Source organism: Ammospiza nelsoni, chromosome 8 (genome assembly GCF_027579445.1).
Source record: "Ammospiza nelsoni isolate bAmmNel1 chromosome 8, bAmmNel1.pri, whole genome shotgun sequence".
NCBI classification, from domain to species: domain Eukaryota; kingdom Metazoa; phylum Chordata; class Aves; order Passeriformes; family Passerellidae; genus Ammospiza; species Ammospiza nelsoni.
In genome coordinates this window covers 29,395,064-29,530,171 of record NC_080640.1, presented here as the reverse complement: position 1 = coordinate 29,530,171, position 135,108 = coordinate 29,395,064, and the positions used below count along the sequence as shown (strand labels likewise).

Below are 135,108 nucleotides of genomic sequence, written 5' to 3'. Positions count from 1 at the left end.
ATCGCTGTAGCTTTATCACACAGCATGGGACACCTGACGTGGGGCAGACCAGCTCTTCAAGCATGGAAAAAACTTTGCTCAGAATCAGTAAGAGTCTCAAATTTTACTAACTAAATGGAAAGCCTTTTATTAAGGACAGATCCTAATAATGGTATTCAACACATGGCTTCAGGTCAAACTGGATTTAATATACCATGCATTTTATATATCAGGATTTTTCTATTATTTTAATAAGAGTTCATTTGTGTGTCTAATAATACATCACATTTTACTCATGACCTCATTAGGAAGATTCTTAAACATTTGCTTGATCATTATCCTAAAGAAGGATAAAGGTCTGCTGTCTTGGGAACACCTCAGGTTTAACCCAGCTCGTGCAATGGCCACTTGAGCCTGCAGCCTGATGTACACTTTTCTGTTCATTCATTTAAAATATTGTATAATTCCTTGGCAAGTAAAGTTAGTGATTTCTAAGCATTAATATGTAACCTGCTATTTACATTTTTTGTAATTATAAACCAGAACACATGAGTCTTCAGCTACTCCACAGCTTACTAGAATGATTAATACAAGCTTCAGCAACAACTTGTTTACTTGCTTCTTTCTACATTTCCTTTGGCAGGGCAACTTCTGTCAACCATATCTGCAAAATAATAAGAAAAAAAACCACCAAAAAACTAAACAGGAAAAAAAAAACAGAAAAGGGAAAAGGAAAAGATAGAGCCAATTATTTAGTTAGGCTCTATCTGTTCCATGTTGAAGCATTAAAGAGAGCCAAGGGACTGCTGCAAAAACAATTATTAGAATCAGGGTATATATAAGTGTATAAATTCAATTTGGGCTCTCACTGATTTTAAACACGAGTCAAGGGAGGGGCCACAGTTCCTCTGCCCCTCACTTTTAAAGATGATCCATTGTGACAGAAGTTTCCATCACACTTTTTGAGGCATTAGTCCTTAGGGGTGTTTGGTTTGGCAAATAGTGCCATGTTCATGACTGACTTCAATACCACCATCCTCACAGACCCTCTGAACTTGGGGCACAAACTTGGGAAAAAGAATTCTATTTCTTCCCATTGCTAGAGAGATGATGCTAGCAAACTTTCAGCAACTTTTAATGTAAGCAGTTTTGAAAAGCTGACTGTGTTACTACTTGGATGTGACCAAAAAAGCCCAATCAGGATGTTTTCTGAGAAGCCACCTGAGCAACTTTTTCAGCTTTTTATAGTTACATAATATTCAGAGAAAATATTGTTTAGTCCTTGTTCTTCACTTTTGAAGCCCTTTACTATAGAGAATTTTGAATCTTTAAGCTCTCCTTCCCTTTCCAGTGTCACTGTAGGAATTAGTCTTATCTGGCAGAAACATATTTCATCTCAGCTGACTTGCAAAGCACACAAGGCTACAGCAGTTGAGAGAAGGAAGCATGGCTTGGGATTGGCCAGTGTGCTGCAGGCTGTGACTTGTCCATGGAGCAGAGTTTGGGACTGTCTCACGTGAGACACTGTCCTCCTCGTGCTGATAAAGGAGCAGCAGTCACAAAGGAGCTGGAGAGACCAGAAACCCCTTTCCAGTCCATGCCTTCAGTGCCTTCATCATGCTTTATCAGCAATCCCACTATTTTCTACAGTGCTCTAGTCCCAACAAAGTAACTCAAAGTACAAACTGTCCTGATGCCCTCTGGGACATTTGTCAGGAGTGAATGGCATTCCCCAGCATCAAGGTGCACCAAGACAATTTTGCCCAGCCAGGTCCAGAGCTGAGATCCCCACATGCCTTGTTCTGCTTTTTACCCACTCCAGTACAATCTCCCATTGGGAAAAGGTTCTAAAGTGCTTTATAATCATTAAACTTCACAGTACCCTTTGGGTTAATTATTTGTATGGCAGGAGAAGTCATCCACAGAGGTTACACATATGAGATATCTGTGTCAGCCTTTATAGACCTGATTGTGCTCAGGTTTTTGGGCACATTTTAGCAGCATCCTGATCCTATAATCAAATTATGTGTACAAGTTGTGGTTTTGATAAACTAAACATAAAAGAACAAACAAGCAAATGAGCTTTTCTACAGCCTCCTCCTCCTCTGAGTGCAGTGTTTCAAGGTCCTCATGGAGCTCTCCCTGGAGCAGGGCTGCAGCTCACCAAGCCTCAGTCCCTCCTGGCACTCTCATTCATGCATTCTGTCAAACAACATTTTCTTTGATTTTTTATCAAGATCTTCTTGACTGAGATCTTCAAAGCAATTAATTCAGTGCTCCATGATTGCAGCTGCTGAATAATTGTTTGTTAGAGCATTTTCTTTCCCAGGCAAGAGATGTAAAGTAGTTGCTCCCCTCAATAAACAAGTTGTCAAATGTGATTAGTTAATGGACCTGTAATCATGCGATAGCATAAAGGTAAGGATATGGTAAGTGTGATGTGAAAATGCATATTTAAATTAAAGCTATAGGGGAACATTTTCCCATAGGAACTCTTCCTATCAATGCTGAAATAGACAATTTACTATTCACAATGATTAACTGCAGATCATTAATTAAAGAAAACAAGAGATTAGTCGTCAAGCACTTCAAATTAAAGATGCATTGCTTGTTTGAGTTACTTTTAGGTCTGGCCAGGAGAGCAGGTCAGTGCCCAGGTCCCCATGGCTGAGCCAGCCTTCCCACATAAACTGGCATGAAGAAGTAAAAGCCTGTTAAAATTAAGGTCAAAAATGTACCAGCCAGTATTAAGCTCTCAGAGCCTGAAATGTGATCCTAGGCTCCTATTGACCAGCCCTGTGATTTGCCACAGTGTTTCTGGTCAGACACATTAGGAGGCAGAAATGGAGAACCCAGCCTTGTGGGGAAGAGGGAATGTCATTTTTTGGCAAGTGAATGCTAAATTCCAACTTAAATGCAGTTACAGAGAGAATGTATTATAGCTAAAAAAATCTAATTAGCTCATTTTTATCTCTAAATAATAAATCCATCCTTCTGCCTGCCCTTTAGAAGAAATCTGAGACAACCCTGCAGTGGAATCTGTGGAAAGCAGAAGCCCTGTGCAAAAGAATCTTGCAAGGCTGGGGGTTTTTCCTTCCACCCTCCCTTGGGAACTGTACATTCAATGGTATCATTTCCTAAAAGAGTTTTCCTTGACAGAAAAAGCAAATACTTTTATTTTTGTTTTTGTTAAGAGCTGTATCTATTACAGAAATTTAATTCTCCATTTGGGAATTATAAACAGTAATACAATAATAATAGTTGTTGGTTACCACACGCTTATTTTAGACTATTCCAGGCAGCTGCCTTCTGCTTTTTGTGCAATCTCTTAGCATTAGGCTCCAATATAAAATAAATTACTCTGAACTGCCTGCCAAATTTGACTATTCTTTTAAAATCAAGTAGCTGTTACTTACATTATGTAATAGCAACAGGGATAATTTAATTACCAAGTCACGTATGAAAAACAAGACTTCAGCCTGCAACCTTCAGGAAATGAACCACCTAACTGCTATTAAAAAGATGATCAGGGTACATAATTCTGGGACAATGGACCTGTGAAGGCCACTGCAGCAGTGATGTGCTGCACAGTCAGAGGCTGTGGGGTCACTGCTGCTGGTAGCCCAAATCTGCTGGGATTCTGTTTGCTTTTTGGAGGCAAAGCTTTCATAAGTGTTGAGCATCTCCTGTGATGTGTCCCAGGATGAGCTCCCTGCACGCTGCCAGTGGCACATGGACCCCAAGGCAGTAATTCAAGGGGGGCTGACACTCTACTGGCCCCTGGAGCTGTGGACAGAGTGGGGCAGGGATCCGTGCCCCAGGGCTGGCTCTGGTCCCTGTGACCCCTCACAGCCTTGCCCCACCATTTGGGGTGCCCCTTTGCCATAAAAGCTTCTACAGGACTCCAGCTCCATGCTCCTTCCTCAGTGATTCTTACAAGCTGGGCATTTGACCAGGACTACAGGCTACCACATATGTGCTAGTGGGTTTATAAATAAAATTCCTTCAGGTTCATCTCCTTTGTGGGTTACTTCAGTTACTCCCACTCCTCTTCTTCCCCCTGGATGGCTCCCAGTGTCACAGTGGGTTCCTCTTATTCTCTCTGACTCCCACACCTCTCCATCTCCTGCTGTAATAACTAAGGACAACGGTTTCTTAAGAGAGTGTTTCAAGGTACTGGACCTTTTAGAAGTGATCAAAGGTAGCTGGAGGATCAATCATGCACACAAAACCATGGTTGGACTGCTCAGCTGAGGATGACATAGATGGCAAATGTCACAAAGCTCATGACAGTGTCCCCCAAGCCAGTGAGGCACGGGTTAGGGCCAGGTTACTCCAGATAGCTGCACTGCTGACAAAGAGCATCCAAGCTTTCTTGGAAGGCTACACACCAGATCAAGTGGATGCATCCCTTCTTTGGCTACACATTGCTCGAGAGACATCCTCTTGCTTGTTAGTATGCAGCTGGTGTGGTTCACTAGCTCTGCCAAGCAGAGCTTTTTAATTCTCCCTCGCTGGAGAGAGGAACTTCAGAATAAGAGAATGATTAATGGAGGGAGGAATAAAAAAGCAAACAAAATTTAAAAAGGGATAATAAAAACCCTCAATGAAAGTGAAACGATGAAGATTTATGAGAATTCTATGAATTCCTCACAGCCGTTCAAAGCAGGATTGCATAAGCCGCAGCACACCTCACTCGGCACAGCGCTTAATGAGAACGGCCGTGTTTACGCCCTCACTGACACCGCCTCCATGCCCGCGGGCTCGGGGCGAGGCCCGTTCACACACGCTCGGAGCAAACAGAAAGCCGGGAAGCCTGGCCTGGGTAACCCGGGACCAGCCGGAGAGGTGGGGCCTGCCTGCAGCACAGCTCGGAGGGAGCGGGCAGGGCAGCAGCACCCAGCGCAGGGACAGCCAGGGAGTGGGGGCATGTACCAGGGTACTACAGTGAAATCTGGGTTTTTGCAGCTCCAGGAGCACAGCAGTTGGATAAATCCAAGTTTTCCAGGGAAGGTTGACCAGCTCACATTCAGCAGTGTGATGTTCAGGACTATAGTCATATAGCCCTGGCAAATATTTCCATTCCCTTCCATCTTTCAGGGAAATCAATTAAATATCTCTTATCAGGTTTTCCACTGTGGCTAGGGACAGAGGGGTCTTCCTATGCTCCTGCAGGAGTGAGCACAAGCCAAACTGCACTGAGGGTGTCTCCAAGCTGCCTGAAATTGGACATCATTGAAAGACCTTAGCAGATCTTCTCTGGAGAGAGTTCAACAGAGAAGTGCCTGAACCAGCTGTGAGACATGTGCAATGAATTGTCTCCATACTAAACACTGGATGTGAATAATATCCCTGCACTCCCCATAAAGTAGTCCCTTCATTGCCAAACTCCCTTTAACACAAGGGGGTTAAACACCAAGTTAACCTGATGGCAAAACCAGGAGAATCCAGGTCACTGCAAAGCAGAGCTTTTACATGATCACCTTTGTGGGCAGCAAAGCTCCCATTTGCCCAGGATGGATCACAGAAGCTCTGCTGTGTGATGTGTTGCAGAATAACTGCCAGAAGAGTTGGTTATAATCGGATGAGATGGGCAGAGATGGAATGTCTTAGCTTGCAGACAGAAATCACACCTGAGCTCCTCCAAAGTGCTGAGGTGTGCAGCACAGTCAGGGCAACTTCCCAGAGGTTGCAAACCTTTCTGAACAGGTTCAGGAGGCAGATCAAAGGAGTACAGGTCAGTATGATCTCAAAGAGAGTGTTTAAGAGCATAATTCAGGGGCTGGGGACAGGAGGGAGAAACAGATTGCATTCATACTCTTTCCAGGTAATAATCATACCATTAACTTGAAATGTTGAAGCATTTATGCTGTCTATTGTGTGCACACATGTATATGCATGTATATGTAAGTTTTAACACTGCCAGCCACCTATGAAGGCACACACAGTGGGAGCCCAGACAGCAGGGCTTGTAAAATGTGACACCCAACTTCTGCATCTGCCCATTGCTTCTAAGCTGGCTGAATCTTAGTGACATGTTCCTTCTTTCTTCTCTTCCTCTTTTCTTAATTAGATAAGGAAAATAAATCAAAATTATACAAGCACAACTTTACCATTTCTTATATCACCCTCTATCTCAGTTCTACCAATGCCAAAGCAGCCATGAGGATGGCAGTGTCGATGGAGCAATACCCACAGGGCTGAGGGCCATTGGTGCTTATTTGCTGGCTGCACCTTCTGTGCTGGTCAAGTGAGGCAGTGTCCACACTCTGCACAGGGCTGTCCTGTCCAGCTCTGCACCATCTGGCACAGGGTGATAACCACCAGCCTGGACAGAAGCAGTGCAGCCACCATGGCATCACGTACTACATTGCAATGTTCCAGCAAATACAGCTTGCTTTCAGGAGGCCTAATTAACACAGGCAGAGTTTTGGGGGGGGGGGGGTGTTTGGGTTTTTTTTGTTGTTTTTTTTTTTTTTTTAAGAAGTTGGTTTTGGAAAAAATAATGAAAATTAATAACATATCCAAACTCTGCTCCCTCAGAGAGCGACACTGACGAGTGGTGATGGCAGCAGAGTGTAGAGCCCCCATCCAGCACATCAGATATAGAGGGGGCCACTGGATTTCTAGTCCAGGTAACCTTGTTGCTTTGTTTGAAGTTTCCAGCATGCAGCTGTAATTTCTTTGTGCCTGATCCATAGGGAGATGTAGCCTTATTCTAACAGCATACAGCTCTTTTGGCCTTTTCTGTCCACAGCCTTATAAGGGCTCCTCTGAAAGGCCAAATTTGGACTGAGTAGGGAACTGCTGTCCCCTATCATGTGGATTTCAGTTCTTTGATCCACATAATTCTTCTGAAGGGAGGAGGGCCAATAATCAGTAGGTGCTATTGACAAGCTATTTAACAGGACTTTCTCCAAACCTGGATAAATCAAGTTTGACCTCCTTTTGGCTCCATCAGTCCTGTAGCAAAGTGGCTTTAAATGAAGGACAGATTCTTCTTCTGAGCAGAGCTATTGTGTACTGCTGAAGAGAGAAGGGGATAAACAAACATGCACTCCAACTGCAGCCAGAGAAAAATACAGCTGGTGGCTCCACTCTTGGAGTTGTTCCTCCATCTTCATTAGCAGCTAAAAGCAGGATCTGCAGGGGAAGATGGAGAGATGGTTGGGATAATGGGATGGCAGGACTTTCTCAGAGCCCTACCATGACCTGGGCAGCTGGTGGCATGAGCCATGGTGGATGGAGACTGGTGGGGCCACTCTACTGCTGCACAGGACAGCAGTACCCTAAGGGCTGAAACCTGAATGCCTTACATGTCACACTCTTGGTTATTAGGAGCAAAAACCCCTTCTCACTGATGAACACCTTAATGAATTGGCACACCTGTATTCTCATTCTTGCTTTGGAGGCCAGCTCCTTTGCTGCAGTTCAGACTCTTCTTGTGCACCATTTGTATGTGTTTTGTACTAATTTGGAGAAGAGACCATGTGCAACTGCCTTGTAGGAGATCTGGTTTGGTCAGCACACCTGGGCACAATGAGACACTCCCTGTCTCATTGCTTTCAATGTTTTCACCTGCTCTTCACAGCTGTAGCCCATTAGGGATGAGGTTTGGCTGCAGCCCCACTCCCAATCACCACAAACTCTGTACCTGTAATTCCCCTTTTACTTTTTCCTTTTAAATAAATGCTATGTCTGCTGTTTCTCTACAGGACCTTTGCAGGAGAAATAGTAAACATGGTACAAGTATCTCTTTTGTAGGTTCCACTAACTCTGGAATCCATCTGTGATGACTTTGATTCACTCTCTAAACTGATGTATCCTTAAAATCTGTATACTTATATTTATAGAATATTGACAGTATCAATTGCAACATATAAGAATAAGCCAAAGGCCAAACACCAGGATAGCAACAAAATCAACAGCTATACAATTCCATTAATAGCTATACAATTTTAACAACATCAATAATTAGACAGCTATATAACTCCAAGTTATAAACCTTTTACAATTGTTGATAAAATAACAGTGAGATTAGTATAGAATAGATAAAATGCAAGCACAACCCTTTGTCTGCATAAAATGTAAATACATTTGCAAAACTAGATCTAATGTGGATAATGTGCAAAGACAACCAACCAGTAATAAAAACAAGAACAAATTCCAAGAGAGAACAGTGGCTAAGCTACAAACAAAGCCCAGTACAATGGGAAACACCACGAAAAGTGGAGCTCAACTCACCTGGTTGGTTGAGGGGCTCTGCCATTTCCAGAGCTGGGCTCCCTCATGCCATTTCCACTTACCCAAACCACAGTGATTATCCACACACAGGCTATGGACTCACTCCACCCAGGCACTGTGCTCTGAATTTCCCCTCTGGGAAAGCTGCAGGTAGCAGCACTTGCACTCAAAGGCAGCAGGGTCCTCTGAGCCATAGTAAGGGCTGGATTGGCTGGATGACTGCAGCTGAATATTGCTCTTTTCCATAGTGCTCCTGCTCAGGGAACAGTTCCTTCCTGGTGTGCACCAGGGGTGTTTCAATGTCCCCTGCACACACTGTACTCTGAAGTTGTGAGTACCGGGGTCTTTCAAATATCCCAGTTTACAATAGAATTCAATGTAGTTACCTAGTGTAGAGTACAGCTTGGTTTAGTCAATCAATTTCAGCTCAATATTCTTTCTGTCCATATCTTCCTCTGATGCCATACAGGCCACCAGGCAAACTGGGAGGGGAGCTTGTCCACTGCCCACTAAGACAGGTGATTGTTGGAGAGCCTTTCAAGATATAGAAATTCTGGGAATTTGTATTCCACTGTATCACCTTGTTGATATTCTTGCAAGGGGAAGAACAAGAAGCTCTCCACTTTAAATAGCTGGAGGTGTGCTACATCTCCCAGCTTGTCCTTTGCATGTTGGCAGCTCTGTCCAGGCCCCATAGTCTTTCCCTACTTCTTTCCAAACACTAAAAGCCATACTTGCATCAGTCTTAAAATCTTATGACTTTGCCCATGGTAAAACACTATGAAGGGCACAGTTAGTAGTCTTAATGCCTTTTCTTTTCCATAAAGCTTTCCATGCAGATAAAACACTCTGTTTATCACTTGATAAGTCCCCATTATGTCCCCAGTGGCTCACCTGTACCCCAGGTGTCAAAACCAGTCTGGTTCAGACCAGGCAGCATCTCCCCACTGCTCTCAATGCTACCCTGGGCTCTGTCCCCAGCTGTTCCTCACTCTACAGCCCAGTCCCAAGTCACTTTGAGGTCACCATGTGGCACAGCATATGTTGTAGCTGAGATGACCATGACACAACAGAGCATCACCATACAATTTCAGAAAGCTTCAACCCATACACAGTAACACCTTACCACTTCAGATGGCTTCAGGTGTCTGCTCATACAGAGTAACACAATTCCACTTCAGAAGGCTGCGAGCATGTGCACTTCTTTTTCTTCAGCCCAACCTTTCCTTACCCTCATGGTTAATGCACTGCACCTGTGTGCCCTCTGTTCCCTTTGGTGATTGGTCAGTGCCCCTGGGCACTCCATGGCTCATTACCTTCAATGCTGTTCACCTGCTTCTCACAGCTGTGGCCCATTGGGGATCAGGCTCAGCTGCAGCCCATTCCCAATTACCACAAACTGCGTTGTTAATATACAATGGCTCCTATAGGTACACAAAGCCCAAATGTACAGAGAAGCTTCTACAAAATCACCCAGCCCTCACACTGCAGCAGCCCCCCTAACCCTGGCTATGAATGGGCAATGGCAGCAGGACCATCCCTGACCAAGCACCAGAATGGGATTCCAGCTTCAAGCTGAAAGAGGTGCTCAGTTTGCAGCAATGCAGCAGGGTGGACACCACTCATGTGTTGAATGCATGAATACATGCTGGTATTCAATCCTAGGGCATGGCAAGAGCAGGAGCTGGGTGGGCTCTGTTGACAGCTGCCCTACACAGTAACCACCTCTACCCAATCCTCACCTGCTTTCTGTCAAACCTGCCAAAACTGTACTGAAAGATCAGGGAAAATAGAGCCAAAATCTTAATTTCTGAATAGTATTGCCACAAGAAACTGTCAGCAGCTCCTCACGGAAAACCACTCTGTTGCAAAACTGGCAGTGGTCCTGTTTAAGCCCACTGCTCTCATGGCAAATGCTGAGTTCTCAGTACTTCAGGGCATGCGCACACGATCTCTCTCTCCCCTTCTCTGCATATAGGTATTTTATATAAATTAATATTTTCCAGTCCTTAACAACCATTTTTCTCCATCAGCAATTCAGCTCCCATCTAGCCAAAGTGGCTCAAATGGCAGGGGTGGCTGAGGGGGACCCCGACAGGAGCCGAGCCCAGCAGTGGCAGGAGAGAGCAAATACATTGGGCATGGCCATTCTGCAAGCCTGATCACCTCCAGAGGAGCTGCTGGTGCAGGGCTGGTGTGTTTCTGTGTGTACCTGTGAATGCAATTTGCTCATCAATTACTTACATATACATTTGGAAACTAAGAGCAACCAAATACCCTGATAAACAATCCCAGCCACCAGGGACAGAGGAGCAGCAGGCTCAGATGTAATTATATATTTACATTACGTATTTATATAATGAAAGATTATCTGTGTAAATATATCAACCTACAGAGAAAAATATTTATACAAATATAGAAATTATTTTATTAATTTATTTATACTTTTGTATGTATATCTACCTATATAAACGTAGATTTAGCACTTCATTATATATCTTTCTAATGATAGCTTTTATATTGCCCACAGGCATAATGAAGTCCTGCAGGTGGCTGGAGGGGCGAGGCAGGCAGAACCCCCATCCCAGGGAGAGCTGGAGCCCCAGGGGAAGCACCACTGGAGGGTGATGCAGAATAAACCCTCCATGAGGAGCCACCCCCAGCCCCACTGCAGCCACCTGTACCCACTTGTGCCTTTGTCTGCCATGCTCAAACCCTGGTACCTGTCAAACAGAGAGAAAAAAAATCTCTCCCCTAAAAATTCATTATCTTACTGTTTTGGATAAGCACTGAGAAAAACATCCATTTTATGTCCTCCAAGGAAGTTCTGCACGTAAAACATTAGCCTAGCTATTTGCAGAAGGCAGAAATGCAACCCTCTGCTTTCCATTAATTTTTGGAGGAGAGGATGGGGAGGGGAAGCAGGGATGACAGCAGAGACTAGGTGGCAGTTGGGCTGGAGCCATTTCTCCTGCATCATGAGAAATCAGAAGCATCACAGATTATTTTAGTCCCTTTTTTGTAGGTCACCTTTAATAGAAATGTTAATAAAGCTGTTATCTGTATATCTGAAATATTATATGGTAGCTCAGTAATTCACTGTCTTTATCAGCTTTCTTTAATGTATAATTTAATGCTTGTATAGCTATTTTGTTTGGGTATGACTCTCAGAATTACGACTAAAAAAAAATCTGTATGCTAGTTAACTACTTTTTATGGAAAGCATTTCTTTCATGTTATTTTAAAACCACGGAGCCGGGGGAAGTATTTTATGGACCACGGAATCTCACAGAGTAGTTAATTTCTGTCTGAGCTGATTTCTTTGCTATTTTAAAGGATGCCATCAAGATCATTGCTATTTCTCTTGGTTGGGAGCCAACTGACTCTTCTGCAGTTGCGACACATCCTTGTGCTGTATTAAAGATGGGGAAAATAGCAAACATGGGAGTTGGATGCTGCTGTGTGGAAGGCAGGAAGAAGGCTCTGCCACCCCAGGGCAGCCACTGCTTGAAATCAGGCACCAAGCATGCTGCACCTGATGGGTAAAAATTATTTCAGCCTGGGAATATGGGGGGAAAAAGGTGATGATAACCCATGTGCTTGCTGTCACTATTCCCTATCCCAGTGTCCAGCTGGGCACGGGGGCCAGGCAAGCTGGCATGGTCCTGTGAAAGGCACTTTCTTCCTGCAGGCAGCAAATGGGACTTGGCCATGTGCATGCCATGGGCTCAGTGGGGCATATGAGCCTTCAGTGTGTGTGCCTTTGCTTGATGCAAGAACTCTAAAAGCAGTAATTGGATGGTTAGCTGAGCCCTAGGCGAGCTCGGGCGATGCACTAAATATTCTGCCTTTTGTTTCATAATGAATTATTCTGTGTATCTAGAGCAAAGGGAGTTTTCTTTTTTGGTCTTTTCTCTGCAGTTCATTCCTAGCCTACTTGTGGGGGTGTGTTGAAATCTTTGCTTTTTGCTTATGAGGTCAAGTACTTTAATCAGGAGCAAAAAAAATCGCGTGCTTTAATCCTAAATTCTCTGAGTTGCTGCCAAATATAATTAGAAACAAATGGCTTTATTCTTCATTTGAGAGCTCCACAGGCACTGGCAGGGGGCAGAGGGAGAGAGCTTGGTTCGCCTGGCTGTTTTTTGGGGAGCTTGCAGACAAAACCACTGCCAAAAAAACATGAGAGAGCCCTGCAGAGGACGGAGGGTTTGGGCACAAGGGCAGGAGGCAGTGCCAGGGGAGGATGAGGCCCCTGTGTGTGCCTCCTGTGCCAGCAGCTTGGTAATTCCTCCCATTGGTACTGGACACTGGAGGGGCTGGAGCAGGGTACCAGCCCAGGGGAGCCACATGACCATCACCTGTTCATGGAACCACATAAGTTGATCATGTCAAGGTCCCAGCCACCCCAATGGGACCTGAGTGGGGAGTAGACACCCACATGCAGAGCACTCCAGGGGTTTGGCACTCCCTGGGCTTCCCTCTCCAGGCTAGCAGTGGCTGAATCCCAATTGGGTGCACACGTAGTGTTTACGTTATAGGAACTGAATTCTGCCCCGAGCAAGACCAGCCAGCACCTCTCACTGCAGATATCCACTGCTCCCCTGCTTACACACACCTGGGTTGCCTGCAAATTCAACTTACCTCTATTTAGGTGTATCCGTGAACCATCCACAGAACGACAGAGGTGCAGCAGTTTCATCCTCATGGCGTGGGTCTCCACTGTGTCCATAGTGTATCCTTTAGTACTTGGGACATATGCTGGGAGTGCAGCATGGCTGCCCCTCATCTTTGCCTCCTGCTCCCCATCCCAGCACTTCCACAGCTGTGCCTGGTCATGGCACCTGCCTCATGGAAGGGACATGGCATTGCCCACTGGCAGTGTAGCTACCACACCTCTGTGTGATGGCCCTGAAATAAAATGGCACTGCTGATCATCCCTCTGGTGTCTCCCATCATGAGGGGGCATTTGAGTTTGCCCAAGTCCCTGGAGGTTGTGAGACACCTATTTCAATTATCAATTCTGCCATCAAAATGGCTAAAAAGCAGCTCTCACTGACTTGTGCAAGATGGGAAGTTTTGCCGCTTGCCTAGCATACCCCCATGTCACAGCAGTGCCTCACAGCATCCCCTCATGGAATGAAAGCCCCTCACAGCATCCCCTCACAGCATGGCAGCCCCTCACGGCATGGCAGCTGCTCACGGATCACCTCACAGAATGGCAGCCGCTCATGAATCACCTCACAAAATGGAAGCCCCGCACAGCAACCCCCTCATGGCCTGGCAACCTCTCACGGCATGGAAGATGCTCATGAATCACCTCACAAAACGGCATCCCCTCACAGCAACCCCCTCATGGCATGGCAACCCCTCATGGCATGGCAGCTGCTCATGGATCACCTCACAGAATGGCAGCCCCTCACAGCAACCCCCTCAAGGCATGGCAGCCTCCCACAGGATCACCTCATGACACTGCAGTTCTTCAAAGCATGGCAGCCCCTCACAGCAACCCCCTGAAAACATGGCAGCCCCTTACGGCATGGCTCATGGATCACCTCACAGAATGGCACCCTCACAGCAGTCCCTCACGGCATGGCAGCTCCTCACAACATGGCAGTCCCTCACAGGCTCACCTCATGGCATGGCAGCTCCTCACAGCATGGCAGCCCCTCACAGCATCCCCTCATGGCATGGCAGCCCCTCATGGGTTCCCTCACGGTAGCCCCTCACGGCAGCCCCTCACGGCATGGCAGCCCCTCATGGCAGCCCCTCACAGCATGGCAGCCCCTCAGAGCAGCCCCTTACAGCATGGCAGCCCCTCACAGGCTCACCTCATGGCATGGCAGCCCCTCATGGGTTCCTTCATGGTAGCCCCTCACGGCAGCCCCCTCACAGCATGGCAGCCCCTCAGAGCAGCCCCTTACAGCATGGCAGCCCCTCACAGGCTCACCTCATGGCATGGCAGCCCCTCATGGGTTCCCTCACAGCAGCCCCTCACAGCATGGCAGCCCCTCAGAGCAGCCCCTCAAAGCATAGCAGCCCCTCATGGCATGGCAGCCCCTCATGGGTTCCCTCACGGCATGGCAGCCCCTCATGGGTTCCCTCAAGGCACGGCAGCCCCTCAGGTGATGGCGTCTCACTGCACGGCCTCACATGCCCTGGCGCATGGCCTGTGCAGAGGAGGGGATAGGGGTCCCTTTTTTTTTTTTTCCTTTCCTGACTAAATTGCAGAGCAAACTGAGCAACACTTGCAAGTTCAGTGGGTTTCCCCCCTCTTTCTTCCATTAATAGAGAAGCCCCTCATGGGCCCGGCATCCTCAACCCCCTCCTTTCCCAGCAGAGCAGCCCCCACACCCAAGGCGATTCGTTAATTGCTTTGATGCTCATCACCAAAACCAAGCAGCTGTTGAGCCGCTCTGTCCCCAGGAGCAGCACCAGGAGGAGGAGGAGGAGGAGGAGGAGGGAGCTACCAGGATTTTTGTGCCCATGTGCACACCCAAGGACAGGGCACACTGCTGGCCCCGCAGGCACCCCTCACCCTTGTGAGCACGGGATGTCTTCACAGCTGCCACCATTCACAACTTGTGGGTCTCCTGAATGTGGCCCCTTTACCCAAATCACTGCCCTTTCAGCAGCCACGAAAATCTTCATGAATTTGTTTAACCCACGAATTTGTTCGTTTGAGCATATTTGTCCACAGTCTGCTGGCTCTCCTGGAGAGTCCTGTCCCTGCTGCCCCAGCCACGAGGACAGGGCACCTCTGGCCTGTGACCCGGGGGGCTCGTTCCAAAGGTGAGCACTAGATGGAGCATCTGACATCACGAATACTCTTTTTTTAATCCCGTACAGGACAAACTGAAAGGCTAAATGAAAGCACAGATTAAGCTGTATCCCTGCCTGCTGGCTGGACACGCATTCCCTGCACAGGGGGCAGCAGGGGATGCTGCCTGGCCACAGCCACGGCTTTCTCCGGCAGGAACGCAAACCCTCAGCAGCCACGGCTCCAGGCAGACTGGGGATACTTTGGGGGCCACTCCTTGTGCTTTCCTCAAGACCATCCAATCCTCCCATGTTTCTCTTCAGTGGCAGAGGCGATACACACCCATAGCACTTCAGTTGTGAGTGTGCCCAAATTTGGGAAGGCAAACATACAGCCTCTATTGTTTTTGCTTTGGGAAGAGCAAAAGGTGTATGATATTCCTGGAAAGCCTGTGGGTGAACGCTGAATTTCCAAGAGCAATTAGGGTGCCAGTGAGGATTAGCAGTGATGTCTGTGTGTGATCAGCTCCTCCCAGTAGCTGAAACTTTGCAGAAAATGGTCCTGAAATATTCTGCAGCAGACAATGCTGGTGAGGCAGAGACAGAGGAAGGGCCCCATTCCCAACAGGTTGGCATCACCATGTGATTATCACCAGCCCCAAAAAGCTGCCAGGCAATGCAGCTGCTGCGGAGCCAATTTCCCTGTGATCCATCCAGGGCAGGGGAATCCTACCCCAGGACCTCCACTAGCTTTCAGCTCTCTGTGCCCTCTGTTCCTTACCTGCTGGGGTGCAAGGCTTGGGAAAGTTCTGTGAGGTCTTCAAGGGGCGTGTGCCATGGCCCAGGAATCAGGAAGCCAGGTTCAATGACATTCTTTTTTCTGACAGGAGCTCGGCACAGGGTATTGCCATGTAATTGCGGAAAAGCAAGGCGGCAAAGCAGAGGCCCAAGAGCCATCGGCTAGGGGAAGTAAACTGCAGCCAGCAACACCAGACTGTGCATCTCCACTTTTCTTCAGACCCTCAAAACTATTAATTCCCTGCTGCTGGCAGCTGAATTGAAAAACTGGTGTGACAAGGTGACAAACTCTTTGTCTGCAGCAAGCCAGGGGTACAGCATCCCTTGTCCTCTCTCAGATCAATGGACATTTCACTCTCAAACACAGAAGCACTTTGGAGTCCCTAATAGGGGGACAAATTCTTCCTGGGTGGAGCTCTGCTCCTGCAGACCCCACCAGCCACTGGTGGCGTGCACTGTGTCCTGCAGAGGTGCCTCTGTTTCCCTGCAAATGCTTTGGGTGCTGTCAACACAGACTACTTTGCTCTGCTGCTTGCTCAGGTGTGGGTGCTCTGACCCCCAAGTGACCCCCAGCAAACTCACTGGGAAGTGCCCAGTCCAGCCAAGGGAGGATGCTGTGTCTCAGTGCCACTCACAGGCCAGGCTGGTCTGGCTATGAAAAGCTCCAGGGTGCTGCTCCTGGGGTCTTCTTCCCAGCCACACTCTGAGGAGGGGGTAAGGCAGCCCAACAGGCACCCACCAACACTGGAAAAACAGGCAGTGCTAGCTTACATTAATCCACCAACTAGGAAGGGCTATAAAAAAGTAAGGAAGCAAGCATGGTGCTGGAAACCAAGTTGCCTCGGCCATGTCTGCATCTCCTGCAAGGGCCAGCATCCATATGTCCACATTTCTTCCACCTCTTTCACCAGTTGGCTGCATTTTCAACATAAAAAGAAAAAAATGCCTCAACTTGGCAAAGATAGAAGTGGATTAGGGGAAAAGGTTTGCTAGAAGGCCCCGTCTTCTCCCATGGCTTCACATACAGCGCTGATAACAGCACCAAGCCTGAGCTCAAAAGTGTTTGGACAACACTGACAGGCACAGGGTGTGACTCCTGGGGTGCCCTGCACAGGGCTAGGAGCTGGACTCGAGGATCCTGAGAAGATCCTGATGGGTCCCTTCCAACTCAGCATATTCTATGATTCTATGATTCAGCAGTGCTGCATCCTTTACACATGCCCAGTGGCTGGCTCTGCTCACGCTGGTATTTCCCAGCACACAGAGGAGGAAATGGTTGTTTTTGAGACTGCAGCATGTATTTGGAAGCTGGTGAAACTGGTCTGTGCTCACCTGGCCACACAACCTGCACAGGGAGAATGCATGAAGCAATTCCAGCCTCCAGGATCAGCCATGGCCTCAGCTCCTGGACTGCCCAGGGATGGGAGAGGGAAATCTCCCTGCTCCATGGCTCCAGAACCATGGAGCTAAGCAACGATGTGGAATTAGCAGGTGGCTACTGGGCATTCCCGTCCTGCTGCTGAGCTGTGCTGGACAAGGGCAGTACCGAGGCCTGACCTACACACAGCAAAGGATCTTCCCACCTATGGAGACCAGGAGTGTAACAGCACTGGCTGTGCTTATGGGCTCTCAAAGGGGCCCTAGGTTTATGGGGGGCTTTTCAGACCCACCAATGAACACAGTAAAAATTAACTTTGCTTGAGGGTTGTTCAGCATCATCAGCAAAATCAGTTGTTAGCATCTGACTCCAAGACTCCAGAACCTTACCCATGTTTGAGCTGGGAAGAAGATGGGGCAATTTTCAGATCCCAGCTCAAGCCTGCAGTACTGGTAGAAAAATGTTCTACTCTGAGATGCAAATGGAGCAAAATTGCTGCTGGAGCCAATGGCTAAGCATGGAAGTTATCCTCTCAAAAGCTATTCCTATAGTCAGCATGATCATAGCCACATGTTAAAGCAAGTACACTGCAAAAATAGTGGAGCACTGACTGAAGATCTTGTCTCTCCCTCCTTGAGGAAATTGCAAACTTCCATTTCTTTAATCTAATCATTTGCAGAAGGAGATACTTTCTCTAGAAAAGCCAATATAAGAGGGCTGAAAGGTCGGATGGGATAATATGTAATCCAATGTGATAAGGGCTGTTTACAGAATTATTAATCAAACACAAAAGGGAACAGATAGTAACATTTTTTATTAAATATTACAGTGGATCAAAAAGTACAAAATATCTTTTGCCTGCTATGTGATTGGGAAACTATTGGCACATAATACAGTATCAAAAGCATTAATAAGTACAATTTGGAAAACATACAAAAATTGAGTGTTTATAGTTGGCTCAGCTTTATTTCTGGTAGTGTTTAAACTAATGCAAAGGTTACTCAATAACCTTTTAAATGGGAAACTATATAATATTACTGGGCCATTTTTATATATACAAATCATCACCTTACAGAGCATATAGGCTACATAACTTGAATCACAAAAAGTATACAATATTTACAACAAAAGAAAGTTAAAAAAGTATAAACAGCTAGTAGATTATGCTGCCATTATTAGAACATATTTAAAACTGTGGGACTGGGGGGAGAGGGGAGGAAGAGGAAGAGAACGAGCGAAATATCAACCACATGGAGAGCAAACAGCACTCATGGCAGCACTGCCAATGCCACCCGCCTCACACCAGTGCAGGAAGTCCCACTGCTCATCAAAATCAGCACGATGGCAAAGCTGGCCCAGCTGTGCCCTCACTGACCACCACAAAGGAAGCGAGCAGGCGGCGGGCGCGAAGGACCCTATGCTGGTCTCTGGAGGTGGCAGCCCCACGTCTCCCCAAGTGGGGCAGATCTGATGGCAGAGGCAGCACAGCACTTGTGCCCTGCTTGAGCTCCAGCTGCTGCCAAGCCAGCTCCTCTGCTGCTAGGACAAGCTACTTCCCAGGCTTGAACCCACTGGGCAAGCTCTTCACACCACGCCAGCTCACAGCCACAAAAGACCTGCCACAAACTGGTGCCCTGCTCCCACCCCACCTGGCCAGGGGCACAGTCACACTGGGAATCAGGCCCTACTCCCCATGTGCTTCACGAAGCCTGGCTCAGAGTGTGGCCAGAAGCTACACACGAGCCGTTTGCTGCCGGGCCTCTTCCTTTGGATCTCACAACCTTTAGCATCCCTAATGCATCCTGGACATAGTGCGTTTGAATTGCAACATTTCTTGGAACTGGCTCCTAGTAAATAGATTTATGACTCTATTGCCAATTAGATTCTGCAGTTTCCTTTACAAACCTACCAATAACAATGGTCTGATTGCACAAAGAAAGGCTTGTGCAATTTCATTCAATAATAAGGCCCCTTGAACTCAAACAATGCAAACAAAGCCCCATTTAAGACATCGAGGGGAAAAAAAGACTTTTCAGCCAATGAAGAATTCAATAGTCTGTTGAAAGATTTCCAAGATTTCTGTTAAAAGAGTTCTTAAACAAATAATGCACCGCTTCTGCTGGGGGTTTATGCCACCATTTCTTTTCCTTAGCCCTGACGTTTTGGCCAGTATGAGCTTCCCCAGCCAGCAGTGGCCAGTCTCCTCAAGGGACAAGCGAGGAGCCTTCCTCCCCACTCCCTGTCCCCCAGCCCTGTGCTGCCTCAGCATGGCTCCAAAAAGCCTACCAGCAAACTCCAACAGGACATAACCAAAAGGGACGTTGGACACTTTGCGTAAACAAATGCACAGCTCCAGAACACACAACTTAACCAAAACAAGGAGAAGCATTTGCTTTGCCAAACACACAACAAGCTTCTGTTCGCGTTTGCTGTAGGTTTTCATATTCTCCACCCCCTTTTCCCCCGCCCTCCTCCCCCCCATCCCCAAACCCCTGACTCTTACGTGATTCAGATCTAGTGCAACTTTACTAGAGATGTCCTCCACACTGCGACCTCTGCCTGGATGAGCCTGCGGTTCTGTTTCCTGTATGACTTGTGGAGCAGCAGGATACCCTGCACTGGCACATCAATGTTCCAAGTTCTACTAGTCTGTTTATCAATCAATTAAATATAGTTTTACCACAGGAATATAAAGTATTTAATTGAAGAAGCTGGATTTGTAACAGTAGACGAGTATATTATTCTGGTTTCCACCTTTGGATATTAAGTATGATACATTATATATTGTATTTGGCTTCATATCACGGGAAAATTTAATGACATGCCTAGCATGCAAAGTGTTTCTTAGTAGTTTGTTTTATCTTTTCATATCAAGTACACTGTCTTTGAGCAGTAACTGAGATGGTTTGAATCACAACCAATTTTCACACTGTATAAAGCCTCCAAGTGACACTTTGCTTTATCAATGTCTGTGCTCAGCTACATAGTGGTGATGTCCTGCAAAGTGAGTATACAACCACAGGGAAGGTCTTTCATCAGGAAAATCCAGCCTCTCCATGCCATGCCTGGGCTTTCCCCCTGCAAAAGGATGTGCAGGAAGAGGCCGAGATCCCCGTGGGAGCGTGGAAGGACCATCCCAACCACTGCACAGAACCCCCTTACCCACTGTGAGGCACAGAAACAACCTGTAAACCTCTGATTCAGATCCACACTGGCTCCTCTCACAACTTCTGAAATTCTCAACATTCACACAAACCACAGATCTGTTTTCTGCACTCCTTTGTCATTCAGCAGCTTGAGCCAGTGAGATTCTGTTTTCTAGACCGTTTCTCTGGTAGGCAGGAGGGTTTCACAGCCTAGGTAAGATTAAGTACAACGCTCAACAAATTCACAGACCACGATACAGGAAAGCAAAGCTCGGAGGGAGGGGAGAAGCAGCCTAGGAGCCATCGAAACAACAGGAGGGTGAGAGGTGCTCAGCACCTCACAGGGGTGGGCCGGGCGGAAAGGAACCTTGTTCACATCCTTGCACCATAACATCACCTACAGTATGTTTATAACCATTAAGATTAATCTGAACCAGTTGCTTCAGTTTGTAAACAGTAAACGTTACGACAAAAACAAAACAAAAACGCTGCTGCAAAGTATAAAGAAACTGGAAAAATTACAAACACGTAATAAAAAAAAAAAATTAGGACAGCCACAGCCTTTAAAAAAGTTGCAGATAAAATGATACTGTTTAATTTAAAAAAAAATAAGAACCCAAAACAGAAAAACAAACACAAAGAGCACAGAATATACTGGACAAACAAAACTATATAAATTATTGTGACCAAATGTGACACTGGTAGTTTATGAAGTGGATATGTACAGTCAAATTAAACAGTGTTTACCATTCTGTTCTAATAGTGTTAAAATGAAAAAATCTATTGCCGTTTTACTATACATTGCATTGATTGAATCTTTAAAAGTCAGGAAAAGTTACCCAAAAAAGCACATCCACTGATTGTACAGATTCTCGGCCCACTTCTCCTTTCCAGGTTCATCTGAAGTCCTTGACTCATTTGCAACAATGCACAGCCTCCGGTCCTTGGCTCAGTGAAAGGCAAACACAGCCCTCACTGGGGCTTCAGTGAGCTCAGGACTGGGCCTGCGTTTCCACGGCTCCCTTTGAACATCTGCTCTTACCATGTTCAAGTCCTTTCAGAAAACACATACGCAAAATCAAAAAAAAATTCTTTTTTTTCTGTGTTTTTGTTTCTCTCTCTTTTTTTTATGTGGCTTGTTTTTTTTGTTTTGTTGGCTTTTTTTTTTTTTTTTTTGGCTTGGTTTTCTTTTTTGCAAGGGCAGGGATAAGGGATGAGGGGCTGATGTGGGAGCCAGAATTAAAGAAGCAGTCCTGTCTCCATCCAACTCCAAGATGTTCCTCTAGGCAGGATACGACTGCATCCTGGTTGACAAAAATACAGATTGCTAAATCTGCAAGACATCGTCACAGGGGGAGGAATGTGGCTAACTGAACTTTCTCCTCAGACCTTTCTTTGTGAGCGAGGGAGGTTTACAGTTTTGTGCTGGGATGTACAGAGGATAGCTGGGAAGGTGGGAATGCAGCTTGAGGGTTTATAGCAGCTAAAGGATAAATGCTGTTATGCAAAAGGTCACCGTAGGAACTTCCTACAGGTGTTGCTGCAGCTAAGTGTCTGTACAGTTGCTGGGAGTTTGCAGGGGATGTGAGGAATTGTCTCTGCACCATGAAGGAGTGAAGAGCCAAAGGCTGCATTAGTGGGGATAGCACGGTCTGATTTTTCAAGTACTGCAGGGGATGAGAATACCCGGGTGGGAGGCGATTGTTCAGCCCTGTGCACAGGCTTCCCGGATACAAGCCTGGGAAGATGGGGGCTGACAGGGGAAATTTGTGGCTTTCCAGCATGCTGCCAGAATGGAGGCCATGCACTGACTTGCTACCTTCCCCCTCTTGGTCGGGAACCTTGTCTTTTGCCGGGGTCTCCTTTGGTAAGTGAATAGGAGAGACAGCTCGGATTTTTTTTTCAGAAATAACTTTGTCCAAATCCTCCAGGCTCCTTTTCAGAGGCCGGGCAGCCCCCACGTTTTGAGGGCTCGTTCTGCGGCTGATGATAGGATGCACCATCCCCTCCATCTTCCTCAGGTTCTCCAGCCTCTGGGCCTGCTGCTTCCCAGACCTGTGGAGCAACTCGCTGTGTTTTTTTGGGGCTGTCAATGCCATAGGGGACACACGGCAAGCTTTGGGGTTACAGTCTAGGCTCACCGCCTGGCTGCCTCCAGCCTGGAACGGGGAGATCCCTTTGCATTCTTGCTGGGCTGTGGATGAGTGAGGGAGACTGGAGCCTGGAACCTTTGCAGTCTGTTTGTGTATGCTCTTTGGAAGACTCAAATCTGTTGGCTGATCATCTGAAGAGGTCTCCACTGTTGTCTTTTTTTCTTGCTGATGCAAAGACGGCCGATAATTTAAATTTAGTTTTTCTTGGTGTTTGTGTTGAGTAAAAGTAGAAATATTTTCAGACTCTCTGAACATGTCCCGGGGGAGGTACTTTGATGTCTGTTCATTATTAAGGTGGTGTTCTGTGTGCCTATAAAGGCTGTGCAGATGAGGTGATGAATAGAAATCTGCCAAGAAAGTGGGCACATGGGAGTGCTGCAGTGCCCTTTTCTCACTCATTTTATCTTTGCAGTCCTGGATATCCAACTTCGGTAGGTATGACTCGGCAAGAGAACTGAGGTGATGTTTTGAAAAATCACAGCGCTGAGGATCCGGTTTACTTAGCATGTCATGTTTAAAAACATTATTAATTGACTTCCTTTCTTCCTTGGTTTTAAAACTCTGTACATGTTGTATGACTGAGGGCCTGTTAATTGCTACAGGATCAGAATTAGGGGCATGGGGACCTTGCGATACGCCTGAGGACAGTTCATCTCTGCTGCTGAGTTTCTTTTTGCTGATCAAAGGTGGAGGAGAACCATAAGGATAGTTACACGAGAGCGTGGCCCCGCTGACCTGTGACAGCAGCTTCTTCTTTGCCAGGGGTGACATGATGCCTGGATTACCTTTAGAGTACAGCAATGGTGTGTAACTGAAAGTGGAGTCATCGTTCATGGACCCGGGCAGCTCCTTTTCCTTAAACATGTCGAAGTTCTGCACCACCAGGACTTTGGGTGTTTGCTTTAGTGCATTGTGGATATCTTCATTTCCCAGCTGGTCCACTTTCACCGTGCAGTTTGCGATGTAATCGGCCATCCCTGGCAGTTTCTCATCTTCCATGTCACTCTGAGTGGGCAGATGGACTGGGAAAGCTGTGAAGGGCATTTCTGGAGGTTCACTTTCCAGGCTGTCAGTAAAAGCTTTGTGTAGTTTTTGTTCAGGCTTTGTGTCTTCCAGGGCATCTGGTGAGGGGTGTAATCGTTTTGTGACAGTGGCATCCAGCACAGCGTCTTCTTCTGCAGGCACAGAAACACTCGAGAAAGAGGACGAGTGCTGAACCTCCTCCTTGGCTTTCTCACTGTTGGTGCTGTTTTCTGTCATGTCTGTCTTCTCCAGAGGCAATGTCCGAGCTGTCTCTGGTAAAAGAGATGGAGGGCCTTGCATAGGTTGTTTCACCTCTCCCACTGTAGGATGTTCAGGGAAATTCTTCTGGTCTGCTGATTCTTGATCCTTCTCTTGTTCTGATGAAACCTAATGAAATGATTCAACAGACAATAGTAAGAATGCAGTATGTTCTGGCAGCCTGTTTGTAAGGTTATACAAGTATGCTGCTGGCTACTTTTAGAGAAGGACTTGCCAACCACCTTGCTGGCATGTGAAGGCTCTAACATCAGGTACTGGACTCTAAGAAACAGAAGTATCTCCAGGAAATATTAAAAAATACACCATCCCTGTCAGAGTTACAATAAAGCATTTCCAAACAGCAGATGGTTGTAACCTGATGAGAGGCACTGGTGGCTTGATCAGATAGCTAAATGCTGAGGTTATATACTCTTTTAAAATTAATTAGGCAAATGCAGAAGAGCAGATTTCATGACACAAACAATAAGGCTATAAAAATTTCTCCTACCAGCCAACTTCACCCAAGAAAACCACACTATTCCTACGCTTTTCCTTCCCTAAAGTCTCTCCCTCATAGCTATCTTAAAATTCAGTGATCACACAGGAGATCATTCACACCCAGTTCTGCATTAAAGTGTGAAAATGATAGAAATGGCATACTAGAAATCCCTATTGTAGGCAGCAAATCACTGCCACAGCTTAACTAGGACACACATTTTTTTATTAACGGATTAAAATGAAGTTGTCAACATTCAGTAAGTGTGTGTGTGCCTGCTATTACAAACATGGCTTTTATACGTTCTCGTCAATGGGACCGTGGCTCGTTCTGCTCCCCCATTAATACAGCGTGTGTGCACAATTCCCACTATTCATCCCATTATGTAGCCGCCTGAACTGTGACCCACAGAGGTCACCAGAGCATCCCATCTGCGATCCAGCTGACTGACAGCCCTTTTCAAAACTGCTGTCACTCTCCTCTGACATGTCATGGTAGAAGACAGTCATAAAACAGCAGCATTGTGCGACTCCTTTATTATTATTGTTTTCTTTCTTCCTTCATTGTAAAGATAAGACGCACCGAGAAAGTTATCATCTAAATGCTGCTTTATGGTCTGTTGCAGGAGCAGGGAATTGGAGACGGTCCTAACGAATCTAACCCTCTCAGAGATTTATTTCTTCACAGCTGCTTTTAAATATTCCTGTCTGTTTGGTTGGCCTATTAGTTACAGTGTCTGTTAGTCATCCTAACTTCTTCTTTTTAAACTCAGAGCTGACTTTTGCAGCCAAATACCATCATTAGGTCCTTTACAAAGTAACATCGCTAGTCTCTTGAGCTTATAAAATTACAGGCAAATACCAGACAGATGAGCGAAGCAAGGAGGAGAAAAAAAAAAAGAGAATCATACTTAATAACTGTACATTCTGCTCTTTGTTTCTGTTAAGCAATACTTTGATTGAAGCTTCAGCTATTGTGAGGAAATGTGCAGTCTAAGGCTAATAGCATTTTGTCTGGTGTCTTGTTACACTGACAATGTCATTGTGATGGCAGGAAAACAGTGAAGAGCACAAAGGCAAATGCAATCCTAATAAATTAAAGTTATATTCTCTCCCTGCATACTTCTAATGGTGCATGAGTTGAACATGCAATTGAGACCACCACATATCTGTAACTGGATTATGCTTTTCCAGCTCACAGTTTCCAGGCCACATGCAGAAATGGCTTAAGCGGTGGCTTGGTTGGGGACGTTTATGTGGTGGCTATAGGGCTCTCCCTCAGAGCAATACCCCATCACTGCTGTGCCTGGATGAGGGCCCACGAGTGGGGCTCCACTGCCAAGGCATGGCTGCAGTGCAAGAGACAAGCAACCTTCTGCCTGGCCCCAGCACACCTGGATTTTGCTCCACCCAAAGGAGCTGAACATCTCCAGCCTGCTACCCCCGTTAAGAGCCACGTCCTGGGCATGGAGCCCTCCATACGGCAAAGCACAGATGAGTTCTGGAGCCCTACACCCACCCAGGGGTGAAACATCCCCCCTGCAGCCCCTTCACCGCTCGGGCTCAGTGTGATCACTGACCTGTATGGTGACTAACATGAAGGTCAAGATACTTAATAGCCTGCCTTGATCAAATAGGGGCAGGACATGTCTTCCACCCCAGTCAGGGAGGAGACATTAATTCTGCTACAAAAGATGCCATTTTACAATAGGGAACTGCCATAATTGTACATTTTTATTGTCTCGTCTAAGCTCCCTACATTTCCGATAAGCGCAGATTAGGAACTCTTCCTGCAATCCATACAAAAATAACTTCAGTTTAAACAGCAGGAAGTTTGAGATAGGGAACAACAAAAGCAAGGAAATTCAAAGTGAACGCTGTTGCTCTGTTGCTGACTTGTTATGCTGGGCATAGCAGCAGTGGTACTGATAGTGTGTAATGTGTCTTCCTGATCCAAGACCCTCAGTAAATAGTCAGGGACGAAGGAATGACAAGGGAAGGGAGCAGAAGCTTTCACTTCACTTCTCCTTGCTTTGGGCAACTTGTCTTGCAAACTTCCAGTGACTGAAGCACGCTCGTGCACACTCTTCTCTTGATGTGTTTTTTTTTTTTTTTTAATTTTACCCAAACAGGGCTCTCTCTACTTTAAAATTACAATGTAAGAAAAAAGAAAAAGTCTTTCTGGGGATTGCTCTTAAATTACATATTAATGGTACTGTTATTTAAAACACAAATTCTTCTTTGGATGAGAGATTAAATTGTCCTTGTAAACTTAACGAGGTAGTGGGACACGAAACCCCAAATTTTCTGTTCTCAAAACTGGGTACATGGAATCTCAGAGGCATCTGCATTTACAGGACCTGCATTGTTTTTTTAAAACAATGAAGAGGAGGATTGTTGATAGCTGACTCAATACAATTTCCAAACAAGTTTAGAACCAGGACTTCTGTACCTGCCAGACACAGTGAAGTCAAAGGAGCAGCCATAGTCTGCCGGGCACATCATGTGTTTCGACATTCTTTAAATACTTACTTTCACTGCAACGCCTTGAAGGCTGCTGTGATCTGGCAGACTGAGACAGGAAAAGCAACATGTTTTGCAGGGGTTGTGTGTGAGGAGCTTCACCACCTCCTTCACATGCAGTACGAGAGGGGCACAGGAGAGAGTGGGCAGATGTGCAAAGGAAGGTGCTCAAATAACACTGGAGCAAAAACCCCATTGATTTTGCATCACTTAACAACACTTGAAATTTACTCTTATTTGTAGACAAATACGAGTTCTACCATCAATCTTACCCTGTGCTGTGAACACAAACTCTCTTCTACAGGGCTGTCCTATGCCTGCAAGTAACGTGGCTGTGTGTGGAAACTGGGGCCTGCCCATGTGAAGCAGAGTGACACCACAGGAACCTATTATGTCTGAACAGGAACCTCAGCTGAAAGCCATCTACTGCTTGGGAGAGGGAAGTCGATCTCAGGGCTTGGAAGGTGATGTGACCTTTCAGTTCAAAAAGAAACTTGGTATAATATAATAAAAATCCTAGGGAGCAGTATGTTTTCTCAGTCATGCATACATCTGTGAGCACAGAAGGGCTGATCCAGAGGTTACCATTATAAAAATCAGCTGTGTCCAACAGTTACCACAGTATTATCAACAATATTAGAGGTTCCCGCACCCTATACTTAGATTAGGAAATAACTGTGGTAGTTGTGTGGTTTCCCTTTGGCGGCTGCTGATCTGTTAATGGTGACCACTGTATAATACAATGAGCAGAACTGGTACTAGTCAGATCCAGAGCTTGGTCCTCTGCCATCCCCACTGTGCAATATGGAGCAAATTGGCTGCCATTCGCAGCCCAGCAAAATCCCAGCACAGATAGTATCACAACAGCTGGATTTCCATTGCTGAGCAAACTAAAAGGCCAACTGGTTGGAATTCTCCTGTTTAAATTATATATTTTATCACTGGATTTCATGTGATTAAAGCTGTGCATTTTTAATTGAAAAACTGAAAAGCAGGGAAGCAACAGACCTCAGATGCATCTTGGGGTTTCTGTGAATTATCTTTTTCCTTCTTGTTCTTTTGGTTTTCATTTTTGATGCGTTTTGTTGCAGACACTTTTGTTTTTGCTTCACTCTCCTGGGAACTGTTATCCTGTTTTCGAGGTTTCACTGGAGGCAGTGGCTTATCTTCCTCTCCTTTAATAAATCTTTCATATGGCAGGATTAATCTAGGGGATTAAGGAACAAATAATTGATCAGGTTTTGCTGTTCTAGCAAAGAAAAAATGTATCTACTGTGAGCAGTTTACTTAATAAATCCATTTTCTTCCGTGCCATGAAAGCAACAGTTTAAACTCTACATCTATAAATCCAAGTATAAGAAATCAATTTATTTGGCAAGATTATAACGTGGAATAAATTCAGTGGAGTTAAAGAGTTGGTGTGGATTAGTTGTCAGCAACTTCACAGTGGTTTGCGTGGCTACACCAATTTGTACCAGATGAGAATATCAGCCATTATGTTTTAGACTGCTTAAAAAAAAAAAAATTCCACCATTTATTTTTATTTTCCCTCCCCGACTTTAACAGCATGCAGCAAGCCCCAGGAAAACACCTACAAAGCCATAACCAACTGGGTAACAGCTACACAATTTCCAGGCTGCTGGTTCCCCTGACTGCAAGGGCGAGTGCCAGAACGTGGCAGGGGCCAGGAGAGCTGGGCACAGCACCCACCCAGCCTCGTCCATGCAAGGCACCCATGCAGTGACAGTCACCAGAGCCCTTCTTTAGGAAGAAGGGGAGAAGAGAAGAGTTAAATATGAAGGAATTTTACACTGTGGAGCTGTCTGCCACAAAGTGCACGAAATTGCTTTAAAAACACAAGGAAGAAACACAAACAAAAAATATCCTCCCCTGAAAGCATCAAACACACTGAGTTTTAATCTCTCTGTTTTCCCTTTGCAATTCTTGATCTGAAAGGAAAAATAACTGATATAATTAAAAGGGATGGATCGCATTACAATCTCAGTTTCAACTTCAGTGATTAAAGTTTTTATAATGCATTTTAGTATGATTAATGACTCACTGTGGGATTAATATAAGACTCAGACTTTACAAATATGAACATTAATACAGCAAACATAATCTGTTAGAAACAAAAGACAAGTTGACTCTGTGAAGAAAATGTACTTTGCTTATAAACAACATAGATCTACTCAAATACCAGGAATCCTTAATTATCTTTAATCTAAGACTCCAAGGCAGAAACCTCTTTGGTTCAGATATTCGTTTGTTATCCTAGAATCAGTTTCTAAGCATGCAATTTTGATTTACATACTTCGATGTTCAAACACAGTTTGGGCTTAAGAGAGCAGAATTAGATTGCTCGTGATCATAATATTTTACATTTTAATAAAATACAACATAAATTATGTTAAAATATAAACCTAATTTATGCTATATTAGAAACAAAATTCATTAACTGAGCATGCTCTGACATGGTATGTGCAAAGAGGCGTGAATAATACTTTCTAGCCCTGAATTTGGCAGGGCTCCAGTAATGAAGCTAAGCAGAGCCCACAGGGAATATTCATCTTCAGATCCCATTACAAACTGAGTTTAAACATGTTACAGCTGCTAAAACTGGAAACTGCTCCCTCTATGCAAACTTAGCAAAATAATACGTAGTTGCCAAATACCTGCTTCCCACTGTAATATTACAGGTAATGTTTATATAAAAAAAAGCATAACTAAGCAGAAGAAGAAAAAAATAATCCCGTTCATACTTGAGGCTGCTACATTTCATTTGCAAAGCACAAATATTGGTGAAAACACCGAATTCCTCCCCATGCTGCACACAAAGCACTTTGGATTTCACTTACAGGCAAGGTTGGGTTTCACACAGGGCAGTGCTGAGGCTGCTCTGCCATGTGTTAAGTATTTAAAATCGCTTTTAATAAAAACACATTTTATTACAGTAATTGTTAGCACTGCGAGGGGAGTGTTTGACTTTGTTTTGTTTCCATGGGAACGCATCGCCCATTAAAAATCTACATATTCCGTCCATAAAGGTTTCAGCCGCTGTCCGGTGCCTCATGGGGGACAGAGATGCTCCCAGCCCCAGGAATGAGCCTTTCCCTGGAAGATGCTGAGGGATTAACCCAGTGGCTATGGCCGGGCCAGGAGCAAGGCCCGGGCCAACATGATTAATCACTGCTTGCGTGCTCTCCGCTGAGCCTTGTAGGGTAACGCGGGACCCAAACTCCTCCTCCTGCTCCTGCCTCTGCACCTCACCAGAACTCATTAGCTTGGGTGCTAATTAGTAACCGTGGCTTAAATTTCCTTTTCTGATCTTAAGGGTTCATGTGGGAGTACAAGGTTTTCATTTTAGTTATTTTTCACTGAGCTCAGCAGTTGGCAGGCCGACAGCAGTAAAAATACATTTCACATAGCCGGTCAGTGGCCTGGAGCCAGTGGCAGGAAATCTGGAATTAAATGTTTCGTGTATCGGGGAGGCGGCATGACTAAGGTAAAACTGAGTCAAAACACAAGGATGGCTTGTTCTAGGATTTTCCCCTCCTCGTTTCAAAGGAGTGCCGGCCGAGGTGGCTCTGGGGGGCGGCTGGCGAGGGGCCGGGCAGGAACGCGGGCTGCGAGACCCCAGGGAGCAGCACCGAGCCCAGCAACAGCAGCAATTGCCTCTTCACGTAGAGATTTCCGTCGGTTGCAATTTTCACTGAATGTTTTTTCAGTTATCCTGTCATGGTACAACACAATTACCCACAGGATATGATCTTATCATTTGATTATTAGAAGTTTTTATAGCACAGGAGTAATAAAGCTAATACAGCTCTCTCAACATGTAAGCAGCCGGCTCACATGCCATGAAAGCAGCCGGCTTAGCCAATTTAAGGTCAATATTGCCCAACACCGGAAGAATGCGATCTGCTGTTAGCCAAATAGTTTAGCAGAATGTGACATGTCTGAAACCAGCACAAGATATTTTTTTCTTGGTCAAATATTTGCAGTGCAGGTAAGATTTAATCAATCTTTGCGCAAGGAGAGGTAAAGACAACGTCCAAAAAACTGGATCCAGATACCTCAAATGTATCGCGTGTTGGAAACAGCAATTATGTTTTCAGTCGCTTTGAACTGTGGCTGTACTTCCCGACAGGGGGGGAAGTATAAAAGTATTCATAAAAAAGGAAAAGAGGGGGAATATTTTGTGGTCTAAAGAATATTTACTTGTAAAGCCTGAGAGAAGACCAAATAAAAGGGTCTTTATCATGATCAAGATTCCAATATTAACATTAATAAAATGTATTATTTATAAGTCAATTAACATAAATAGAATATGTAAGCACTAGTGTATTAAAAAAATCTTTCCACAGGCAGCAGATTTTTAGCAGCATGAGGTTTTTTTTTTTTCCTGGAATAATACAAGAATAACATTTTCCAGCCAAGAGCAGAAACAGTAGGGGAGTCTTTGCTATCACAGGGCTTCTTATTAAATTCAGTCACTGTGAAAAGCCAGTATTTTTCCTTTTTTTTTCTTTTTCTTTTTTTTTTTTAAATAAAGGCAACTTAAAATCAATACAAGTTAGATTAACAAATCAGTACTATACTAATCCTGATTTATTACAATCGGCAATATTAAGTTTAATCACGTATAAACTGCTATTAAAAAAAGATTTTCCTTTAGTAAGTCCTGAATTAAATAATGGTGCAGTGTACCGAGTTTTTAGATCTGCATCATCTGATATTATGAAAAATTCAATGTACTTCTCTGCAGCAGATGTCAGAGGTCAGCAAATCTATTACAGTAATGTAAGTAAGCTGGCTTTCTGCCAACCTTTTTTTAAAAAACACTGAAGCAGATAATTTTATATTTACAAATTCTAAAATCCTCCAGGGACTAAATCTCTTTCCCAACAAAAAGCAGAAACTTCACATTAGAGAAATGTATTTCACAGTATATCAAACATGTCTTCATCATTAGCATTTCATAAAAAGGAAAAAAAAAAGCCCTTAATCTTTATTAGTCAACATTTTTTTCCCAGCTACAGAACTAACAGTACAAGTTCTCATCTGAGCCAGTAACCACTACATGTATTGATTATGCAGAATGAATGACTTTTTTGGCCTGACTCTGCTTCACAGGACACATGAGAGCACATCTATTTATAGGCATGATAAAAAAAATAGTTACAATAATGCAAAGGATCTGACCAGCCCAGAAAGAGGAAGGAAATTAAACGTTAAGGCTGCCAGTTTCCTCTTTAATTCTCCCTACTGTGTATGGATATGACAGGGCTCTGGGCTGGGGAGGAACCATATGCCCAGGACACACAGGGTGATAGAGGGAAGGAGGCAACTCAGCACAACCCCTACAAAATTTTTTTTTTGTATCGCTGTTTCAGTGTTTGTTTTTGTTTTCTTTCTGGCAGAATAAAATATTTCAGCATGTCTCCCATTGAGATCATTGTACTTTCTCCAGGGATCCAAGCCCAACACAAAATAGGAGGCATTGGAGCCTCTCAGCCACAAGAATAATTTTGGAAGGCCTTAAATACCAAAGTCCACTCCTTGGGAGATGTTGCCCCATTCACATCCTTGGCCAGGTTAAGGAGGCTAATTGCAACAGAAATGAAAAATTATTTAAATTTGCTCCACCAAATGAATACAGCAACCAGTTTACCCGTGGAACTCACTGCCAATGGATATCTTGGGGCCAAGGGATTAGTGAGATTATGCAAGGATTAGATGCTAATGTAAATCATGAGAACATTAAGCTGTTAGAGCTTCAAAAATGCTGAAAAGGGACAGGCAATAGGCCTCTTTAGTGGTAGGAATTTGGATAACTCTTTTCTCCTGAGCACATAAGGCTATGGCGGCTCCAACTCCTTCCTCTGCAGGCACTACCAGAGCTGGGGGGCAAGACAACCAGTTTGTTCAGTCCAAGAGGGCACCCATCTGCTCCAGGATGTCCTCACAGCAGCTGGGCAGAGCTGCCCACAGCCCCTGCAGCCACAGGGTCTGAGTGCAGGGCTGGGACAGCCCCTGTGGTGAAAATGGGCCCCTATCAGTAACCTCAGTGAGAGAAACCTGATTCTTTTCCCCTAGAAAGTCAGTGGCAAAACATTCAGCAGTTTTAAGGGACCAGCAGGAATGTCTGAGCTCTGATCCCAAGAGAAGTCTTGTCTTTTTTACGCTGTTGCTTTTCAAAAGAATAAATCTTCGAGCACTGGTCCAGTGCAGGCAAGGGAAACAACGTTGAAGGGAAACCTTCAGTGACAATCAGTTGATGGGGATAACCAGGAGCAGGAGGCAGCTCTCCTGGGCACCAGTGACACATTCCCAGCGAAGAGGGGAGAGGAATAACCCAAACTTTAAGGTCTCAGCTTGTTTTCCAAAATGGGAATATAAAATACATTCAGGAACACAGACTTCATGTGTTCCTGAAGTCTGCTTTCCCTGGACTGCATTGTACAATGCAGGGGTTATGAAAGCAAGCCTCACGTGCTTTTGTGCAGAACACAATAGCAATGGCTTTATTTGCATTTGTCTGAAGTACAAAACTGGCATGTATTATATCAGCAAAGACAAAATATGCTGGAGTTCAATTTTCTTTCCAAAGAACTTTCCTTCCTTAAAGAAATGGCTCTTTCATCCTTTCAACAACAACTTTCCTCACAGCCCACTGGGAGTGCTGGTGGGTAATGAGAATGGCTTACTGCTGAAAGGTGGGAACAGCGCTGCTCTAAGAGAATTCAAAGACACTTCGTTTTAAGTAAACTGGAAATTAGTGACATTACAAACACAGCTGTTAATTTAACTGCACAGCCCAGCGAGGCAAGCTCAGGCACTCCTGATCCTAGGGCTCAGCAGGGGGAGATGAACAACTCCAGTCTTCTGCCTTTGGCACAGATTTACAGCATGGAAAAGAGTCAAAGGAAGGGTGGTGGACACAGAGCAGCTTTCCAAGATCACTGTACCAAAACCACTACAAGACTCTGTTTTGGCCATAGTCACCATTTCTGCATCTAAAGGCAGACATGCATTTTGTTTGGTAGGTCCATGAAGTCCCTGCAATGCTTGGTCCCTAGGCTCAGAACAAGCTTACAGATGCTATTTTGCATTGTCTGTGGGGTTCAGGTCTCCTGGCAGGACTCCAAAATCCTGCTGACCGTCCCTGGGAGTTCTGAATTACATCTGTATTGCAGAAAGCTGAACAAACCATGGGCATTCTCTTTCATGTTAACAGAATCCTAAAGTACAAGGTGGAGATTCCCAGCATTGCTGGGCAGTCTGAGGGACAAGATCTTGGTGCTTACTCACCAGTGCTGCTCCTGCAAAAGAGAATGGCACACGCCTCTCACTGTGCAGCACTCTCCTGGGGCTACTCAGCTCCCAGCAGGGAAAAGAGGCTTGTCAAGGAATGAGATTGCCATGGGTGACACTGACTTCAAGCTGGACTGCTGGCACCCCCAGGCTCTGGGCACCCAGTCAGTGCCAAGGCACACGTGCATGGCGGGCACGCCTGGCAAGGGCCTCTCTGCTTGGGTGACAATACCCCCAGCAGCACTGGGCAGCACTCAGCATGCCCCAGTTCTGCTGGGACAAACTCCTGGGTGAAAGGAAGGATGTAGGTGGGAAAACAATTCCCCACCAGGAGAGAGATCATCTGCTTGCAGGCACTTAAAGGCACTGCCCGACTGTCCAGCACTCTGCACTCAAGGACTCCTGCTGACTCTAGCAATGGCCACTAAAAGTTGCTGAGGCTGAAACCCCAGAAATTTTGAAAAAAAGTGCATGTTCTCAGATGTTTTAAAAGGACAGCTAGGGATCTGATTTAATGGTAAACAATTACATTCCTCTGTCATCTGATACTTTTTAAATTTTGGGGAGGGGGGAAGCTTTCTGAATTTTCAATAGTTCCTTTGTTAAAGCATCTGTTACATAATTGAAAAGATGTTTGTTCAGTGGTATGCTTGAGAGTACAGTTATTTAATCTTAATGATAAAGCCCTGAGGGCAGAAAATCATAAGTAGAAACCTCTTGTTATTTATCAAAAAGAAAAAAAACCCAAACCAAAACCCTAGGAAAATAAAGAGAGAACTGAGACACCTCATCTATCTTCAGGCTTAAATTTGTGCTTGATGGAAAACTATGGAGACAATTTGCAACTTGTGAAGTTTTCTGGGAGTCTGGGACCAGCTGAAGTGTGAGGGGGGCAGGGAAGTGGGGTGAAGACAAAAATAAAACAAGGAGAGAAAACTGTTGCTTGGCAAGTTTTTTTTGAGTCAAACAAAGAGCTAGTTGTAGTTTACAGCATGACATAACATTTGATTAATTTTTGCCTGGGGATGTTTTCACACTTAACAGTGTAAATCAAAACCTTCTATTAATTACAATGTGTATAAAAAGATAACCATAAGCAATTTCATGCAGATGCTACACTAGCCCCCTACTTTTTGTTCCCTCTAACGACTGGCTGTTATTTCCTGCAAAATTCCACTGAAATGCTTACACGTTATGAAAGTTATCCAAACCCTTTAGAAAACCAAACAGCATTTGCATGGAACACAGGGCTCTCCTGCATATTGAATTACTGCACAATATCCTCCGGGTAGACAGACTTTATGGTTGTTAAAGGGAAACTGTGTAAGGGACCTATTTTGACCTGCCTTGTGTTTGTGATCATATATAATTTTTATGTGATAGATTTAGAACGAAAAATGGCAGAATAGGCTCTGAACTTTACAACACACTGTATCTCCTGAAGTTAGCCCCCTGGCAGATGTGCAAGTACCCAGGGGCCACACTCATAGTCAGAATAAAACCCTCTGCAGGTCATTGTCCAAAGTGTGGGCACAACCACCTGCCACCCCATTGTGAAGAAACACAACCCATCTCACCTGTCTCCTCCTCAAGTTCCAGGTGGCTGTATCTCTGCAGAATACTTTCCCACTCAGCTGCCTCAATTTAGTAAGAGCACAAGGTCTAATAAATCCCTCTCCAGCTGTGTCTGCCCAGGACAGACTGGTTTTTGAAATGCTAGTAACTTGTGAGGGCCAGCACAGGAGACATGCTGCTGAAGAGCAGGACTTGGGCCATGGGGCTCTCTAGGTCCATCTTTGCTGGAGATCCCAAGGGAGCCCAGCCTCCTGCAGCACCCAAAGAGGCCAGGAAGCCACAGGTCTGTGGTACCCTGCAGCTGCCTGCCATGATGCTTCCCAACACGTCTGTCCACCAGAGAAGCCAAGGAGAGCTACTGCATACCCTGCACAGCACAAACCCCTCATGTGTGTTTGTGTTTGTGCACAGCCTGTGCATGGGACTTGCTCTGGAGGAAACCAAGATGAATCACAGCCAGACTTGGAGACAGAAAAAGGCCCCAACAGGTAATTACGAATATTTCTGTTTTGTTCAATGTATTTTATTGGGAACTTTTTATACCTTGCCAACAAGCAGGCTGGGGTTTTTGGTTTGGTTCTTTTTTGGGGGGGAAGGGGGGAGCAGTGGTGTAGTGTTTACAAAAAATCCCCGACAACAACGTCATCAGCACTGCAGAAAACAGCCTACTGCTCACACCAGAAAGTCAAAGCTGCCGATCATGTGTTTTGTGTAAAAGCGAAAAGAAACCTCAAACCCTGCATGTGAAAACCACATCTGCATTATTAGGGGAAGACAGCATGGGGCAGAGTGCTTCGCAGAAAAGGAGCCGTTTCTGAGGGTTTCTCGATAAGCAAGATAGAGATGCAGGGTACTGACAAGGGCTCTGAGAGGTTCAAGGGAACACTGCAGGCTGAATCAGCTACACCAACCACACACCTCTGCCTCTCTGTGATGGTGAAAGATCATTAGAGGAACATTAATGAAGACAGTAACGACCAAAACAACAACACCTTATAAGCTCTGTACGGTCCAAGTCGTGCACAGAGCAACAGTCCCATGATGGGAAAACATTAATGCTTTTTATATTGGTAATCATCTGTAACATGAGCAATTAAGTACAGTACTAATGGACTATAGCCAAGAGCCTGGTACTAATATTAAAAACTGACAGAGATGAATAGGTTTGGAAGGAAAACTAGGCTGACAAAGACATTTTTATGAAGTGCTTGGGCCTATTTGGAATAACCCAATCAGAGGCAGGTCTAGACCGGCCATGCCTACAGTGACAATAACGTATTCATTGGCATTATATGATGCCTGCTATGCTTTAAATAAAAACACTCATTGCTTCTACTCAGAAAACTGCACTTTCATTATTATACCCATTAATAAAACAGAAGTTTTCTAACGAATATATAATATAACACTTACTGAAACACTGGCAGCCTTGCCTTATTTTAAAATGAAAACAGTTACTGGAAACAGGAACTGTATTAATGATAAATGAATCAGCTGAAAATGCACACAAAACCTTTCTTTCCCTTTTACCAGGGAAACAAAGAAAACACCGCCCCAACTGAAGCACTCTACCTCCCTATAGCACACCAGCAGCTACCACCACAAACCCTGCTCCAAACAGCAGGGTGCAGAGCAACACATTGCCCAAAACCTTAAAATCTGGCTTTGTTCCAGCTTTTGCCATCCACTGTACCATGAATCTGCAGCCACATGGTAGCTTTGCAGAGGTTATAAACACCTTTACAGAAAGCAGTATTTCTTCATTGGATTTGGTAGACAGAGAGATAATTTTGCCCTCTCCAGTGCTCGTATTTTGTGTTTGGGTTTTGTTGGTTGGTTGGTTGTTGTTAATGGGTTTTTTTTTTCCCCTCTCCCTCTTTTCAGCCTTTGAAATTGTGTGTGAAACTCCACCTTGCAAAGGAGAACAGGAGAGGGCAGGAAGAAGGGATGGCAATGCCTGAATTGGGACACGTACCATGGCACTCCTCAGCATCCCAAGGATGTCACTGAAAGGTGGCTGCCACCTGAACAGTCTTGATATGCTGAAGCTGATGCACACAGCCAGAAGCTCCTCCTGGGAGAGAGCTGGTTAAAACAACATGGATGCCCTTGAGATCCAGTTGTAGAGATGAATGGCAAGGTTAAGTCAAACAGCAGCAGGGCCAGTGAAGTCTGGGAACTGCCTCCAGTAAGCAAGGAAGGGCCAATGGGATTCAGAAAGGAAAAATCAGGAGATTTACTCAGCATTTGCTTTCCAGATAATTCAATTTCCAGTTTAGCTGTACAGTTTCAAGTTTGAAAATGTATGTGTGTCCTGAATCATGAGCGTGTGTATTCCTGCACTACAGTTCTAGTTTTGGATTAAATGTCATCTGAGCACTTTGCCTATAAATGAGCATTACATTTACAGGTGCTGTAGTTAGAATTACCAGCTGAAACAAACCATGACAATTTCATTTACTTTTTTTCAAGTCTGAGGCTTCATACAGCTTTCCTGTAGTGAAAGGAAAAAGAGCATCTAACACTAGAAAAGTAGAGACTGGATGAGTTACTGAGGTTTTTTTGTATACGTGTTTTGGTTTTTCAGAAGGGATTTAGTGAAGAACATTTTAGGTAAGCTCAGGGCTAACCTGAAAGTCCTGAAAGATTTTTTGCTCCAAATGCCATCTTTTGATAGCCTGCCAGGGATGTGGAAAATTAGGTGCTGCCTCATATCAGACTTTATACAGAACTATATGATAGACTGGCATCCATGAACTCAGATTTGAGTTCTTCAGTGTATTAAGACCAATCTAACCATAAACTAGAAGACACTTTCCTCAGACCAGACCAAGTCAAGCAGAACTGCTTTTGGGTAGCCTGGAAAGGCTTTTCAATTTGGAAGGCATCAGGACTCTTCAGGTTTTCCAGACAGCACAATGGGTTTTGTGGCACTTCAGAACATTCCCAAGTAACTGCTGAGTCAGTCACACACAAATCTCTGTGCATGGGAGTGCAATGCAAAGCTTTTACACATAAAAAACACCCAAATCACTAGCAATGAACATAGTCAGGAAAGCAGAAGAGAGAGAAAGGGGTTCATGGAGTATTTGTGAATGGCTCATTTAGTTTTCCCCAACTACAAGAGATGTGCTCTCTCAGTGACTCCAGGGCTTCAGCAAGGCTCCCTCTGCAACCCAAACCCACAGAGACCTAATGCTCATGTGTGCCTGGGTCTCCTCTGTCAAATAACATCCCCCACAGAACATCTGGCAAGGGAAAAGCCACACTGCCAGTTGGAAACCCATCAGCTGGCTTGGGTGCAAGAGGAAGCTGAGACTCTCAAGACTATAATGATGGGGGTGGAAGAGCTGAATATCCACAATCTGATGAGTCAATAAAACAATCTATAACATTTGTCTGCAACATGAAGGCAGGGAAAAACCCCATCTGACGTGCACAGCAACTCACTCACTTCCCTCTGCTGCTTGGCTCAAACTCCAGAAAGCTTCTAACATTTTATAATGGCAATCATTACATGCAACTCCTCTGTGCACCCAAGGCCTTCTGCTGGAGATGTCCCCTGTAAATGAGCATGATCAAATGCCCCACCCTCCATGAGGATGGCAGTATGTCTCTTTGAGAGGCTGACACATCTGGCACTAAGATAAGGAGAGAAAGTGCCCACTGAACACACCTTCTGCACGGGCAAGTACAATCTCTTCCTGAGTCCAGCAAATGACTTGCTTATGCCCAGGAACAAGAGACTGAATTTTACTTATCTGAGCCGAAAATTGCTGAGTTTTACTCACATTTGCTTGTCTAAGAGGGGAAAAAAAAAAAAAAACCAACAAGAAAAAAAGAAGAAAAAAAAAGAAAAAAGAAAATAAAAAGCCCCAACAGTTGTTTCTAAAAACCAAATCAAAACAACATTCCAGCTCCAGTATTTTATTCAATGTGTTCTGGCTTCACAAGCCCTGGAAGTTATTATCTACATGGGAAGAATAAGAATTCAACAGTTCTGACCAGCAACAATGGCTGCAGAGAAAGAGTGTTTGGCAGCAGCTCGCAGGCAGGGAGGAGGGAAGGAATGCCATGAAGAAGAGGAATGCAACGCTCGGCATGACCTACAACACTAACAGCACCCTGCACTATGGGCTACCCCATTATTTTGATCAAAACCACAATCTGCTTAATTGTTATTCCTAAAAAATGATAGAAGACAAGTGTTTTCATCAATTAGCTGCTGTTTCTTATTTTTCCTCGAGTATGTTTTTCTCAATTTTTCAGCTTCTTTAACTGAAAAGCTGTTGCAAAAATTAAGATCTATACCAAAGAAAAATCAGATGCTTTTTTTATTTACTTAGTCACTGGAGACAGACACTCTGGTTTAAATCACAATGGATTATCTGACTAAACTGTTGGGGAGCTATTTACTAAATCTTAAGACGACTCTCTCTCCTTTTCTCTAATTCCTTATAAAATGCTTTGAAGGCTTTCCAAATTAATTTTTTCATTATTAAACAAGCATTTCAGATTTGTTATCTTACCTTTCATAATGTCTGCGAGTACATGTAGCAGCACTTGTGCTTCCAGGGTTACCACCTAATTCATCATAAATATGTTTCCATTGTCGACGGGCTGTTATCTGTAAAAATGGCAATGGAAAATTTAATCTTGCATCTTTACAGATTCTACAGCATTTGACTTCACAACAACAAATGCACATATGACACTTTCAGAACAGCATGTACTATGAGCACTATAAAAGCCCCTACAGAATATACAGAGTACACAGAGCTTTGGGTGTATTTTTTTTTTTTGGTAAGTTAACACTATGTCTATTTTCTTTCTCTCTAAAATGGAGTGATCTAACTGATTCATTATCAAGTCACAAGCAATACAGATTCACAAAAGAATCTCAATCAATACAGGGTCATTAACTATCAGAAGTTATGCAGACAAATCCCACAGTGAATTATGAAAATGAAGCTCAAACCATATTCAGCACAAATAATGATTACATAGTTATTTTAACTGAATTAGAGAAAATAAATCTGCTGCAAAACCCAAATCCACCACAGAATTCTGTAAATCCACAAAAGCATAGTCCGTAACTATATATGTTACAGGCTGTTTATTTTTATCCATTTATATCTGTAAAATATACAGATCAAATAGTACTGAAATCTTAACGTACTCCAATGTTAATATTTGAGCTGTGTACTTTATTGGACCGTGCTGATGAAAATAAACATCTTGTAACATATTGAATTGCATACCATGGTTCTGGGGTTTTTTTGTACAGAAATTAGGATTACACGGAATAACAGATGGAAGACCTGGCAAAAGGATTGTTTCTGAATACCACTTCATTATTTTATATATTATGCTATATTTAAAACAGGAAGAGAAACAGGAATAGGACAAGCACAACAGATCACCCTTGTTTGCCTGCAGCTCATAAAGAAAGCCAGTAGAAAACTGGTGGGGGCAATTTGGGGAGAATTTTGTCATTTGCTGTGGAATGCCATGGATTTTAATATATTCAGCCCTGGAGGCTTCTTTGGAGTTACCCACAGAGCAGTCAATGGCATTTACTGAGGAGCTAAAAGCAGCAATCAGAAGAGAACAAATATTACAACTTGCAATCTGAGGCCTGTAACTTTAATCTAAACAAGAAGAGATAGCTACCATCATTAAATATTACAGGGTAAGAGATATTTCTGTTTCGCTCAATAGAAAGGGAAAATCCTTCCTTTGCAGAAATTATTCACTAAAGCCAAAAGCATGGTTGGAGTCTTATCACTTGATAACGTTACAATTTCTTCAAATTTAATGTTTGCAGAGTTCTCCAAAAAACAGCAGTAGCTTTAATTCACTATTAGCACTTAAGCACAGTTTACACCTATAGATACTTTGGGGAAAAAAAAAAAAAAAAAAGGTGTTTCATCTTGAACCTTACATAAAGCTAAATGAACTGACTTCATTCACTAATTTTATTTCCTGTCTTTCATAATAAACCCAAAAACTACCAGCACAAGGATTCAAGCAATTCAAGGATAAATTCCACACAAGTAAGTTGTTTAAATACAAATCAAACACTTATCTGATGATAAGGTTCATACTAAGTCTGTTTTGTTTCAGTTCTTATGCTGTCCCTTCCCCAGGCTACCCACCCTTATTATTATTACTACTAAAGTGCTTGAAAAACCAGAGTCCTACTGAGCCATAAAGAACATCACATCCTGAGAATATGAATGGATGCTCCTTATGCCACCCAAAAAGTCAAATGAGAGTTGGACCAGGTATCCTGCTGTGGAGGAATGCCTGGATGGGAAGCTACCTCTGGTCCTGCCTCTCACACTCCACCATTCCTCAGGACAGACAGGACAGAGGTGTGGCCAGCCAGCCCTTGCCTTCTTGGAGCTCCCAAAAATTCACAGATCCCTTGAGGACTCCTGCAAGCAAACCTCTGACAGGATCACAGATGGGGGAAGGAAGGTGCACAAAGCTGCTCTGGGGTCTGTGCTCTGGCCCTCTGACAAGCACAACCTCACTGGGCTTGCAAGGCTGTCCAGGACCTGAAACCTTGGCTAACAACAGTGATGCTGAGCAGAAACTTGAAATTAAACCAAGGATTAGTTAGCAGGAGGACTACTGTAAGTCCCCCTTATAATCATCTTGATGTGACTGAGAAGCACAGTTTCCATTTTCAAAAGGAGAGCTTCAGAGCCTTAGTCTCATTTATCATGCGCTGACTCAAGAGCTGATACTCAAGCTGGAACACTAGTAAACATAACTAAGGGGAAAAGTGAATCCCTTTGAAGTCCATGGATCATTTTTTTGTGTCTCTTTCTTCTAAGCTACTTAGAATAATAGTATTTTCACAAACATTTGCCCAGTTCTATCCAATTCTACATCTGCAATGGACCAGAGCTCCTTGGCAATTAACTAAGTTGTGCCCTCCCACAGAGGGAGTTTAAATTTGACATTCCCTGAAACAATTATTATTCTAACAAAGCCTGGGGTTGAGTTTTGCCCTGCTCTGGAAAGTTTATTTTTTATGCTTAATAAACTTCAAAGGACTAAAGGAACTGATTAATTACATCCTTAAACAATCTGAACAAAATGCTTCACTGAGGAAAGTGAACTCTTGTCATGCAGGACTGCTCAAGCTGGATATTCCTACTGACCATGTGCAAACTGAGGGCCTTTCTCATACAAGTTCTTGCCAGCACCTTTGAAAACCTGTGTGAAATCTTCCCCAACCAAGAGAAATACAAGTTAAGCAAAGAGACTGGCCTGTCTAGGGATGTAAGAGAAGATCTGATCTGGTTCCTATAAGTACAGTATTATGCAGTGAGTGGTAGTAAAAAAAAAAACCAAAAACAACCACATATAAAGGCTTATCTTATAGGTAAGAATAGATCTTATCTATTAAAGCAGAAGGCTGTTTACAAACATGCTTTTAATGGTGTCTTCTACTTTGAGAAATCTTAAGGTCTTCTGCACTGCAATCCTACCTCCCAGCTCCCTTCCTTGTGAAAGGCTTCTTGCTTATTTCCTGCTGCAAACATAACGGGGGATTTTCTGGTCATGGTACATGATGTTCACAGCTCTCTTCAGAGCTCTGGGAATTAGTTCTGTATGAAACAAACCCAGTTAGCTTTGCATTCCACTGATACACCAGTTTCATCGGGCCTGCCCAGACACAGGACTGATGTATGCGTCAATCACTAATTTTTAAAAATTAAAGCACTTCATTGTTGCTTCCAGGAGGCAGCAGCTAAATGGGATCCCACTGACCTTTGGCTGCTACATACTGAAGGTTAAGCTCCACCTAATTTTCTTTTTATCCTTTATCTTTCTAAGACATCTCCAGGTAGAGTCCATTCAGCAGCACAGCCTTCTGCAAACATGCCAAGGCACTCCTTTTATGTTGGCTCAAAAGGAAAAAATGCTACTTCATAATTTGCCAAGGACAACTCTTTAGGAAAGTCCTGGAAGTTTCCCATCTATGAACTTCTGCACCTTTTACTCACTTGACTTAGGGTGACTGAGAAAATTCCAGGCAATGGCTGTCAAATGCCACTGCAGCTGAGCCCCCTACAACATGGCATTGTCTCATATTTCATCCAGTGATTTGGGGACATTTTAAATCATTCATACTGTGAAGGTCTGCTATAGAGAGTGCTTTCCAATGCACTCTCCTATTATTAGTAACAAAGATGCTCTCATCTCACATATCTTTGTTTAGGAGAAATATGATTCCACCAACTACAAAGAGACAGCTTCATCTGTTAAAGTCTTAAACCAGTTTGTATGGATTGCTGTTTTTATTAAGCCTTGTTCAACAACAACTACAAGGGAGTGTGGTATTACACAGTTGTAGATGACAACTAACTAAGAATTAGTAATAAAATGGAGGAGAAATGACACTCTTAAGGATTTGAAATGGAGAGCACTTAAATATGACACACGATCATGACTTGACACCATTAGATATCCTGTATGTATATCCCATATACAAAGGTAATGCTCTCTGTCAAGCCTCACTGGATCCATTCCCCCAGGGGGAAAGTCAGATGGCTGAGAAAGTTCCCTGCATCTCAAATCCAATTCCTGCCTGTTCTCAGTCACTTTTAGATCCTTAACTGACAGGACAGGACTCAAAAATATCACAAAAATCTTCCGTGAATCTGTGCAGAAGCTGAAAAACACCACAAATGATCCATGCTTGTTTCTCAATAATGTTTTTTAGACTGCATCAAAACACGTATATATGAACAAAGTGAACAACGCAGTGGATAAAATTAAAAATGGGTAGACTATAACTGTTCTGCCAAATAAAAGGTTGTAAAGTTTGCAACTGCTTTAACTGAGAAGGTTTCTATGCTGCTTAAAAAATTGTCATCTGACTACTTTAAGTTTCCACATGTCATTTTAAGCAATCTTTCATCTGTTTCCTGCTCATAAAATGGCTGTCACATGTTGAAGTCAAATATCTACTTTTAAATATAATTTTCTTTACAATACTTCCAAGAGAAAAGACCTATTTCTATCTCAATGCTCAAACCAGAAACCTGTGAAATTTTAAAACCAATTAAACATGATGAAGCCCTTGTAATGGTTTGCTCAAGACAGATGGAAGGGGCCATAGAGATAAATGCATATTACACAGGGCAGGTTTGACAAAGCCATTGCACTCCACAACTTCTCCTCATCAATAGATGGTGGCACTGTGTATGAGAGTGCTGGATTCTGCTCAACATTGAATTAAAGCACTCACTTGAAATTTCTGCATCTAAGTAGACCTGCCTAAGATCCTAGAACTGATAACTGAGGTCCATGTCACCCCTACCATCCACTGACTTGTGAAAAATGAAACAAATAAAACACAAAAGCTTCTCAGCAGGGTTTGCCATTATAAACTATATACAAACTAATGCAGTTGGCAAACTCAATGCATATCAACTGGCCATAAAATAATAAATCCCAGAGTGTGCACAGGTCAAAGTATTGCAACAGCTATCAATATGATACTCAGGAAATTTAAATCAAAGGCAGATCCATATCGAGGATGAGACTGTTAACAGAAGAGAATGAGGTCAGGAAACCTCATGCTCCATATACAACTTAAATTGCATCACAACAGTCCTCCCAACTTCGGCTTGCCTGCAAAGAGCACAGATGCCACTCACATCATAGAAACAGGACAGGCCCATCATTTTAGACACAGTCACTCTCCAAAGAAAGCTGGGCTCATGGCAATGTCAGAGGGTGTGAGCTGTGCTTGCCTTGCCATTTACTGAACAGGGAGCAATTGCTTAGTTTACTCTCTATGAAGAATAAGCACTGCTGGTACAGTTTCATTCAAGGTGACAAATGCCCCTAAACAACAGAGAAGACCTGTCACTGAGAAAAGGACAGGAGCTTTGAGAGAAGTGTGGACTGAAGCTACTCTGGCTGACATCCTCATGTATGTGATCCTTCCTCTCTGATCCTGTCACCTTTCTCAAATCTGGCTCTGTGGCCTTGTGGTCACAAATTCACAATCCTGTTCTTGCTCTCCCTCAGGTATAGAGGCTCACCTGCCCCAGCTCGTCTAAATCCATCCCTCTCCCTCTGGCACTAAAACTCAGGCCTCTCCACCAAGCCACCACTTTGGCTTCCCTGCTTCTGTACTCAGTCCCCTCAAGCAAACCTGAAACATTGCTGTCAAAATTGCTCGCCTCCCTGAGCACTCTGAACATGTCACTCTCCCTTCAATCTCCCTCCTGGCCTTCCCTGGTACTCTGGATCAAGTTCAAGATTTCAGCCCTCATTTTCGTTGCACTTTACAACTGGAGCAATTACTGCTCATAATTGCTGTAACGATCTATCTATGGTAGCTATTCATTCATACATACCCATGAGCACGCCTACACACACCCCTGTACATAAGCATGGTATGTGCTGATTAATGAAAGATAGAGCAACAGTAAAAGCCAAATCAAGCACATATTTTTTTAAAGAATGTTAGATTTCACGTTTTACAAAATCCCAGGCACACCCATGCTAACCAGCCCAGGCTGCTGATGTACAGAGCAATGTGCTTTATTGCAAGGAAGGAAAACAGTGAGTTCTGCATTTTGGTTCAAATGACTTTCAGTTTCTTGATAGTGCATTTCTTCTTGTCATTTCTCTACAGAACAGATATGTCCCAGATTACTTCATAAACAAAGCAAAAATAATTTCTTTCATCTAACTGTGGCAGGAACTGAACAACTTAATCTGATCATTGTGTGCAAAGAAAATATTTCCAGTGACGACATCTTCCTATGTCAATTGTTTTTTTATTACAGATGTCATCTCGATGTGCCATATTAATGCGGCTCTTTCTTCTCATTTCAAGATTTTAATCTGAGTTTGTTGCTCTAATATTTTATTGGTTCAAAATACATGCTGTAACATCCGTGGCCATCAAATTTTCCTGTGAGCTAAAAATAAACTGCTCTTGTCAGATATGGTTAGCTGATAAAAAGTGTCAGAGACTTTTCTGAATTACTTTGATAACTTCCTGTTTATGTGATACTGACCCTTGTCTAATAAAGATCTTTTACACTTGGAATAAGAGAAGATTCTGCAGCATACTATTCCTTAATGGACAATGCTGATTACTTTTGAAAGCCTTTAATACATTTCCCATATTAGACATGAACAGATGTCAGGGATGTTGCCAAGTGAAATTTCTTTTATGCAATCTTGGCTTGTTGTACAATAATAGCCCTTTCTCAACATGGGAAAAAATTACAGACCTAACTAATTTCCTTGACAGAGAAGAGTTACATATGTTTTCCACTTGGAGTTTTTACGACAAGTTTACAATTTTGCCAGATCTGGAACTAATTGGGACCATTTCCAAAAATGGCCCAATAAACCCACAATGAGTACAGCTAGTCTAAAATGCAGCAAATGATTGTTTGCTTTCACATTTTTTTTTCTAACAGGGAAAAGTTAGATTGCACAATTATTTCATTTAAGTTACTTAAACACTTACTGTTTCATATCCTCCCAGTTTTTGAGCAGCTTGAAACATAGTCCAAAGGTTAACTGTTAGAGGGACAATAAGTATTTAGATAAGCATTGCATTAGCCAACATATTTCAAAGAAATGTAAATTAAACAGTTTTAAAAAAAGAAAAATAGAGAAAAAAAAGCTCACAGTCCCTGAAAAAGCTCCTGTGAAACATTTTCCAAAGAGGTATTTACATAATCTGAAGAGTAAATATTAGCCCATACTATATATATTTTTAATTACATATAAGAGAACACACTTAGAAATTCCTTAACAGGACTGGAAAAATACACTGAGACAAAGGTAATGGGCTCATTTGACTTTGCTGATAAGAAACACGGTATAATGACTATAGCATGTTTTCATAACTTTGATAATCAAAATTACTCACTGGGAAGAATGTTACTTTTAATTATTTGTTTAATACCGGTTTCATTAGCAAGCAAGCAAGCCCCACACACTGGCTCACAGAGCAGGCCTATTGATTAGACAATATGCAATATTTACTGCAGCTCAGATAATGGGCTCCATAATCAATGAACAATAAGCTGCGTTCTAGCGGGCCTGCGTGAATGAACCCAGATGGAGCACGAATGAGCATTACTGGAATAATTGTGCTGTGGCTGGTTGTGCCTTGCCTGTGCCTGTGGGGTCAGGGCACAGAGGCAACTCAATTCAAAAGATGTGTTGGGAGAGAGTTGTTATTTCCTGCAGAACTACTCTCCTCTCACGTGCTTTTCATCCTGGCCCCCTGTCCCATGGGGTCACTGCTTGCTGGTGTCTATTTTATTTAATTTAATTTTAATTTAAATTTTTATTTTAGCTAATTTAATTGTTAGAAGAAAAATCCATGTCAGTCCTATCAAAGGTGTGTGCACAATTCCACCAACAGTGATTCCCCACAGACACACTACAAATACTTGAGGTCAGCAGTAACGCTGCAGACTATGGAGAATGGGATCTCCTTCTCCATGGGGGGATGCTCTGCTGTACTGTATGTTCTGCCTTTTCCCAACAACCTATTTATATTGGCAATGTTTGCACAAGCCTTGCTGGACAAATACAGAGCCCCATCCTGCAAACATTTCTGCTCTTCTCAGCATACTTTTGGTATTTAAGTACTTGCCAGATCAGGTCCCTCCTCATAATGAATGTCAGGCAAGTTTCAATGTATTTCAGCTAAATGTTAGCAGCAGGCCCTACCCCCAGTGGGCAACTTTAGAAATAATATTTTAGCTTGTCTTTTGAGCCCACCCTGTCTCCATGCTTGATGGAATGCAGAATAATATGGGGGGGTGGGGGAGAAATAAAAAATTTCTTCAACACAAAATGTTCTGAAAGCCTCATTGAACCTTGTACAGCTTCAAAGCTATCAAGAGCTTTGCTTAGGCCTTGATTTAATCTGAATCAATGCATAATGCAACGAAGCTGTTCATAGTACATTAATTTTACTCCCATTTCAAGCAGCCAGTTTTCAGACAAACACTGTAATCATTCTGAGTTATATAAGTTTATAATGGCTGCTGGAGGCCTGTTGCAATCAGTGCCAATTGCTATTAGGTATGTAAATTGTTATGTAAAACATACAGGTTTGACATTCTTCATCAAAATAACACATGGTTTTAATCTAGGAGATAAATTAGAGTAAATAATATTTCAATACATGGCGTTTTCCCTTTAAGGAAATAAAGCATCATTCAATCTATAGATAAGGAGGAGAAATTCCCCCATTTACAGCTTTTGTTGGAAACTGTGAAAGGTCTACATTGTGCTGCAATATTTATGCAAAATTCAGTTTCAACTGTATCTTCTCCACATACAATAATTTACAGATTGTGGCACTACAAACTGTACATGGCAAAGCAATTCTCAAGACTGCATTCTGTATTAAGCAGATACAGTCTGGTTTTATTCTCCAAAGTCAGTAATTTATTAACTAGAAACACATTTTGGGGCTTAAAAATATGATCCCTTTTGTGCCTTTCTTGACCACCTTTAAATGTCTTCCTTTATTATTTGTCCTTTCATAAAGAACATCTGGGCACAATAAAGATACGTCATATTATTAACTCAGAAGAAAGGCATTACAGACACTGCAGATTTACAAAACAGAAAACTAGAGAGTTTTCAACATGCCTATTTCTAGTCATAATCAGCGGATTTAAACCTATAAATATCCGGCAGCAACTACCCCAGAAGGAAGAGATGCAAATCTAGGCATAAGACAGTGAAATGCCTGGACTGGAAAATGTGTAGAGATAAACATGGTCCCTCCCCATCCATAAGGCTTTAAAATAGGCTTTGTGTGCAATTGCTTTCTCCAGAGAAGCCAAACCATTCTAAAATGTCAACAAAAAAGTGAGAAAAAGGATACTTACTCTGCTTAAAACCTAAATAGGGTATTCGTTCAATTGGTGTTTTCCTTTCTTTCATATATTTATAAAGAGCCACAAGGAAAGCCTGCTCATCAGCTCTGCATTCTTCACCTATGGCAATCTTTGATTTATCCTCACTTGAGCCTTTCTTACAGTTGCTGTTGTTACTCTTGGGTTTGGGCAAAGCTGACTTAGCCTCACATTTTACCTGGGAAAAGAAAAGATGTCATATCAGATCTGGGTAATCTTTAATTTTCACTTAAGGAACAAATACCCTCTCCTAGCAGAATGGATTGTTTAAAAAAATGAAGGCCAAACCATGCGACTGTATTTGAGGGGAAACAAAGGAAGCTATTTATAGAGCTAAAATGTCTTGTTCTGAATCTTAGTCACAACATTTTTAAACAGCCACATCTTTAAATCATTATAACTCACTGGTAATGCTCTCCAGATCTGCATTTTTATGACTATACATTGCTATGTCACAGCTTCTATCTCTCACATACACTTGCCATTAGCAAGTCTAATAATAACCCTTGTTCCAGGATTGACACTGAGCATTGTCAACTCCTGTAGACAACCCTTGGAGCTGAGGGTGCTCAGCCCCTTCCAGGAATGCTCAGCAGCCAGCTCTGAAATGACACATTCTTCTCTCCTTTGGCCCACCAAAATAGATGCAAACCATGGCAAGCTTTATCCAGGCAGAGCCCCCAGCACAGAGTGGAGGTTCTGCTGTAGCATGGACTCAGGTCAAGTCTATTTGAGCATCCTAAGCATTTAGCAGAGGGGAGAGGCTGGTAGCTGGACACTTTCCTGGTAGACACTGGCATCCCCAATGCCCGTGAGTCCCAGAGCTCCAGGTGTCCCACTGGACTGCCCAGCAGATGTGTGCCAGTCAGGAAATCAATAAATTGGAACCACTTCACCTCTCCTCAGTATTCATACATGAGGAAAAATACCCAGTGAGGCTGGTTTAATTCTGCACTCCCTCTTGAAGATAATCCTCTCACTGAATGAAGCAAATTACAAATCGAGTGTTCACTTAAGAACCTGATGTTTAAAAGCTGTACATCACCAAGACATTGGGACCATGGGATCAATAAATTTCCAATGGAATACTGGAAGTTCTCTGATACAAGATAGTGGAGATGGTTACATGTATTTCGGATTTGCACTGTCCCATCAATGCTTCTGAGTGCTGTCAGGAGCCTTCCAGTAATTCCAGTAGTTCCAGCCCATCCAAGACAGGTCCTTTTGTGCTCCCAGAGGGAGCAGGGAGGCTCTAAGAGCCATCACTTGGTATTTTAGGAGGATACCAGAGGAGAGTGGGGCATCCTGCTGTGCAGGAAGGCAGGAGTTCTTGCTCAAGCAACCCATGGACCCTCCTTCAGAACTGTCACTTCTAAACCAGCTGCTTTCTGGATATTGTGGACAATTTGGAAGCAACTGCTATGAAGAGCATTATGTAAGTGCTTGTAAACAAATATCACTGGAAAGACCACAACCACAATATGCTTATATTATCTTAATAAAAGATACTCTGGCATTTCAGGCTCAGGGAAAGCAAAATCTTTAAACTGCTCCAGGTATTAACTTTGCAGAGAGTACTGAGTTCAGGTGATCTGCTCCAGAGTTTTCCACAGATGCTGGACAAAGCAATGGTACCTCCTAAGCAGAGTGGACAAGTGGTCACAGTTTTCCATGGCAACTGATGTTGCTGAAAAACCTCCAATATTGGCTACTGCAGGGTACAGGCTCACTCCTCCCAGGCAATGCAGCAGGGACTGGGAAATGGGCTTCCTGTGGGGTTTTTCTTGATCACTTGCTGCTGAAGTATGTCCAGTGTACTGCTTGATACTCTCCAATTGCACAGTTCAAAGAGATGCTGTCTTCCTACAGCACAAGACACCGTCCTTTGTGTTTTAGATTAATAGATATGCTTGTTGATTAAACTTTCGTGAAGATCATTGGTTTCATCCAAAGCTCAGAGGAGCTGAACTGTTTTTTTTCCTATTAAATGAACTTTGGACTTCCTCATCCACTTTTCAGGTCAGCACTGTAATTCCTTGACTTTTTGTACTTTGGCATCTCACAAAAATTATTTAGCAGCTTCCAAAGTTTAGATTACACTGTCATACGTTTCAGTGCTTCACCAAAGACTGGGTTAACACTCTCAAAAGGAATGCATGACTTCAGTAATTCTAGGACTTTTAATTGGAGCTGCAAATTTGGAACAAATTCACTGGACCTGGGAACAATATTTCAGTTTTCTCACCCACTTGCTTGGATTGTTTTCCAAACCAGACAATTCAGAACTATGTTTACAAAGACAACCTGGGCATGAACTCTAAGTGAAATCAAAGCTCACAGCTGTGCAAGCAAACTAATGGCAAGGGATACTACCCTAAAGGAGACAAAGGCAAAGTAATGTTAAGAAAGCTACCAGGAGTGGGAAAAACCCATGGTACACACAACCTTCCTCTCTATGTCTACAGAGAAGCAAGGTCAAAGCCCCTGTGGAAATCAGAGGTGTCAAAATGCAATGGGCTGACTCCAATCAGTATTGGGTTCAACAAAGCTTTGGTGAAGGCTACAATGCTTCATCTGCTCAGCATTTGAGGTCCAAACCTCACTTCTGGAACCTCCCCACCATCTGACAGGCAATATGGATGAATGCCATGACCAATGATTAATGAGAACAAAGAGGGTCAAATGCCATTCTGGGCAACACCAGTGTAAATCCAGCATAAACATATCAAAATCAGTGAGAATGATATCAGATTTGCTCCAAGCACCACAAACTGCCCTTCTCTTTCAAAACACAAACCCGGTGCCACAGCTGGGTTAAGCTGGATAAGAGGGAGGTGTACTGAGATGGGGTCTGGAACATCTGACCATCTCCTGCTGTGTGTTCCATCAGAGGTGGATGATCCATGACCAAATGGTCAGTGAACACTCACGGGTACAACTGCGTGTTTGTCTTCTCCTGCCAGAGGTCACACACAACACAGACCACAGCAGATCTGCACTTTACAGTTTCCATCAGATAATGGTCGAGGCACTTGGAATAAATCTCCAGGTCTGAGAGCATGCCAGGCCACCTGTTGCCACAGGAAAAGCATATCCTGGCAACTTTTAAACTCATTTCCCAGATCCTGTCGTACAAATGAAGTGAGAGGTTTACTTCAGCAATTGCACTAGGAGATGTAATTAATAGATCCATTTGGGGACAATTTCCATGTTTAACAAGTTAATCCCTTCAGTTCCTCAAAATGGTCACATCAGCCATTTTTAAGAAGCATTAGAACACACTTTGAATTGGGAACATTCTCTGGGAGCATGAAGCAGGTACAATGAGGGTCATCTGCTGGAGCCCCCAAGTTCCAAAAGCCTGTCCAGTACTGATGACACATCAAGTATGAAAGCCTCCAGAGTCCTAGGAGTGTTTCAAGGGAAGATCTTGATATATCCCTCTCCAGGAGAGCTGATCCTGCTGGAGTAGATGGCCTTGTATTCCTTTCCCAGCCGTGGAGGGAACTCCCCTGGCATCTTCCCCAGGAGGCACTAAAATTGATGCAGTGACCACCAAAGAGATACAGAGAGCAAAAGCAAGAAGTGGCACACAAAAGAGTCACCCTTCCCTGGCAGCACCTGCAGCTCCAGGACCACACTACCTGTGACCCATCACTCTATTTCTAACAAGTCACCTACACTGGAATTGACCCAGAAATGCTCCTACCCAACCAGCCACTTTTCCTTGTCAGGTTAACTGTGAAACCCTCACAACAATCTGCTGATAGCTCAAGACAAACATGCCTGATGAGAAGCTGGTTTTAAGAATTAAGTTTTCTAGTCACTGGCAGTAGAGAACATGAAATTCAGCAAGCCATGACAACTGTGCAGCTTGCATTGGTCTTGACAGGCTCAAAACCACAGCCTTTGGAATGCCCTTTCTGCCATTTCCCAACCCAAACCATTCAGCCACTGCAACTCCATCAGAGCCATCACCCCACCAGTGAGAAATGAGGCTGCTGCAGACACTGAGTGACAGGATCTGACAATGCAAGCTGCACAACTTCTGGTCAGAAGGGATTTTATCTGCAACAAGAATATGGCCAGGACTGCTAAATGCTTCAGCATCTGACTGAAGTGGATTAATCCCATTTACATGAGCAGTGTTCAATCTTGCTCTCCATGGACCCATTGTCAGCATTAGTCAGATACGGAGCACTCACAGAGGATAATCAATGGTGAACTCCAACATGGAGCTGCAGATGACCACATCCTAACAGTTTCCAGCAATGAGAAGATGGTAGGTGGATCTCTATTTCTCCCCTTCTTCAAATACCCTTTTCCTTTGTCCCCAGTAAGGCAGAGGCAGGGTCTGCACAAAGTGCAGTACATCTGCTGTGGAGGGTTTGATTCACTGTCCCCCTCTCAGGGAAGTGTATCCACAGCCCTGAGACACAGATTGATGTGAAGAGCCACAGTGAAGTCAGTGACTATGTGCAAGGACATTATATCATGAGCATGTCTATTATTTATAATGAAATTAAGCTGGCCAAGATAATTAATGCTATTAATATCTGCACAATGATGAGCACAGTATGACTAGATAAATAGGTGGAATTACTTCTTATCTGAAATATCCTCCCATCTGACTAGTAGTGAACCCAAAGATAAACAGAGAGGATAAACAATTTGGTATGAAGTGTTATTGTTGTTTTTAATTACCTAATACCTATATATCAGGTGCTGAAGAGGCAGAGCTACTTGTGCGACAGTCTGGGGTGCTTTGACAATATGGTCCATGCCACAATGCAATGTGGATATTTTGATATGAAAAATGGCTTGGGGGGAGGGGGAATTGAGGCAAATTGAGACATTTTCACACAAGGGATTTTGCGCATTCTTTCACAGAGAAAACATTCAGACAAACTCTATAGCATCTGGCAGGACCCTGCAACTCAACACACCAGGCTCCATCACCTCTTACCATGGCTGTCTAATACGATAGTACAGACTCCAACTGAGCACAAGACGGCCCAAAAAGAAGAGAAACAATGACTTAAGGGCAGAGTTTCATCATGAACTTCAGCCTCCTTTATCGTCATCAACAGAAGGCACAATTTTAACTGAACTCCTAGAGAGGAGGAGGAGGAGGTGGAATTTAATTTGCCTTCCTGTGAGAAACTGAGAGCAGAACACTCCTACTTGACCTCTTTAACCTCCTAATCTCCCAGGACATTCACTGTGTACAACAATACCAACGCAAATGGATCTATAGATCCACTGTATTTCCTGAAGAGATGGTCACAACAATGCAAGTGTTTTTCAGATACACATCCATCTAATTTATTGAAACAATAGATTTGGGAGGAGTTGGTGTAAAAAGTCACTTATAGTTTTAAGCTAAACAGCTAAAGAGTATATTTAAATCTCTTTACCTGTTTAGCTTGAAAGTATAAGTGACAAAGTTCTGTCAAATAAAAATCAACTATTGCTTCAAGTAATTTTCCATCTTTGCACCTTAGAGTTTCTAATTAAATCATCTTGAAAGGAGCCATTTGTGCTGCTCTTTTTTTTAAGAGAAAACTAAATTCCTGTCTAAAACCACTCAGACAACATACAAAATAGGATGCAATTTATACTACAGAAACTCCATTTTAAAATATTTTAAGGAAAGGACACAAACCCACAAATATCTTAGAGATTAAGTCTATAAACACTAATCAGTGATCCCATTTTTACTTGCAGTATGGGCTAAGCACTGCAGCACTGTAAATGCATGCTCTATTCAGCAAACCATGGAACATGCAGCTCAGCAGTAAGTATTAAAGAAACAGTCCAGATTTTTTTTAAGCTTTCATATTGAGTTCCTGCCTTTATCTTTTATTTTTTTTTCCAATTAAAAAATGTCGAGATCTTAACATCAGGGTAATGCCTTTTGTGTTTGCTTCTTAGAAACCATTACTGAGGCAGCTCTTATTTCACAGTCTGTTTATCTTCAAACTTATATTTAGAAGTACATTGTAACAGGGTGAGCTGCTCCCAGGTTTATTTTTAATTCCTAGATACTGTCACACACTATGTTTGTGTGTCACAGAATGTGAAAACTAACACTAGATGCCAAGAAAGCTTAAGCACTACCAGTTACCAACAAGCTGATAGCATTAGGTTGTTACGTGATTATAATTGCTGGTAACTTTGAACACAGGCATGATTTAAAGTGAAAAATAAAACTATTGAAAAAAATTAAGTTTACCTCCTCAAGAAAATAAGTTACACTCTAAATGTGAAACCGCATGCTGGGAAACAAAGGCAGGGTTGTACCTAAAACAGAGGAGAGTGCCGAAAAGAGTATTATTAAGTGATTTACCTTGGCAACAGCTTTGCTTTCAGAATTATTGTTGGAATCCTTAATGCCATTTAATGAATCTCTTCTCTGTGGGCATGGCTTCTTTTTGCGCGGTCTGCCTTTAAGATTTGGCGCTGAAAATTAATGGAGAACACTTTGAGCACATTGTCATACACAGTGGATTCTTAACAGCCAAAAGCATAGTAAATAATTCCACTACAATCACTCACAGAAATGTACACATCTGTCTACAGTAAATGCTTATTATGAGATTCCCATCCTCTGTGGTTACATCTTGACACACTATACATTTCTATAGAATATCCCCCAAGGCTAATCTATTCTACTTTCACATAACTAATTAATATTAAGTCAAATACTGGTCTCCCAAGGAATCAGAGAGAAAGCACAAATATTTTTCTCTGGTACAAAAAAGAACAAAATTTAATATTAACAGGCAATTTTAATCACCCTGCTGCCTTTATGTCTAATCTTCAAGCAAGAGTACTAACTGCTATTTCCAACTTTGGGAAACATCTGGCACTGGAAATGCTCTGAAATATTGAAATTCCTTACAGCTCCAAGAAATGTTTATATATCCTGTCAGTCTTGTCAAAGTTTTTCTAAAAAAGTTTAAGAAAAAAATTAAAAAATTACCCCTGAGTCTTGAAAGGGATCAAAAAAACCCCTTAACAACTAGTTCTGGAAGTTGACAAGTACTGAAATAAGTGATTGATTGTTTCATAAGGGTTACATACCACACATACAAATTAATGTGAATCACTTTCAGTTTTGTCCAATTCTTAAGATAAAACAGCTCTGAAATAACACAGTGACTAAATCCTAGCTGTGCTGAGCCACACGAGGAATGGGATATGGATCATCATAAAAAATATCACACTCATCTTTCAATAGTGCTATTACAACATAAATTATGATCATATATAGAAATAATAGATAGAAATAATAGATGAAGCAGATGTTTGCTCATTATTACATGTCCCCTCTGCTTTCAGATTTAAAAATCAGCCTTGGACTACTATGGCAACATTTAAAATGACAAACAATCATTAACTAATGACTGTACCGAAGAAGATAATTTCCTTCAAACCTTTAATTTTTAGGTAACCATTGTTTTCCTTACTTAAAGGGAAGACTAGAACAATGTCAGAAATCTAAACATCACAAACCTCTTGAGTGTCTTCTAATTGTTTCTAATCTTTCATTTGTTACACAGTAAGCCAGTGGTTTCAGGACATTTTACATTTTAATTAGTTTGCAAACACAATAAAGGGTGCTAATTGGATTTTATAGTTTGAGTAGCACTTTCTTATTTGGTCTGTTCAGAGAAAAAGAAAACCTTTGGGTTTAAAATAAAAAGATCCTTTTTCTTCCCCCAACACTGGTGTAAGGTAAAAAAAATAAATCTATATGTGTATGAGTATATATATATGCACGTGCATATGGGAGTAAGTCCATATTTGTGTCTATCTAAAAATACATATATCTCCCTACAGAAATATCTCCATTTATCTCCAGCGAAGCACATTCTGCTTATTGAACAATACTGCAGAAAGCAATTCTGAAATTGTCATCTGAGGCTAACATGCAAAATCAAACAAAGAGAGAAAGAAATGATTACCCATTCCAGCCGACAAACATCTGCCTGATTTATATCAGTACTCATGAATGCTACAGCATGTGACTGCACACCACGTCGCTGGAGTCCCAACGTGGTGTGGATGTCAGTCTGACACAAAACGAGCACCGAGCGTTTGCTCGGCGCTTACACATCCCCTCCCCCAGCCGCTCCATTACTCATCCAAACAGAGATGAGCGGCTCGGCGGGAGCGTGGGATGAGCTCCGAGGGCTCCAGCGCCGGCTGCCAGCTCTGGCCACGCCGCCCTGCCTTATTTACAAACCCCGCTCAAGCTTTGATGTCCTCCTGATGCCTGCAGGGAGTTTTCTGGCACACGACCTGGATGGGACGGACAGATCCTTAGCCACGGGCTGCCTCAGCAGTCGCTGAGTTCTTTAAAAAGGTACTGAAGGAAACAGAAATGTTCCCTCAATTTACTATACTTTGGCATACATATTAAAAGATTAACCTCTGAATGAAGGGATCCCCAGGCCTGGCCCAACCAATGGCCAAAGAGGGATGTGGCTGAGCTACCATCAAACATATTTGCATGTGAGCTATTTGTCTTTTCTTTTGTTCCTTCATTCTGTTCTTACTTTTTAACAAATAAAGAAACTAGTTCAAGGCTCAATGTTTTTCAAAAAAACTTGTTATCCTGAGTTTTGGCACTGTACTTTGCATCACACTATAAAGCACTGCTAATGTTTTGCTAAAAGCTTTAAAAGCAAGAAGGCATTTGTTCCTAAATTCCAGGTATATTGAGCTTGCATATAAACACTGTTTGAATTGGAGCTTTCCACAGCAGAACTGGCACAAACCCACTATGAAATGGGGTATTTGCATTCTCCCTGTGGCTCAGGAGCTGCAGCAGGGAAGGTTTGTCTGCAGCACACACAAGGACCATCCCACATGCCCCATGGTATGGTTTTAAATCACCTAGAGCCACTTCACATCTGACACACAATTAACAAGAAAGCAGCAACAGGAATTATTATCAGAAGAGAAGGTCCTGGCATCTAATATCTACTCTGTAAAAGAAAACATTTGACATAGTCCCAAATCACACTTGAAACAAAGCCATTAATATTTGCTCCCTAAACCATTATAAATAAACACATTATTTGAAGATTATTGCATTTCAGTGACATTCACTTTGTTCGTGTGAGCGAGAAAATATGACTAGGACAGAAGAAATAATTTACAAGTCACATTCATGTTTCAATTTTGTCATCTTTTGTTTAATTTTTGACATATTCATGAGCATGCTGCAAGTGTCTTGAATTTGTTATTCATAATTATTTTAAAGCTATTTAATACATTTTGTGGCTTAGTCACATTCAGTTTTCCTGATGATGTTGGATGTTCAGTATGTACTGGACAGCTAAGTGAGTATCCTATGGGTTTTCTTCTGTTTTCTAGATGAGAAGGACTTCTGGCATGACTACCTAAGAATATCCAAAATGATTCACTTTCTTCATGTGTTTGTGCATATGGCTTTCAAATTCATTTTCTGAAAGCATTTGTGGCAGTGAGGCCTGATAATTTACACATTCCCAGAAGGCGAGAGCATAAGCAAAGAAAATTGAAGTAAAAAAAATGAATAAATAAGTACAGAAAAAAGTTTGCATTATTTGCTACCTCTTTGGTGTGAGTGCTTGTAACAGGAGTATGAGAGAGACAACACAGTACCAGTAAAAATAACTTTCTTTCCTGTGTAATTGACAAAGTGATTGCCTTTTGCCAATGTGTAAATTATCAGGCCCACTGCCACTGCCTAGAAGAACTCCCAGATCTGGTTTTACCCCAAGAAAGGCAAGTTCTATGCAGGGGAAAGATAAATACCCAAAAGTGGAACTGCCAAAATCAACCATGACCATTAACACTGTTTACAATGGAAAAACATGGGCTGCCACAACAAGACAGCACATTCACCTGCCACCTTTTTTTCCTATGCATCCAGGATGGGGAAGTAATTACAGGGCTTGCCATCTCCCTGTTATCAGGTCAGCCTCACCTGAGCTACATCCACACTGATAATGCCATGAATAAGTCAAGAAATAATGGCTGTTGTTTTGGGGTACCTGAATTTAGCAGGTCACTTACTGTAAAATGACCTCTTTTTTAGAGTTTGATTATCACTGGAGGTCCAGGGAGTTCAACTCTCCCAATAACACTGTTCTTTACATTCACGTATTTTGGCTGATGCAGAAGATTTGTTGTTATAGGGAGGGTGTTAAAAAAAAAAGTGGCCTTCACAGAGCTGAGGTCAAGCTATGTTGGCACTTTGTCAAAATCAGTGTTGTAGCCAAGAGTTTTTAATGAGCCTGGAATGCATTACCTCATTTTTCATACCTGGATCACTTACTCATGTTGAGCCCAAAATAACCTTGGACCTTGCTGGCTGCTCAGCAAACCATGTAAGTAAACAAGTACTGTACTCATGCCTAAAACATGTATCTTTTAATTGCTTGCTCCACATTTCTTACTCTAGAGCACATCTAAGCAACTGTAATGCCCGTGATCAAAGTTCTAGCCTTTCCAGGCCTCTCTGACCTGGGTAACTATTTCCTGATACAACTTTTGATTCTGGCCTGCTGATACTCCAGGTTCTCAGACACACTTCAAAAGTAGGAGAAAAAAAGAAAAAAAAAAAAAGGAAAAGAAGGCCATTGCCATATTTTGCTAATAGACTTACAGCTTACACTGCCAACCAGATTCTTCTGGCTGCCTGCTGTTTTCTGTGACTATGTTTTGTGAAAAGATGAAGGAAGAACAACAGCATGTTTGCCAACTGCAAAAATCACTTAAAAAAAAAACAACTGAGCTTCTAAAAATCTCCATGGCCATTGACAAGGAAGGGCCAGCAGAAGATCTGGGTCTACATTTAGGGTGGGCTCACAGAGTCAGGTGAGCTCTAAATGCAGAGCTGGGAGTGTACCAGAGGGAGGTAATCACAAACCAAGATTTAGGTGGAGCAGTGGAAGTTGCAAGAAGTGAATGAACAGGGATGAACAGTGGTGCTGGATTCAGAAGAGACACAAGGCAGTAGCAGCACAGCTGCCAAATGCATCCACAGCCATTCTTCCCTGAAGGACACCTTGCACAGTGCCCCCTCACAGAATCCTCCAGCACTGTGCCAGTCCTTCACATGTCTTCTGCACAAAAGCTGTGATACCAGAATCCTTGGCTCTAAGCTGCAAAACCATCAGTACATACAGAACAGATTAGGAGATCTCCCTTCTGAGGCAGGTGGAAATGGCAGCATGTGTCAGATCCCAGAGCTATTCATGAGTCAGGTGCCAAATAGAAGCTGGAGGTGGCATATGGAGGTGCCTGGCCATCAAAGTCAAGGTGAGAAGAATGGCCCCAGATCTCCAAAAAATCCATGAACTGACCATGCCTGTTAGCAGGTGGCAAACAGCTGGTTGCTGAGGACATCCCTAATGCAGCCTGGCAAAAATCAGCCCTTGGCTGAAAAACATGGTTACATGTTGCACCTTTTAAAACGTAATGAATAGAAAGTTAACAGGTTTAATGGCTTTAACACTTACCCCTCTAGGGGGCTTCAGGCATTCTGCAATATCTGGAAGTTGAGAAAAGCATATTGCTGTATTTAAGCATGGTCTCAAAAACTGTTCAAAGCTTAGTTAATCTTGCATATTTTGTGGAGTCCCAGCTGCTTCCTTGATTTCTCTGTCACCATCATCTCCTTATTTTATCTCCATGCCCTCATTCCCTTTTCTGCATTTGACTTCAGGCCTTCACATTTAATTTATTTTCCTTTCACCCCTGAAAGTTTATTTAAAAGCTTTTGCCTCCAGGAAACATGATCCAAAAATGAGGGCTTGGGGCATTTATTGCCCAGGCATGCTGAGCTGATGAAGAGAAGCAGCAAGCTGTAAGTAACCTAATATTGCATCGAAAGGGTAGAAATTAAAGTGCCTGGAAAAGAAAGCAAAGTATCAGTCTGCACTAAAAAAACCCCAGACCTGTGTTTAGGAAACATCACTATCAATTCAATTTGGGGAAGGTCTCAACAGCATCCTAAGCACACCTATGGAAGTCAATGGTGAGCACCTACCAACAACTCAAGCCCTCACCAAGCTGTGGAGGTCACACAGCCTCTCTGTGCACACACAGACACCCCTCATGCTTGCTCAAGCTGACATGAAACAACCCAAATATCAAAATTATTTTTACTAGGCTTTTTCCAAATGAAAACACTTGTTTATTCCTTTCTTTACAACTGAACATGCCAGGCCTGACCTGGAAACTCTAGAGAACAGCAGTGAACAACCTTACAGGAAACATTCAGGATTCATGCTGCACTCTAACCCACATGGAGAAAGAGTGGACTTGTGTAGCCATTTCTGAAAGTTTTGTTTTGGAAATGAGATATCCCATGCTACATGTGGGGAAAATCAATTTGCTACCTCTCTAAAGAAAACATTCCCCATTTGGAAATAAGTGAAACAGACACTTTCTTGTGTGGATTAATGTGGAGACATATGACTTGCTGCAGACTGTTGTTTTGACCCCCCTCCTGACCAGACAATCTCTGAAGGAAGCAAAATGCTAGTATTTTTCATGAATTACGGTTCAGACTAGCATTGCTTTAAACTGAAAATTTAGAGGCACTGCAGACATCAGGTTGGTGAATTTTGCCAAAAAATTAATGGTTCTTTTTTCCATGGAAGATGGAGATAAAGTTCAGGATGAGGCTTGGAGTCTCTTTTTCTTTATTTCAGCATGGTTGGATATTAAGACTTTTCCTTGATCTGGACTTCTATATGTCCTGCTGACTAATGTGGATTTTAAAAAATGGAAAAAAGTTGTGGGTTTTTTTTTTCCTGGACAAAATCTATATATGTGCTGGAAATTATGAAGTGCAGTAAATTGAAATGGAAAGCTGAAGACTTCAGAGAAAAATCTATGCTTGACAAATACATGACATTCAAGTAGACCTTAGAGGAAATTAAAATAATAGTAACAAAAAAATTCGGTGTAGGCCTATTACTGGCTACAGATGACAGGACTATTACTAATGATTCAAAAAGAGGCAGAGGTGTTTGGTAAATATTTGTTCCATACTTGCAAAGAAGCCAGATGATATGCTTGCAAAAGAATATAATTAAAGCCAGTCAATTGACTAGGTTTTACAGAAACCAGATCTTAAAACAACAGAAAAGAAAAACAAACAAAGTACCTTATTTTACACTTTGAAACTATAAGCTTGGTTAGAGAAACTAGCTGCACACTTGGAACTTACCTGCATTCAGTAAGACAGCTGATTTAATATTAGATAATACTTTGATTAAAAACCAGCACTACATAATTTTATTCAAGCGTATATTGAATGGATTAAGAACTGGCTAAATGTAGGCATCAGTGGGGAATTTCTACCAAATGAAAAGATTTCTGGTGGGATTCCACAGGGGCTGTTCCTAACCTTGTAAGTATTACAAATTTTAATCAGTGAAATAAATATAAAGCCTCTGACAGTTACATTCACACTGACATGAGGACTGGCACAGTCCTAAGACTGACTCATACAAATGAGTAATCAGAAGGAAAACAGACCAGGAAAACACAATGCTCCTCAATACAGCTCCAGCATGAAACCTGCAAACAGGGATTACAGGTCCTATTGATCCAGCCAAGGGTGACTGTTCATAGGCCACTCCCCGCTGGAAATTCAACATACACTGATAGGAAGATGCTGTGGCCAACGGAATAAGTGCCTTCAGGGAGGTCGGAAAAACTCAAACTGTGGTGGGTTTGAGCAAAAATGACAGAGCAGTCACTTTACCAGGTAACAGGAGCTCCTCAAAGGTGAGAAAAAGTTGGCACACAGGAGTGAGGAGGCATAACCAGGCATGCCCAGGCACTGCAGTCCCCATACCTGATCCAGTGCCAGAATATGGAGGCATGTGTATAACCAGCTTTCTCAAGGCCTTTGGGAAAAGCCTGCGCCAGACACAAGCTGGTGTGCACAGTGCAGGAAGCAAGAGATGAATTTGAGGGTCTGGAGGGTTGAGGTATCAGACTGGGGCTGGGTGTCCCTCTGTCAGGCTGCTGCCAGGAGAGCCTGGCCGCTGCGGGCGGCTGCAGCAGCCCGGCTGGCTGCACCACCAGGCGTCCAGCTGTCTGGCTCTGCTCCTTGCTCAAACAGCTGTTTCCCTTCTCCTTTAGAAAAAAGGTGGTGAACTGGATGAAAGAGTTTGCCAGCAATTTTGGCTGATGAGCCACTACTTGGGGTTCATACCAGATTAGATGACTCAGTGGTTCTTCTGGTGAGAAATTGCATGAATATAGGATCAAACACGGTGAAGTACTGAGCAATGCAGGACAAGGAACATGAAGAGCTGCAGACTTGATTCAGCAAAGTTCATGCCCAACTCGTAAAGACCTGGAGCATGCAAGGACATCTGATGACCTAACTGGGGCTAGCCACAACTTTGAGCCTGTGTTCAGCACAGAACACAACCAAGCCAGCATAGCGCTCTCTTTCACTAATGGAAATGAAGCATTCAAGCCCTGAACAAAGAAATCTTCCTATCTCATCACAAAACACCCTGTGCTTGGGCAGCATCACAGGATCAGACATGGGTTCACAAAATCTCCCTTTCCCTCAGAAATCCTCAGTCAATCTCCAGCCCCAAGGCCCTCCATCCCCAAAGGTCACCTCCCGGGAGGCTGCACCCAGCAGACAGGGGTTTCAGTTTCTGTTGGAGGGTCAGAGCAACACTCAGGAAGTGTAGGCCTGACTTCACAAAACAATAATAATAATTTAAAAAAAAATTTTAAAAAAGGCAAGCAAAGAAAGTGAGCAAGCAAATGAGCAGGTCCTAACAGATTATGTAATAGCCAAGACAAAGGCAATGCAAACATGGCAACAAGAAGTGAAAACGCGCAGCAAAGCCATGTAAGTCAGCCTGTCTGATCGAAACTCATCAGAACACTCAGGGCAGACCTTCCATTAGAGGGCTGGAGAAAATAGAAGGCAAATCTTAGGGCAGTTTTCCTCACAACGTTTCTTTTTCTCTCCAGTAAAAGGCAGCGTTTGTGTAATTGCTGTCTAGCAGAGTCAGCAGTACCCAATGGAGACATGACCTACATACCTCAGAAATACAACAGGAACGTAACCAGTCGTATCCACGCAGAGAGATGGATGAGATGGGCTAATTGACTGATGGACATTGTGCACGAATATAAGCAGGCAGAAATTCATGCCAGAAGGATAAAATGGACAGTTTCCAAGACCTTGCTTTTGGGAATAACAACGCCAGGTAGGAAACAATGATCATCAAGTTGTGCACAATGTGAAAGTGACAAATATATTATTTAAATAATCTCTTGCATTTCTGATTTGTAACTGATTATATAAGATTCTTTTTTTGTGTGTAAGAATATTATAATTTCCTTTCCTTTTTTTTTTTTCCTTTGCACTTGATCACTGTACTGCAAAGTAATCAAAATTTGTTAGGCATAATCAACCTGCATGAAGATATTAGTAAAGTGACAAGCAGAAACTACAGAGTAAGCTCTCCCCTTTGATGCCTACATTCAGCTGCCACCACAACAACTACACAAGGCATTAGGTGGAGGCAGGAGCAGCAGCCACAGCCTAAGCCCTGTGCTCATTCACATCTCTGGGTCATCACCAACTTCACTTGCAGCACTTGGCTTGCCAGTCACCCCTACCACAGTGCACAGAGTCAGCAAAGGGTTCAGAGGCAATTCCACTTCTGCAGAGAGCTTGGGATCAAAGCCTTGGCACCCTGGGAGATCTGGGTGACATGGGGTGTTATTGCTGAGATGCAGAGGGGATGCTGCCCAGCACTGCTGAGCACAGGAAGGAATCTGCACTTTTTCACCCACAAAACACAGAAGTGGAGCTCTGGCAATTTTGTCAGGTTGTGTATAGGCAGCTAGAGAATCTGTACAAGTCCCAAAACACCCCAAAAATGATGGTTTTAAAGTCCTGATTGTAAGATCATGTGGCCAGTTTAAATGAGTGCAAACCCCATAGACTTGGTGTAATCATCCCAAACATCAACACAAACAAAACAGAACCCATCTCTTCATTTTGGCCTCAGCAAATCTCTAGCACTCAGAAAAATCCAAATAAAACTGAGCTGTATTCATAAATTTATTGGAGCAGGGCAGGGTTTAAACTAAATATGCAGTCAGTTGTGCAATATTCTTCCGTAGTCAATACTGGTTCTTAGGAAATTATCCGAGTGAATTAAGTGGCAGACTATTAAACAATTTACACACTTCCTTGTGTTTCAGATGTCTAATTATAGCTGTGTTTGTCTCTCCCCGCAGAACTGTTGTATACCACATGGTATGCATATTTCAGCATCCAGCATTATTAACTCATGACCGACTGTCAGTTGATCATTATCTAACACATGGGGTCTGCAAAAAAAGCCTTATTTGGGCAAGAGCAGGCTGCGGACCCGCTCCCGCTGCATTTCCCCCACAAGAACTTCACTTGGATTATTATCTGCTGTCAATGGAAACTCCGAGGTTACTGATGTGAAATCTGCAGACAGGAAAATAAATCCTCACCGAGTTTAAACAGTTGATATAAAAACCATCTCCAGCTCGGCTGGTTTAAAGAAAACTCTCAGTTGCCCTCTAGCGTCCCCCTGCTGCCACGCCAGGCAGCCTGCCCGCCACAGCCAAGGTCACACAATTTAACCTCATCTCACGACGGCAGATTTACTATTTGCCTAATATTTTGCACAAAAGGGCGAGAGGGGGATGCTTTTTCCCCCCTGGAAATTTCAGGGCTCCGGCCCAGGAAGCCCAGAGCTTGCATAATGTTTACAGCTGTAACTGAGGCGCATGACACACGGGTTTTATGAGTGAGAATCTCTGAAATCGCTCTGTGTGCTGCACTCCATAAAGTTCATTCATAGCTAAAAATAGACTCATGTACAAACTGATTTAGCATTATACTGAAGCTAAGGAACATAGGGAGTCTGCAGAATTCCCTAATATGGAAGAGAAGCTGAGTTTTCAAAAGCAGCAGTTTATTTGTTTCTGAAAATGGACAACATATGTCAAAGATTTAATATACAGAACCAGGTGTATATATAGCCTAGATCTTCATATGTGCCCATTTTCATGCTATATAAAGACTTTATACAGCCTGAAACTATAGATTTAATAATAGATTACTAAATTAAGTCTGCACAATCACTTCATAAAATAAATAATTTCAATTTAAAATATAGCTGAGGGGTTTGGACAATTTCCTGCATAATAGAGGCCCATCCCTGAAATGTAAATAACACCGGTATTAAAACAAGTCAATCAGGCACATCACGAAAAAAAAAGGTACATGAAAACAAATGCATTTTCCAGTCTATTCTAAGTAAGGATGCCAAACCTCTATTTTATTTGAATGCTGCTTTGATACATTACTACTGGCTTTTTTTTTTTTTCCCCCCCAACTGTCCTCTTCTTCCTTAGAGGAATCCAGGGCTGACTAAGTCTTAACATTTTGAAAACAGCAAACCATCAGGGTTTTGCAACAAGAATTATTCACTGCCTTCCTGTGTACTGTCAGCATTCTTAAAATACTGTTACTATAAAATTAAACAGTGTGCTCTTCAGAAACACATGACGTTGCTTGCTCTGTTTTTTTAACTGTAATTGTGCAATTTTAAAATTCTCTTCTTTCTCAATGCCTTCTCCCCAAACAAATACCTTTGATAGTTATAAGGTTACAAAAACAGTTTAGACTTTTTTTTTTTAACTTACAGGCCACCTGTGATATTATTGACTGATTAGACAGTAAAAATGACAAACATTATTTTATATGGTATATATCCTAAGTTAATTATAAGGCCTTCTCTCCTTAATTTGACAAGACTGAAATACCACAAGAAGTACATATGGCAATTCAGAAAATATAATCAGGGAAAAGGCAAAATGAACATTTCAGAAGACAAATGATTAGATTTGCATAAGCAGATATTTGTAAGGCTCCGCCTTTCTCTACTGCCTGAACAGCACTTTCCATTTCTCTTGCTCTCACTTTCACAGCATAGCTCACAAGCACAGTAATTTCACTTTCCACCCCAAAGTGTTGCCCCAATTGGTTAGAGGAGGTTTTTTCCAACAGCAGCCAGCGATGCTGTGGGACACTGAAGAGGTGACACTGTGCAAGGAGGTGGCAGGACCTGTGCAGGAACCCTGACCCACTGGTTCCAGCCATTGTGCTGCTGCAGCACCCCCACTTTTCAGAGGAAGGTTGTGTCTCAGCTTCAACTTATGCCAGAGCCCAAAAACACTGGAACTGCCACTAAAATAATAAATGGGGTATTTATGATCCCATGTTAGGGATCACCTGCCCCTAGACCTGTCTCTCAGGGACAGAGTGGGACCCCTGGAAATCCACTGCCCCCTTTGGAAATCCACTGCAGACAGGTCTCTTGCTCTCTGAAATATCTTGGATTTAAGTTTTTCCTAGAAGCCTCCCCATCAGCCATGACCTGAAGCTACTTTGTTTAGGAAATCTGACAAAGTGACATGGGTGGCCAAACCTACATATCTGATTTTAAACAGATAAAAATAGCACTAAGACAAATCATCACCTCTTCTGGATTTCCAAGTACACTATTAAGTAAGACTTGGACTTCAGCTAAGGTGAATATGAAGATTCATTGTCCCAGGAGATAAATATTGACTGAGGAAAAGCAAAGGTCAAATTGGTCAATATTTATTCAAGAAACTCTAAATCTTGATGCAGTGTAACATACACTTAGAATGTCTTCATCAGCTGTCTCTGGAGATCTTTTCATTACAATTAAATACTACAGAAGCATCTTCTCCCCTCCAAAATTCAAATGTAAAAAAACTTCAGAAACTCAAACATACCAACTGTAAATAGGAAGCTTCCTGTGCCAATGGCCTCAGCAAAAGGACGTGTTGATTTGCAAATGCTATCTGCCCAGTCTGCATGCCAAAACTCAGCAGCCCTGAACTCTGAAGATGTGAACAACAAAAACTTTCTGACTCATCCCACGGCAGTATTTCAGACTACCACAAACAGAATTTTTTCTTTGGTGAGGACTAATGCAATCCTTTCTTCCTCTGTCTCAAGCATCTGTAAATTAGGACTGAAATTTTATCTCTGGTTTCTAGTTCACATAAAGATTTACCTTGGACAATGCTAAACAAGAGTTTTGGATGGGATATAGTCCTATTATTCACTATGGCAAGTGTATTACTCCTATTATTTATCTAAGGTTTCAAGCTTACTGCCTGCCTTCTGAAGGTTTTCTACACATTATTTTTGCCTGAAGCCACAGAGCTATGGACTCTTTTCCACACAACAGCACTGTTGAAAGCAGAAATTCCAGGAAATTTGTAGAAGCTGATTTTTCTGAAGATGCATTATGAAGGAAGACACTTGCATCCTCTGGATTTTCAATGAAGTTATTCCCAGAATTCCCCTTAGCACCTTCACACAGCCACTCAGTCATTGGGAAGGTTTTAACACTCCTACTCCTATGTTCATTCAAACAGTCCAGCACAGCTGCTGAACTCCTATTTCTAACCTTTTGTCTTCACTAAACAGTCAAACGTAGCGGATTTGTTGCAATCACCATGGAGATCCGTTGGTTTCAAATTAGGCACAAACTGTTTGTTTCCTTTGCTATTTTTATTGTGTTTTGAGCCTATTATGCTCATCCCACCCTGCCCTTTCCTTATCTTACTGGCAAGTAAGAAAAACTGGCTTCACTGGGAAGTCAAATCCTAGACACAGCCACTCCTGAGCTCCATGGAGGACGGCGATGGTCTCCCCTTCTCAACCGCCTTTCCTCACTGTTGAGTGAGTCTGCACAAGGTCACACTACACTGATGAGACGACACAGAAGGGCCAAATGAAGTAAATGTCTGCTAACTGGAAGAAAAATGTGAGCTTTGCTTTGTGCAGCTTCATAGTTAGGCTACTAGGCTTGGAAGAATAAATACACCCACTGCAGGGCTGGGTCTCACATGTGCAGTGACATGAATGAACCACCAAGGGCTGGCAAGGGAGAAACAGCCCTGGTGTGGCAAAGGGAAGCAGGATGGGATGGGACCATGTGGCAGGGGGTGCAAAGGTGAGGAACTGAAGAATAGGAGGACTGAAGCAATAGGTACTAGGGAGATGTGCACTTCTGGACTGTTTGGATTACATACAGAAAGCAGCTAAATCCAGCTCTCCCAAGGCAGGTGAAAGTGTCACCAAGAGACACCTGGGCTATTGCAGCCAGACTCTGTGGAGCACCCTCTCACCATGGAAAGGCTCACTGAAAGCACGAAGGAGTTGTTAATTGAGTCCCAAGTGAAGTCTCTAACAGAAATTCCTTTGGAGGCGCAAAGAAAGACACAAGGACCGATAGTGCTGAATGTAGGTTTCCCACAGCCCAAGTCAATGGGCTCCCTGTGCCAAAAAATGCAGCAGGCTGGGATCTGACAGTCCCAAAGCTGTGTAAGCCAAATGCAAGCCTTTCCCACAGCTCTGTGACAGGTACACTGCTGCCTTTAAAACAGCATCAAGTCTCCACTAAACATTTCTCTGCTTCTGGAATCATATGCGATCCATAATATGGAACTTAAGTTAAAATTCAAAGGCCAATTAAAAAAATAAAATCAATGAAATGCTTTTATGAAAGAGAAGATTGATCTGTAGCTTATAACTTCCAGTAATGTAATATTTTAGAACTTTAATAAATAATGCTTTTATCTTGATTGCAAAATAATACCCTGCCATGAAAACACAGAGCAGAGGTAGGGAACTGTTCAACAAGAATTAAAATGTCACACTTTGCACAGAATGGTGCATTACAATTATTGGTGAAACACATTTTTCAAACTTGTTAACACAAAATTAACAATTACATACATCACTTAATTCTATAAGTGTATATCTCTTGAAGTACCCATTAGCCAACCATGCCTAGTTCAGCTTTAATATACATGCAGGCTTTGCAGCACAGAGGGGATGTAACTATGCAAGCGCTGGCACAGTAAACCCTGAAATGGCAAGTGCTATTAAATTGAGATGCAATCACACTGAAAGGGAAACATTAACAAACAGCAGACAATTGAGAAGAAAATACAGGGCGCTTGTGTTCTAATACATGTGCCTCTAAACCTTATATAACTATTCATTGTCTAGTTCATCTGGCCAGGGGCCCCGTTTGCTCTGTGCTATTCTATACTAATTTTATAATAATAAACTGTTATACAAGCTTTATGCAGTCATGCATATGAAGAGGTTGTGGAAGACATTACATTTGATTATGTTTCTAGCAAAGACACCATCTTGAAATTAAACATAGCCTGGTAGAAGTTTAAAATTAAAAAAAAACCCTAGCCAAAACAAACAAAAAACCCCCCCAAACAACAACAATGAAAAAGAAAGGAGAAATTAAAGGAAAAGGAAACAAATGTATGCAAACACATAATTTTAAAACCCCAAACAAACAAAAAAATCCTTTTTAATAGGTTCCTTTCCTCCCCTATCACCTCCATATTATGCATGACAGATGAATACCACTCATTCTTGCATTGTATTATATCCCATAATACAATGCAAGAATCTGCATGTTTCTGGACTATGCTCACTGGAAGACAATCAGTGATTTTTGGAAATGCACGGGTTTTTTAAAATACACTTTATTTTTGCAAAAACAAAGCAAAATGGTTTACAAAGCCAAAAGGAATGCATGAAATAGCTGGGGTTTAAAAACCACGTTATTTTTTGCTTTAGCATGAACCAACATGAACCACTGAGATGCCTTAGTTAAGATTTAGCTGTACCACAAAACATTCATAGGACAGCAGTTGGAAAACTTGGGGATGAGAGACACAGGACATAAAAACATACACACTACAAATGAGATCCAATCCAGAAAAGTAATTTCATATTCCACATTTGTCTGTGGAATTGTCTGAGAATTTTCTGCTCAACATTACTTCCAGGTTTATCACAGCGGTTCAAAACTGGCTATATTTAGTGACTGACCAGTGCCAGAAAGCACTACCAGACTATAGGATCATGGCATATTTTAAGTTTGATATCTCATCAACTATCAAGGCCAGAAATAAAATGCCTGTTATAATCAGAAAGAGTGAAAGCCTCAGAGCTCCAAGATAAATGAGCTTTTCAGCTAAGTCATGAGATATCCTAACTCAAAAATCACATTCTGATTATCATTGTGTGTCTGATACTTCCTGACCACCCTCTACATATTTTGATTTCAACATTTTAACATCTAATCTAAAAAAATCCCATTAAAGCTAGTGAAGCAATGTTTTATGTGGGGCCCCTGAGGCACTTCCACATGCAAATACCACCACCACATACCAAAAGCAGAGTTGGCACTCAAGTGGCACTGAAGCCGATGGGTATAAGAGCAAACCCCCAAAAGCTTTAATGCCAGATTCTGATCTAAATCACAGCACTGTCAATTCAAAGTAATTGACTCCTGTGGATTTCCATGAGTGGAATGGAGATCCTAATCTTGTTCTTAACCTTTACCTTTGAAGTAGAGATGATCATAAATCAGGTTTTCGTATCCAACAGGAAAATATCAGAATTTCATAACTTTCCTCAAATCAGGCAGGCAGTCAAAAATGTTCTGAGCAACACTAACAGGCTTTTTAATTTTAACGTGTCTAATGAAAAGAAAACAACTGGAAATACTTATACAGATTAAAACTCTCATCTCAAATGGTTTTGACAAGACAGTGCATTCTGCTGAATGTGGGCTCAAAGCCCTGTGCTTGAACAGTGAGCGCTGAGGTCCCTGAGCTGCAATGGGACAACCACTGTGGAACAGCACCAAAACTCATCCAGAGAAAGGGATGGGTACAGGACATGGCCACACTAGCACCAGCTGTGACAGCGTTGGCCCTGAGAATATGTCAACCCATGATAAAAACCAATCTTCCAATCCTAGACCAAGCACTTAATTTCAACCTTTCTGATGAAAAAAAGAGAAAAAAAAGAAAAAAAGGGCAAAAAAAAAGACCAAAATCCAAACAGACATATAGCAGCTGTGGGCTGTTACTGTGGAAAAGATTTCCATTTCATTTAAATGGCATCTTCAAGGGCTAAAAAAGGCATGAAGGACTTGACTCAGTAGAATGAGACAATTTTGTGTGAGGTAAAAGTTATGCAAGAATTAAAATGCAGCAACAAGTGGCAACCAGGGGCAATGAAGGGGTGGAGCCAACCAAGGGGCTTGCCTGGAGCTCAGACCCATGGCCAAATGTTCCTACCAAAGGAAGCAGGAACCTCATGCATTCTCTAGCTGCAGGAATGCAAGACAAGGCGGCAAAACTCTCTTCAGCCACTAAGGAGTGTTTGTTGACTTCCTGTAACCTATTTAACCATTGCTATCTCGCTTTGGTTGAAGCTTCTGAAACTGCAGAAGTCCATCCAACTGCAGCCTCCTACTCCTGCTCTGGCTGCATGACCCACCTACCTCATCTCTGCCTTTGACTGACGTGCCAATTGGAGCTTGTGTTTGCTACTTTGGGACTGTCTGATTTTCATGGCTCTGCACGCTTAGACCCAGCCAGGACAGCCCTGATGCCTTCTCCAGCTCACCTGAAAAGGGAGCTGATGTTACTGCTCATTCATCTTGGCTGCCTTTGCTCTCCCGAATATTTCTGATGGTTGCTAGGCAACTATTGTTGAATACATGCATGAGGCATTAATTGTATGAGCACTTTAAAAGAGGAAAATTCTTTAAAACTGAGGACATTGCCATACCAAAAATAGGATATTTCTTTTATGAAAGGCAACACTCGTGGCTGGGAATGTTGAAGGTTTCAGTATGTCAGAGGCCAGATGAGTCACTCAGATTACTCACATGCAGCGCAGCACAAAAGCAGCATCTCAGCAGACCTGGCTTTATTATAAAGTATTATTTTAAATTAAGTGCTTCAGATCTATTTTATCTTCTGACTGCTGTCATTGGGATATCACAGTCCACATTTTCATGAAATTAATTGTGTTGGGTCCAGCTGCTGTTACAGTGTTGGAAGGTAGGGAGTGTATCAATTCAGTACCTTCTAAACCAAACATGGCACCAGCAAATACTCCTCTTTGCTACACTTCAAAGAGATGCTGCAGTCTCACTGCTGATCCTAAGTGCTCTGTGCTTCTTACCCATAAATGTGGATTTCATTTTATAGGGTCTTTTTTTCCAAAATACATTCCAATGTCATGATCAAGCTCTAAAGACAGTAAACACAGACTTCCATAAATTGACTTAAACTTCTAAACTAAGCAACTGCGAGGATTTGCAGCTAGGTAATTTTTAGGGGGGGTTGTTTTATAAAAAAACCATCTCTACCATAACTAAACATTCACAACGTACACATATTCATCTTAATTACAGGCTGCCTTTCGAAACAACCAGCACCAAAAACCCCCTGAAGAACCATCTTTTTTGGCAAATGAGTACAACGATTATGGTTCATTGCAAAATCGGGATGCTATAAAAGAATGAGGGCAACTATATTGCTAATTTTAAACATGGTATTCTGAGCTAAGAGCTGCTCAAGACCCTGGGAACAACCTTTTCCATTTTGCAAAATTGTGCTCTACCTCTGTGAAAGCTCGTAATGGGACACAGGCTTAGCTCATCACAGTTCAGCCGAGCTTTGTAAGACTTGAAGGTGAAGGGACTTATTTAATCAGGGAAGTGAGAAGTAAAATCATCAACACCTACTTAAAGTAAACATGCCACCCCACAGCAAACAGCTGTTTTACACTGGAAGCTCAACTTCCACTACAGTTGCAAATCCAGAGGGAAAGACAGGAGGGTGATGACAGAGCTGGAAGATCGCACCACACCTCTCTGTTGAAGCAGCAGCAGTGTCTGTGAATGTCACTTACGCGAGCAGCATGATCACCATTAGCGTTTTCACATATTCTCTTACCCCTTCTCTGACCTGAAACTGCTAATTTCAAATAAATTCATTCTCTTCTACTATCCATTTGTTTCTAACACCTTCTTTTTAATTAACATCTTTTTAAAGCTATTGTGAAGTTAAGGTGACCAGAGGTGGTTGTGAAAGACCCATCGGGGAAGACTCATGAAGTAGATACTCAGATGACCTTGCAGTGTGTTGCCACACATTTAAATGACACGCTACTGAGTTACGTTTTCCATTCTTCACCTGAGGAGACAGCCCTTTGCAGAAGTTACTAAAAGTGACCTAAAATTCTCCCTGAGCTGATCTTCTGAAAAGAGAACAGGCCATGGATTGATCAGGCCCCAGAAACCAGAGCAGAGGAGCACACTGCCTGATCGGTGCTCTGAGGCACTCAGCTGCTCATGGTGGATGGAGCCAGGGAAGGAGAACAAAGATGATGTAGGCTATTAACAGCCCCCTGAGTGGATCACTGAAGAGACTGATGTTTAGCTCTTAACACACCACATTTCCTCCATAACCCTGCTCCTCATTCTCCTGTCCACAGAACAGACACAAAGCTCTGCCTTGTTTAATTAAGAGCACAAGCAAATTTTTTGAAGGTTTGTTTTATTGTATAATGGACACAAGATCCAGCACAGTCTAGCCTTTACAGGTCTGGATGCTATAAACCACATTTATTAATAAAGTTACAGTTTTTGAGGCCAGAAGGAATTAGGAGGATACTAGCACCTTGTTTACCTTCTGCAGATACTGCCTATACAGCTGAATGACTACTGGATGAAGAGTACTGGACTACAGTATCTCTTCTTTGAGTAAGGATCCTGTCTTTTACAAAGCAGTCTTGATTTAAAGGATTCAAGTAAAAAAGAATCTATGCTACTCCTAGCTAAGTTGTTACCATGGTTAATTACCCCTCGCTGCTACGTAATTGCGCCTTCGTTTCATCATTAATTTATCTGCTTCCACTTTGAAGCATGGGGTCTTGCTATGTCTGCCAAATTACAGAGACCTCTACTGCCACAGGTCTCTCATGAAGTACTGACAGAATGATTGGGCCCCTTCTTAGTCTTCTCCTCTGTGCACTAACTGGAGCAACATTCTTTAGTCTTTCACTTAGAGGCAAGTCTTCTGTCCCATGAACTGCTTTTTGGGCCCTTCCTTAACCCTGTCCAGTATTTGAATATGCAAAGGAATCAGAATCAGGTACAAAGGTAAAAGTAGGGACAAACATTTCTTCCAAAACACTTCCTGCACTTCCATGTTCCTCTACAAGCCCATAGTTCAGAATAATACATTTGAGTATTAGTAGTGCAGTTATTCCATGAAATTGTACCACTCTTTTTGCAGCAAGCTATCATCATTTGACTGACTAACCAAAAATGTTAGCTCTTAGGGGGTTGATACTGATTTCCTCTAGCATTAGAGGCAGGAGCAGTAACACCTCTCTATTTTTTCTCTCTATTCCCTGCTTACTAATCCAAGAAGCAGATCTGCTCTCTTATTCCAGTCAATTGGTTATCTATCATTACCCCAAATAATTTATACCATTAAGACCAACACGACAGCCCTGAAGCATATGGAAATGCTGCCAGATCACTAGAAGACCAAGATACACCTGTATCTAATACCAAGGAATAAACTTCAGCTGAAATGTAAACTATCAGCACTTAACTCACCTTTGGCCCATCATGGACAATATATCAACTAAAAAAATTCACTAAAAAGTCATAATTGCCAATGATAAACCTACACAAAAAATCCACACTACTTCTTTTATTAAACTTTGCCTTCACTTTCAGGACATATATAAAAACAAGGTCCTAGGAAGAAGCTACCAGCATCCACTGGCTATGGACACATGCAAAAAGTGATTGCTGAGGTCTCTTAAGCTATTTGTGTAAATGATAAACTAATTGCCCGTGATCCGTTTGATCAGGTTTACAAAGATGCTGACAGATAATGAGAACTTAAACAGCACTATTGTCAATAGAGAGAAAAAGCCCTACTCTGGATCCCCCTCAATGCCCTCCCTTGATTTCAGAGAGAGAAAACTATAGGAAGAATTTTAATGACCTATTTTGCCTCTTTTGCAATTTGATTTAAAAGCAAATTCACAAAATCCCAGCCACGTGGAATTTACATTCTGCAGAAGTCTCACCCACCATCAATTACAACTGCAGTGTTTAAAATTTTAAAAGAAAACAAACCCAAACCTGAACAAAACATTATTTTTCAATTCATTTTCTTACTCTGATTTCTCTCCACATTGCATCATCTCCCAATTACTATGATTTTGCTGAGTGTGCCAGTTTCTTAAATACACAGCTATAAAATGTATGGACTAATTGTTGAGCAGAACTGAAGAGCTATTAAAACTGCAATAGTACAGCACTTCCAATGGTAGTCTATTATTTCTACATGATTGGTTTTGTACAGTCCAACTCATGCAGTGAAACTCTTAGATAAATTAACTCCTTCGTTTTGACATAAACATCAAAGGGAGAATTAAAGGAGAACGAACATTATTTTCTGCTGCTATTTTAGACCTACTGTTCATAACATCCACGAATGTTCCTGGAAAGTTACAAATTATTTAAATTGAGAAAGCCATTTGCTGTTTTATCAAGTCTGTAATACACAAAATTTGGCTCCAAAATGATCTCATTTTCCCATTTCATGTTTCCCTGTCATCCACATGGTAGAGCATGTTTACAGAACTTTATAACTATAATATACAATTCAGTCATTTCTAAACAGCCCTGTAAGAGTAAGTCTGCAATGTACACATTTTAAAAATTACTTAGTGAACACCAAACCCCTTCCCAGCTGTTTTAAATTTTGAATTTCCCAATAAATGAATAACATACTAAAAAAGCAAACAAGATCTGACATTATTTAGTCTAAGTTTCTAAAATGGCATAACATCTGTGGCTAAAAACAATTCTGAATAACTATATTTAACTAGAGCAGTATTCTTTTATTCATAGCTCATTTTCCTTACAGACTAGGGGATTTAATGTGGTGTTCAAGCACTTCAAACATTTCTTTTAATTGTTTAGTCCTTCCAAAAGCCAAACTGCTGCAAAAAGGGGGAAAATGTTCACTCATATCTTTTATATATATTCATGTGACCAACCCATGATCTCAGTTAAGTGCCACAACTGTTCATTAACACACATCACAGCCCCCCAGTCAGCACTGCGAGCTTTGAAACCATGCCAGAAGCAGGGGCTCAACAAATGGCACTTTGACCTTTTCACTACTAACTTCAATCTTTATTAAAATCTCTCAGACGTCAGCTCTGTCTCTCTCTTTTACCATCTTTTATGGGCTCCTGAAATACCTAATATTCATTCATTAAAGGGAAAAGTTTGTTACATTCTTACATAATGATAGATTCCCCTTTCACATGCAATCGGCTTGTGAAATGCCTTTGATTGAAAAAGAGAACGAAACACCCCCTCCCCCTGCCAAACAACTCTAAATTCAGAATGCTCACTCACTTCCAGGGAAATCAAGCATGCTGCCTAATATTAAAAAATCTCATGGCATCCATGGCAAGTTTAGCTCCGTTTTATGTTCCCCTTATTAAATTTCACTTTAGCAACACACAAAATCTTCACCCCGCTCTTTGCTTGCTTTTCCAGTTTCATGTTTGCATCTTTACTTCCTTAGTCCAAGCATTTAAAGGGGGACAGAAACGGAATTTTTTTGTCCAGCCGTTTCAGTTCCTTACAATAGAGTCACCAAAACCAGCAATCCCATGGAGGAAAATGCAACTAGAGACAAATAGAGGCTTTGATCATTTTGATGGTGCTCAAGCATAGATTTGGGGGAGGACAGAGAGAGAAATAATGATTTTTTCTTTTCCTTTAATTTGCCTACCAGTAATTAAATAATTACACATTAAGAACAACAACAACAACAAAAAAAAGAACCACAGAGAGAGTTCTCATGAGTCATTTATGTGTTTTCATTCTTTGTGTAAACTTTCTGGCACACCCTATATGCTTAATTTATTGCTTTAAATAAGTAAGTACTGGAAAATATGTATAGTATTTGGAACCAAGGGGAATGACACATTAATTCGAAGTTTACTTTGCTTAAGTTTGCGTTTTCCAAATTTGAAATGCAACTTCAAGGAAACCTAAAACTCACCTTCAACCTCTGATTTCTCTCCCCCTTCACCCACGGATTATGCAGAAGGTATAAGCTATTCATTTAAGCAGCACAGTGAAGTATCATCATTAGGTGGCTTAGTTGCCTGGGATACTCCTATCAGCCTGACCAGTAGGGAACCTGGGAAGCGAGAGCTCCAAAGGGGGGAAAAGTAAACAAAGTAATGAGTAACAGTTACAGCTCCTTAAAATGTGTACATTAACCTCGCTATTGGGAAACTATTTGCTTTTTAGAGGCAGCACCCTCTGATTGAAATAATGATAAATATTTTGGAAATTCCATCTCAAGTCAAAATGAAATTACCCGAGTGTACTCTCAGAGAACAAAGCTTTTTAGTATACCTTCAAATGAACTCAGGTAAGTTTACAAATGGTCTATACCTAAAAGACCATTAGCTAAAATTGCATTTGTTTTTATTGAAAGACAGCCTCAAGTGCTGACATGTAATATATGACATGGGATACATAATAATACTGTTAAACCAGTTCTGACATAATATTTCCCTAGGCATAATAACCACAAATGACTGCTTTAGTTAAGAACTAGCCAGAAAGAAAATAGATCCACGTAAAAGTAGCTTTAACCGTAAATACCTCAACAATATTTTATGTCACTTTGTAAAAAAGTTAAAGGAGTCCCATAATAATTAACAACAAAAACTTCATGTTCTTTACTATTGTATAGTGGTTGTGAAAGGTTATTTCATAGTCCCACAGCTGCCAATGCTGTAAATTATGCAGGCACCAAGAAGCATTAAGGAGAAATAATAGCAATTTAAACTAAGGCTGACGTAATTCATGATAAACAGTCATTGGAAAATATTACAATGTTGTCTTTTTTGAGTGGGTTTAATCAGAAGAATGTGACCATATTCTGACACAAACCACTCCACTTTTCCATTGTACGGGAACGGGGGCCCTTCCCTGGCCATAAAGGTTTCCCTTGCTCACTGCCACTGCTGAGCCCCAACAGCTCAGGGACAGCTTGGGTGCCAGTGGGACTCTGAGACACAGCTCCAGAGTCTGGGCAGGCCTGGTGGTCCAAGGGAGGCACAGAAACCAGGGGAACAGTCAAACAAGGATGCACTAATGAAGGCATATGAGGCAAAAGAGATGGCTCCAGACTATGATGGACATGGCTCACAACCACAATGAACACAGCCCATCTTACTTTTTGCTATGATCACAAAACATGATTTTGATAGCTGAATTGTAAAACCAGCCATCAAGGGGAAATCTTATAAAGAAGGAATTAGTAATGTACATCTACAATCATTTATTGAATGGACACTAATAAAGAGGATGCATGTGTAGGAGATGACAAAACACACGCTATGGGTTACATTTATCAGGCACAGAAGAACAGCTCACTTGCAAACCCTCATTTGCTGGAACTACACATTAATTCTCTGCTGAACTCTTGTTTGGTAAAACGTGTAAACCCCAGAATACTGTCACATAGTCACTAAGCTAAAAAATACACTGAAGTTCTGGGACACCGAGGGAATGGGCAGAAGCAGCTTTTCAAGCAGTACCTGCCCTTCCACTCAGCATCTGCCGCCTTCCTGAGGGCAGCAGGAACACACAACCCAAATAAAATCAGTGTTCTCCATCAAGGAATTTTGATTCTGTAGTGAAAACAAATCTATCTTACTATTTATCCTGGTTACAACTATGGTTGCTAGTGAAAATGCACTAAAAAACCAGAAAGGGGTGGAAGCTAACAGCATTTGTTTCCATTGAAGTTCTTGCAGACAGGAAGGTATTTTATCTTACTTTACCACATATTACTTGTGTTCACTTAACAGCTTGCTGTTAACATTGGGTGAGATTCTGTCTTTGGTTAACTGGTGAAAATCTTGAGTAACAGCCTCAGAAGTGCATAGAGTTATGCTGGATTTACGCCACTAAGGAAGGCAGAATGTGACCCCTTATCAGCGCCTTCTTGCTTTGAGTATACAAATATTTTATGCATTTCAATGAGTGACAGAATGCAAAACTTGCAAATATTTATTTTTAGCTGTATGGGGAAAAGGCAATTAGAGCTAAAAATGTTAAGAATGAAGAAATCACTTAACAGAAGCAATTATGTTGGGCACATAAACAGCTCTGCCTTCAGACATTTTATTCAAATGCAGCAGAGCACACTAGAAAATATCAATTGTTTAAAAAAACCCCTCCAAATATTTTTTCACAACTGAAAAATCAATCATTATAAACAACATCTGGGGATCATTAATATCTTGCTCTACAGTTGAATTAACAAAATAAGAAAGAAATCTGACCAGAATGCAGAACATTTCCAGATTCACTTTCTCAACCTAAAAGCTTGTGTTTGCAGAGGTGGGGTGGAAGGGAAGAGGAAATGTACATTTATCTATATTGTATATAGCACTATTATGCATTAATCACTACTTCCCCTCCAGCTATGTCCTGTTTTTGTTTTGAGAGACCTAAAATTTGAAATATTTAGCTAAGCCACCCTGCCCAAGACCTTGGAAAAAATTTGCATATTTTTCAGACTGTTGGAGATGCCACCGTAAAGCTCCATCTAAGGAGCTCCCAGTATCCATGTTAATAACAAGTCTCCATACTCCTCCTATTGCTGTTCTGAATGTTTTAAACATTCCAGTTTTTGCAGAGGACCACTAACACCAATCCCACTCTAATATCACTTCTGTATAAAAACAAAGAAGCCCAAAGCATCTATATAGAAATTTCAGGTTTTTCTGAATTTCACTGCTATAAATTATCCTGCAGGTAGCCAAAACAGACAACAGCAATAATGCTGATACTTTACATCAGCTGAAAAACTTTAAAAAAACACCCAGTCAGCTCAAATACAATTTTTGTACTGGAGCTAGTTTAAAAAGAAAAGCCAACTTTGAGTCACACAAATAAAATAAGTCACCAACAGGAAAACTGTATTTCATTTAGACTGAAAACATTCTTCCGTCCTTTTTTTTGTTTGTTTTAAAGACTCATTCCCTGCCAAGGTTTTATTTTGTTATGTTTTTCCCCCAAACAACTGATTTTATCTGCGAGTCACAAACTTCTGTAAACTAAGATGTACACTGAGAGCAAAGACCAAATTTCAGCTATACCAAGAGCAACGGTACCACTCCATACCCTGGAGTGACCAGCTTCCATGCCACGCCACAGAATTTTTCTGGCATATGACCCATCCCTAAAAAGTCCTTTCTTCTTCATAATGCTGCTCTTCCATGGCTTCCCTGGCCAATGACAGGGAGGGTAAGTCTTTCTGAAATTGCTGGCTCAGAAACTCCAGCAGCTGGGAGCACTGGTAAGTCACCCCTCATTCCCAACCACTCCCTGCCAGGGCTGGAAGTGAGACAAACTGCATTCTCCATTGTTTTACAGGGAGAGATGAGCTGCTGAAGGTTCTGAGGTTTGCATTTTAATGCAGATAACTTTTCCCCTAGCAAGCAATATATTGTTAAGTTTGGTTTGGGGGATGGGGAGAGATAAGAGGGACCTGCAATTCCCTTTTGCACATGGATTTTTTTCAATGAACAGTTTCCCTCTGCATTGCTCGTGTTATGGCCAAATGAAATGGTTAATTTTTCAGAGAAAAAACCCCTATATTTATACCACAGTAGGTTGTAGTTCTCTCACATTTTGGTATTAAATGTTTCATTTAAAAATTGGGTTTTACATGCAAACCCAAAACCTTCTTTTGGGCTTGAACATGTGTTTTGAGTACTCCAGGGACCAAACATATTGTTAAACGGCATATTGGACCCAGCATGCTGTAAAAATAATCCAGAATGATTTAAAATTTACCAAACAGGTTTTGAAAATTGAGAAGAAATAAGGTTTTCTCTCACACTCCTGTTTATAGAAAAAGCAAGCCCATCCTCACACAGTGAAAGACAGCCTTTGGATTCATCTTTAGCAGACAGGATTTATAACATTTATCTAGCAAAGTACCATGAAAAATCGTTCTGTGTGAGATTTTTCACCTGGTGAAGCTGATGGAGCTGAAACTCACAATCACCCAGACCACAGCTGGATCACAGAAAGATCCCGGCTCATTGATGAGCCCTGGAAGCCACTCCATGCCATGGAGCTGGCACAAGCCTGGCAACTGAAGTCACCTATTTTGGACAAGCAAACACAGAGGACATGTACTGCTCTAGCAACAAGTGCACACTGATTTATGCCCAGTGACCTTCAGATACACCTGAACACTCACAGGCAGCTTTGCCTCCAGCTAGATCCGTTTGGTCTGTAATGAAAATTATTAGAAACCTAATTTTTTCATTCCTTCTCTCCTGCAGCACATATGACCACACAGCAGATGCCAGTAAATGATATGCATTTATGGAAGTTATTCAGTAGCAGTAACCCCAGAGACTGATAAATGAAAAAGATTTTGAAAAATGTCTTGAGTTGAAGAGAAATGAATGTTCCTTTTCATTGCTCATGTTCATTTCATTATCCACCTGGACTGCTTCACACTGGTGAGGACCTCTAATTGCTCTTATTTCAGGAGAGGGATATGTGTGCAGTTGGACTGCAGTCATAGCCAGGAACGTGGGCTATCAAGATATCCAAGCATGGTTTATGTCTTCTGCCTTCTGAACAGAAGCAAGCCCTTGAGCCTATTTGCATTCTGGAGGGGAACCCTCCAAGGCAGTTGGATTAACTAATCAGTGGTTATATCAACAAGAATGGGAGCAGGAAGCTTCCCACTCACAGCAGCCTTCCCTCTGTAAATCCAGAGCAAGTCCTTCTGTGGCAGGCTGCAGAGAAAGACATGCAAATGTTTGAGCCTTCCAGCTGCTGAGCCCTTTCCTCAGCAGCCTGCTCCTCCAGCAGCCTCCTAGGTGGGATGCTGTGGCACAGGGAACCAATCAGAGGAGAATTACAAGAGGACCATGCAAGAAAACAGATCCTGAATATTCCTGTCCAGAGCACTTGGGTGCATGCCATGCAGCAGCGGGCACAGAGGGCAGAGGCAAGCACAGGCAGTGGTGTTGGGAACACCTGTGGCTGGAGCTGGAGGGGAAGTTTAGCACGGCCTGAGCTCACAGAGGCTCTATGGAAACACAGAACATGCACCCAGGACTGCCCAAAGCCTTGCTGCTTTCCTCCCAGCCATACCTGGGGGAGCTCACAGATAGCAGCTACAAACATCTGCTTTAAAAAGTCCCACACCAAAACAACATTTATTGTCAACAAAACTTAATTCTTCTTCCTCATTTTCAACTTTATTTATTTTTGTTAAACCCTACAAAAGAGAGAAAAATAGGCAAGGAGTATGAGAACAAGTCAGAGCTCAACAAATTTTTTTTTTTTTGTTATAAAGTTATAATGAAAGTAGAGAGAATATTTTCAGGAAAAACATTTTGGCCTATTAAAACTGCCTAACAAGGACAATAGCTTACATGCTGGGGGTTCTTTGTAAAGTGTTTCTCTGTCTCATTTGTGACATGCTGTATCTGTTGCAGTACTCCAACATACAGAGAATGTGTAAAAATGGCTTCAAAAGCAATGCTTCTGAAGAAGACTTGGCATCCACACTGGAAACCAGTGCCCCAGTGCTTCCCCCATAAAGACATCAGGAGAATGTATTTCCCAAATTTTGTATTTGCTTTAGAGCTGGGAGAATTTAAGGTAAAAATGGTGAAATACACACTCCTATCTTGTTCCTTCTGCACACTTATTTCATTTGCAAGGTAAGAGAGGGACAAACCCTTAAAAGTACATGTGTCTGGGTCTCCTTATAGACACCTTTTCAGAATTTTAGCCACCATTTTTGTAATCTGGTATCCCCTTAGATTTGACTGATAAATACCAGTGCCTTAGAGTAATCTATTTATCTACTGTACCACCCTGCCTGTGTTTAGCCTTAGCAGTCATCACCTTCCCCATGTGACATCAATCTACATGGTATCAATGTAAACTGTTTGTATAATGAAGCGTTGTACATTTTATTGTCCTGCCAGCAAAGAAAAGGATAAACTTGTACTTTGCCTGCTGTCTTCAACAAAGGTAGCATAATTGACACCATTCATTTCGCAATGCAGATATGAAACCACACACTGGCCAATTTTTCCTTCTTTAAACAGCAGGGCTTGCAAGTTTTACATCATTATTTTCATAATAAATACTTTTAAACTGTTTTTTTGGGGATTTTTTTGTGGCTCTTTTTTTTTTAAATAGGAATTTTTAAAAAATCTGCTTATTGAATCAAACTAAATTTTAAATACACATTATTAATTTCTATGGCTAAGATTTCTGTGGCTCTGGTTGATAATGAGATAATTGCCTTGCAAAGGTCAAGAGAATGGCATAGTTTGCTTTCAGAGGCTGAACAAAGCACTTGCTATGGTTCACTAAGCGTAGTTTCTGCATCATTCCACATCTCTTTGATTCATCTATTACTAATATTCCATGATACACTTGCATTATGGATCCAACTATTTCAACAAACCTGTAATCAAGGAATGACCCTGAATAAAATACTCCACAGAAAGCAGATGGTAGGCTCATCAAATGCCTTCAAGCCTAAAATAACCTTTCTCACATAAAAAGGATAGTCAATTACAACTGAACTTTATATTCTGAGCTTGAGCTATAAAAACCAACATGATACTATTGTGTCATTGGACCAAACTTCCAGGGCATTTAATTCATTTTTTTCACCATCCCCATCCCCTAAGAGCAACCAACACTTTTATTCATAGTTCATTCAAAACCTGCAATGTTTTGTGTGAGTGTGAGCAGACTTGACAGTTTGGGCCAGATTCTGAAAAATCTTGACAGCACAAAACTAAAACTACTCCCAGCAGTCATGTGCTCCAGTGACAACTGGAGGGATCTCCTCTGCCTTTTGGGAATGGAGGGGCAGAGCAGCAGAGCAGCACTACCTTACAAAATGCCCCAATGCCACCAGATGAGTCAGGGTTTCTCTGCTGTTACAACAATGCCTGAGCTGGGCACCAAGCTCAAAGCCAGTGTGTTCCAGTTCAGAAAAACAGGCAGATGACTCTCCCATCAGAAATATTCCCTCTCACTCTCATTATTAAATGTTTAAGGGCATCAGCAGACTTTTTTTCTCTAAGAGACTACAGGAGCTTCCTTGCAGAGATGTGGGGGTCTTGCAAGTAAAGGTGTACTCAGCACCATGCAGACTTTGCAAGCATTAGCCACAGAACTCATCCATCTGGTGATATGGGGCATAAAACTTAATTCTGTACAGGGCTAAAGAAACTACACTGGACCCATGACTGGGTGTCTACACAACATGCATTCTGCTACATATTCAAAGCACACCTGCTGTCTTGGGATGATCTGACACCAAAAAAAAACCCTGTGTGAAATCATCTGGTTGCTATCAGGTGTCAAATCTTGCAGTCCTTTCCCCCAGTTGTAAGAAGCTGCATACTCCTTTAGAGCTGCAGAGTATTCTCTATGCCTCTTGAATTAAGAGGTCACCTCCCAGAAGTATCTCTGCACTCATAAAATCAAGCCCCTAGCAGTGGCAAAGCCCATGTTGAACAAGCCCACATTCCAAGATGACCAGGAACACATCAGCTACAGCTGACACTCTTACAGTGCCTGGGGAGCATGGCTGATGAGTGCTCTGCAACAGCAATGGGGTGTGCCAGGACTCCCTCCTATTCTGCATCTTTTAGCATACTGCACCAACAATGACTTCAAAAAACTAACACACACTGTAATGCTTCTGGAAGACAGGCTACAAGTGAATGGTTAAGGTAGATGAACTTCAAACCCAGGCAAGGTATTGTTTCACTCAGACCCAGTCACTGTGCTACACTCCACCCATGTAACATTATCTTTGTGAACTCAAGTTGTAATACTGAGATCACCAGTGGCCAAAAGCCTTCAGTCTTAGAGAATAAAGAGCATATTTGGTACTGATCATTTCAATCATAAATAGCATTCATGGTTCACTTCAAAGGAATCACATCTTCCCTTTGGAAATGAGTGGATAATTATAAGAAGAAAAATGTCTTGTGAGAAAAAGAAAACAGCTGTAATGGGACTTACCAAACTCGTCACATATACTTTCATTTTCTATTAGGGTGGGATGATCAAATGTATCCCGACAATAGAAGATTTGGGGGTTCTTGCTTGTCACTGCAATTCCTCCAAGGGCTAACACGAACTGGTCTGTCAGTATGGACGAGGGCTTGTCCTGGATGCGCTTTAGCATGGACCGGTAGCGACAGTACTGTGGGTAGCTGAGAATTAAAAGGTTTGAATCTTCATCATCCTCACCTGGAAAAACAGAAAAAAATATTCTTAGTATATCAGAAAAATACAAAACAAGAACTGTGACTCAAGTATTTCGGAACAATTTATTTTTCTGAAGTAAGTTAGTCTTTCTCAAGACACAACTTTTATGGCACAGTGGGTCTGGAAAGAAAGGTTAAAAACCAGTAATTTAAAAAAAGTTTATTAAAATAGGTTATTTTCTGCCTTTCTGTTCAGTTTTCCCATACTTACTTACAGGGACTACCTGGATGAGCAATAAAACACTGCTCTGCTGAAGTTGGCCAAGGGCCTTAATCAAAGCGTTCTCCATACTTTGCCAATTTGGCTGCTTCAATAGAAATATAATCTGTAATTTTTACTCAGCTCCCCATACAGCTTTTCTATACTCATGTTTACATCAGTTAACATCTTTTAAAAACAATAATATACAAGGTTCAGAGCATACAGCTATTACCTCTCCTTTCCAGTCCCTGACACTGGCAACTACCAAAGGACCTCCGGGCCAGGGAGGTGGGTGACCCAACCTGGTCATTGTTGCTAAACCCCAAGAGGTGGAAGCAACTTTCTGCACATTAACTGCAAATGCAGCAGGACTCAATAAAACTCCTACAGAGCACAACAAGCAAATGAATTTTTGAACAGCTTGTGCTGCTGGGCTCAAAATATAAAGCAATCTAGACCTCAGAGCTTTCCATTCCTCTATGGTTTAGATGATATCACATATGAAGGTGGCAGATTTTGAAATAACACAATCAAGTGTCATCATATAACCAGAAGGAAAGCTAAGAGGAAAAAAAAAACTCAACTAGGGATACAAACATGAGAAATTACTCATTTGCAGGTATGTACTCAACATCACTTTTTATGCTCATTTATCTCCTCAGGTACCTAACTGAACATGACTTTCCAGGCATGCCAATGAAGACAAAGCAACAGCATTCACTTTACGTTTTCTGTTCTACTCTGATTACTGAATAACTCAGCTATTTCTTCTGCCAGAGACAAAAGGTCTACTATTTAATCCCATTACCAATACTGAAACCATTCTTACTCCTAAAGTAAAAATCACTTCAGACATTGAAAGAAAAGTCAGATCAGTTCTCCCCAACTAAATATGATGGCACAACTCATCTAGATTCAAGTGAGGCAATGAAAATGTTGACACATAAAAGGCTAAATTTTAAGAAGTCTCTGGAAGCAGATATATCACCTAGAATGTCATCACTGCAGAGGAATGCAATGCTGTAAAAAAAAACTCAACACGACAGACAGACTTGCATAGCACTGTCTTTACTAGCACAGCTCCTGAAAGCCATCACTTTTAAAAACTCAACTCTCACCAGTACCCTGACATAGGTCAGGAGATAAAATTGTTTGTGTTAAAAAAAAGAAAATAATTAAATAAGGGTTATACATTTTGGTAAACAGCACTGGCATTTTCTAAGAAAATAAAATTGATGGCCCTAAAACCTCTTTTGGCCAATAAGGATGTGGTCATGCTTTTCTTTGTTTCAACAAGTATCCCATAAGCCTACACAACAGCACGACTGAGCCAATTGCTCCTGGGAATAATGCTCTCTCTTCTTTATTAGGAAACTCTAAAAATCAGATCAGGAAAAGTGTTCTAGGAATTAAGAAGCACATGATCCGTCCTTTAACTCCTTTGAGAGTTGCACGTACGCCTGCCTGACGGTTATTACTACTTTATACCTTTGTGCAGATAGCGCCGAGCTGAATCTGTCGATCTGACAGCACTTTTCTTATGCCAGGATGTGGTCAGCTTTTTAAACAGGGTGTATATAAATGTATGTCCCACGTGCCTTTGTAGTAAACCATTAGTTTCTAGACAAATGTGCTGCAAGTCCCTGTGCAGAATTACACAAACTTTGTACCCCTGACAACTGACGACTTAACTCAAACCCCCTGGCATAAATTAAAACCAAGTAATTTTTACAGGATCACTTTCATACATGCTTGTGCAATTCCAATGAGTACTTTGTGATGCATTTGTTTCCTTTCCTTTTTTACTCCAGGTTCAATAGATACATCAAAGAATGAACAAAGGCTGAATAAACTGAAAATTTGCTTAGTGAAAGACAAACACAGTGTTCCTGGAACAAAGATTTTTTCCTCAACCACGCCCACATGAGAAAAGAGAAATCAAAGCAGACCAATCCCTAATAAAATGCAAGCCCAAAGACGAACTATTATTTGCTTTTATCAAAATCTCACACGTGCCATTTAATGGTGGACTTAGTGAATTTTGCAAGTGTTTTTCAGAAGTATGATCAGAAAGAGTTTACTCTTAGGAGAAGAGAAGCTCAAAACGTGGATCACATTCCATTAAAATTAAGAAAAACAACATGACTTCTATAAACATACAACTGAGACATTAGGAAACCAAGATGCTGTATTTTCTGAGTTTCATTTTAGATTCCACAGACAGAACATGGTAAAAGATAATATCTACAGTATTCTGCTTGTGAGGCTCAACTGAAATTACTCTAATCCTATGCTTATATCATAATTGCGTGGTTTAATAACATCCTCCAACATCAACTTTTCATTTATTTTTATATTTCAGGGCTGAAAACAGAGAAACTGTAATTAGGAAGCAAAGTTCCACCCCTGCCTTCCAAGCACTGCCTATATCTGCAGAGATATAATCCAACAGTTCCCTTTGTCAGGGGTAAAGAGAGCTGGGATTTGGCACAGCCTGGCATTTATGTTGGATTACATGTTCTTCAAGTTGTCTTTGTAAGTAAGAGATGCATGAAATGCCAAACACAATGAATCTATGCAAGAACTGACTTTTCAAATCAGCACAACCATTTTTAATATGTAAGGCAAGACAATTAAAAGCCCCAAAAGAAAAAAAAAATAAAGCCTGTTAAAAGGACGAATTCCTAACAAATCCATCTAGAGCCAGAACTATTTACAGAGAGAGCAGAGAAAAAACCCCTGTAACACGCTTTTTGTTTGCTTGTTTCAGAAACATCAGCCTATAATGTTATTGCTAACTGCCATAATCTACCCTCAACATCAGTAAGCATTATTTCTCTTTAAAAAGACCTTCACACCAGGATTTTATAGAGCTTGATGGAAAAACTATGCATGTTCCTTCCTGTACCTAATTACCTCAACTGAAAAAGCTGCCAAGTATTTTGCCCTTTAGTTCTTTTAATCGTATTAGTGCAAATGCATTTGGATGCCAACAGAAACAAACATTTTAAGATTTTTGCTTAAAAGATTCCAAATATGTATGAGGCTGGTGCTATGAAAGCACACTCCACTTCTTCCCAGAAAGCACAGAGTTATTCTTGCAGAAGAAATATGAATTTGTGCCTCTTGTAAGACTAAATGTCTAGTTTCGACCCAATTTAAGTAAAATAATGTCAATATGAACTGCTCTCACAATGATTTATGCTACCTTCTGTTACTTTATTACATTAGACATTCCTTTCTCTAAGCTTTATACTTTTTGCCGTCCTCCTAGCAACCACATAAAGGCTGAGTACCAACTTTACACGCCTGGCACCCTTCCAGGCTCAACTGTTATTGATAATTATATTGAAGTCTCAATTTAATTGCTACTCTGTTGTGACACAGAATATTTTTTGTAATTAGGCTTTTCCCATTTTCTGTCCATTCATTTTTTGCATCACTGAAAATTACTTTTTTGGCCCAATCCCCCCCTCCCCTCTGTGAAAACACAAGCAGAACAATGATACAGATAAGGGTCTGTACATCTGTTACTATCATTAACAACTCAGTAATGTGAAGGGAAGAAAAAAAAAAGGGGAAAAAAAAGCTGAATATAATTTCTCAGAAGGTAAGTTTTTTTTCAGTTTAAGTGCTCTTTTTCTTCTTACAGTTACTCAATGATTTCCTGTTCTAATTACAAGACATTATACAGAAAGCCATTTTTAAAAAGGAAATGTACCAGCACAGGAGGCTAAACAGAAACACTTGCTTGGTATGGTTTGAAATTGCAAACTTTTACGTCTCTTATCAATTCTCTGCTCTACCTTTGTACAAAATATTATACACACATCTACCATTTCTTCAGAGGCAGTTAACACAAATATATACATCAAAGGGCAAACAACACTTGCAGTTAAACTGCAGGCAAAGGAAAAAAAAAGAAAAAAAAAATCAATTTTTTCCTTTTCCATGTAGCTGGTAAGTTGGAGGCAAGCCAAGCCTCAGAGTGGAAAATATTAAAAAAAAAAAGGCAGCAGGCTTGATTAAAAAGCAAAAGAAGAGATATTCAGTTCTAGATCTAAATGAATAACCCACAAACTATTTCATAAAAACATACTGTGACGTAAATTACACATCAGTATTGCACTGTTGTGGTTATTTTGAGAAATGGCTTGTACTGTAAGTCAGCTGGTAAAACCCCACCCTTAATGATTTTGTAATTCTCCATACAGCAATCAACTGGAGCAGTCATGAAATTGCCAAGAAGGCAAACAGACAGAGCTGCAGAGAGTTTGTAATAAAAAGATAATGTACTTTTAACATAACAGAAGTAGAAGATTGGTTTTATTAACTAAAAAAACTACTTAAAAGGTCCCAGGCTTGCCATTTGTTTTGATAAATGTTGACACAGATCTTCGTAAGATAAGCAATGGAAGTACCAGGGGAAGCAGATAAAATGGGACAGTGCTTTGGTGTGTGGGTAGCAAATTGAGCAAGGGAGCTATGTGGAATATAGAGAGAAAATGAAGGAAGTTGCAGGGTTCTGTCCATCAGGCTCCTCTCCCACGCGGTGCCCTCGCTCCTCTGCCTTCTTTCATAACCCTCTGTTACTAAGGGGGTCTCCCAGAGGATTGACATACCACAATTAGCTTATCATTGATTCTATGCAAGGCTTTGACCATTACCATCAATATGCAGGGCATACAGAGGTAACGGAGGATGCACCTGGGTGCCTGAGGGACTGGTGAGGTGCTGAATGAACATGGCTCTGACCCCTGTGATGGAAGGTCTCCTGACTATTGCAGGGCAGTGTATTCACTCACCTCCCAACACCCTGCAGCTGTTAACATATCTAGTTCTCCTCTTGTTCTACTTCTCTGGCAATGACTGCAGTATAGGCATGAGAACACAAGTGCAGATGAAGCAAAGATGTGTAGCTCACCCTTCAAAACCAGTATCCACAGGTCAGACACGCTCTACATATATCAGAGCTGCCTGTTCTAATAAAAACCCAAAGAAAGAGTGCACAGTTTTCAGCAGATGGAAATCAACTTAGCACACAACTACCTAAAAAACCTGAATCTCTCAGAAGGTCCAAAAGCAACAGAAACAGCAGAACAATGAAGGAATAGCTACAAAGAGGAATAAGAAACTGGGTCTTTATGACCTCAGAATCTTTAAGAGGAGTGATGCAATGAGAACACCTTTCCATATCATAGTCCAGCTCTAACCTGCCAAACACCTCCAAACTTCAAAGATAACTGCAAGTGGCCAAGCAGCAATGACAGTCATCACCTGCACCTCTGGGGATTCCTGTGAGGGCGAGGACAGCTCTCCCAGAAAAATAACCTTAATGGGAGGATCATGCCTGGCTCCTGCCTGACCACCTCTCACACTGAATCCTTTGCGCAGACACAAGGCTAGGAACCACAGTAGGAATCTGCTGTGGACTAGGAGCAGCAGCTGAGGAGTTCAGGTAGCTCATCACGGTCACAAGGCATGCTCTAGCACAGCAATCCACCCTCTCTCCAGTGGTTAGGAAAGATTTCTCAAACACAGCTCTTCCAATCCACTCTGCTTTTTCATTCCCATGGTCTTTATTCGCACTAGTAAAGACGCTCAGTGTGCCTCAGCTGGCTAATTAATCACAAGACCTAAAAATATTAATCTAAGAATGGTATTTCTCTCACAGATAAATGCAAATACAGTAATGATTTAGCCACATGAGATGGGACAGGAAATCTGTGGTTTTGGTTTTAAATAAATTTGGGTAAATTATTGACACAACAGGGATACCTCTTTGTCGGCAGGACTCATGCTACTCATCCCTGCTTTGAGAACCCCCCTCTATTTGAATGCTAATGCAATCAAGAACAAAGGCAATGTGTTGCAGGATACGAACACAGTGATTACATTTATGTTTACCAGATAATGATGGTGTTAACAAGTTGCCTGTAATTCTGACATGGACGTTTGCCTGCCTGATTCTGTTTTTAAATTGATCAAAAGGCAAAAGTCATTTCTGCCAATAGTGAGAATAAAATGTACAGCCTTTCTGCATGTGTCAGATATTTCTCCCCTTTTAAGGAGGAGACAGAGCTATTTCTCAGAATTTCATGCCACTTCCCCAGCCCTCTGTTTTCTGTCACAGTGCCAGCAGAGCATCAGCCTTTCAAAGAATTCCTAAGCTTAGTTTAACATTTGAAAGAAAGAGAATACTTACAAATCTACTGGAGATTGAAACTACTGTTCAACTGAACAGCAATACAGTCATTAAAAAAAAAGACAGTATCATCTAGTACTTATTTAAAGCACATGGTTGAAAAATATTTTTCACTTGGCTATTTGGATCAGAGTTGTTCTACTTAACGGGGACAAACCCAAGTATGTTGATCAATGACTGACAGTATGTCCATATAATCAAATAGTCTATAATATTTATCTCACTAAATCACTCGAAATTCAAATCCTAAATCAAATTTTTGAAGAAGACAAAAGAAATTTAATATGAAAAAGTTTCCAACCAGATATTCCACATCCTTTTCACATTCTAATCCTATATTCAGCTCCTCATAACTGCAGCTCCAACCTTGCACTCCCAGAATCCTCCTGCACATTAGGAAGTGCCTCATAAACCTTATGAGGTGTTTCTAGACACAAAAGAAGAGTGACTGACACTCGTCATTTCCAGCTTTTATATAACCCTTCCATCCACAGGCCTCAAACTGCTTTATGGAGATGAGTAAAAATTATTATCCCCATTACACAGAGAGAGAAACTGAGACAGAGAGAGCTTAAAGGATTTATTCTACAGCATCAAGCAATTTAGAGTGCAAGGGAAAGAGCAAAGAGGCCAGGCAGAAATTCTTGTTGGGAAATTTCTGGGTAAGTGGGAGATCCCTAAATTTCCTCAAAAGGGAAGTGACTGTCTCTGGTCACCCCAGCCAGCCTGCCTGCCTCCACCAGAGATGGGGGGCATGGATCAGGTGGCTCTGTGCTGAGGCTTCTCTCTTACCACAACCATCTTCCCTGTCCCACACAATTCCAGTCACTCCTTCATTCTATTCAGCTGCTGCCCAGCTGGAAGGGTCTCCCCCTTCAGGAAGGGTCTGTGGAGCAGCAGCTCACCCTCCTGCCCAAGGCAGGTGACTGCTGTGACAACAGCTGGAGGAACCCCAAAAAAGCAAGCTGCCACTGCAGATGTGGCTGTGGAATCGCCTCCCTGCCTCCCAAAATTTCCCTCTCCTTACTCCTCAGGACACAAGCATGGGCCAGCCCATGTCCAAACAGCCATGGATGGCTACAGAAAACCACTCTGATATAAAAGGTTTCTAAACTGCCCTATTAGCTTTCTAAAGCAGATGGAGATGGGGGGAAGGGGGAGATTGATTGTACAAGGGAGCACATGCTGCCTGTCCTCTTGAATGTTCTGGGTCATGCGGACCATTCAGGTTGAATGTGCATCAGCTTTAAAACAAGTATTTATCCTGGTTGTCGTGGTTACTGATAAGCAGCTTCAATTCTGCTGATAACAAAAAGAAGAAAGAATTAAAAAGGGGAGGGGAGCTGAAAACATAATTTGGTAATATGACGAAGCCAACAAGAGGAATTAAATCACATTAAACAAGCCAATTGTACTGTAAATGGCTCTACCTCTGTATTTGCTTTTAAAGCATCTAAGGCTCTAACATGGCAGCTGCTTCAGTTTTAACAAACAAACAGTAAAAATCCCTTTTAATAACGAAAGAAAATAATGATATACTTTGCTTTAGCTGAATTCAAACATAATTTAATTTTTCCTGAGGTGAGATTTGCACAGGGAACAATCAGATAATAAGCGTTATCATTCTCACAGACAAAACTGAACCAGCACTTTGCAATTCAAAGTGCTATTTAATGCACTGTTTTCAGCAATCTCTGAACACCATCCAACATACCACTGAACTACACTCCAGTACTTGCACATAAAGCCTGATCCTGCAAATACTTGAGCATGGGGGTTGTGCTATGAACACAAGTACTACAGCTGAGGGTGAAGTCACACATTCCTTACAGCACCTTTGTGAGGGGGGGCCACATCCTCACATCCACTAACTTTCCCTACAACACCTTCTCATGCTCTGTATTATTATTACTACTATTTCTATGATCATGTGTTTTGGTCCCCCTTTCTGATGTGTAGCACTGTAGAGAGAAAATACTGGAGAATGAAAAATCCTGCTCTGGTGGAGAAACATGCAACTAATGCCCCTGGCAAGAGAGGGGCACACATTTTTACAGCAGTGATAATTAACCATTGGAACAATGAGCTCAAAGGTGTAACAGACTCCCCAACCCAGTGCTCAGGACTGAACCTCAAGATATTCCGTGGACTGACAAATTTTATTCTCATGTCTCTGTGTTATCTGTCTCCTGTGCTGAAGAGGCCCATGACAAATCCATACTTGTGTGGCATGAAAAACTGAAAAGAAGTGGATGGAGAGTTAAACTGAGTTACTGGGTTTAATATCAGACTAACCAGGTCTTCTGTCATCTCCTCTCTCTTTCACCTCTGCACACCATTCAAACATAAATGACAGACAAGGAAACGCAAGCCCTACTTATAAGGGACTGATTCATCACCTCTTCCTTGCGGCAGAATCAACCGCCTTCATTTTCCACTGCACCCAGAAGTATGAGTCAAAAGCCTTATTTTGGTGTCTCACACGGGGCTCTTTCATTATCATTCTGAAAATTCGGAGGAACTGCGCCCTCCTCGAAATAGCAGCGGCAGAAGCCGCCGGTCCCAGAGCTGCCACACGAGGGGTGGAAGGTGGAAACGGTCCAGTGATTGAAACATTCAAGCCCTGCTTTTGACGTTTATGCCCTCTTTGAAACCCTTAATGAAGTAACAACCCCGTTAATTCTGGCAGGGTATTTAATACACATAAAAACTGCATTATCTACTATTTACAATTTACTACACACGAGCAGTATCTGGCTCTGTATAAAAATAACAAGCTCACTGTAACCCTCCCCTCCCTAACCATACTGCTGATTTCTTTGACACATGGAGAAGTGAGAATAATTACATTTTACTGAGTGCGTCTCATTACACTGATTTAAGTAAGATTTCCAAAGCTGTAAAAATATGCTTTTCAATTTCATTTGTTTCTAGCATTTCACTATGAAGACAGTTCGTAAAGCCTTCAAAAATCATCATCAATATAGACAAAAATTGTACCCTGCTCATGTGGACATTTGACAGAGGGATAATAGGGTCTAGAAACACCACAGTCAGATGTTGCTTTTCTGTTTAATGTTTCCTTCTGTGCCAAACATAATATAACAGACAAGTGTTAGAGAGACGTGCAGGGGGGAGTCTGAATAGAGAGCTTTAAAAGAGGCCCTTAATAGAGAAGCTGTATGCTTAGTCTTCAACAATATTCAATAGCAATTTATTTGCAGCCATTTTCTCATGTAACCTTTCACACGGGAGCAGATAAGATAGAGCACAACACAATTTGTCAACTGCCAGATATGAACAAAAGAAACCATTTTTAATAAGCTTCAGAGGCCCCTTGTATTTGTTTTGCAACATGTTAATAACTTTTTTGGAAGCCAATCAAAGACAAGAAGAGAAAAAGAAGTCAAGCTGGGAAACAAAAACCACAGTTTAAGAATTTTACAGATAAACTCGTGTTATCATCTGCAGTGTAATAATGCTTAAACCCAGGAGTGGCACAAAATTGGAATTAGAAACACGATGCCATTTCTTTTTTCACAAAAGAGCAATTACAAAAATGCTAGCGTCATATATACTTTTCCAAGAATTTGCAGTCCTCTATCTCATCCCAATGGAGCATATACCTGCTCCCCAAAAGAACCTTACTCAGGTTCCTCTCCTTTGCAGTGAAGAGATCACACTCAACATGAAGACTATGAGGAAAGGCCAGGCAGGAATTGCCAAGCTCCAGGCCACTGACCCAACTGCCCTGTACCACGCTTCCCCAGCTACTTGGAAACCCTCACCTCCTGTCGGTTTCTCGGCTGTTTAGGTGGCCTGGAAAGGCCCAGGGATGGCCTTGAAGAGCCAACACTTCAAAGGACGAGGAGAGACTTCTGATCTTTTCTCGGACTCGGTGTTTATTAATTGTTTATCTAAAAGATTTTCTTTCGGCCCAACAGAGGTCTGCACAGCAAGCCAGCCATGAGCACACTGCGAGCCCCCGGGGCGGTCACTTATCTTTATACCCGAAGTTACGTGTACAATATTTATCATTTTTCCCCAATACCTTCTACCCTTATTAACCAGTGCACTTTTAGTAATAACCAATCCCAAGGTGCCACCATCACCACAGAAGATGGAGGCCAAGAAGAAGAAGAAGAAGAACAGGACACGCCCCAATTCCTCCATCTTACTTCTTTAGACCCCCCTGTACAGAAATTCTAAACCCTGTGTCTTACACTCTAATTAACTTATCCCTTCACCATTCACCCAGTGAAATCCTCCCATCCTCATACAGGCGTCGTCTCCTGTGTCAGATCAAAGTCCAGCCACCAGACACTTCTGGCAACATTCCAGGACTCCCGAGCCCCCCAAGGGTGTTCTCGGCCACTCTGCACCTCCATCCTGAGGTGCTGAGATCCCACAACCTCCTAACTGAACTTGGGTCGCACCAAACAGCCCCCAAACTGCTGCTCATGTAGCCTTCTAATGCAGCCTTAAAAGCTGTTACAGGCATATGAGTAAGTCTGTGGTTGCTTATAAGACTGTGGTTGTTCATTTAATCCTATTCTGCATCACAACAAAGTAGACTGGAGCTGAAAAGAAGTAATAGGAAAAAGGTCTAAAAGAAAAGGAAGCTAACTTACACCCTTGTCTAGGATACAAGGGCCAAAACTGAGTGATATCCAATATAAGACAAACAAAGCAACTGTGCTGAATTTTAGCAATGCCAGGGCCCTCCTGTGTGACCAAGGTCATATCATTATTTATTCCTGGGGCAAAGACTCATTTTGATGGAAAAAGAATTAGTTGCAGGCATGTGAGAGCTTGTGGGACAATTGCTCCTGACTCCTTTCCCTTCCTGCAGGCACAAGAGGAGAGGCAGAGAACCTCCTCAAAATGGCATCTACCGATACCTGTGCAAAAATGTTTCTGCAGGAATGAGGTTAAACACTGGGTTCAAATGCTCATATGAGCCCTCAGTCACATTCTTAAGGTAAAGGTCTCCTGGTACTGAAGAAAAATCAGAAAGCACCAAAATCCCAGCAACATACGCTGAAAAAGCTGATGAAGTGTTAAGCAATTTCATTAACATTATTAAAATAGACAAAGTTCCCTTGGAAAATTTCACACAGGCTTTAACGTCTCATTGCAAATTACTCACGGCCTGAGAGACGCGTGAGGAGCAAATGGAGAGAAATAAAGCTTCTCTCCAGGTAATTTGGACCGAGTCCTAGTCTCACTGGTAGAAAGACCAGGCATGTGGGCTTCAGTGAGAACAGGGCTGGGTTCTTTGAACTAGACTATTATGGCATCTCTAAGAGAGGTACAAAAGTATATGGTGAGAGAAGATGCATCAGAGAACAAAAGAAGCTGCTGGTCAGATGACAACCCTCCTTGTTATGATGATGAAAAGACTCCCAGACTTCAGCAGACACACACCTGCAGAGTTTAGGATCCTATACCCAAAATTAGATTTTGCCTTCTAAGGACTTTGGAAAGGAGTCTGTTATCCAGTGAAGGGAAAGAATGTAAGTATTTGCTCTTCAAGAAAGAGGAATGGCTTTTTGAATAAGAAAGGGCTCCCTGGGATGGGAACATTCCAACCCAGCCCCACGCTCCTCCTGAGAACCAATACAGGATTTCTCTTCCTCTTCTGCAGGACCAGGAAAACATTCCTGGAAAAGAGGAGAAGCCGTGCTACCTGAATTGTCAGAAAAGGCCTCAGGTGGAGGCAGGGTGAGAAAGGATTTCAGGACAAGTTATGCCTATGAGCTGAGGAGAACAAGCAAGTATCCTCCCACTCTTTTCTCCAGGCAAACTCTCTTTCCAAGTTTTCAGTGCAAGCATTGAGTCTCCAGTGAACCTGCCTAGGAAGGGCTCGGCACAGCCCTGCCTATCTTCCAGAAACACCAGAGCTTGGGCTGTGGTCCCACACCCAACAGAAAGGAAGGATCCCAGGTAAGAAACAATCCTAACACACTATCTGCTAGTCTGGAACCTGCTCTAATAATAGATAGCACTGCCTATTTCAAAGCACTTAATGAACACTAATTAGTCCTCAGGGCATTCCTATGAGGCAGGTAGACAGATAAGTATTATTTCCCCTGTTTTACATATGAAATAACCTCATCAGAGATGTTCTGACTTGCTTAAGGCCACCAATGAGTCACTGAGCTCAGCATAGAGCAGGTCCTGGCTCCCAGACCTGTGCTCAGACCTCTCAGCCATACTTCTTTCACAAGTGCAAATCTTCATTTCAAACGTGAAGGCAGAAAGATCAAGGAGGGGTAATAACACTAAGAAAGAATTTTCTCTGGGAAAGGAGCTTCCAGAAGAACAACAAAACAGAGTTATGTATCTACCGAATGCTAGATACCAAATCTAGACAAGGAAAGAGATGAAAAACACACTGATACAAAATTGTGTAAGTTTTTATTATATAATCTATTCAAGCAGTCAGAGCTATTTATTGTGGTTCATAACCACCACTAACAGCAATTTATTAGCTTTACATTCCTAATTTCTCGAATGGTCAAAGCCCACAGTCCTGGCGGCACACAGATGCTCAGCACATACATGTAAGTTACGTGCCCACACCCACAAAGTTACACTCAGATGTTCCACGCTGGAAACCTTTGTGACTTCAGACATCCAGGGTAGGCAGGAACATTATCAATGGAACACAACAATCACAAAACAAGGTTTTGTGTCTCTTTGGGAAAGAGCAGCAGTGGTTCAGCCACCATTTGCAAACAGCCAGAGCTCACATGACACCAGATACTACATGGCATTACATTCTTCCATCACCAGGCTGCTGCATCACCCACTATTTAACTGCCTTTGACCAGCACAGACAGAGCTGGGCAGACAAAGCCCTAAAATTTTAACACTCCACATCCAGCTAACGTTTTCCACATTCCTGAATGTGCCCTTCAATGACTCCTTCCCTTTCAGCCCACAGCCCCATAGCCCACGGACACACAATTAAGTGAAGCAGGGTCCTTGAAAGAGGGAATGCAGTGCAGCAGTCCCTCAGAACATTCACCAATTGTTTGTGCTAAAAATAATAATTTTGCTTCTATGAGATTACAGGACCAATCTCCAGGCTAGGCAAAACATTACTTCTTTTTCAGAAGAGAAAAGAAATTATTTATACAGTGCATTACAAATCTCAAATGGTGATGTTTAAACACAAGTTTGATGAACTATATGCAGCATAATACAGCTGCTTTGCATTTTGATTCCTTTATTTATAGACCACAGCAAATTAATAACTCAAAAATGTTGTGCCAGGCAAAGTAATGGACACACAATAAAACTATTCATTTCCTCAAAGGTCACTCCAGGAGAAACATACATTGTTTCGAAGCCTACCAACAATGCTATTGTTCCAAAGAAAAGTGAAAATATATAATGAGCAGTTAGTACATATATCTGCAGTGGAGACCCTGGGCTAATTTAAAGTGCAATCTTAAGGCAATCAATCATACTCTAAAATTACTTCATTTTCCAAACTGTTTACACTTTTTAAGTTACAAATCCACTTTCTGCTATTTCAACTCACGATTTACAGCTACAGATTTAGCCTGCCTTGGCTTGCTGCCAAACTCTAGTCATGAGGGAGCTAATGATCTGAACAGATCAGTGTTTTATAATGGAGAAAAGCGCATGTAAATTTCCAGCATGTCTGCAAGTAATCAAGGCATGCTGACTATAAATGAGGCGGCCTCACATTTATTTTAGGAGAAATATCTTAAAGCCCCACTTTTTATCCAGGCCAGCAACAAAAAAGAAAAAAAAAAAAATAGAAAAAGAAAAAGAAAAAACCCCAATCCTTTAAAAAGGTACTCCAAGATTATTCCAAATGATTCTAAATGAAACTGCTAGGCAAACAATATGTTAAAGAATAGTACAATAGCTAATTTCCTTTAGTGTTTCTATCTCTAACCAGATCATATCCTTATCATGGCAAGCTGGAACATTAAACTCTCTAGTTCATGGAATCAAAACACAAGAGTGCTTCATATTACATTATAGAAAAATGAGCCATTCCCTACAAACAAGGTCAGATTTCTGGAATGCCAAAGGTCTACATTTAAACAGAGATGGGAGGAGGGGAGGTTTTGCCCGCTCCACTTGCTAAAAAACAGTGGGAAACTAGACTAGCAATTCAAATTTGCTTTAACAGTTAAAATGGTAGAGGGAGAGTAAGAAGTCTCTTCAGAATTGATACTTAAATTAAGTATGATCTTTATTGTTTCATTACAGCGGCATAGCCAAATAATGACTTTGTGTTACTGTACAAATAATGTCGGATCCTCATTTTCTAGTGGAAATAATTACTCTATTCTATCATTTTCTGCTTATCATCAACCTACACCCCCTTCCTGTGCAGGCAATGGGTTGGGGTATGTTTGGGGCTAGACTAAAAAAGTTTCAGATTTTCTCCTGTTTATAAAGGCCATACCAAAGAGGCACATTTTGACTCAAAAGTGGCTGTAAGAATGGAGCTATAAATATTCCTGTGTTGTACTTCATGAAATTCAATCCATCATGATGGATATTTCTGTTGTAACATTATTACATGCCTAAATTCAATTGCATAATTGGATAGGGCTAGAAACAATAAGCTAGCATTGCTTTGTTTCAGCATACTACAGATTTAAAATACCTGTAATCATAAATCAACATAATTATTTGAAGTTCTGTCACGAAGCAGAACAGGAAAAGAAAAACTAAAATAAACTAGCTGCTAAAGAATTTCATTTTACCTTCTCGAGACTGAAATTTTTTACCGGCTTTGAGTCTTACCACCACTACAACTGGGAAAGTCTTTTCTCCTTTCCAGTTGCCTTGAAAGGCACCTCCTCCACAAAGATTTTGCTTTCTTACAGCTTTCCAACACAACTGGCAGAGCTCCACTGAGGAATCCCGCAATGCCACAGCAGGAAGGATGTGCCTGCAATGCAGCCAGTGGGACCAGGGTAACAGGGAGCCAGGCTGAGAGAGACAAAGCAACCTGAGCTCTCCACAGGCAGCCAAATGCCTGGTGGGACAGGGGCCATCACCAGGGCAGTCTGTCCTGCTAGAAGCTCTAGCGGGAGACAGCTGAAGTCCCTCCTTGCAGTGGAAGCAAAGCAAACTGAGCATTTCTTGTCCCACTGTGTTAGATATTTTGCTACTTATGCACCCAAAATAATTTACTAATTCCTCCCCAACCTCTCTGTACTTCTTACCACTGTCAGAATCAAAACTAACCAACCCTTTCTTCTCTTTTTCTACCCCTAGCACACACAAGCAAGAGTTGGGGAGCAGCTTGGATGGATGGCCCCTGGATGTGAAGAGAGTTTGTTGCTGGTTGGTTCATTTTTAATTATTGCTAAGCAACTGCCATTGAGAGCTGGGCCTCAGGAGATCACTGCCCAGCTAAGGCAGAGGACCAAGCAGATGTGAGCACCATGTAGGAAAACACCAGGAGATGCTTTGGGATGGACTGCATTGTGTTACTGGGAGAGGAGAAGCACTGATGGTGGCTGAAGAGTTTCTTCCCTCTCCCTACCTTCAGTTACGTGACCATTTTCCAAATCTCATCTCCACCTACCTTCCAGCCATGCAGAGCTTCATGCTTACTGGAGGCACTGGGCTACAGCATGACTGAAGTCAATATTAAAACAAGGATTCCTCCTACAGCTTCTCTGCAAAAACATTGCATTCACAGGGACGGAGGTCTCCCAACAATCTCCTTGTTCTGTTTTTCTTGCTGCTATTACAGTTTTTTAAGAACTCTTTTTCTTTGTCCTTTCTCTTTTCATCTTTGTAGGTCTCAAGCTATGTATTTCATTACTTCTGATACTTATGTGAAGAATGTTAAGCCTTTCAAAAATACACTCTATTGGCCAAGTGCTTTATGGGTACTGGAGCTCAGCAGCATATACAGTTGCATGTGCACACACAAAGAGATATGTGCAGTTTCATATATGAGAGATGACCATGTAGCCATCACCACTGTCTGTGTAATCACCTTCTGTTTCTGTGTACATACAGAATAAATTACACAATTACTGTAACATGAATAAAAAACTTGCTTTCTCAAATTCTTCACTTTTACTCTCGCACACTGCATCATCAAATTGGAGAAGTAGCCAAAAACAGGTAAGACCTAGATTTCCATAGTCAAAGAATACAGGGGGAAAAAATCCTTCTCTTTCAGTATATCTGAAAGAAGCAAAAAATGGTGAACAAAAACATCTGGGGGGAAAAGGCAACTCCAGCTCAGCAAAAATTTCTAAGATAAAAAAAAACAACATAAATAAAGAAGAGGAGATATAAATAGGTGATGTGAACAATTCTTGAGAACAAAAAAGCATTTGATATCCTCTAAGTTGGTGTCACAGGGTGGTTATTAACTGGCATAAACATGCACTTTCAGCCCCACTGAGTCACCCAGAAAAGCTGGCTCTCAAATAATGAGGCTGATGGAGCCTGACATCCAGTTCTACTTTTCTTTACTCCAACTTGGAACTGTTGCACAATTACGATACAGTACGTCAGGATCTGATAAACAGAACTGAAAAAGGGAAAGAAAACAATTTTTTTCCCTACAAGTCAGGTTCAGTGCTTTTGCCTATTAAAGTAACCAAATATGTTTCTCTCTGAAATCAAAGCCAAAAGGCAGCATGCCAGACACAGTTAACAGATAAATCAATGTTCCTGAAGGGCGGGCTTTTTTGTTTTGGGGGGTTTGTGCCTGACAACAATCTTGTGGTGAGCAAACAGAACACCCACCACACATCTTGTCAATCTACTCACATGAAACAGGGAAGGAAATGCAAATACTTTTGAAGATCTAGGCACTGTTTGGAAAAACTTCATGTTCTAACCTCCCTGTCAAAGGTCATGGTTCTCATAACCATGGAGTCTGCAGCTATTGTAAAGCCCACCTCATATAATGTGTAATTGCAGCTAATTTATCACTAAGGTCACTGCACATACTATCTGGGAGTTTGTAAACAAGAATGAATCACAGATTTCATTTCTGTGTCCCTTTCAAACTGGAAGACCTAACAGTTTCCTGCTCCAACATACAAAATAGTATTGCTTCTATAAACCTACTCAGGTCACCTTGCCAGCAGTTTCCATTTAATTAAACTGACAGCAAAACAGGGCCTTTGCTAATGTGATCCAGACCAGTTTGCCTTCAATGTAAATTCTCAGGCATGAAATTACATCTGAAACAGATACAATAATCCGTCTATATCTTAGTCATGAGTTTAATCTATGCTAAAATAACACTTTCTTTGTCCCTATTGAAGTCTGTTTTGGAATTCAGTGATCTTTTCTTCTTTTCACAGTTGAAGTTCAGAGAATTATTCAACTCCCATTCACCTTACAGTCAATTCTGAATTTTCTTCTTGCCTGTAATTTACACATTCATTGTTGGTTTCTAGGTCATGGGTAGCAAAATGATCTCACATATGAGAAACCAGATTCAGGACCTACTTCAAACTTTCACTTTCTGGAAATGAAATAGACTGGTAGTACTATAAAAGTAGTTCACAGCCACTTAAAGCAGCCAGAGTTGCCTTAAGCTAACAGCCCGCCCTTTCACACAGATCCTTGATCAACTGGCTGTAAAGCAGAAAACTGATGAGATTTATAGGTACCTCCAATAAAATGGAGGTGGGGTTGTTTGTTTGTTTAATGACCCATAACATTTCACTCTCATCTAATCATTCTCATCAGTACTCAACTGGTGCAGTAATTCCTAGAATATCCAGGAAGAACAGAATATGCAAAAGAATAGTTACTGCACAGTAGCCACAGTGCTCATGATGAGCAACTGAACAAACTGCAGGGAACATTTCTACCAGATGCAAGTGAGATGGGAATTTCTGAGAGATGCCAAGCATTTTGTTCCTGGCCCATGAGTTACCTCCTCCTGCACCAGCATGAGGACAAGCCTGAGGATGCTAAACACCCCTGGCAATTCAAGCCTACAATATAAGAAGGTTTGAAAACAGGAAGGGATGGTATCCAGAAAGCAAAATCTGGAAAAGTCACAATTAGTAGGGAAAGGGCAAATAACCAATCTTTCTCACTAAAGCCAGAGTGTGCCACAGCAAAGTCTTCAGTGTGATTATCTCTGGCAGTCAAACAATGACTGAAATAATGCTCTCCCAAACTCCCAACCTTACAGTCTAGTCTAGCAACAGCACTGGAGAAGCTGCTCTTTTTGCTGCTCTGTGGATTCCTGACACTGGAAGAGCACATCACCTGAACTCTGCTGCACTGGGTCCCCAAGCTCAGTGGGAATTACACAGCACTTAGCCAGCAACACAGAATGATAAACCAGGACATCAATTCTGAGACACTGTGGCAGGAAGGCCTGAACTTCAGAGTGCCTAGCACTGACTGTCACCTCAACATTTTGATCCTGGAAAGAAAAAAAATCAACTCTATTACATGCAACTGCAGTTCTGATACCAGCTATCTAGGTAAACTAATTGAAAAGAAAAGCTTTGAAGCAGAATCTGAAGACAGATTCTGGCTGAAGATTTAGCACGAAACGAAAACTGGGGGTCCACTCTGGTATAAATTCGGTCTCCATGTTCAGGTTATCACACACAAGAGGGTTTCCTGCCTTTGGAGTCACTAATCACTGGCATGGACCTGGAGTCACTTCACCAGGTGAAAGGGAATGCTCCTCCAAGGAACCTTGTTTCCTATTCTGATTTGGGTAACCCGGCTGGTGAACTGGAAATGGACACAGTGGGAAATTCTTACAGAGATCTGGGGCAAAGATCTCAAGGAGGCACACACAGAATTGTCCCACATGCAATGCATACAGACATGCTCTAAGGAAAAAGGAGCACAATGGACACTGGATTCCCATTTTTTCTATGACTGCCATCCCATTCTGTCATGTCTTAATAACTTTCAGTGATGAAGGCAAAGTGCCCTGCCAGCCCCACTGAGCTTAGGGTGCTCCTTGCACCACCTGTAACAAGAGCTTGTTGCCCAAGAGCTTGTGCTGCAGCTGGAGGTGCTACAACCATAAGAAGAATAAGTGATAAAACCACTGTAACAACTAGAAAAAACTGAACCACAGTTCATTTTCCAAGTTTCTACCCACCCAAACAAACATTTGCAAAACTTTTGTTACTTGCCCAACTAAGAACATCTGCTGCTCAAGACATGTTACACGACTAAGTAGGAAATCTGCCACATGCCCAGCAAGGTATCAATAATGCTTTCAGTATATTTTTACAGCCTGGACAATATAATTTCCAAGTACTGTTGGCCCAATCTTCCTCTTCATATAAGAACTTTAGTTGCATTGTTCTCCTAAAAAGTAGAAAATTAAGTGCTTTCTTAAGAAAACCAGGCATACACTAAGCAGTCTGATATTCTTGGGAAAAAAAAAGAGAAAATTTAATTTTGCACCAGAAGACAATGGTCAGACATTAGAACGATCAGAAATCATTACAAGTCCTTCTGGTAACTGCTTTTCTGTTTCACTGTTCATGAAAGTCTCTGTTTTAGAACATTTAACAAGTGTTCTCAGAGTAAATGTACATAAACCTTTTCTTATTGATAGACTAACTTGATCTACAAGGTGATGAGGGAAAAAGGGCCTGATAGAGAACAGCAGCCTCTCCTCATCTCCAGTTATTAAGAATTAGCTCTCTGTGCTTCCCTAAGCCACCAGAAATGGCAAAGAGGTATTGCTTTGTGCAAACAGCGTACATAACTGGCCAGAGATGAGAGAATCACTTTTCAGGTTTACTTACATGGATTTGCTGATATATCTGATCACAGTCTCTCAAACAGGCAGAGAAACTACTAATAGTTTCTTCTCAGAGGGTGAAAAATGCTCCTATTCCATTTGTGCAAATATGCTGGGCTCACATTATCAAACACATGAATTCCTGTCCACACACTCTCCATCTCCCCTGCAGACCCTGCCATCAAAACAGCAGGGAAAAAATTGGCCTCATTTCCTGTATATTTCATATAGGCCTAAACATTCTTAAGTATGTTGTCAGGGAATATATTTTAAGGCTGCTATGCTCACATCTGATCTCCTACTCCATGCTTTTAAGATATTAAATAGGCTTTACCCAATAAATCAAATGTTTTGTGCCTTAGAATCACATGGTATCTGAAGTCACCAAAGCCTAAATCCTGCACCATTCTCATTCACTATATGCAAGTCAGGGGACCCAGGTCAGGAAAAAAAAGTGAAACATAAGCACGAAGCCTCCCTGCAGAGAAGGCTAACAAAAATCCCAGGGGCAAGGCAGAGAAGCTGCCCTTACTGCTGTCTCCAACCATCCTCACCCCTGTTCCTATCCAGCTCTGCACTACCTCTTTCCCACTCCATCACGAGAGGATCAAAGCTGGAAGTTATGGTGGAGTACAGCCTCATGTTCTCAGCGTCCCAGGCTACTCTGAAACCCACAGAAACGAGCACTGACCTCCCAAAACCCAAGTGGGATGATTATCCTAGAGGCTCCTTCCTGTTGAGGGCTCTAATAGCTGGGCAGGAAAAACAAAACAACTTACTCTCCAAGTTTTTCACAAAGGCAGACAGGGCCTGATTTCCCTGCCTCTCACACTGCTGCAGGGTGTTTCTGAACACCACAGCAGCAAGCCTAGGCCGGTGCTGCGGCATGGAAGAGTTACCGCAAGAAAGAGAAATGCTCTCCCTACCTGAGCTGGAAGGCTCAGGAAGAGCAGCACAGGAGCTGAGGGGGCTGAGCACCTCCCAAGGGACAAGCCCACTGCCTTCATCCAAACTGACCAGTCCACCAAAATACCAGGAGCCTCCCACACACCAAACTGCAGCATCTAAGCTCTGGTGTTTTACAATAGCACAAAGGCAACATGTAAAATACACTCAAGAAACACTGTGGGAAATGCGCCAGCATTTTAAGGAACGTTCCCTTTGGACATGAAGCCTTTTTTAGCCAAACCACTATGATTTTGTTTGAGTGACTCATACGAATGGATTCTGGATTAAGGTTTAAAAATGGGACATTTTCTCTTCTGCTCCTAGGTCCACCTCAAGACATGTGAATGAAAAAATAGCAGTAAGAATATTAGGCTGGACTTACATTCACCAACAGATACTAAATAGGAATCTACTAAATTTGTAGAGCTAGCTGAAGTTACAAATACATAATTCTGAAAATGCAATTCCTTCTTAAGTCAGGCTGGGCAAGGATCATAAAAGTATAAAAAGATACATTGTCCCTAAAGACTGTAAGAAGCTAATCATTAGCCTACTGTTTATAGTGGTTATCTTTTTATTGCATTATTAGGATTTTTTTTAATAGATAATTTTTCCTTGCAGGGACCTGGATCCTTATTTCTACCACAAAGGTAACAAAAACACCCACTGTCTCCAGGCAAAGACAAAGACACTTGCCAGATTAAAAACAAACTGACGAAGGGTACATAAATTTGTGTTTGACTACTGCTGGGCATCTGGAAAGGCACACATTTTCTTTGGAAAATTTTTCTTCCAGTTTTTCATACAAATGACAGTAAAATATGTACCCAGTAGCAAACTGAAAGAACTAAATTTAAAATGCACTTTCAGACCACTCGCACTTTTTTCTTTTTAACTTCTCTTTTCCAAGGCGAGAGGGGAGGAAGGAGCTTGTACCAATGTTTTGAAGTACTGTAAGTTCTTTTGCCTTTTAACAGAAATATGTAAACAAGGTGTATGACTGTAGGGTAATGTTCTAGTCACAAAGCATTCAAGAGCCAGAGTGAAGCTATTTAAAGAATGGAGTATTCAATTCCTGAGGCCAGATGCTAGTATAAATATGAAACTATGTTCACACTGCAGATTAAATTATTTTTAGTTTCTGCGTTTGAACTGCCAAAATTATTTGGGTTAGTTTATTTATTTTTTTACTGTACCACAGAACTTACAGGGCCACATTTTTATGTATCTGAACAGAGGATTAAAAATACAAGTGTAAAAGGACTTTTTAATCTATTTTCTCTGTGCAAGAAGACTGGAAGTGTATAGTGACAAACACTGTCACAAGTAAGGGTCATTCAGGCAGTAAGAAAACTAAAAATAAAGATGGAGCCGAAGCATTTGAGATTCTTGGAATAGATTTTTATAGTAACTTCTCATTTAATTTTTCATCCCACAAAGCTTTTAATTTGGAAATACTCAGTGTGAAAGAAAAGTGGAGACTGTGGTTTCACAATAATTAAAGGAAAAAGCATGCATTAGGATTGCATTACACCCCGTCAACTGGGTTTGCCACAAGAGCTCACACAGATATTGCAAACAATATCAAGTCACTAGTAATTAACAAAAACAAATAATCAATAATCCCATGACCACGCCATAGCAAAAACATGGTTGAATTCAAGAGAGAAAGACAATGAAATAAACTGGCAGTGAACAAAGCAAAGTGAGGCTCAGTGACTTACTGGGTGAGGACCTGCCACTGATACACCAAAGCCTACAGATCTACAAGGCTGCCAAGGACACCCCTCTTGCTGATGACCACGCCACTGCTGTCATTTTTTTCATCCTGTAATTATCTTCTCTTTGTTTCACCAGCTGACAAGGACTGAAGGTCCAGGATATATCACAGGGATGTGATTCATCTACTGATAGAGGGCAACTCTACCAAGACCCAGAAAGTAAAACAGGAACCACGTGGAAGGGCATAAATGAACACACAGATCCTTCCCACTGTGAATACCACAAAGGCTCCCCTGGCAGGCCTGGATGTACAGCCAGGAGAGGGATGAGCAGAAAGACTGCAGCTTGGGCAGTCAAGAGACTTCCAACACCAAGGAATGTGGAATTACTGAGCAGATTGCTCTGCACCACACTGAACATGTGCATTTTGCCAATGACTTATGGAACGATGAGGTACCATGGCACAGCTGGCTGGGGGGGACATGCTGGGAGGGGAAGGGGTCCTACAGCACAGGGCTGTAACCCACCTAATACTGGGATGTGTGAATGACACAAGTACCTGCAGAGACTGTCACTGCCCCAAGTCAGCAAGGCAGTGGACACCAGCTCAATTACAAACAGGTGACATGGGACATGCTGAAAGCTGAACTGGCTCTTGAATATCCCATCAGGTTCAGCCCCAGTTCCTAATTAACTGCCCTTATTGGGTATGGATCTGGTATCACAACAATGAAGTCTCCTTTTGGAGGACAGGCTGATGATGCCAGCCTCCCCTGGGTATTTACAACAGGCTTTTAAAATGCACTAGCCTGCATTTTAAAGAAACTTGGGGGGGGGGGGGGGATGAAAACATCTGGGCTTTGGTTGTTCCATTTCTCAGTAATAAAAAGTGAAAAAAATGAAGCAGCTGTGTTCCTGTGTTCAGGAACACAGCAGCAACTTTGTCATCCTCTACCTATATTCACCAGCTTCGATCACAGCAACAGAACGGAATGTGGGGGAACTTGGAGGAGGATGAGAGTGAATGTTTCCCACCTCTTTCTTAAATGAGATATTCGTTATAGGATCCTTGAATTGTGTGGGGATCTGTTCCACTTGTGACACACATGCCTAACTCCCCCTGGCACTAATGGGAACGACGAACGTGTTGTGAGAGGAGAATTGCCCCCTAAAACTGCAGGAGTGTGAACAAGGTTGTAAATATATCTCAAGGTTCTGGTAACATTAGAAACCAGCCTAGCGAATTTCTCATGGTTTATTATGATATCACCAAATCCCCTCCATGTATTTATAGCCTTGTAATTCACAATTATTCTGGGTCCATAAATGTTTTTGGCATCTGAATGTAGAACTGATACTATTATTTCACATATTATGGTACTGTCCGTGAATGCTAAATTTATTCCAGCACAGACTCCTGCAGTTCATTCATCAGATATTTTATGCTACTGTTCTTTTAATGATTCATTTATCCCTAGTAATATTTGTATTCTGAAGTGTGGCGTCTCCAGCCGACAGCACAATTCAGCTCTGCTGAATTATCTTTTTCTTTCACAGCATAACAAAGTAGAGCACAGTCAAATTGAAGATGGCCTTTAGTACACTGTCAGAACAATACTGCTTACCAAGCATATCCAGACACATTTCTCAAACCACATGTAATGCTCTGGCTGCCAACATGCTCATAAAGTCATTAACCGGCATCTTAAAATGAGGGTGTGATACATATATTTAAATGTTTAGGAAAATCAAATGTGGGCTCTCCTAGAAGCTTATTTTGAATTTCAGCTTCTACATATATCAACTATGCAGACGTAAAAATTCACCTTGATTTTTCACAAGCTGCTAAAAACATACACATTACCTATCACTAACAAAAGCCTCTTTATGCCATTAACTATTTGCCCTTCACAATGTTACAGAGTAAAACAGACCCAAGCTGAAGGTTTACAGTGCTGAGGATTCACTTTTACAAGCAAATTATTATTAGCAGTAAAGGAGGAACTTACTTTACATGTACAGATTTTACTAAATGAAGTAAATGAAGGTTATGCCACAAGGTTCTCTAATGCAAAACCTGCCGAGTAAGTTACAACTGATGCTGTTTTAATTTTTAAATATATGCTTTCCTTGTCACCCACTCCCACAAACCACACTCCAATTTATAGACACACCAGGTTTAACCATTCCCTTCCCAAACACCCTTATCTATCAATGCTCTCATCACACAAGGATCACCAAGCCAGCAAAGACAAGCAGGACCCAAATTAACCTGAAGCGGTCAGAATTGATACTGAGACTCTTAAAATTCAGTCAACAAGGCAAAGCTGCCAGAACCAGTCTTCTCCTGTGTACCCCCAGAGCCCCTCTTGGTGCTCACAGAGGTGATACACAGTGCTGGAGGAGATCCCTGGGCTGGGAAAGCACATTTGCTACTGCCCACTCAGCTGCTGCAGCAAAGTCTCTTCCCACAATCTTGTCCAACAACTTCCCTTTCTTTCTAGTGTTCCCACCTCCCACTTTCCCTTGCTTGCCCAAGCAAAGGTCCACCTTGCCAAGCTGAGGAGCCACCACTTGCTGTTGCTGATATATCTATAAATGCTGACATGGCCATTCACTGACAGCTTTTACTCCTGCGTGCCTCTGTCCTATCAAACAATTTCTCAAAAAGGAGAAAAAAGGAATAAAAAGCAAATCTCCACCTTCAAGTTCAGATGCTCTCTCTGACAACCTCTCATGACACAAGACAGATCATCTATAAGAAGAGGAATATTGCATCTCAGAGAGAAAGCACTGGCCTTTCTACAACAACACAATCAGAAGCAGACCAGGATACTTAGGAAAACAGATAACAAGAAACCACACACATCATACTGTGCCTGTAAACAAAGGGCCAGGTGCCTTTCTGGACACGGGAGCAAGAAAGAGCAACTCAAGAAGGCATGGAAGGGAGGTGGTAGGTAAATCTGTTCTGGCTTTTCTCCTTCTCCCTACATGGGAAATGACACCCAGATCTGCCCGTGGTATCAAGAGCACCCACAGAAGAGCCTGAGCTTCTCAGCACAGCCATACAGGTCACAGGCCAGCATGATCCATGGGCTGCCATGAAGACAGCCCTGACTCGATTAACAGAGCACCTGGAGTCCAAGATGGTGCAGGACTCTAACCCTGGGCTCCAGCAGCACAGAATTACAGCACAGGAAAGCAGCCAGGCAGGAAAAAAGAGGATGTCCTTGGGGCCCACCCAGCTATACCACAACATTACATAGGTGTTGGGTTTACAGATCTTAGTACTCAGCGAATTTTTGGCTGGCTGTGTGGAAAGGATATAATGCAGGAAAAAGGCATCAGTGATCTATGAGGGATCACCACAGCTAACCATGGCACACAGAGGAGACCACTGATCACCTCCCTCCATGGGGCTGGGCAAGGGAAGCACAGCAACACAAAACAAGAGATGTCCCAAACTGGGCCCCTGTGGGACCCAGACATAATATGGGCAGGAATGGAAGGTAGAGGGAAGGCTGGGAGTAAAACAGCACCCTCCAAACCAATGATTAAAAAAAAAAACCCAACCAAAAAAAGCATACACTGAGATAAAGTCAGATTCAGAGCACAGCAGCACTGCACCAGGACACACACGTTTCCAGTTACTGGAACAAAAACCCATGGTCAGTAAGAATTAAATGCAAGATCCAACAGTGACTAGAAGGGAAAAAATCCTGGAGAGCAGACACATGTGGGTTATTACACAGCCTGGCAAGGTCAATCCCCGTGCTAAAAGCAGACAAAAATAAAAAAAAGCCATCAAACATTTTTAAAGGGACACTGTCCCACACTGGCTTCTTTGACACTGTCTGTGAATGGTCCTTATTTTTTTTATCTACTTATTTTGTAATTATGTAGGCTATCCTGTTCCAGCCAGAAGCTGCAACAAAACTCTTATTGATGATGCAAACTACTGCAACTTTGACTTTAAGAGAACATGGGGCAGTTCTGTATCCTCACAGGCCAGAGAGTAAAATTTAACTCTTCCTCCTCTTGGTTTCAGCCGTGATTCCTTCTCTGATTATTTCTGAATAGACCAGAACTGCAATTGCAAATGGCCAAGCTCTACATGAATGGCAAAGTGCTCTGTCATACCAATACACAGTTGAAAATGCTGACACAGTGACAGTGGCTATCAGCACAATTCTGATAATCACGTTAGCTCATTCCTGCTGCAGCCAGGTGAACAGCCACTGTGAGTTAGGGGCTACCAAGAGGGAAGTTAACCTGGGATTTTGTTTACATTTCTTGGCATACCCTCCACATTTCAAAGAACAAAATACTGCATCCTCTGTTTCCAGGGCTGATGTGTTGTCATTATATTGCAAAGGTTCCATATTGCTGTCTCCATATTGCAAGAGTTTCATAGCTCCTTTATGTTTCTCACAGGCAGCTCCTCTAAGCACTGACTCTTCTCACAGCAGCCAACTGACTCCAGTTCCCCTTTTAACCAACCACCCCACTCTTTTATAGCACTCTTCTTCTCATTGGCTACAGCTGCGGCCTGGTAAAGTCCAGCCTGTTCCTAATCTCTAATAATTGGCTCAGCTGCAACTCCTTAGGGGTAAGATTACTTTCTATACTATCTTTGGTTTTTTTTTATATTCTATACCCCTAGAGTGATGCTCTCACCCCCTTTTTATAAAAGCTGAAAGGTAGGTCAAAGCTTGATAAAAAATCCAAAACTCTTAGATAAAGCATGCTTGAAGTTTGAGGTATGCAGGGTTAAAACTCCTTTCAAGAATCACAAATAGATGAGGCTCAACACAACCCAGTGGTGAGTGAAAGGCTTCCATAGTCAGTGCATATTAAAATGTTTCCAACCTCACCCTCATCTGCTTCCTTTGCAATGAAGTAGGCTCTCCACAGGGTAAGGAAGAAAATAACAACACTTAAAACATCCCAGCACTATTCAGGCAAACAAGTGGCTGAAAGAAGGACAGACAACCTTGGAAGGACCCCGACAACCTCCTTCCAGGGAGGTGGAGGAAGGTGCAGAGGAGAGCAGCAGTGGCTCAAGAGAGAGGGGCAACTGAGGAGGGAGAGCCCCAAAATGCTACTGAAGATAGGGTCTTCTCCAGGACTGAAATATTGGAAGTACACTGGACTTAATGACTGCATCACCTTTCAGCACTTAAGAGGCAGCCAACAACTGAAGCCAACAAGTATTTGTTAAACTAACTGGTTGACCAGTAATAAAACAAATATTTATCTCTGTCTGTCTGCTCAGCACCTCAGGTTATCTCTGATCCCAAACATGTTAACACCAAAGGTAAGCAGTAATTAAACCAAAAGAAGGTGTTGAACCAAATGAAGCCTTCCTGCTTCACACCCTCTCTGAACAGTCACCCCAACAGAGCTTCCTGCTCCACAGCCTGCTGGCACTCTTGTCCTGCTGCAGCAGTGCAGGCATGTGCTATAAGCTGCACAAACATAGAAGAAAAGCCAGGCCACAGCCTCCTTTTTCCCAAGGGAGTCGTCCTCCTCTATTCAGGCTCCATGGAGCACAACAGACAAGTCAGGTAATAGCCTCATCTATGGCAAAGGACTGTATCAATTGGGCTGGGTAAAATGAGTTAGAGAGGTCACTCTGACCCACAAGACAAAAAACAACATATGGTGCACAAGGGTAGAGAGGGGAAAATGGGATAATGGGACACTTAGAGGAACTTTATCAAGATCAGAATGGCATTCAACTAGGGCAATGAGGACAGGAAGGCACAAGAAGAGGCAAAGAGCGCAGACAGAGAAGAGTGGGAGGGGAAGAGAGGCATGATTTAGGCACAAAGTATGCAGAGTGGCTGTACTCTAAATAGCTAATGATTACTTGGTCAGAAAATTATTGCATCAAGTTAAGCCAGGTGAGCCTGAACTGAGCAGCACGCGACACACAATGAAAAAGGAGAGTCAGCGTCAGACCAGAAGTCACCACAAGTGTCTGAACACGCTACAGCTGCAGATTATCAGTTCTGATAATGGCACAGTTTGACTACATTATAACTTGATAATCCTCATCTGGTGAAGTCACACCTGCTGGAAGGCCACTGGCAAGAGAAATTGGAAGGGCAATGCAACAGCCCAGTGCGCACTGGGGCTGGGAGCTGTGTGGTTGGCACCTTCCAGAAAGACAGCTCATCCCTGCTCTGCCTATCCTTCCAAACTCGCTGCAATGTGCTGGGGACTGGCCAATTTGAGTGGCAACACAAGGTCCAGCAAGGAACTGCAATCTTCCAAGTGAAGATAGGCAAATTATGAGACTGGTAAAGATGAGAAAGTGAGAGGGTGACCCAGTCCTGCAGCACCCAGCTCTGCCCAGCAAGCTTCTCTGGGGAGTTCAAAGGAGCCACTGCTGGAAAACTACAGATGAGAAAAGTATGACTGCTAGAATATACACCTCAGCTAGGAGCAGTAGTTGATCTCCCTGGGTTTCACAGGGAACAAAGATCCAGATTTTATACCCTCAAATGCATGACTGTGGGGAATGAAAGACAGGACAGAACTGATTGCTAAATTTTCTTTGGGTTTCCCCTTGCTGGACCTGAATAAACAAGAAGTAAGTGCAGCAAAACCCCTTCAGTTCACCAGAACTTGCCCATCCCATTACTAACACTGCAGTGCAGGAGCCTGAACCGCCCATTTTGGCATACACCCCCAGAGGATGGATAAAAAGAGTGGCAATGCCAGCTTGGGGACCAAACCCAGAGCTGTGCCATGACAGAGCCAGAGGGCTGCAGACTGCCTGCCTGTGGCACAGCTCCCACCTCCCTGGCCCAGCACAGGCACAGTGGCCATTTGTTCCATGGCTAAACCCAGGCAGCTCTGCAGCTCAGCCTAACCCAAACCAGCAGAGCTGGCGAGCACTAAATTCAGTCATTTTCCCCTCAGTCTCTTCTCTCAATTTCAGCTCTGACTCCTCTATCTTTTATTTCTTTTTCTAAAGACACATTTAGAGATGAAACCATTCATAACTGCCTATCCACAGACAGTTTGTGGCAGCATAATTGACAATGAGTCTGCTGCAAAAATGAAAATGCTGTTTTAATAACCTTGGCCTAAAATACATTCTGTTGTATGCCTCAAAGGGTTTCAATAAAAAGTCAACCTGTAGAGACATATTTTCTTGGCTTAAACAACAATCCAAAGCATATAAATGTAGTCCAACTATAATGACATATTTATAGGCCAATAAAGCTTACACTGCAGCTTTCATACTTCACTTAAAGGAAGTCTGTAAGAAGCAATGTTATATAAAATAATTTGAATTCTTTTTTGAACTATAGCCCAAGGAATACAAATATGCAACTTTGCCATATTTAACCGATAGTGTTTACATGGCTTAGTTGTTAAACATTTCGTAAAATGAAATAATTCCTCATTTGGTGACTTCCCACTGGTTTACCAAATATGGGTATACAAGTCCATTTATTACAAAGAAAAATTCCCTAAATAATTCTGAAGACAAAAATAAATAACTAGCAGCCTCAGCAGTGAATGATTTTATCAGACCAATTCTTCTGGAAAAACAGGTTCTTATGTTCATTATGAATAATACATTCCTGAGCAACTCTATTTTTATATGCTGCATTGTTGTTGCTCTTTATTTTTCCTCAACATTTGAAAGAAATATTCAGAAAGCTATAAATAGTCTTAAGACATAAACTGCTAACATTCAGTATTGACATATTTGTAGAAAGGGACAGACTGTATAACATAAATATCTCAACAGGCAGAAAGAAATAATTCTTAAAAATCATTTTTCAGGCTGAAATCTTGAAGCTCACACAAAAAATGCTATTGCACGATCTTTTATTTAATACAGTCCTAAGGAAAAGTTTTGCATAATTCACTAGTGATAAAAACAACAGTATTTTACAGGAAAAAAACCCAACCCAACAGTTTCTGCAGAAAAGAACGGCAAAGAGAAAAGAAAGAAGAAAAAAAAGAGAAAAGAGGGGGAAGAGAACAAAAGAGAAGAAAGAGAGAACAAAAAAAGGAGACAGAACTACCTTGTTTGAATTAGGGTCGACTTTCAGTTATAGGTTCATGGCTTCTACAGGTTGTGGATTAACCAGGTGTTGCCTTAGTTTTGGCTAAGCAAGTGCCACTGAACACATGGCACAGGGTGCACACTGCTCACACGAGGCCTCACTTTGCTTGATTGTTGTCTGAAGCTGCCCTCCTCCCAGCAGCAGCGTGTTTAATTAAGTATGTTTGCACAGTGACACTTCTCTGGGTCTGTATCAGCCATGTTTTCATTTCATCCGGGTTATTTCACTCCCCACCACTCCTGGATAATGTGTGAAAACTGGTTTTGTTTCTTCTGTAAAGCTTTTTTGAGCTCTTTGCTAGGGATATAATTTCCTACTACATTTTAGAGCTTGATTCAAAAACATCTAGTAGGAAAAGCTACAGAATCTACTTGCTTTTATGGAATTTTTCTGTAATGGAAACATGCCATTTCATAGGAAAAAAAGGGGTCCAGGAGATCATGTTGTTTATCTGGGCCTTTTCAACACCTGGTTCAGCAACTTCCTCACCTACAGCCAGGGTTAAACACCAGCACCAAGTGAGGGACCTTTGTGTGACAGTGCACTGTGCTCCTCTTACAGCTCTATTTTAAGAGGAAAGACTATCCCATCCCATTGTGCTGGGGACCTGCTGCAGAAGTGATTGCTAATAAATCTTTTGATCACCGCAGCAGAGCGCTGCTCTGTTGGCACTGAGGATTGGAAAAGGTCTGTGGGCACACGTCCCAACAGGCAGTAAAGCTGCCCTCTGACAGCAGAGAAGAGACAACATCAGCAGCTCAAACACCTCAGACACCCCACATCATGCCTCTGCCTCCAGCTGGGGACATGACAACTCCCAGAGCAATGTCAACCCTGACCAACCACTCAGAACAAGAGAGTAAATCCTCTTTGTCTCACCATAGATGAAACAAACACCCGAGCTCATGGATTGCCTACAGGACACCAACTAGGGCTGCTCCACCAGTTTCAAAGATCACCAATCTTCTGAGTTTTTGTGTCAGATCCAAGAAGCAAAATAGGATTAAATTCTTGGCTCTTTCAAATGGTAAAAAAGTAATCTCAATACTAGATTTAGGAAATTAATTGATTCCCTTAATAGGCCGGATCAATTGTCTGTATCAATGTATCTAGTCAGCTACAGGTCTTTGTGAACCTTTGGTTTCACTCCTGTCAACCAGTCATTATGAAGATAAAGGCAGTCATAACCAAACATTAGCCAAAATTCCCTTTTCTACAGAAAAAAAAAAAAAAAAACCCAATGCAACAATAAAGCCAGAGCCAGCAACTGAAAATGAGCAACATCAGAATGTGGGGTTATCAAAATTATACCATATAGTTTGCATTCCGTGAGCGTTTTCAGTATAACCCCTACTTTGAAAGGCTTAACATGCAACTATAAGCCTTGGGCTTAAAGATAATTTTCTCTGGCTCCTAGGGTAGATAATAGCAATTTCATAACTTACCACAAGGAGTTTTTTGTTTGTTGAAAACAAAAACAAGAAAACATTAGCACACAAAAGTTCTGTCTGAAAAACATTAAGATTCTTCTGACACAACAAACAAATGCAAATAAATGTACTGCATAAAGATACCAGGGCAATAGCAGAGAAAATTACTGCATGTAATTATGAACTAGAAGAAACCACAGAGAAAAGCAAAGAGAGAAAGAACTGCATGGCTTAATTTTTCCCTGGACATGCAATGAAAAACAAGATCAACTTCCAATTGTACTTGAATCTTCCAACCTACACAGCTAATGGTAACATGTGAAATTGACACAATCATTTCACCATTTGATAAGATCAGAAAAATGAGATGCAGAAGATAAATCTTCCAAGACAGATCTTCAGCTTCATGTAACTTGGCTTCCATGCCAACCTAGTCATGACACTATAAAACAGAACTTGGCCCTGCACTCCTGTTCACATAGATACAAAAGCATGTCCTCAAATGCATCAGGCCTAGCTCTTACTTTCTTACCTTTTCACACATTATGGCCTAAACTTGATGCTTTTCAAACATGGAACATTTATTAAAAATTTGGCAGAAGAGAGAAATGTCCCTGGTATGCACTTCTAAGTGCCATCTCTGACAGCTGTTACACATCCAAGGTCCTAATCCCACAAACAGGCACGTTTACCAAGAGAAGACTGATCTCCCTTGGACCTGGGAACCCACCACAGGCATTACAGGTGTGAGTGCCTGTGCAACAAAGCAGTCCCACAGCTGCAAGCCTGTCTGCAACCACCCAAAGCAGCAGAGCTACCAACTCCCTTTCTGAAAACAGGGGAAGAAAGCACAGGGCTGTGTATGGAGACAGTGGGGTGCTCACAGAGCCCCTCAGCAACACAAAGCTGAGAAGGAAACACCATGGAAGGGACACATCCCTACTGAATGTGACACAGAGCCAGCCATACAGTGTTCAGCTCTGACCTGATCCCCCAGCCTGCAGAGCCCCAGGGAGAGCCTGGGACAATTATTTGTATGCACATCTGCAGGGTTTGAGCTGCAGTGCTCGGGGCCATACAGACAGGTATCACAGTGTTACCCCACACCAGTCTGCAAGGAGCTCCAGATGAGCTCACTACCACCACTCATCCCACACAGGTATCTCATGGCCACACCTCTGCCCCAGGCTCAGACATACCTTGGGAATCTGCAGTGGCATGGCAGGATCAGGCTGTTTTCAAAAGACACTCTCCCACAGGCCCCTTCCCACAAGAGAAAGTAAGGGATACTCACCAAGGTCAGCCTTTTCCTTCAGAATATCTTTGAAGTTCAAGCCACTGTTCAGTGTGGATTGTCTGTATCTTGTCAAGGCCTCTTTCTGCCCATTTTTCCCCACATCCATGGGCTGGACCGGCTCAGCCCGGAAACCACACTTCCACTTGGAGAAATCTGACTGTGCCCATTTTGCCAAGTCCTCAAGCTTCACAGTCACTTTTTCTGAAACAGCAATAACTTCATCCTGCAAGAAGTGATCAGATGAGAATACAACATGTCACTCTGGGCTCCCTGATGACTGAGAAACCAGTAATATCATCCTGCACTGACTCCTGCAAAAGCCTGTCTTGCTGCAGGCTGAGTAATTTTTCTGTATCACAGAATAGCTAGTGCTTAATTTATTCCTCTTGCCACCTAAGTGGAAATATTAGTTGTTTACTTGAAGCAAATATACAGCATCTAAAGACAATTTCTAGAACCAGGGCAATGATCCTAAAAGGCATTTGAAATGCAGGTTGCCAAATCACATTCTGTATAACCCAAGGCCTTGAGGGAAAGATGCTTTTTAGGTGCAATTAGCTGCAAATGTAAAAATTCATGGCTGGATGACTAATGGTTATAGTTAGTCCTGAAATAAATGGACTAAGTAAATCTCAGATTCTTGGAACTCTGACTCACCAGAAAATTCCTATGTTTATGGTACATTTTCCCTTGGCTTATGCACAAATATTGAATTTAACTTTTGTCCTTAAAATTAAATAAAACTGTGATGTAATCCCAAAAGAAATACTACATAAATGTGCTTCCCACGAAAAGAAACTTGCACATTCTCATGTTTCTTAAAACCTTTTTCAAGATCAGAACTGTAATTTTTTTCCCCCCTTCTAAAACATACATTCTAAGAAGAGCACTTAAACTTAGTTTAGCCTCCAGAACATACACTTAAATTAATCAGTCCTAATTGCTGGATTTTAACCTTCCAGGAAACAATCAACTCCTCTCAGTCATGATGAATAAGCAGAATATTTTACAGCTGACTCCACTGAGCAAGGGATCAAGAAAGCCTCAGAAAATAAACAAACAAACATACATATCCAGCAAGATACACTCCAGATTTTTTTTGTTAAAACAGCAGAAATAATTTATGTTGTAACAAGAGCTGGCTGTACACCACACCTTGCCCACGACACATTTCTAACACTAAATAAGGTTTCAGGTTCTTGAAATAAATAAACCAGAATCCAATTTTTCTCTCAAATAAACATAAGTATTTGCAAAGGGGAGAGAAATTCTTTGAGTTATTAAACAAAGGGAAAAGCACGATTGATTCTCTCTGTGTGTTTTTTTTGTCCACTGAACACATTCCTCAGGAAATAAAATACTGCTCAATGGAAAAAAAAAGAAAACAGCTTTATTGTGACAAGTCGCATACAATACAAAACCTGAAGTAATTCTAGTAAAAAACCAGATCTGATATTCCTCTCTTCCTTATATAATACAAAACTGTTTTATAAGCAGGCACCTTCATTACATTTAGTGCAATAACAAATATTTGGTCAGAAGTGAACAGCATGTTTATATGCTAAGCAAGCTTGTAATAAAATCTTTTCCTTTATCACTGCACAGCATAAGAGCCTCCACCAAACAACAAACAATAACAGTGATGCTTTAAATCTCTGTTTATGACAAACGTCAATACTTTGTAAACAAGCACTGGGTACTACAAAGTACAATTTCAATGGATGGTTTCACCCAATTTCATTACACCATCCACTTGAAATAAAAAAGCTGTAGTTGCTATGCATTTTATAGCTATTACATGGTGATTATTAAATGTCAGGATGGAAAAAAATAATACATATATATAAATATCAGGCTGCCTGCAGACAGTCTCAGCAATTTCTGGATGAAGTCCTCTCTTAGGGTGTCGAATACCATCACCAGCTACTACACAATTTCTCGTATTCCATACCAGAGAAATCTACTTAGCAGCAGTTAAAAAAAAAACCCTGAAAAACCAACAAAAACCTGACTTGGAGATCAGACATGCTTCTGGTTAAAATATTATTTTCCAAATAGCTTTCATGATCAAATGATTATGATTTCAATTACTAGTTTCTTCATATCCTTTCCAAGAACTGGTATGACTAATTTTGGCTGGCATACAAAGTAAGCCGAGCAGACAATTTATTAACCAAAAGAAAAGTACAATCACTATTACATCATCAATGAATAAACTTGTTTTTGAGAATGCAACCTTCGCACACACACACATGATGTGTACACGGGAGGAGAAAGAAACTGAATTAAAAAAAAAACAAGATAAACAAACAACAACAACAAAACAAAATAAACCAAAAAATACCACAAAAATCCCCCCCCAAAAGCCCTACTGTACCAAGGGTGAAACGATACTGGTGCACTCTGTCAGGCTGTCATGGAGGGGGAACTGCAGAGGCAGGAGCAGGGGACCTTTTGGGGAGCTGGGGAAAGCACAGCCCAGCCATGAGTTTCCTGCGGCAGCAGCACATCCAGCCACGGGAATCTGAGGTGTTCAGCATCCCCACATGGATGTGAGGGGCCAGAAAAACAAAGACACAGCAAAAATGCCACTCTCTGCCACCCCTCAGACCTCTGCAAAGTGACACCAAGCATCCAAATGCAGCCACAGCGTGCAAAGGGGTGCCCAGGATGGCACCAGGGAGCAGCCCAGCACAAATACAAAACACAGAAGGAGTCCACGCTGTCCCTGTGCTGTGACAAGGACTCTGGGCTAAACCTCCCTCCACAGCTGCTGGCCCCTTGTCAGGGCCACCCGGCCACCTCCACACCAGCCTTGTCCCCAAGGACAGCTGGTCACCCCTGCAGCAGCTACGTCCCAAATCCCTGTCCCCAAGGCACAAGGCTGGCCCCCAAATCTCTGTCCCCAAGGCACCAGGCTGGCCCTCAAATCCCTGTCCCCAAGGCACCAGGCTGGCCCTCAAATCCCTGTCCTCCCCGGGTACTGCCAGCGATCCCCACAGCGGCACCAGGGAAACGCGGCCTCGTTCACTTTTAGGCGGGAAATGGAAAAATGACCTGAACCGCCTCAGAACCTGCCTTGGGCCACCCTGCCTGTCACACAGCAGGACTGGACAGACCTGCTCCCTTCCCTCAGCACTCACTTGTGACCCAGTTCACACAGAATTGTCCACATTCTTCCCAACTCCTCAAGTGCTCCTCAAACGCTGTGGGTCAGCCTGCAGGCCTCGTCTGCCAACAGACCTCACCCATGTGGGACTGCATCTCCAGGGGTGCTCCTACCCCAGCGCCTCACCGTGCAAACACTGAGCCAGCATGGCAGGGGGCTCCAGTCTCTACTTGGTCACCCAGCCAGGCATGGCAGGGGGCTCCAGTCTCTGCTTTTGGAGCAGCCCGAGCCACAGGCAGCTCCAGCGGGGTTGTCTTGCCCACATCTTGGCAGTCTGCCAACACCAGAGGTCACCTGCCCTTGCACCACAGCACCCAGAGGTCACCCAACTATCTAACCAGCTCTGCAATTTCAATGTGCCTTGCCACGCTTTCGTACATTCTTCAGCAACCTTTCCAAGCACTCAATCCCAAACTGCTGTGGTGTTTGGGGGGTTTTTTAGAGCAGCAGGTGACAAAGGGGTCCTTCTCCTTTTTGGTTAAGCCCCATGTCACAACAAAAGTTGCTCTGGGACCTGCAGAGCTCTGCCAGCCACAGGAGTTCCTATATCCCTGTGGTATCAACCACTATCTGCTGCCACAGCCCTTCTAGAGAAAGCCCTTCAACAAGATGACAAAGGAATACAGATGTTGAAAAAATAAAAACCAGGTACACAGTGACACATGACTAACAAACCTTTAGAAGATTAAAGAAATCTGCTGTATAACCTTCATGTCATTCATAATTATATCTCTGTGTAAACATGAAAAACCACCCACATAGCAAACAGTGCATATATATCTCTATCTATACAAAATCAACTCATCATGTATTAGCTATGCTCTGAAGTGATATGTTTATGAGGTCTCCATTGCACAGTTAAGTCTTTAATTACCATTTTTTCCTGCTACAGCAAGAAGAGAAAACAACCAGCAGAGATTTCAACTCTGCTCAGGAATAAGATTTTATCCAGTGGACCTGACCAACTAACTGGTCAATGGCCCAATGGACCAATGGTTTCAGCCATAATGTTGTCTAAATCTCTAAATAAGCACTGACTATAGAAAGAGGCACTTTTTTAGCTGCTTCTATAAAAATGGTTATTGAGTCAGCCTGTAATTTTAGCATGTCTTGTAAGACTTCTGAGCACAGTACAATTCTTTCACCTATCACGTAGAAAATGGGGAGATGGTTAAGAAAGATGGTGACACAAACCCTTCTCATCCATCTCTTATTTTTTTAAGAGCATACTGGATTTGCATTTCCAGAGAAGTCATCCAGGGAGAAGAGGACAGCATCTTCTCGAGAGCCATTATGCTCAAATATTATGTCACTGTTGTCTAAGCAACCATCACAGCCTTGTGAAAGCACAGAATGCTATATTGCTTGACTCAGCAGATGGCTGAAATGCTTATATTCAGGGAAACAGGTCAGGTAGTTATAATAGCTTAAAGCAGATAATTATTTTTTAGAAGAAATATTAACTCTTACAAGGCAGGGAGTCACAGGGCAGCACAGGGAGGTCATACATCTTGATTGCACACCCACATATGGTACATCACAACTCCTTACTCATTGCCAATAACTAGAAAAGATTTATATTTTAGAGACATTGAGGCAGCCTTAAAAGAATTACAGCAACTGAGATATCTCAAAATTTTGACATGCTGAGACTGTTTTCACTCCAGTACTTCCAGAGGTCATTTAAGGAATTCTGGAGGGCATGAGTGAGTCAAACACCTGCTTGGCAGTCTCCTAACATCAAATATGTGGCCTAGAGAGAAACACGAGATGTACTGTAAAAACTCTTGCTGATAATTACAGGAGACACTGCATGTCATTTATCTGATCAGTATGATTTGCATTAGAAAACATCTTCAAGCCTCTTCTGTGAAATCTTTAGCACAGTAGATAGCTGGGGATGCGTATTTTACAACCCAGTACATTGCTGATGAAAACACATTCATCCACAGGAGCAAAAAATACAGTGTGACTCTTACAGACTGCATTCACCAGGGATAACAGAACTGTTATTTCATTTGGGCATAAAGCCCTTATCCTTGGCTGGTTTTACACCCCACATATATTTTAGGGATTTGCAATTGAAGTGAAAAGGACCTTCCCGTACCATGTGTACGTAACACGGCAGTTCTTGACTCAGGAATCCAGTTCCCTGCTCTAGACCCCTTTGAGGAGCAGGAGCCCATGCTGCAGACATGCAGAAGGGAAGGAGGGAGCTCACTGCCAATAAGCACCTCTCCCACAGGAAGGCTTTTACCTGGATGTTTGAGGGAAGTACCATCAGCTTTGTTTGACAGCACAGTTAAAACAAAAGGTCTCCTGATCACAGTCTTTAGTCCAGAGCTCTTCTCTGCCATCCAGACACTATCAGGGCACTGGGACAGCAGAAGAAACCAGGTCATCTCAGTTCAGCCCTAACCCACCCACCCAAAGTCACTCAGGAACCTGAACCCAGGTCTCCAGAAGCATCTCCTAAAAGCAGCACTCCTTTCAGGGACCATACTCAGCTCTAAAGGAGGAAAGAGCATTTGTACAGGGCTGATTTACTCTCAGAGACTTCTCCTAGAGTAAAATGGTCCTGTCTCCTTACTGCCAGTGGTGGGCTGGGAATATGCACAAAAGTTTTGAAGACTGCAGGACCCCAAACTAGCTAAAAAACTGGCTGTGTGGTGGAAAAGGCCTGGCTCTGGGATGTGCCCTGCTCAGCCTCCCTTACAGGGCACACGAAGGACTCTCCTGCTGTAAGCATGCTGCAGACCTCCTGTTCCACAGGTGGGATCACTGAATGACAGGGAAGCCTCACAAGAGGCTGCAGAGCTTGGCACAGGCAGGAGCAGCTTTCTTTCCCCTGACCCTGCTCAGAGTGCCTCATTTGGGGCCATCTCCTCATGCACCCCCTAGCCCAGGGCAGACAGAGGTGTCCCAAAGGATTTGTGGAGCACAACTGACTGCTGGGGTGTGGACCTGTTCCCTGGAGGCACCTACATACAGGGACCTACAGAGACCACTGCTTTCCACCCATGAACCTATGGGGAGAGCCTTGAGAAGGGAAGCATGCATAGATCAGGAATTTACCTGGCCCACTAGAGAATTTTAAAGAGGCCAAGACAGAACCTTTCATCTGTTAATCCTTTCCTAATTACTTTAAAGGGCTATAATGATCTTGTTAAACTCAGGTGACAGGTATTTCCCCAGCCTAAACACAGCTGTACAGAGCTGTCTGAAACTCACACTGATGTGTTCATCTCTTCTTCCAGGGTCCAAAACCAAGAGAAAAGACCAAATTAAAAGGACATGGCTGAAGCATGTGAAGTCCTATGGTTTTTGCTTTCCCTTGTATTAGCAAGCAGCATTTTCCACATGACTCAGTAATTCCAAAGCCAGACACACAAAATGACCTGGGGCAGAACACCACCATGTCTCTGCAGGATGCTTTTTGGGGTCCTGGAAGTGGGGTGGAGATGGGGTGCACAGAGGAATGGCTGTGAGCAGTTAGACATGACATTTCTGCTGTGAGCCTCCTTCTTTGTGACTGGGGTGTTTTTTTCTCCCTCCTCCCACTCCCAGCCAGAGGTTCGAATTGAATTTATATCTGTCATTGCAGATAGAAGTTCTGACCAAATAGAAAATAGGCTTCAGTCAAAATGTTTTGCCGTCAGATAGCTCACAGATCTCAGAGAGCTGTTTTAGTTTAGGCAAGTTGACAAGCAATTCATTCCTAATTTTGCCTACTACAGTTACAGTATGAGAAGCTTTCCTCATAGATTACATAATTATATTTTTTCTTAACAAGGAGTACATGGCATTAGCAGGTTTAAATTATGCAAGCTTATTCTTCTGTCTTTTGTTATATTGTGTTCTATTGTGCTGGTAAAACAATATGTGCTTTAATTAGCAAATATCTGTAAATAATTTACTTGCTTTTCATACAGCAGAACAATGGAGCCAATTTTCACATACATCCACTGAGCATGTCTAGGGGGTTTCTTGCCAGAACCTTCCATTGTTCAGTATCTGTATCAATCTGCCCATCATTAGCAGCTAACGTTCAACAACCCAGTAAGACATTAAAGTTTTGGCCCCCAGGAGTAGCCCCAAGCCCCCCAAATCCGAGGCTACGCTTTGCAAAGAAAGATTAAAATATCCAGAAAATGAAAACAAACTCTTTTATTATCTATAACCCTGGCACCTTCGTATAGAAACATGGACGCCTGCCAAGCATTAAGGTCATTGGATTAATGCCATAAAATGCCGATGTTCATCTGACCTTCTGACTGCATTTTAGTTACAAATAAAAAGCTCAACTTGATACAACACCATGAATCACCCGAGTGTCTAGGCTGTGCAGGGTTAACGCTGGGTGTGAACCCACACTGCACACGCACAAACAAACACACGCACACAAAGAAAAAAAGCTCTTAAATCAAGAGTGGATGACTGTTCAGAGACTTAAGGCATTGTTATTTTGAATGCGAATGAAAGGACCAGAACAAGCATTGCAAGAATATTTCAATTATGTATTTCCCAGAACTACATCTCTGAGCAACTAATGCAAATATTGCTCCCATAGCAGTAGAACTTCTTCCCGAATAAAAGCATATGAGAGCTTGAATCAGAACATACTTTCTATATCATTCGCATATTGTTTGAATATTATTAAAAATGCAAAATCTATGTATGCGTTACTCTCCTGAGCAATACAGTAATTATGATTAAGGGACAAGCAGCACAAAAAGAGCCAATTTATCTTACTTGCGCTTAGGAATACTATTGTGTAACTAAGCAACTAAAGACAAAATATAGTCTAATTAATTCACTCCTATGCTTATTTAAAAGACACAATTAGAACATTTTTATTTTCCAGCCTGCACAGTATCTCAACATGCTTGAGGGTGTACCATGTGAGGCCTATTATTCTCCAAAGACAAGAGTTTAATGTTTAGTGCCACTGATCAGACTGGGAACAGCAACTCTGGAAAGCAGTGGGTGTATTTTACAGTCTGAATGCACAGGGAAGGGGAGGGAAAGAAGAAAGGAAATAAAATAAAAAGTTGGGTTTGTTTTTTTTTTTTTAAGGAATCTGCCTTAAATAACTAGATATTCCAGATTGCTGGCTAATGGCTAGCAACATGTGGCTTCTCTGAGTAATATCATTGCCCTGTCCTTCCTTTGCCAGCTTATGCTACTGGTGGCAAGAGAGATAAAAATATACAGAGTGGATATGCAATTACCAAACCCACGATATTTTATGACAAATGCCATTTCTCTAACACTGTTATTACAGTGTGCCTGATTTCCAAAGCTGAATTAATTTGAGCAAGTGTACAGTGGAGATTGATGCTATTAGCATGATTTTAAAGCACCCTTTAATAATCATAATCTGCATGTTTGAAACGTGTTGCCATTACCAGTGTTGACAGATACGAGCATAAGGCACACACCGTGGAGGCTAAAACAAGGCTATTCTCATTTCAAATAAGAGCGTACAGATTCCTACGTCTGTAAAAAAACCAAAATCCATTACTGTAAAAAGGGAGTAGCACATTTTTCTAGGGGGGTGGCAATAAAGCAGTGCTCTTACAAGACACCATGCCTGGGCCAGCCTATGCTACCTTTAGGCACTGGGGTAGGACCCCCACAAGTCAAGAGTCCCAACAAAATGAACCAGGCTTTCGAGGGATGCTGTCAGCATCTATCCCAAATTGAATAGAGAACAAAACCACTGATTCCCTTAACTTTCTGGAAGAATCTCTTCTGCAATTATAAATGACACACATTTATGGAGTGACTTCTTTTTTTTCCTTTACCCCAATTAGTCTGAAAATGCAAAATACTTCTAGGGAAATAATTACAGGAAACTAGCTCTCTCCTCTCCTCTCCTCTCTATGAGCAACGCTTACTCATGTAAATTACTTGCATGAGTAAGGATTATTTGCAAGGCGAAAAGCATTGCATCAGATCCCCAGTTTGGGAGAAGAGATGAAATCAACATGAGTTCGTAGTAAACTTTGCTGCTATGAATGAACCAAAGGCAGATCCCCACTGACAGTCCGGCCTCAATGGAAGCAGCATTCACCACGATGCAGAGCAATGCAGCGAATGTCATACCATGCAAAATGAATTAGCTGCTTATTTCGGGGTTTTTAGGAATTGTATGCATCACATCAAATACCATCCCTGGACTTAATGATATCAACTTTGAAATGCATTTTTAAGCCTAGTCTAACTAATGCCAACACCTTTAAAAACATGAAAGCACAAGGCACCAACAAGCATTTTGCTCTACAACTGCTTTTGCAAAGGTCAGTCATTCCACAGCCCCACACCACCCCTTGGAGCACAGAACAGTAAATGAGCTGGAGGAAGGTTTGCCAAGACCTTGTGAGCTGGAGGGTGAGCCCACCTCGTGCCCCCTGAATGCCACAGGACCAGGCACGAGGGGCCAGGGCAGGCACTTTCTGACAGCACACAGCTTCTCACACTTGAGTGTCAGCAAAGCTGGGGGCCTGCTTTCCACATGCACCCCATCAAACTGTTTCAAACACAATGGGGTGCCCTTAAAGGTGCTCCCTCTGGATCTTCATAGGCCTCCAGGCAATCGTGTTCTGACCCCTGTGTGAGGCACCTGCTGTCAAGGAGATCTTCCCTGCCCATGCGGAAGGTGACACGGGACCCCACCAGACCAGAATCAGTGAGAAAATCAAGGCAAGGTGGTGACTTCCTCCACCAAAAGACCCTGTTTTGGTAATGGCTCTGTAGGAATGGAGGAGAATCACTTCTTCCTTGCTGGGGGGAAAAGAGACACTGGCTCTCTGGCCAGTGTTGCACCTGCTGCAGTGTCTGGGCTTGATGGTGAGGTGGGAAGCAGCACGCCCAGGCTACCCTGTTTTGGAAGCAGCAACAAAGTTTTCAGTGAAGTAGCACAAAACTCTTCTAGTTCACCTAGCAGGGGCCTCCCAGGCCCTGCTGCTCTTAAAAAAGTGTCTCTACCCCTGGTCTGAGCATAATGCCTGAGCTGGTCCCAGGACATGCTCTTCACGCATGTCTCCTTGGGATGCAATAAGCATCAGGGTCAGAAGCACCCATACTTCCTGCATGTGAGCAGCCCCATCCCACATTCACCATCCACTGAGAGTCCCTGGGAAACAATCTCTGTCAGCTCCTGGCATCAAAAGGGAGTTTCTCCACTGTGGTGATGGGGATGCTGAGCCTTAGGTGGAAAGAAGGGTACTGAAGCAGAAGCACACCTGGGCTTGAACCTTCCCTGGATCTGGGCAGTGCATGGAAACATCCGGTTTCAGCAGCACTCAAGAGTTATATTTAAATCTGGATGATGAATTCAGCTAGCTATAAAAAGACTTATATTTACACTTATTGCTGATTAGCTCAAACATTTGGCAATCAGATAAAATACGCCATCAGAAATTTGTGAGTAACAGAAGCATTACATCCCTCCTTGCAGCCACTAGCTGAATATTGTCACAGTGTCAGTGCTGCTATTACGGAAAACAGGCAGCCAGCTGCTTCTATTAATCACGCCGCTAGCTCAGGTAGCTGCTGGAGACCGTGCCTAAATCTCTGGTGGGCTCAATCACAAGCCTGCAATTCAGCCACTTGCTCCCCTCCCCAATAATTTCAGTGACAGCCCCGTCACCCTTTGCCTCAGACACCACAGGTTCGCAATACACGCTTAACCACGGGCTCACTCCATCCCTACTCCCTGAATGCACAATGAGGTATTTTATCCCATCAGCAATCCCACACCACAAATAAGGTCCCCTCTGATGGCTATAAGCCGCATCTGACTCGAGAGCCACATCTCCTCCTGCAGAAGGGGCCCAGGCCAGAGCTAGGAAGCCCCATGACCCCAGAGGCGGCCCTGCTGCCCCTTTGGGGACCAAGACGAGTGTCATTTACCAAAGGGACTGGGACCTTGGGGTGCCATGGGGAAACAGCTGCCCCTGTCCCCCAGTGAGAGCAGTTACCCCAGCCAGCCAGCACCCAGTTTTTTGTCTCTCTGCTGCCGGCACATCCCCAAGCACTGCTCGGATTGTTCCAAACTATTAAAAATCGATCATAAAAAATCATTCCTATGTCTATAAACAAGTTAATGGAGTAAGTGAAAACAAAGTACATTTCTTAATGGGAGTGTTATGTTGCCCTCTCTAGGCCCTGGCTCTCAGTGCCGGTTTCTGTAGGCTCCCTGCCAGAGAAGTATCACTCAGAGCTGTTGCTGTTGCTGCTGCTGCTACTCTGCTAATGAATGACTAACTTAGGCCAGAGGGGAAATGACATCACCGGAGTGTAAAACACAACTGCATTAGGAAACTTTTTACCTGCTTTACATTTGTCATAATTATTCTACACAATACAGCCGGCATTTGCATAATTTCAAGGCGTGCCATTATCTTAATTGAAAATTGTTTTCATATGGTTGAATAATGCAGAATGACATCAGTTAAGCCGCAATGAAATGCACAAGTATAATCACACGGCTAATTACTAGCGGTGTTTGCATGTAAAAATAAATAAAATCGTGCGTATTATTAGGAAGGTACATGCAGCTGAGAACTCTCGTACCGGAGCAGCGTTTTACTCGTAATGGTAGGATTAATTTTCTCTGATGTTCCTACCACAGTAACATGAGCTGATCATTAAGGCGTATTAAAATGATTTGTGTCCCTTTCCCCACCCCCCTCCCTTCCAAATATCTTTCATTTTACACACACATGAGACACGCAGAGGCACAGTTTTAAATAGTCACCACGGGCAATTTCAGAGCATCCATTGCTCACTGTCATCTCCCTGATTCTTAGGAAAAGGCTCTCTTATCTCAGCGGCACGCACAGAAAATTAAAGTGAAGAGGTGGCAGCGAGCGAAGGTGGCTCCGAGACGCGTTTCGGCTGCGTACGCGTGTGTGCGGGTACACGGCTACGCCGGCACCTACAGCCACGCGTGCCTCCGAAACAGCTCCTGCGGACAGCCCCCCCCCACCCTTGGACCCAACCCCCGGCATCTCCAACAGAAGTTCCCCCAAAACATCTCGTCCCCCTCCCGCCTGGTCTCCAGCCCCTCTCGGGGACCCTCGCCATCCCCGCAGCCCCCTGCCTGGGTACCTCACCCGTCCCCCGCCCCAGACTGAAGCAATGAATTTGAAAAGCAGATAACGGGAGGGCTCGGGGCTGGGGCGGGGCGGTGCGGGGCTGCGCGGCCCCATCCCGGGCTGCGCGGCCGCCGGCGGAGGGTGCCGGCGCGCAGCGCGTTTGCGCCGGGAGCGCGGCGGCTCCGAAATACGCCCAGGCATATCTGCAAGTTATTTGAATGTATTATTCCCGTACCTGTCATTTATCACTTTATTCAACACGTCCCTGCCAGCAAGAGAGCGTTTGATCTCCCTCTGCCTCCATTTCGTAATTTCCGCCCTCTTAAACATATCGAATACTTAAAAAAAGCCCCGAACAATATCGAAATCCCCCCAAGGTGTTTTTTTCCCCCCGCTTTTCCGTGTGTTTTGCTTTCGGGTTTTTTTTGTTTTGTTGGCTTTTTTGTTGTTCCTAAGCAGAAGGATAGGGCGAGCCCCGCACACACTCCGCTGCCCGCCGGGCCGGGGCCGCCCCGCACCCCGACCCCCTCCCTCCTTCCCCCCTCCCGCACAAGTTCCCGGTCAGCGCGCACCGGTGCGCCCCGACGGCGCGGCCCCTCCGCGCTGCCCCGCCACGCACGGCGGGGAGAGGGACGCGGGTGGGGGGAGCCAGGAGAGGGGGGAGCCGAGCCCGGGCATGCAGGTGGGGACGGGCGCGGGGGAAGGGGGGGCCGGCGCCGCGTTTACCACCTCGCCATGGTCACTGGTCCTGCCCTGGGGGGTGTCCTCGGGGAGAAAATAAAGTTTGGCGCTGGAGAGAAGTTGCCGGCTGGTGCGCTCCTCCCAGAGCAGCTGCAGCTCCGCGATGCAGGCGGGCTCCTCCGCGCGGCACCGCACGAAGAAGAAGTCGCCGAGGGAGAGGACCCGCGCCCGGCCGCCGCCGCGGCGCTGGAAGCGGAACGCCCTGTAGAAGACGTAGGGGCCGTGCGAGCCGCACGGGGCGCCGACCCACTGCGGGGAACAACAACACGGCAGCGGCATCAGCGCCGGCTCCGCGCCGCGCCGCGCCGCGCAGGGGCAGGAGGAGGAAGAGGGCGGCGGGAGGGGAGCGCGGGAGGGAGGGAGGGGGCTCCGCGGCGGCGGGGGGCGCGGGGCGGGGCGGGGGCGCGGGGCGGCGCGGTACCTGCAGTGCGCTGCGCTCCATCGCGGCTCCGGCGCGATTGAACTCAACATTCTCCCAAACTTGTTGGCGTGAATGGAGCCCGGCAGGTCCTGGCAGGGCGAAGCCGGCCCCGCCGCCCGCCGCCCCCCGCCGCCGCCGCCCCCGCGCCGCCCCGCCGCCGCCGCCGCCTCCCGCCCCGCCGCGCGCGGCGACGCCCCCCCCTGCCGCCCGCCCCCCGCTCCGCCGCCCCGCCGCCGCCCCGCCGCGTCCCGCCGCCGGCGCCACCCGACGCCGGCCGGGCCCCCGACGCCCGCCCGGGCCGGGCAAAAATGCCGCGGGGCGGCTGCGGGCCTCGGGGGGGTGGCGCGGAGGCGGCGGGGCGGCGGCGGGGCCCCTGTCCGCGCTCGGCGATTTTTGGGGGGCCGAAAGGGCGGGCGGGCGCGCTGCGGATCTGACAGGACCTGCCCGTATATGTCTAATATAAAGACCATTTCCTGCGGCGCGAGGGGCGCTGCTCGTCCGCGCGCGCCCGGCGGGACCGCCCGCTCCCACCGCCCGATCCCGCTCCCACCCCCGGCAGCCGCGGAGCGCACGGCGGGGGCTGCGCCCCCCCTGCCGCCCCCCCCGGCGGCCGCGGAGGGCGGGCGGCGCGTCCCTAATTTATTTATCGCTGTTCCCCGGGAAGGGATGGAAAGTGGGTTATCGATTATATAAACACATCAATATTCATGGCGCTGCGCGGAGGGACGCGGCTCGGCCGGAACATTCAGCGCAGGGGGAGGGGGAGCGGGAGCGCGGCGGCGGCGATGGGCGCGCTCTCTCCGCGGACACGGGCGCGCAGCGGCACGTGCCGGCGCTGCCGCCGCGGGCCCGGGGCGATGGCTGGGCGGGCGCGGAGGGGCGCGGGGCGGCGGACAGGTGGCTGCGCCCCCCGCCCAGAGGGGCGGCCCCTCACCTGCGCCCCGCCCGCCCCCTGCGGCGGCGCCCCGCGCCGGGGAGAGAGAGCCGCCGGCTCCGCGCGTCCCGCGCACCC

General features: G+C 42.8%; 1 protein-coding gene across 2 annotated transcripts; it reads right to left on the bottom strand.

The window, feature by feature from the left end:
• Positions 1–20,863: 20,863 nt before the first annotated feature.
• ARID5B (AT-rich interaction domain 5B) lies at positions 20,864–134,153 on the bottom strand. 2 transcript variants are annotated; one of them, XM_059477343.1, is made up of 10 exons: positions 134,097–134,153; positions 133,664–133,924; positions 120,659–120,884; positions 86,740–86,970; positions 55,938–56,050; positions 49,562–49,766; positions 47,167–47,219; positions 40,175–40,272; positions 27,762–27,960; positions 20,864–23,864 (listed from the first exon to the last, which is right to left on the bottom strand). In XM_059477343.1, the coding sequence occupies exons 1-10, from the start codon at positions 134,115–134,117 to the stop codon at positions 21,714–21,716; spliced, it is 3,558 nt and encodes a 1,185-aa protein (XP_059333326.1). In that variant the 5' UTR covers positions 134,118–134,153; the 3' UTR covers positions 20,864–21,713. The 2 variants fall into 2 exon arrangements, with proteins under 2 accessions (XP_059333326.1, XP_059333325.1); XM_059477342.1 differs by lacking the exon at positions 134,097–134,153 and having other exon boundaries at positions 133,664–133,954.
• Positions 134,154–135,108: the final 955 nt, after the last annotated feature.

Coding starts and splice junctions, on each gene's coding strand:
- ARID5B (XM_059477342.1), bottom strand. CDS start 133,954: ATGCCGCTGCCGTGTTGTTGTTCCCCGCAGTGGGTCGGCGCCCCGTGC. Junction 40,273..47,166: donor AACTGGGAGGATATGAAACA/GTAAGTGTTTAA, acceptor CCATTTTTACAG/ATAACAGCCCGTCGACAATG. Junction 23,865..27,761: donor AACCCCAAGATGCATCTGAG/GTCTGTTGCTTC, acceptor TCATTTCATTAG/GTTTCATCAGAACAAGAGAA.